The sequence below is a fragment of the Ixodes scapularis genome, unplaced genomic scaffold (genome assembly GCF_016920785.2).
Source record: "Ixodes scapularis isolate PalLabHiFi unplaced genomic scaffold, ASM1692078v2 PGA_scaffold12__126_contigs__length_90152505, whole genome shotgun sequence".
NCBI lineage: Eukaryota > Metazoa > Arthropoda > Arachnida > Ixodida > Ixodidae > Ixodes > Ixodes scapularis.
In genome coordinates this window covers 47,627,881-47,772,059 of record NW_024609838.1, presented here as the reverse complement: position 1 = coordinate 47,772,059, position 144,179 = coordinate 47,627,881, and the positions used below count along the sequence as shown (strand labels likewise).

At 46.0% G+C, this 144,179-nt stretch overlaps 2 long non-coding RNA genes across 13 annotated transcripts; one reads left to right on the top strand and one right to left on the bottom strand.

Moving 5' to 3' along the window:
• Positions 1 to 40,039: 40,039 nt before the first annotated feature.
• Positions 40,040 to 109,812, bottom strand: LOC121835378. Of its 12 annotated transcripts, XR_006077568.1 has the most exons (7): positions 109,758 to 109,812; positions 109,577 to 109,692; positions 79,731 to 79,812; positions 79,180 to 79,261; positions 75,118 to 75,189; positions 73,070 to 73,308; positions 48,886 to 49,188 (listed from the first exon to the last, which is right to left on the bottom strand). It is a non-coding gene; the product is annotated as an uncharacterized LOC121835378 (long non-coding RNA). The 12 variants fall into 12 exon arrangements; XR_006077574.1 differs by lacking the exons at positions 109,577 to 109,692; positions 109,758 to 109,812 and adding an exon at positions 40,040 to 40,263 and having other exon boundaries at positions 49,090 to 49,188; positions 79,731 to 80,585; XR_006077571.1 differs by lacking the exons at positions 79,180 to 79,261; positions 79,731 to 79,812 and adding an exon at positions 84,312 to 84,369.
• Positions 109,813 to 111,536: 1,724 nt separating this feature from the next.
• On the top strand, positions 111,537 to 128,210 carry LOC121835379. Its single transcript, XR_006077579.1, has 5 exons — positions 111,537 to 111,618; positions 117,389 to 117,583; positions 120,838 to 120,886; positions 121,810 to 121,932; positions 127,967 to 128,210. It is a non-coding gene; the product is annotated as an uncharacterized LOC121835379 (long non-coding RNA).
• Positions 128,211 to 144,179: the final 15,969 nt, after the last annotated feature.

Here is a 144,179-nt window from a genome sequence, read left to right as displayed (position 1 = left end):
TGTACAAATCAAGGAGATGCAACTTTGAATGTGATGTCTCCTTACTTACTAAAGCATATAAATACCTGAGGCTCTGGTAAGGCTGAAGGGAGTCTCTTAAAGCATTCGTGGAAAGACCCAAAGCTGGGTACAATTTTAGTCTAAAAGCTGGTCTACACTGTTGCACCCGACTAGGACTGACTCCGACAAAACCAGTCTTTAACCCTCTTGTGGCGGTTATGACCACGCTGTCCAGCAGTAATGGCAGTCGTAAGCGTATTAAAACCCTGTTTTGTTCAACTCGGTCGTAGTCAGTTGCAACAGTGTGAACCAGATTTAACGCCTCTTAGGCGCATGCGCAAACAGTAGTTTCAGGATAAACTTGCGCATTGCACTGCCCCAAAGGATTTCGATCACATCCCAGGTGTTTATTTTTTATCTGTATCCCTGCACTGCAGAACACGTCAAAAGGCTTGTTGATTGCTGTGCATGTGCCAATCAAGCGAGCTGTGCTATTTTAATTGGTGTTTAATTTGTTCTTAGCTTCCTGGGATTTCTTAAGGTACCAGTAGGTATCGATCTAAGCTCTATATGCACACTGTTCTTAACAGGCACTTCGCCTGAATTTTTTTTTTTTTTGGGGGAGGGGCACCCAAGACAAAATGCTGTATGAGGGGTAGGGGGAGAGGGGGGCCCAGCAAGATGGACGCTTTGGGGGGGGGATAGGGTAGGTAATAGAGCAAAGCTGAGGTAGGCTCCTACCCCCCCCCCTCCGGCGGCGTGCCTGGTTCTTACTACAATTACGTCATGAAGAAGCTCAGTTTCCTTGTTTGGTTGAGTTTAATAGTGCCGTCATCATGGTCTTTGCACTGTCGACAACAATAGAAGCGTTATGTTGGCACTCGTTCTTTTGTTGATGTGTCAACCAAGTTTTGGTTTCTTTTTTTGTTCCAGAATGTTAGTCTCATTCTCATTCATGGTATTGCAGAAAGTCTGCATCATCAAGAAAAACTGCAGGTGGCTGCAAGCTGCCGATCAGCTGCCAGTCCAGATAGTAGCCCTCAACTCAGCAAAGGCCAGCAGGCGGATCAGCCCACCCGTTTCTTTGCTGCCATTCAAGACAGGATGCTTTGTGAAAGGTAAAACGGGGCCTATGCACCGCTTCCGCAGGGTTCTGATGGTATTTCATTTCATTTCATTTATTTCCACCTTAAAAGCCCAGTCAGGGCGTTACATAAGGGGGGGGGGGGGCAGTACGACACAATAAATCAACATATAAACGCAATAAACTACAATAATATGGAGTCAGAAAAATTGGAGTAGAAATTATACATGATGAAAACAAAAGAACACTCACAAAACATGGGTTTGAAGCGTATTCAGGAACGCTGTTGCGTCGCTAGTGGTGACTATCGATGATGGCAACTGATTCCATTCGGATATGGCGAGAGGAAGAAGGGATTTGGTAAAAGCTTTGGAATTACCAGAAATTCGTTTGATGGCACAGGAGTTATTTAGACGAGACGACGTTCCTTCTGGGGGTGATAATAAGGAGTCCCTGAGGTCTGGGCAGTGGTAGTAAATTTTGTGAAGGAGGCAGAGTCGAGAAACTTTCCTTCGTACGAGCAGAGGCGTCAGTCCGAGTTGATTTTTCAAAGAAGACACACTGACATTTTGACATTTTGTTTTCCTAAACAAATAACACCATTACAAACTGCAATATACCGAGCAAGTGCCCACTCTAAATTGGGGATGACAGTGGAGAGCTGGGGGATAGGGTAGGTAATAAAGCAAAGGTGTACATGGTCCGGTGGTCCCTTTGGTCTTACCACGGAATTACAAACAGCTGCCATTTGCAAAGCTAGTTGACTGCAAACACGTAAAAACAAAACGTCTGTTTTTTTTTTCTTTTTTTGGTTACAAAGTAACATTCTAAAGAATGGTTGCTTACGCATCTGCTTGTTTTGGTTATAAAGCCTTAAATATATTCTTCCGAATTAGAACAAAAAAGCAATCCATCTCTTTTTAGGCGCAACTTTCTTTGGCAATGAAGAGAAAGCTAGGGAGGGGGAGGCAGGCAGTGCTAATGGCTATGTGCTAGTGCACCAAATAGTTTTCGTTTTTTTTTTGTCTCTGTTTTTTGTTAGCGTTTTGGCGCGTCAAACACGCAGTTGCTTCAGTGCATGTTTTTGTACGAGGATTGCGGTTGAGGGAGCTGAACCGCGATCGCCGAGCATGCAGGCATATTCAGATATATTTCTGAAGGCTTCACCCGTTTTTAAACCTAAGCCAACGCTTTGACTGAATGCCTCAGACAGACTAGCCATGTAGATTTCACCGTGGTCAATCTCCTAGAATTTAATATGTCTCTCAGCTGACGAAGATAGGCAGTGTCGAATCAGGAAAAGCTGCGAACTTCATGATAGTAGAAAAGCGCCGGAAAAATACCGAGACAAAAATTTGACGTGAACACTGGCGTACTGGCAACTAACATTTACTAAAAACAAAATTTCTTATCTAGCTGTGAAAAACGTCCGTCATGACTACAACTGGTGTAACCCTCTATCAAAAAATTAATTCTTTTGCCAATAAGGTTATGAATATGTCACTTGTACACCTGGTGCCTTTGGCTTTAATCTTAAACGCCTGGTGTAGGTCTCTAGATTCTTTATCTGGGTATCACGCCAAAAATTTGGTGTCCTTAAATGACTATGATCAAAAGCAGCGTCTGCAGTGTGTGGCCAGATGTCCTGATGGAGGTCGCTTGTGTTGCCACCTCGTGATTGCGGGCGCAATCATTAATACGTAGGCCTGTCTGACCTGTGTATATGACATTGGGATTTCGTACACAACTTTGGTCGTGCATTCTGTGAATTTTTCGCAGTGTTTAGTATTGCATTTGTCTTTTTCAAGGGCCGCTGCTGCAGCGACCCCACACATCAGCTGCTGCCCTTGTTTGGTGTCATTTAATGACACCGAATGTTTGGCCAGATACCCAGATAAAATGTCTAGAAAGCTACACGAGGTGTTTGAGATTATAGCCGAAGGCGCGAGTTGTACAAGTGACACATTCATAACCTTATCAGCAAAATAATATGAATTTCTTGATAGAGGTCTGCATTGGTTCTAATCATGATCGACATTTTTCACGGCAATGTAAGAGATTGTTTTTTTTTTCAGTAATGTTAGTTGCGAGTGCGCCAGTGGCAACTTCTTGACTCTGTCTATTTTTTGGCGCTTGTCAATGATCATGAACCGCCTCACCCAAATTGCCACATGAACGAATTTCATGAGTGCTGCTGCGTTTTGAGGTCAGTTATCCGTACACTCTTTTGGTGCTGAAAAACTATTGCGCGGGAGGAATATACAGAAAAAGAAGCACATGTACTCCACGACGCAAAGTCGCATTCCATTTGGATCGCATTCAGTTATGGCAGGTCCTAGGGGGTCGCTGGCACATCACAGCTCATAATATCTGTAGTGAGGATTGCGCTGCAGAACCCAGGAGTCCTGAGCTCGATCCCCACCCCTGCTCACTCACAGCAGTGAGCTTGCTAGCCAACCGGTATACGGAAACAACTAGGAGTCCCGGTTCCCACTGTCCCATTTGTCATACACGTTGCACACCACTTGCTTGCTTGGTTTGTTTTAAGATTTCTTGGTTGCCAAACTTCGTAAAAATCTTACATGTCAAACAGAGGAACGAGCTCACAAATTGTACCTACAATACATTACACTGATGATGCCCAAAGATGCGCATGATAAAGATGCCATCTTAATTTTGCAGGGAGCTAGAAAACCTAGGGTGAATTTAAACAATGGAAACACAAAATAGCTAAAAAGGAAATGCTCTAGGTTTGGCACATCCTGGCTAATGTTATGCTAACATTCTAAAGTCAAAGCTAAACAGAACAATTTTACATATATTTTAATTAGTTACGTTCCACCCAGCAAATTATTATGGTTGAACTATATTCAGCTATGCGGTGAAACGGTGTCTTTTGGCTCTCTAGCTTTAGCTCCATTGCCAGAAAACGTTGTCCCCAAGTATATCACTTTCTAGCTCTTTTCGACTGCACCCCTCGTGCTCCTCTCCTGCTCTGCCGTTCTACTCGTTCTATCCCCATTCTGTCTGCCAGTCGTGGAGATAAACGCCCATGGCGACAGGGCGATTGATGTCTCTTTCATATATTTTTAACTTGCTTAAAATAGAGGAATAGGCTTTAATATGTCCTTAGATGACTTGATATGCTTCAAAAGTAGGGGTTGAGCGCTTACTCTGCCACGGGTGCATGCTCGGTGTTTCTTTGGTAGTTTTATGGTGTTGTGTGTTACTAGAATAAATTGGGCTTTAGTAGAGTTACCGCATATCTGTACAGGTAATTCATGCAGTTGTTAATGACCGCTAGTACCTAACTCGACCCTGTGCAGGGTGTCTATGAGCTGAAAAATTGGTATTGAGGAATTCGGCAATTGGAAAAGTGTCAAGATTTCCAGCCTAATCACCATCGATCAGGGAAGTTTAGCCTTCCTTTCTCTGAATGTAAGCAAAAGACTCGTGTGGTGTGGCACATGCACCTCCCTCCTACTCAGCAACTCGGCCGGCCTGCCAACGTAAATCTTTGCTGTAAGCTAGAGTCTTGGTAGAATCCAGAGATGCAACTCCATTTCGAAATGTATTTAGAAGGCAAACTTTTATACTGTCAATAAACTGCTGCTGCTTATGGCAGATTTGTGGAATGGCTTCATAGTGCGAGAGCTTGTCGCTATAGCTACCCTAGTTGCTCCTGAATAAACTTCTAGGGGATATTTTCCGGGCTGTGAACATAATGGCAGTTGAGGTAGTTTCTGCTGGTAAAGGGAAGGGGGGGGGGGGCAGAGAGGGTATCCCTCAGTCCATAGAAGCTTTGTCAGCCTGGATTTTGAATGTTGCGAGGACAATGACGGCTGTGTTATCTCATATATTTTCTGCCAGAAACTGTAGGACCAACTGCCAGGATTGCAACATCCAACAGCATGACATGCCGGCTCCTGTGGTGTCATTTAATTTTGTCTCTTAAAGACCACTTTGGGTACCTGGGTGGTATAGAACACTAAACGAACAAGTTGGAGGCGCATTCCAGGCACCATAACGTAGCCTCTGCTGCAGAGATGTTCTTATTGAAGGTATAATTTCCGATTCTGTCTCTTTTGTTTTTCAGTGGGAGCTCATGAAGGTGGCACGGAGTATGGGAGGACAGAGTTGCTGACAGTGAGCTGCTCAAGCAAGCTGCTGGCTCTTGTGACCGTCTCCGAAAGCGTCTCGATGGGCAAATCGCAGACGTGCCTGGACATTTATAAATGGTAAACACAATCTAGACTACCTTTGAATTATGCCTTGGTCTAACGGATGCAGCTTGTATGTTGTGTTTGGCTGCTAGAATGGAACTGGATAGTGTTAAGCGGCAGATGTCACCAAGTAAGCACACGCTGGGACGCTTATCCGCTAACTCGGCTTCCCAGTCCACGAGCCACCAAAGACCCAGCCAAAGAGATCCCGAGTCATTCATTATTTCATGTTTCATACCTATATGATGGTTTTACTGCAACAGCTCGTACTATTTGGCATTCTAAACTTCCCATCACTATGGATACATTTTTGTGGTGCCATGCGTGTTGGTTTTCATAAGCTGTGATATCTGGGCCTTGTTCTGTCAGCTTCCACGCAAACTGTGAATCGCTTGCCAAGGATGCTTTTGCCACTGCAGGCCAATTTCCTAGGCAAGGCATTTAACTATTTCTGGTTTCATACTTGGCTTCAATTTATTGTTGAGCCATTGACTTTCTCTTTCGACGCTGGCACTGCCACCACAATAGTCCCATCACATACACTGGCACTCCGGCCCGTTACAAAAGGTACAGCCGCTTGCATCTCTCTAAACATCCATTAGATGGTACTTTCTTCTATGCCATGCAGGCCCTTAAGGTAATCTAGCTCTCCACTTGCCGTGAAGTTCTTCACATCAAGTTAGAAGGAATCTTTCACATTCTTTTAGAAAATTCTTCACTTCAACAGTAAAAGGAGTTTCTCACATGCGTTTAGAAGATTCGTCCCAATATAGGAATGTTGCTTGCCTTGACATCTCTACACCACCTCTGTAGTGGTTTCTCAATGTCTTAATATGCCGTGCATCAGAATGGGTTTTGTCGCGCTTTTATGTCACACCGTTTCTTGAGTAGTTTACAAAGATCTTGTGGGCTCCAGTGGCACAAAATTTTTTGTCTCCTTCTCCACACGCCTTATTATTTCAAGTTCTGTTGCAAATGTCAACTTTGCCCTCTAGACATTCACAGTCAAGACAACTCTCAGAGAATTCAGTGGTTTGTGTACTCTTTTTACTGGTTTCCGTTTTGAGCAAAATGTGTGAGTGCCGAAAGCACAAGCTCGGAGGAAGGGATCAAGAAGAAAGAAGGTGGAACCTGCGCGCAGTGTGTTTGTGGTGCAACGCGATGCAAGGCTTCGGAGCTATGGCCGGTGGAACGGCAAACAAGGCTTCGAGGGTTTAGGTGGTCGAACCTCGAGCAAGGCTTCGTCAAGACTGTTGGTGGACCCCGAGCAAGTCTTAGACAATGTGCTTGTGCTTGTGAGTGAGCGCTGTGTTGCGCTGTAAGCACCCAAGCCACCACCGACCTCTTGGGACCACGATTGGACTCTCCTCGAAATGTATGGCATCTTTGATTTGGCTTCTGTTCCTTTTGTTATGCTTTCGAAGCTTTTGTGTTTTTCCTTCCGCGGCTATGAAGAGTGGAACGTTTGCAAGATATGTTCTATTCCTTTATTTTTTTTACGACTGTGTGTGCGTCCTGAGCACCTTTTCTTTAATTTTGAATTTCATTACTATTAAATTGTGTACCGTAACGCCAGGCACGACTCACTCTCAATTCCTACCACCTCTCAGGAAGTTCATCGCCTAGGTGTCGCCCTAGCACCTGGACAGCGGTCCAATTCAAATTACAAGTTTGTTTTTATGGGATCTTTTCCAACCGAACCTGGGACTAACTAGTGACAGGTTCAAGTCCTGTAGTGGTTGCCAGTTTGTCACAGGTTCGGTTGGAAAAGATGCCATAAACAAATAAACTTGTAATTTGAATTGGTCCGCTGTCCAGGTGCTAGGGCCACACCTAGGTGATGGACTTCCTTAGAGGCGGTAGGAATTGAGAGTGAGTTGTACCTAGCATTTCGAAACACCATTTATTAGTAATGAAATTCAAAAGTAAAAAAAGGTATAGGACGCACAAACGGTCGTAAAAAAACGAATATAATAAAGGAAAAGAACATATCTTGCAAGCCTTCGCTCTTCGTAACAGTGCCAAGAAAATCACAAAAGCTTCGAAAGCGTAACAAAGAGGGAACAGAAGCCAAATCAAAGACGCCATACATTTCGTATGAGGAAAGTCGAATCATGGTCCCAAGATGTCGGTGATGGTCCCAGTCCCTTGCGGCGCCAGTCGGCGTCGAGAACTTGTGGTGGCTTGGGTGTTTATAGTGCCGAACAGCGCTCGCCCACAAGCATATGCACATCATCGAAGCTTGCTCAGGGCCTACCAACCATCTTGACAAAGCCTTGTTCGGGGTTCAACCTCCCACACCACTGAAGCCTTGTTTGTTGTTCCAACCACTGAAGCCTAGCTCTACGCAGCTTCTGCCTTCCTTCTTTTTTTTCTTTTTCTTCCCTTCCGAGCTCGTGTTTTCGGCACTCCTGCATCTTACTCAAAACGGAAGCCAACAAATAAAAATCGTTCAATTCTGTGACAGCAACATGTAGGCCTCTTTGTTGCTTGATTCTAATGTCAAATATTCATGGTTGTCCACATTGGATCTCATTTGCCTGTGGTGTGTTCTGCAGCTACAAACATCTGCCATGCCACCACTACGCATTATTGTTCAGTGGAGAAGCCTGCTACGTGGCTTCAGAGCATACAGTCAATAATTTCAACACTAAAGAATTCGACAGTGATGTCTAATGCAAGTGGACACCTCCGTTCCTACCCAAAAGCGTCCATAATGTGAGCTGTGCATAATAACAGGACAAAATGCAGGTATTTACCCGGTTGGTCCCCGAAAACGGTTTTTATATAGCAGAGTATCCATATTACTGAGAGATGACTGTTTACCCACTCTGCCCGAGTCCCACTAGAGCGACAAGGAAAAACATTGACACTGGTATGCCTCAAAACTGGATAATACGCCAAAAAACACAGACGAAATGAAGGAAGATCTGGGCAGGACACGTCTTAACTTTCAACTGAATAGTTTACTTTGGTAAAAAAAAAATATCTACTGATAGGAAGTAGCACATGCTGTCAGAACACTGTAAACCTGATTCGCATGGTGTGATTTTACTTCCGAATTTGCTGTTGGGACGTCACTCATGCAGCAAAATATAGGCATGGGGGAAGCTGCAGTGCCTAACGTCACAGGTGTAAGTTTGCAAGTGAAATCGCGCCATGTGAAGTGGGCTGACGCGACGTCTGAACACACTCCCCCAGAAATCAAGCGTCATTGGCTCTGCAGACCGTGGATTTCTTTGTCATGTATTAGTAATGAGGGTGTGCTCACATGAGTTGTTATTCTAGGATTTCATCAAGAAAGCATTGTGAATTTTCCTCTTTGTTATTGTCTTGTAGCAGCCCATGACACTAGTCTTTTTCTAAGTTGGACTTGCACTCACAATGGACACAGTGAATTGCTAGGTGACCTTCTGGATAAAATGCCAGAGTAGCAACTCTTGTCTGAGTGCACCCTTAGTGTCATTGTCTGACAGAATTTCACTCTCTGTGGAACTAGTGGCACTGGTTTCTGAGGAAGTGCATTTTGACCTTACAGCGTTCTGCCAGCAGGTGTCAGTTTTTATATGTATAGATGCTTTTAGGGAGTCAGTTACTCGAGCTGCCACCAGTCGGCGCGCTTAATGGGCTGCCATAGCCGACCTTCATTTTGTCGCCGTTGCTCCGCGTTGTGTGCTGCACCGGTCACCACCGCAGCTTTGTTTTCATGTTCTTTTACGTTCCCCGTTGAAGTCGAGTGTTTTCTTTAGGTCTTTTTGATATTTCAGGCTTTCATTTAATCATTTGATAGCTATGTTTCAATATATATGTTGTATTTTCTTATTTATAGAATGGAATCGGACAGCGAATGGATCACGATACAAGATCATTTCCTAGGCTTCAGAGAACATGTAAGTTCATCACATTCTTTTGTTTTTGTCGCTAATAAAGGGCAGTCAACACCATTGCGACATATGAAAATTTCAACTGATGCAGTGAGGCTATCTCCAGATGCCCGTCGTTGGTTTGGCACGCAAAACCCCCAAATTTTTGGCAGTGAGCCTATCGCAGTCGTGCTTCTCGGTGCACGAGCGCGCTTTTAGACATTGTTTCCATAGATAAATGCCGAACGGCATGTAAGTGTTTAGCGAACGACAACGACGAGTCAGCGACGAAAGTTTCTCACTGCCGCCCGTCGGGGTGCTCGGCTTTTGGATTTCTAGAAAACCGCATGCAAGCGATTTGGGGAGCAACGAGACAAGCGACTCGCTTCGCTTTCACTCGATCAGTCGCGCGACGAGGCAAACCACACGCAAGCGACCAAGACGATCAGTGACGTTTTCTAGAAATCCAAAAACCGAGCGATGCAAAAGGCGACAGTGAGAAATCTTCGTCGCTGACTCTCATCGTTGTCGCCGTTGCTCGTCTCGCCGCTCGCTTGAGCGCTCACATGCGGTTCGGCTTTCACTTACGGAAACGATGTCTGAAGATCGCACATGCAGCAAGAAGCACGACTGCGATAGCCTTCAGCGTCAGTTGAAATTTTTATGTGTCGCAATAGTGTTGACTGCCCTTGTTAGCGATAAAAACAAAATGTGATGAACTTAATGGTCTCTGAAGCCTAGGCCATAATCTTGTATCGTGGATCCATTCGCTGTCCGATTCCATTCTATAAATAAGAAAATACAAGAGCGATGTTCAAATGCAGATATCGAATGATTAAATGAAAGCCCGAAATATCTAAAGGACCTAAAGCAAACACACGATTTCAACGCGGAACGTAAAAGAACTCGAGAACAAAGCTTCGGTGGTGGCCGGTGCAGCACACAACGCGGAGCAACTGCGAGAAACTGAAGGTCGGCTATGGCGGCAGGGTCACGTGACGTCAAGATGGCGGCGGCGGCACCCATGAAATGTTGCCTGAAAGGGTTTATATGTATTTCTGTTTTTTATGTGAATCATTCAGTTGGAGGTTATTCCGTGTCCTGTCCAGATCTTCCTTTGTTGTGTCTGTGTTTTCTGGCATATTATTCAGTGATGAATAACCAACTTGCCATCTTAAGCCTCAAGACCATGCAGCATGCATACAAAGATGTCTTTTGGCAGGCTTACAATAACTTGTGCCTACTACTTCAAGAGCCTCGAAAAATGGGAAGCCTGCCAAGGTATCTTCGTGTGCCTGCTGAATGTATTTAAGTCGTGTCGGGGTTGTGTTGTGCTCTAGTAAGACTCTCACCCCATTTTACATTGAAAGTTTATAATACATTTTCACAAGAGTATTTCTCACATTCATTGCATTTATAGATTCATTATAATCAAGTCAGACTGAATGTTTTTTCTGATGTGATTTTCTTTTGTGTCGTTCTAATTACTAGGAAATTTGTTTTTTGTGGGTTTATAGCTTCAAGGGACTGTCAGTGGAAGTTGAGACCACTTTATATCAACCTTAGAGGTAGCAAAGTGTAAAGTTGGGCGAGTTCGTTGATGGTCATATTGAATGGGTTAAAACAGCGCAAAAAAGATGGACCAGTAAGAGGAAAGACACAACGCTGTGTTTGTGATTAAACATGAGGAAGATAAATAAAAAGGGGGTACGGACAACGAAGTTGTCCGTCCGTCCCCCCCTTTCTATGTATCTTCCTCATATTTAGTTACTGTTACCAACACGCTCGTTTTGTACGTAAGTGTGTCTGTGCGTTTCCTTTTACTGGTCCTTCGTCTTTTTAGAGGTAGGTAACATAAATACCAAAAACTACTTTTATGCATTTAAAGAAAAGCAGATAGAAAACATTGTCTTTACAGTCGAGTTGTACTTATGGCTTGGTTTTACTATCAAGAGAAACAAGAAAAATTCCCTTGCGGCAATTCAAAGTCTGCTTTCAAACGATCTGAGCAACCTTCCACAGTACTGTATGTTATATGTGGTGTTCCCATTGAGGTGCTCTAACTGGCTTTTATTTTGCATTTACTGACAGTAGTATTCTACAAATGGAGGGAAATCATGCTTGTCACTGTCAAGTTCTGTAGTTCCTGCGTTATGTATTCTCCTGCAGTATGAAAGACCCAGTGGGAGCGCCTGGCCGAGGCAGTGACTGGGGGGGGGGGGGGGGGGGGGGAAGGGGGGGCACTCTGCGTGCTCTGGGAGATCCCAATCTACCCGAGGGGGAACTCACTTAGCGTTCAGCTAAAGCGCAATGCACACTTATCATTTTTCGGGTCACGGTGGAGAGCAGTTCATTCACATTATGTCACAGCCACTAATTCTGAAATAGCTGTCTGAGAGAAACTGGCCCGAGTCAAACCATTTATTTTCCCTTCTAAAGTGCATGTTCCATGCCATCCTTCTGATTAATGAATCCGCTCTTCATAACATTCTATTTTTCAAATATGTGACTCGGGTGTAACATTAGTATTTGTGTCTGTCTTCAAATTTTACCCCAGAAACAACTGATAGCGAAAACAGTAATGAGCATGCTTACTTCGAGCCTCCATGATCATATCTCTGCGCGATGCCGATAAAGCACACTCTTAGTCTAAACCTAAACCAAAAACGGTTAGCAAGTTCTCGACCAGTTCAGCCCCGAGTGAGCGTCCTTTCCTCGAGGTAGAACAGAATCTCGTGGAGCGCACATAGCGCCCCCGACCACCGCCATCTCGGCCACGCGCTTTTAGTACGTCTTTTATATTGAAGGAGACTGAACATACCACCAAGACCTTTTGGGTGGCCTTTCTGCTGTGTTATAATTTAATTAGGAGCATGATTTATAGTTCATGTAAAACATATTTACTAAACAGGCATCACTGGTTATCTTGTTCCTTCTCCAGATGCTGCTATCCAGCTCTACGTCACAGCCATGAAGTGGCCATGGGGTGAACCATGGACAACTGCTGTCATTAGTACTCGAATCGGCAGAGCCACCTACTAGCTGTGAAGCCCAGTTGCCAGGCAGCAGATACTCGACCAGCAACCAGCTTTTGTCGCTCTAGTGGGACACTAGAGCGACAAACAGAAACAAACGATACGGACAAGCCTCCAACCCATTCAGCATGCCCGTGATGGTACTTGTGGCAGGCGTTTATTCGTTCGGTGCTCGTGAAATAAGCATGAGTGATCCCAAGCCTGCCAAAGATACCCTCGCGTGCATGATGCTTGTGTTTAAGCATAGCCTCCTTTATTCTACAAAGCCTATCAAATCGTAAAAGACTCAGGTTTGAGACTTGTCGTCATTTGTTTCTGCTTGTCGCTGTAGTGGGACTCGGGCATAAGGTAGCACCATGTACTGAACATGAAATAAAAGAACCACTGTATTAAACTTGACTTGATTTTGCAGCTTCATTTGCATGCCAACCGCACAATGAATACAACAGCTCGCACATGTTTTCAACATTAATTTTATTGTTTAAGTATTCTGAGAAAATTAATGAGCAGCTCTATTAATCGTGGGTCACTAAATCCGGAACAAAGTGGCAACCAGATTTTTTCTGGACACGGCACCAAAAATTGGAGATGTTTGACTATATCATATACCACAAAAATATCCTTTGAATGACAACACAGACTTCCTTGGGAGAAGTCTGTAAATTCCCCGTATGGCCAAGATTGAATGACCAGAGAACTCCCACCCTGCCCCACACTGCATTTACACCGTTTTGCCAAGCTTGACTGACCACAGAACTGCCAGTGTGACCCAGGATGCATTTAGACCGTTTTGCCAAGCTTGGATGACCACTGAACTGCCAGCCTGGACCAGGCTTGTTTTACACCGTTTAGCCAAGCTTGACTGTACAAGGAACCCCCACTGAACTGCCGGGCCGGCTAGCCAGGCTGGAGCTAGCTTGCCCCTTGGAGAAAAACGGTGCTTGGTCCAGGGAAACTTTCCCCGGCTGCCCAAGGAGGCTCAAGCTTGAGCCGGTGAATTGTGCTGCTTGGGATAAAGACCTGCTAGAAGGCAAAATTCGTTTTGTTCGTAAAAGAACAAGGTAAAAAGCAACTTGCTGGTACAACCGGACGGCGGTCTTGTAGTGACCGGCGCAAACGGCGTTTCAATCGCGAGGTTAGGCAACCGCCTTCTTTTAGATGCTCATTGTCGTCTTCATCTTGGAATCTTCGAAATGCCTCGAGCAGACGGCGCATGAATCGTAAGGGGCACAAAGCTGCTCGATCTTGTGAACTCGGCAAATTTTAACAGGGCTACAATAAACGACAGACTCGCGGTCGACGCTACAGTACGGCCGCCATTACCGACGCCGATGTTTGTTTACCCCCAGCCTTCCCCGACATGTGCGAGGAGGGCGGAGCTTAGTCGGGATTGTCATCAACCACCTCTCCCGCCCTCGTGCCTCCTTTCTCATGCGCAGAAGACGAAAATGAGCCCACTTGTGAGGCGTATAACTTGCTAATGGAAATTGAATATTCGCGAGTTTATAGCTTCATAGGCCCACATTATTCCATTGCCAGCTATACCAATATGAATGGACGAGATTCTATAAATTTGAAGACATAAATTATTCTGGATGTGGCTATGGCTATAGCGTGTTTTCTGCTTTCTTATGGCTGACCATAGAGGGCCATATACAATGATAGCTCACCATAGGATTTTCCATAGACGTCCATAGACCATTTTTGTATGGAATATGCTCTAACAAATATATGACAGCTTACATGCGTATACCCATTATCGATGAACTATTGGCTGTGGCAGTACAATAATGACCAGCCTTTGAAAGCACATCACCAATAGTGAAAAACTTTTGGCTTTGACAGTTTAATATTAACCAGCTTAGGCCAGCGGATATACAATATCAGAAAGCCATTGGCTCTGACAGTCCAATATTTTACACGATGTGCCGGCGTATATGCCAATATTGGAAATCCACTGGCTTTGGCAGTCCAATTTTAGCCAACTTATGCCGGTGTATAGCCGTATCAGAAAGCCAGTGGCTCAGGCAGCCCAATATTGTAGAGCTTATGCCGCCGCATATTAAATATTGGTAAGCTATTCGCTTTGACAGTCCAATGTTGACCATCCAATGCCAATGTATCACCAATATTCGAAAACAATTGGATCCGATAATTCATTATTGGCCTTGCGATTCCAAAATTGGGAAACCTACGGCTCAGCTGCACCGTTTTTAAGTTATTCTTTGCCAGATCAAATTGAACTTTGGACCAATACCGTGTGCTGCCTGGGGTCACCCCGATTTCGAATCACCTCACCAAGAATAGACAAGGATAAACTGCTCACACCATGAACAAAAATTGTGCCCATACTGGGAGCTTGAAGCAACTCGGTCAGGGTCTAGTGAATGCACTACGTATAAAACAGAAGTATAGGCCTGTAGCTCCAAAGTTAGAACAGTGCCACTAGAAAGCAAAATAAGCAAGTTTCCATTTAAAGAAGACCGTGATTTTTAGCACTGGTAAATTAACTATGCATCGCAGAGAGCTCAAGCACAAGGAGAATGTGACACTAGCAGGTCAGATAGATAGACGCGAAAGCTTAAAAACGTAACGTTATCTCTTTAAAAAAACATTGAGGAACACGAATTTTGTTTGGGTCGACGTCTGCCTAACGACTAATATCTTCAAAACAAGAGCTGATATTGTGAACGCGTGTGGGATTTACCTATATCAGTGAAAAACACTTATCAGCAAGAAAGAGGATATCGTTTCCGTTCTTGCTGACATTTTTTTTTTTTTTTTTACCGCAATGGTTGCTACAGCAGGCCACAGTGTTACTTCTCATTTTTGCGATGTCCGGCTCAGGTAGACGTCGGCTCGGAGAAAATGTTCGTCTTTCTCGATTATCGATTGATCAAGGTAACATCATGACGCAAACTTCAGCTTTCTTTTCTAACCACAATAACCTTCACATGGCGTTTCAAATTTTTGCTACGCATGGTTTACTTGCCCCGCCCTTCCCGAAAAAAAAAAAAAAAAAAAAACAACAACAAATGGACAGTTTTTTTTTTTAGCTGCAAAAATAAACAGTGCACCGCCAAACGTTCATTCTGCGATCTAACATGGCGCGAGAGGTCCGAACCAAATGCCAATGTTTCAGTACACACCATTATCGTATGCAAGAGGTATAAGTGATCTTTCGAAAGTTTCAGTGGGAATGTGTGGCCAATTATCACCCGTCTTCGGTAACTGGCGCCACAGAGCTTCATGTATTTGAGAGCACGGCCTGAAGTCATTTTTCCAATGAAAATTTCAGAAAATCACTAATAACTTTTCAATGAGATAGGGGCTAGTGCTAACTTTGGCATCTTGTTCGGACCGCTGTGACCGTTTAGATGAAGAATTAGGATTCGGTGATGCATAATTTATTGTTTCGTTACAAAATAAAAATTCACTTCTTTTTTTTTTGTTGCAATTCATGGTCCTCCTGTTTTTGAGACTTTGAATTTGACTATTTGTATAACATTTTTTGACCCTCCCTATGCGTCTTCCGCGCCCAGCAGGGATACGCGAACGGACAGCAGACGACAAGATAAAAGAAACATTTGTCTGCATTTTAATACTTTTTTAGTGAAGAGAAAAGTTTGCTTGTTTCTAAATGCGCACTAAAAGCCAGTATCGTTCATATATTTCCTTGAAATTATTATTTATTGTGGTTATCCTTCTCATTGCCAGTCTCTTTTTGGGCATTTTTGCGTTTTTTCACACTAAAGCCCCTTCGTGCTTTAAAAGTTGTGCAAGAACCGACTGTTTTGTTTCGACCTCTATTTACGACATTGTTTCAAAGGCCTCTATCCTAGGCTCCAACGACTTCGTCTTCGTCGTCTTAGTCTTCGTCATCTTCAAAGCGTCTTCGTCGGGACGAAGACGTCTCGACCAGCTGAGGACGTGCTCAGGACCATCTGCGTTGTCTGGGCATTTGTGGGCTCTATTGTGAGGACCGCCGAAAACTCCAAGCAGGGGATACCGACCTTTCGACGCTGTTCCCGTTGTATCAATATCTGTAAAAGGGGGATGAACTAAAGCCCCTCGATGTGTTTGCGCTTGTCTTGCAAGTAGCGTCAAATGCGCGAGTGCACGAGGCTCATGTCTCGAGCGGCCCTTGGAAGCAAATGGCGGCGCAGCACTGAAATGAGCGGGCCTTGGAAGCGAATGGCGGCGGAGCACCCGCTCATGGCACGTGTCTCGCGCGCTTCCACAACAATGGTTGGCGGTACTTGTAAGAAACGCTTTTATCAAGGGGCTTTAGCGTGAACCTCGTCAAGTCGACATCTGTCGGGTTTTTGTTCATGCCTCCAGTGCCTGTATTCGTGTACAGACGCTAATAAAATGATTGATTGATCGATCGATTGATTGATTGATTGATAATATGTAATCAATCAGCGCCGGCAGTTTGCCGAAAAAGATTTAGCGCAAACGAAACCGACAAAAACCGAAATGGAGGAATGGGGCGTTCCTTTTGCCCTCGCTAACAGAAGAAAAAACGTTTAGTGTGCTTCGGCGTCTCTCCTCAGCGGGGTGCTTGTTACATGACTCTCTTCTTATCCGTTGTTTGCTACTGTACCCTTTCAATTTCGGCGGCCCCGTCACGTGAATATCTGCCAGGCTTTGTTAATATTACCGGCGAGATCAGGGCGAGATGTTTTGGCAGCGCCCTCCTACGGTTTCCTCTCGTGACGTCATTACCTTACGAACACCAAGTTCGATGGTGTTTATGATTAGCATGGTTGAAGCTTGAGATCATTGCGCTCTAAAACCAACACTGCCAACACCGACAAAATTTGATTTCTTACATTACTTTTATTTCTGTCGATGAGAAAACCTTTGCTGACGTCATAGTCAGCATTCGGCCAATCGTTGAAGGCCGACCACAGCGACGCTTTTGATCGCGCACGTCGCCAATAGACCTTTCCAAAAAAGAGCGTGCGGCCGGTGCCATATTGAGTGTTCGTGCGTGCGGCGCGCGCCTTGCTCGTCTTCTGAAGCGACGAACACGCACGTGATGGGCTGTGAAGATCGCACGCTGGACTGTCATTTTGTAAACATTGGAGAGGTCTATAGTGAGTATTCACTGGCGGCCATAGCTATGTGCGCGACTGCTGAGCACGTGCAAAGGGCGAGCTTCAACAGTTATTTTGCAACCTCCATTGCACACCATCAAGATTGGCCAACTTAGCAGGCTATTAATGTGAGCTCGTTCTGAGCATGCGCTCTAAGCAGAACCCACAAATATTGCATCCAGTGAATACTCTCTATAGGGGAGGCTATGGTACTTAAAGGGATACTGAACCAAGGAATTTGGTGTCCATAATAAGTGGCGCACGTTCTTTCCACGAGCCCGCAGCCGCCGGTGTGCGCGAGCACAGGCAACAAAAATGACGTCACAGACCTCCATTCGTGGTTGAGATGACAGTGAAATGTATGGGCTTCGGACCAAAGGAGAATAAAGACAAGTTTTTCATCTACACAGTGGTGCCTGGTGTAAAAAGTAAGCGATGAATTGGTCTAACAAGCACGTAGCTTTCACTTGTAGAGATGAAAAGCCTCTCTTTATTCTCCTTTAGTCCGAAGCCCATGCATTTCATTGTCCTCTCAACCGCGAATGGAGGCCTGTGACGTCATTTTTGTTGCGTGTGCTCGCGCACACCGGCGGCGCTGGCTGGTGGAAAGAACGTGCGCCACTTATTACGGGCACTAAATTCTTTGGTTCAGTATCCCTTTAAGGCCACGGTCCCACTGAATGTGGCAGTTTAGGTACTTTTTGGCAGGTCATTACTCATCTCCCTTTAAATGCTGTTTTCTGGGATTGATGTCATTCGAAAGGCAATGCAACCCTCTTTCATTTGCTTTTATGTGTGTGTTGGTTTTTACTGTTCATGCGCATTTGTAGCGTTGGGAATACGATGGCGCGGACCCTCACTTGCTCCGCTAGTTCATGTTTTATGAACGATTTATTAAAGATAACACGGTTCCGATATAGCAGTTTTGTTAAGATGATGTCAGAGCAGAATTTAACGTTACACTTTTTTGGTATTTGCACTACTTTGTTTTATTCATCCCTCCAAATATTGCCCTAAAATTGACATTTTTCATCACAAATATGTTTTTAATGACAAGCGCTAAGACAATGAAATTAGCTACAGATGTAGTGCTTATAATTGGTAATATGCAGAAAAAAATTTAATGTTGAGTAAAATTTTCTTGTTTAGATATTTTATATCAAACGTAGCACTTTTTTGTGCTTCGAGTCATGGTACTTCAAATGCCGCCGAGGAAATATTTAAACTATGATCAAATATTTTATAACATTTAGAGCTACAATGGTTTCCCAAGAGGTGGACGATGGCTTTTTTTTTATTTTCAAAGTCATAACGCTCCAGGAGTCCTTCAAACTTACCTGTTTTGACGCATACCTTTTTTGGACCTCAAACAAATTTATTGGCATCTAATAACATTTATTGTTTGGAATATATATACAGTGCGATGTATTACATTCTCACAATGATCTTGCTTTGGTTTTTTAATAGGTGTAGAGCTTAGCTAATTTTAAAAACTATTAAAAACTGTTTGGGTGTTTTGTTGCGCTACCTGGCGGATGGCAGACAAACTGCTGATTTCTAATGTTCAAAAATTTCCGAGGGCGGCGTTGGCGTCTGTTTCATCATGAATCTCCGTGTGTTTTTACCTTCACATTTAAAATATATTGGAAGATTTACTATCGATAAATGAATCGTTTAAGTACTGGGTCAAGATAATAAATCTAAGACAAATAATTACACAAGCGCTGCGTGTTATAGACCAGTGTCCGCGCCAATTCCAGGGCGCCGCCATGTTTATCTACGCTCGCGCCACCACGCGGAGAGAACTGGCAGGCAGGAGGGGGGGGGGGGGGCTGCGTCGGCGGCGTTGCTTTGGGGAGCTGGATGCGGCAGGCTGTCCGAATGCACCGGCACATCGTGAACGATGTCTTCACCAGAAGCCTCCGCGACCCGTTCTTCAACAGATAAGATGTCGTGAACATTCGAGAACCCATCTCGATCAAAAAAACAAGAGAAAACCTTCCTTGTCTTAAATGTTCTCGGTGTCTGCTGACCCTTGACATCCGCGTTTCAGTCCGGGTTCATTGCGTAGTAAATATTTCGCTACCGCTTTCTTGTAGCTTTCAAATGCTTGATTGTGGGCTTCTTGTATACGACATTACATTCGTGACACGTTTGAGACCGATTTTCGCGATCTGCTTGCCTTTCTGCGGCAGCGCGGCTCTGCCGAGCCGAAATAACTGGGAGGCGTTCACTTGATCGAACGCCGTTTTAGCGAATGAAAACGAGACCACGACGTTTCATCGAATGACTAGCGAATGCCCGGCCCCCACGCCCCCCCCACACACACACACACAAACACACACTGCGAGCGTCTGGGTTCGAAACTATTAAATGCCAGTTCTAAAGGATGGTACTTACTTGAAGTGGGAGCTGGAATTCTACGAGGTACCAGGAGACACTTACTATCGGACAACGAAGCACGGTGCCTGTGGGGGCGGAGTCTAGGAACGCTACTGATTAATATTGTGACAGGCGATCAGCTATGATAGCAGACGAAACTTCTACTCGTTTGTTCAGAAGTTCGCGGTGATATTTTATTAGCCCTCGTTAGAGCACACCAAGGATCTGAGGCAGTGAAATTCACATCACGCAGGCTCGTCCGTCGTAGTCAAATGAGCGCAGTCGACGATGAGGTGTAATGAGCTACTAAGCTTCACAAGGAAAATGCGCGTGAGAAAGAGTTTTGAGGAAGTCCAAAACACCGATCCAGCAGACGCACGTACGTACGTTTACTCCGGACTTCATGAACCCGACGGCGCAAGATCAAAGAGCACCGCCGCCATCGCCACCCGGTTTTCTCTGCACTTTGCGCGATGACGGCACTGCAACGGAGGGCACTCGCCTCGGCGTTAACAATCCGCGAAATAGATTAATTTCCCAGTCTTGAAGCCATTCCAAATGATAAATGAAAATACCTCGGCGTTGTTGAACATCTGACGACACAACCAACACAACTGTGCCGCTGGCTGCGTGAGCCTGACACAACTGGCACCGTTGTTGCTCGTGAAGGCCTGCTTATTTGTAGTTGAGACGATGATTCCACATCTTTCGTGCCACTCGTGGTGCTTGCAATAAATTCGAAGGGCAGGGGAATCTTCTCACGAGGACGCTGAAGACACTCAACACCGGAGCCACCAAAGCGATCGCACAAACCGTCGCCATGTTTGCTTCTTCGTCACTCGCGGCGCGGTCAACTCGTCGCGAGATGTTTTCTGGCTCGGCTAGATGGAAACCAACAGCGGAAAAGTGGCGTATGGACACGCGGCTCTCACATTACGGGCACTATACTCCCATACCGCGGTAAACAGGACCGATGCCAGCGAAACGGCAGTCGGCACACCAGCGAAGAAGCCCTCACCGGGAAGCGGCGGCGCAGGCCGACGCAGCCCCCCCCTCCCCGTGAGCGTCTGGGTTCGAGATTATTGTTCGCTTTTGCTCCTTGCGGTCGAGGCTAAAAAGAGCACTTCCGGACAAAGGTCTATAATGTGTTCATTATTCGATATGATTGAAATCAATAAACAATAAAGACGAAGAGGAAAAGAATACACCCGAGTTCACTTCATGCCTAGAGTCACTAAATGAGCTTGAAAGTATGGGCACTCCGTTCCCCAAATTGTTTAGGGCGTGGCCATTCTGGGTCTTGTTCAGAGCAAACGCAACTGCCGATCGTCATGATCCAAAAGTACGATTCCTCAGCATTAAATGCGGTGATAGGAAGCTGATGCAATATTGCAATGCTCTGTCGCGGGTTGTTTAAACATTTGTGGGGGACGGAAAAGCGTTTCCTGTGATTTTAGATAAAGCTTCAGATAACTGGTAACCATGATTTTAAGCCACAATTTTAAGCCAAGTGTCGTTACTCTGAACCGTAGCTAATATACTGGCACAAGCGGGAACAATGAGGAAGAGGCAGGTGTCAAAAGGTAGTGGCTTGTGGAATCAACGGGGCTTACGTCATGCCCCCTCCAGGTATTACAAGCCTCTTGAACAAGAGCATGAATAGTGTCATTAAATAAGCTACGCTTCAGAGTAGCGACACTTGGCCATATTGTGGCGTAAAATCATGGTTCCCAGTTATTTGAAGCTTTATCTGAAATCACAAGAAACGCTTTTCGTCCTCCACTTTAAACAGTTTTCGACAAAGCAAAGCAACATTACATTAGCTTCCTAACACCGAATCAAATGCTGAGGATGTCGCACTTTTGAATCATGACGATCGGCAGTTGCGCCTGCTCTGCATAGGTATAAAATGGCGGCATTCACAACACTGTCGGGGAAGAGAGTTCCGATACTCTAACTGCAGCTCATTTATTGGCTCTACTTCCCTCAAACCTCTTTTCCCCTGACTGAAACTGAAAGTAAATGTGAATATTACACCATTATTATAGCTTATTTAGTTATTACCAACTACACATAATGACAGGAGGAAGCGGCCGGGTAGCAAAAACGCGGGTTTTAAGTGCAACCGTTCTTACCGTCTCAAAAGAGAGAACGCGCGAGCTTGCGCTGGTTTAAAAAAAAAACGATCCAAAAAAAAAAGAAGCCGCACGCTGTGTTCTTTGTGATTGTGCGTCTATACTTCGTCGTACCTTAAGGCCGGTTCAGACACTTGCGTTTGAGTGCGTTTGACTGCGCTGCGTCGAGAACCGAAAGCGAGTCACCGGCATATCTGTGCTTTGTATGAAGCGTGGAATCCAATTCAAGGAATCCTCTTGGCACGCGATATAAGCAGCATCGATGTCCTGGTTTCTCGCGGCCGCAACGCAGTCAAACGCAGTCAAATGCAACTGTCTGATCCAGGCTGCACGAGCGCTCGTGCAGCAAGTGCTCTAGTCAAGGCAGTCGAGGCTGGCCGCTCGCGCTAGCACAGCCTTCGCGGTTAGTCCATACTAGGGTGAGACGAAGTATAATAGACCCTTTCCGAAATTCAGTGCCATCTAGAGGCTCATATTGCAGTTTAGGTTTAGCCATACCAATGGCGGTAATGAAGTTCTATATTATCGGGCACCGCCACTTTCACAAGTCAACGGCAGGCGAGGAATTGCTCAATGTGTAATTATTTTTTGATCACTTTCAGTTCGATGGTAACGAAAAACCTGCAGTGAGAACAAAGCTCCAACCGACACAGACGCCTCGATAAAATTCTATACACCAAACGGCTTTGAAGCCGATGCCGCCCACAGATTTACTGAATCTGAATTAGAAATGAACACTTACGTAGCTCTTGTGCTCATTACTACAACGCATCGTACTAACCGCCGAATGTACAGGCCTCGTATAATCCGCTTAGGAGCATCTTCAACATCTTCCTTTATCAGTCACTAGAAAGCCGCCATTGGTATGGCACAGATGTCGTTCCACAGATGATGATAGTGATCAAAGTGGCCAGACTGAATTTCGGAAAGGGTCTATTGCATATTGTTGTGGGTATGTTTAGACATCCATAAGTTAGTGTGCCTCAGTGGGCGTGTGGTGTCTCAGCTGTAGATGAGCAATTTAGCCAGTGCGGTACAACCGCTAGCCTGGGGTCTTTAAAGTGCACCACGCAGATAGTGATACACGACCGCACGCCGGTACGATGCTCTTCCAGATCAAAACGGGCAGGGGCGAGGTTGGTTCGGCAGCGCGAGCTTTCGCTCCACGTGCTCCGAGCTGGTGTGCGCTATACTCCGTTTCACCTTATGTTATACCGCAGAGAAGGCTAGAAGCGCGAGCTCATAGCGTTGGTAGCTGCTCTTAACATACGAGAGCTTGTGCCGCCGAGATGTGCCCTAGAGCAAGGAGCTCGCGCGTGTACCTTTTACTGCGGTACATCATACGGTGAAACAGAGTATAGACCATGCACTCGGCCACCCATCCCCCCCCCCCCCCCCCCCCCCCCTTTGTGCGTCTAATTTATATGCAGGTATAAGTATTTGGAGATCGTCGATGGACGTCGATCGTCCCGAGGTAATGTAACGTAATAACATTATATAAGCGATAAACATATTGAAGGACTGAACGACTCAATTTTTCAATTCTTGGGTTGTAATGAGGCGGTAGCCTATTGTACTTACTGTTGATGAAAAGCAATATGAGGTGACGAGGCAATGATTAAATGATGAGGCTCTATAAGGGCGACGACATTAGTGAATGTCGAACCACAAAGTACATTGCCAGACTTGTTTCAAGTATCGTGTACCCAAAGACCTTTCTTCACCCGAAATAGGATATGGTAGAATCAATGAGGATGCTGCTTTACAACTGTATGTGGAGCAGGAAAACTGCACTGTGCAGAAGTGCGGCTCATTCGTTAATATGAGGGACGGATTTCTAGCAGCACTCCCTGATTAACTCCTTGGAACAAATGGCTTCGTTGACATAAAGTGTCCCCGTTCCAAAAGATTCTTGAAGCCTGCTGAAACCGCAAAGGAGTACCAGGCGAAAAATAAGAAAAAGGAGCCTGGTGTAAACGATATGTCACCACCATCGCTTCAATTACCAAATACAAGGACAGCTACACAATACACAAAGAGAGTTTTGTGATTTCTTTATATTTACACTGAAGGGCATTGATATCCAACGTATTCAGAGAGATGACACCTTCAGGTCAACCAACAAAGAGCCTTTTCTACTCAAGTTTTACATGGAAGGCCCGACTTCCGCTGAAATTCCTCAAGTAGACGAGTTGCCCGACCGAATAAACTGCCATTACACCCGACCTGAGAATCTCTCGATCTTCGTTCGTAGGCCATAGTATCATGGGATCGAGAGGTGTGGCTCTTCGTCCGCCGAACATTGCTTCGGCGGGTGTTTTTACCGTGTAAGATGAGACCGTCGCGTGTTGCTGGAACAAGAACCTGGCGATTCTTTACTGAACTGCTTCTTCCCTAAGCTCCAAGAGGGCTTTCTTCGTTTTACACACCATCTGTTCCGCTTGCGCGTTAGTTGGAGGATGGTATGGTGCACTAAAGGTGATGCCTGATGCCGGTTTTCTTTTTTTTTCAAAAACTTGTTTATTTTATTTGCAGCAAGATTTGGCGCGTTATCAGAGAAAAGTATTTTCGGTAGTGCAAAAGTAGGAAAAACAGAGCCTAGAACGTCAATGACGCGTTTGGACGTCGTGGCAGTCATCGTGTAAACTTCCAACCACTTAAAGTACGCATCGACAATGACTCCGCAGATGCTGATACGTTTCGCCACCCACCGACTGAATAATGGATCGCTTTCAATTATTGTTCATGATGGCGCTGAACTCGATGAAAACTTCGAGTCTTTCCAGAAAGTTAGCCCAGGTGCCAGCACTTTTGTCGAAAGCGGTAAGTGTTTGAAAAGTAGAGAACGTCGGTAGCCACGGGCTGTGCTTGATACTGAACGCTTACCATTCGCTGAGAAGAAACTTGCTTGTTCGTCTGCCACGAGTTGTCCGATATCAGGTCATTACCGCTACTCCATCTCCCGACAAAACAGGTCTTCATTGTCCGCATGTCCATAGTTAGCAATCACGTGAACTTATAAATTCCCGAACACTCATAACTTGCCGTCGCTAAACGCCGTTCATTCATAGCCTCTTCATTGCAAATAAATGTCTTCCTGTTTATTTTGATGGTTTTCATCATATTCCTCCTAAGCTGTACTTACAACATTTTGTGTGTCGGTACTTTCGAAATTATTGGAATGGCGTTTGTTTTCTGGGAACTATAATGAACAACCTTTACAACACCTTCCGGATCCCGTGAAACACAATATTTCGTGACGTAACTTTTCAGTCGTCATTATAATGGTGAGGTAAGTACCGTAAATCGCGAAGCAGCTTACTTGACGTCCGCTTCCACTGGTATTTTGGAAGATTGAGTCTACTGAACGTACATTCCTGCGGAAGAAGTTTTCATTGATAGAATAATGACACGTCAATCAACAAATGATTCCTTCTTGGTAAGATTTATTGCGAAAACCCGTGGCAACCGCCGAACCGCATTTATACCCAGCCTGACATTCTCGCATACAGGAGTTTGCTGGGCCACGCTACTTGAGCTAGCTGAGCACAGCTGGCAGCGGCGCGAGCAAGGCCACGAGGGGAACGTGATGGTGCCCGAGCCATTCCACCGTAAACCAATGTTTCGGCCACCCCACGGGTGCGTGTCGCCATCTATTGGCTGACCTAACGCTTTGTTCAAGATGGCTGCCGTGGGACCCCAGCCTTAAAGCCCCTTCATGTTTCAAAAGTAGTGCAAGGTGCGTCGATGCACGAGGCACGTGAAACGTGCAGCCTTTGTGAAGATTAGTGCCACTAAATAAGCTACGCTTCAGAGTAACGGCACTTGGCCATATTGTGTCTTAAAATCATGGTTGCCAGTTATCTGAAGCTTGGACTAGGGCCAGCTGAACTTAGAGGAGAGATGAAGCGTGAGAAACAGGGACAGAAAAAGACATAGACACTCCGCTGGACTACCAACTACGGTTTTAATTCTTCTTTTTCTTTTTCTTTCCTCCCGTGATCCTCTGCTGCTTTTGTTTTCGAAATTCTTGCTTTCTTATCTTTTTCTTCTTCTTTTCGTTTTTGTTTCTGGAGCTCAATGATTAAAGGACATTTGGACGCCTGCGGGGCGGAAAGCACCGCAAAAATTGCTTCTCTTTGGTGCTAAGCTTGATTGATGGCTCGCTGACGCATGTCGCTTGGTTCCCCTCTATGGCGATGGTCTCTATCATTTCCCGAGCATACGTGTTTTTGTTTCTTGCTATGATGGTAATATTGTTGAGCTCTGCACTGCATCTGCACGAGCGGCAGTGCGCTGGTAGATGGCCTGCCGTTGTTCCTTTAACCGATGCTGCATGCTCTCTCATCCTTTCGTTTACGCATCTGCCCGTCTGGCCGATATAACATTTTCCACATGATATGGGAATATGGTAAACGACCCCGGTCTCGCATGGGGCATACTGTGTCTTGTGCGAAACATTGCAGATTTGTTTTTTCTGGTTGGTGTCTTCATTTACTTTTCTGCACATGGAGTATGCTTTGTTTGGGGCAGAGCACACGACCCTTATGTCCTGCCTTGCGGCTATCTTCTTTAGTTTGTGCGTTATTCCATGGACATGAGGTAATACTGCGATTTTCTGTTTTTCTTTTGCCTTCGTACTTTCTTCTGGATGAGTTGACCTCCGCCTGAGTTTTGTGCAGATGTTCTCGCATACGCATATCCATAGGTCATTTGGATACCCAGATTCACGTAATCGGGAAATTTGTTTTTCAAAACTCGCCTCTATTGCGTGATGACATGATTTGTTCAGAGCCGTTGCAAGGGCGGTGATGGCAACACTTCGCTTGATGGTCTTAGAATGTTCAGATGCAAATGGCAAAAACCCTTTGTTCGACCTGGGTTCATATCTCCAGCATACATGTCCCTCATTAAATTCCAGTTTCAGATCTAAAAACTTGATGCACCTATTTGTTGCTTGCTCGTGTGTGAAGCATAATTTCGGGCAACTTTCCCCGAAGCATCTCAACACCGTGTCTATGCATCCTTTGCTTTGTTCTTCTTCCTTTTCTTTGGTGTGAAGAATTAGGAAATCGTCAACATACCTGAAGATGGCAAGGATTCTTTTGTCTTGTAATTTTTCTTGGATGATTCTGTCTCGTGCTGCAAGGAACAAGTCGCACATCAGTGGGGCCACACGAGAGCCAATACACACACCACTTCTTTGTACAAAGTGTTGCTCTTGGTGTGCAACAACTGTAGCTGTCAGCTACGCGCTGAGCAGCTCTAGGAAGGTGTCCACGTTTATGCCCGCCGCATTTTGGAAAGATGTACAGCCTTGCTCTTCTATGGTGCGTCTGAGAATCACCATGAGGTCTGCATGCGGTATAGAATAGTACATGTCTTGTATGTCGATTGAAAATCCTGATGTTATTTCGGATCCCTTTTGCTGAAGGTATGAAATCGCTTCCTCTGAATTTCGGATCATGTATGGGTCATTGCACTGTATTAACGACATTTGCCTTGATAGGAAGGTTGAAAGATGTGCTTGCCAGGTTCTCTTTTCTGACACAATAGCACGAAACGGCACGCCTTCTTTATGCGTCTTGGCTGAGAAAAAAACTCCTAAAAATCCTTCCTTTGTTCCCTTGATCTTCGTGTGCAGGCTGGTTAGTTGGTTATCGTGCAGCAATCTCATGATGACCTGTTTAGCAACCTTGCGTTGTTTTTTATCAACCTGGATAAAGTTCTTGGCCAAAGCTTGAGACGCCTTTCCACCATATGCTCCCGGTCCTAAAACCACGAAGCCACCTTCCTTGTCTGAGATGCAAAGTTTCAGGTCCTTCTCTCGTAGCTCTTGAATGGTGGATTGGAAGCTCGTACGTGGAATTTCCTGCTTCCGGTGGCTTATCAGGCAATCCACTCCTTCACTGATTACTTGCGAGGCCTTTTCATCATAAGTTTTAGATGCGATGTTTCGCACCATGGCTAGCTTGTCCACTGGCTCAAGCTTAGGAGGTAAGGCATATTTTGGGTCTTTTTCTAACACTTCCCTGGTCTTTTCTGATATGTCGACGTCTCCCATGACTTGGACAGGCCATCCTTTGGGATTGTTTTGGTTGCGTCTTGCCAGATGGTGTTTCAGGATCGGTAGAAACCACTCTTTCCAGATGGTTTCTGTTGAGTGCCTAGTCATTGTGAGAAAATCCTTGAAGGCATTCTGGTTTTCACATCGGGATCGCAGGAAGTCTGTGAGCATTCGTTGTTGGCGCCACGTTTCCGACCTCAAAATCTTAGATACTCGCATGCCATGGCCTTGGGACGGCGTGATAATGCCGAATGGTTGCTGGACGTAGTCAAGAAGGATTTTCTTTTTGATGGCGCGCGACAACAACCTGCCTTGGCAAGTGGCGTTGGCGATCATGAGACAGAGGGTCTGCGGTTTGAGAGAATGAAGATTTACAAAAGGTGCGCTCACATAACTAGAAAGAAACTGAGTTACGGGTTTCAGTTGAGCCTGTTGGTGCATGTTACTTGGACTGGGGCCAGCTGAACTTAGAGGAGAGATGAAGCGTGAGAAACAGGGACAGAAAAAGACATAGACACTCCGCTGGACTACCAACTACGGTTTTAATTCTTCTTTTTCTTTTTCTTTCCTCCCGTGATCCTCTGCTGCTTTTGTTTCCGAAATTCTTGCTTTCTTATCCTTTTCTTCTTCTTTTTTGTTTTTGTTTCTGGAGCTCAATGTTTAAAGGACATTTGGACGCCTGCGGGGCGGAAAGCACCGCAAAAATTGCTTCTCTTTGGTGCTAAGCTTGATTGATGGCTCGCTGACGCATGTCGCTTGGTTCCCCTCTATGGCCATGGTCTCTATCATTTCCCGAGTTCAGCTGGCCCCAGTCCAAGTAACATGCACCAACTGGCTCAACTGAAACCCGTAACTCAGTTTCTTTCTAGTTATGTGAGCGCACCTTTTGTAAATCTTCATTCTCTCAAACCGCAGACCCTCTGTCTCATGATCGCCAACGCCACTTGCCAAGGCAGGTTGTTGTCGCGCGCCATCAAAAAGAAAATCCTTCTTGACTACGTCCAGCAACCATTCGGCATTATCACGCCGTCCCAAGGCCATGGCATGCGAGTATCTAAGATTTTGAGGTCGGAAACGTGGCGCCAACAACGAATGCTCACAGACTTCCTGCGATCCCGATGTGAAAACCAGAATGCCTTCAAGAATTTTCTCACAATGACAAGGCACTTAACAGAAACCATCTGGTAAGAGTCGTTTCTACCGATCCTGAAACACCATCTGGCAAGACGCAACCAAAACAATCCCAAAGGATGGCCTGTCCAAGTCATGGGAGACGTCGACATATCAGAAAAGACCAGGGAAGTGTTAGAAAAAGGCCCAAAATATGCCTTACCTCCTACGCTTGAGCCAGTGGACAAGCTAGCCATGGTGCGAAACATCGCATCTAAAACTTATAATGAAAAGGCCTCGCAAGTAATCAGTGAAGGAGTGGATTGCCTGATAAGCCATCGGAAGCAGGAAATTCCACGCACGAGCTTCCAATCCACCATTCAAGAGCTACGAGAGAAGGACCTGAAACTTTGCATCTCAGACAAGGAAGGTGGCTTCGTGGTTTTAGGATCGGGAGCATATGGTGGAAAGGCGTCTCAAGCTTTGGCCAAGAACTTTATCCAGGTTGATAAAAAACAAGGCAAGGTTGCTAAACAGGTCATCATGAGATTGCTGCAAGGTAACCAACTAACCAGCCTGCACACGAAGATCAAGGGAACAAAGGAAGGATTTTTAGAAGTTTTTTTTCTCAGCCAAGACGCATAAAGAAGGCGTGCCGCTTCGTGCTATTGTGTCAGAAAGGAGAACCTGACAAGCACATCTTTCAACCTTCCTATCAAGGCAAATGTCGTTAATACAGTGCAATGACCCATACATGATCCGAAATTCAGAGGAAGTGATTTCATACCTTCAGCAAACGGGATCCGAAATAACATCAGGATTTTCAATCGACATACAAGACATGTACTATTCTATACCGCATGCAGACCTCATGGTGATTCTCAGACGCACCATAGAAGAGCAAGGCTGTACATCTTTCCAAAACGCGGCGGGCATAAACGTGGACACCTTCCTAGAGCTGCTCAGCGCGTACCTGACAGCTACAGTTGTTGCACACCAAGAACAACACTTTGTACAAAGAAGTGGTGTGTGTATTGGCTCTCGTGTGGCCCCACTATTGTGCGACTTGTTCCTTGCAGCACGAGACAGAATCATCCAAGAAAAATTACAAGACAAAGGAATCCTTGCCATCTTCAGGTATGTTGACAATTTCCTAATTCTTCACACCAAAGAAAAGGAAGAAGATCAAAGCAAAGGATGCATAGACACGGTGTTGAGATGCTTCGGGGAAAGTTGCCCGAAATTATGCTTCACACACGAGCCAGCAACAAATAGGTGCATCAAGTTTTTAGATCTGAAACTGGAATTTAATGAGGGACATGTATGCTGGAGATATGAACCCAGGTCGAACAAAGGGTTTTTGCCATTTGCATCTGAACATTCTAAGACCATCAAGCGAAGTGTTGCCATCACTGCCCTTGCAACGGCTCTGAACAAATCATGTCATCACCCAATAGAGGCGAGTTTTCAAAAACAAATTTCCCGATTAGGTGAATCTGGGTATCCAAATGACCTATTGATATGCGTATGCGAGAACATCTGCACAAAACTCAGGCGGAGGTCAACTCATCCAGAAGAAACTACGAAGGCAAAAGAAAAACAGAAAATCGAAGTATTACCTTATGTCCATGGAATAACGCACAAACTAAAGAAGATAGCCGCAAGGCAGGAGATAAGGGTCATGTGCTCTGCCCCAGACAAAACATACTCCATGTGCAGAAAAGTAAACGAAGACACCAACCAGAAAAAAAAAATCTGCAATGTTTCGCACAAGACACAGTATGCCCCATGCGAGACCGGGGTCGTTTACCATATTCCCCTATCATGTGGAAAATGTTATATCGGCCAGACGGGCAGATGCGTAAACGAAAGGATGAGAGAGCATGCAGCATCGGTTAAAGGAACAACGGCAATCCATCTACCAGCGCACTGCCGCTCGTGCAGATGCAGTGCAGAGCTCAACAATATTACCATCATAGCAAGAAACAAAAACACGTATGCTCGGGAAATGATAGAGACCATGGCCATAGAGGGGAACCAAGCGACATGCGTCAGCGAGCCATCAATCAAGCTTAGCACCAAAGAGAAGCAATTTTTGCGGTGCTTTCCGCCCCGCAGGCGTCCAAATGTCCTTTAAACATTGAGCTCCAGAAACAAAAACGAAAAAAAGAAGAAAAAGATAAGAAAGCAAGAATTTCGAAAACAAAAGCAGCAGAGGATCACGGGAGGAAAGAAAAAGAAAAAGAAGAATTAAAACCGTAGTTGGTAGTCCAGCGGAGCGTCTATGTCTTTTTCTGTCCCTGTTTCTCACGCTTCATCTCTCCTCTAAGTTCAGCTGGCCCCAGTCCAAGTAACATGCACCAACTGGCTCAACTGAAACCCGTAACTCAATATCTGAAGCTTTATCTGAAATCACAGGAAACGCTTTCCCGCCCTCCACAAATGTTTAAAACAGTTCGCGACAGAGCAAAGCAATATTACATTACCTTCCTAACACCGAATCTAACGCTGAGGAAGTCGCCCTTTCGAATCATGACGATCGGCAGTTGTGTCTGCTCTGCATACGAGCCAAAATGGCGGCGCCCAAGACAATGTCGGGGAACGGAGTGCCGATACTCTGAGCGGAGCTCATTCAGTGACTCTAGTGAAGATCATGGCGGCACAACGCAGCAATGAGCTGGATTTCAGACAACGTGTTCTACCGAAAAGAGGCGCACGGCATGTGTCTCGAGCATTTGCACAACCATCAATGGCACCACTTTTACCAAGATAGAGGGGATTGACTAGACGGGCTTTAGTATTGACTATTATCTCGCGCTGCCCATTCGCCGGTTTCGGTAGCAGCAGACGCAGAGAAAATAGACAGTTAGGGAGTTTTAAAATAACGTACGCAATTTTAGCGCAAGCTAGCGCTAAATTTAGCGCTTGTATTAGCGCACGCGACGCGAGAGAGTTTTAGAATAGCGTTTCTCCGCCGCGACGCAAAAGCCCAAGCATATCGCGCTTGCGACGCCACCAAGATACAGTAAAAATTTTTATTTCACACACGAAGTAATGTAACTTCAGAAGAAAACGAGTTTTTTGGTCCAGAGTAGCATTTTAATTTGTTTAAACATGAGAACGCGACGCGAGCGGTTGACCGGTCGTGTCCGCTTGCGTCGCCTCGGCAAGAGAGGTCTCGTGTACTGACCTTCGCACATCGTTCCTTCGCCGTGAAATGTTCGCGCGTCGCAAGCATCAAGTTGCCGGTGATCGCTGCCGAACCGAGTACATTGTCGTCCCGTATTGAAAATTACAGTCGCGAGAATGCCGCCGACGTCGCACTCACGACGCCGCCAAAGCAGCCGCCGCCATCATCCTGGAAGCCGCCATTTTTTTTAAACTCTGCTCGTCTTGGCTTAAGCCAACTTCTCATCACGAATCCTCCTAGGAGAAGCGCAAAGACTCTTTACGTACGCACGCTATCTCCGATAAATAGCGCACGCTAAAATTGCGCACGCAAAGCGCGAAACCTGGTTTGCGTTCGGAGCATGCGCAGTGGCGACGACGCTATTCTTTGCGCTCGCAAAGCTTTAGCGTGCGCTATTCTACTGGACCGTACGCTATAGCTTTGCGTACGCAAGGAGATTGCGGGTCGTGAGTGCGCATGCGCAGAACACAATAGAAGGTCTAGCGTATTGCGTACGCATGCAACGCTGGGGATTTTGCGTTGCTGGCTAGCGGGCCTTGCGGGACGCTCTCGAGAGATCTCGGGCCCAACGAGAGCACCAGTTTCAAGATCGCGGTTGCCTCGAGTGGCGCAGCAAGGGCGACGTGGTGTTTTCGAAGTTCTGTGTTACGTGAAATTGCGTGGTGTTCAGCTCGGCGATTCTTTCTGGGACCTACCGCGGTCGAATCAGATCCCCCTGCAGCTGAAGGAGTGCACAGTGGAAATGTTCGCCGCTCGCAGTGTGCGTCGACGCTGCGATCTGCTCAACCCTAAGCCTATTCCCACAGTTCATCGCCAACGGACGAACGACTCTAAAAGAAATCGCCGAAGTTCTCGCTATTCACTGGACATCAGGGTCATGAATTTCATTCCGCGATAGCATTGAAAAAAGGTGCCGTTTCCACGGGACGACTGACGGAGGCTCCGTGATCGAATTTGGCTACGCACTCGTACTCGTAGCCTCTGTAACCCGCAGAAAAGCGCGCTTGACGAGGCAGCTGTGGCTTGGTATAATCTGAAATAAAATGATTGGAAACTTTTTCTTTTTCAATATTTCTTTCCATGAGCTTGGTTGCGCTATAAGCACGCGGAATTCTATGGCTCTAGCAGATTTAACCAAGATCATGCGCGGTGTTCACTCGAAAACGTAACGCACAACTAAATTCGGTCTGAGCAGGTCATTTTTAGCGTACGCTATACTATTGCGTATTGCGTACATAAGAGCCAGCAACGCTATACTAAAACTGTCTAAGAAAATCTAGCTCGAGACCGGCGACGATCAGCCCGTGGCCCGAGCCCACCTTGAGCGCCCCGCCTGCATGCGCAGCTGCGAGCATGGAACTCGTTTGATCCGGAAAAATTCTGCGCCATCTATTGGGAAAAGGGTACAAATAAATAGCGGTTAAATCCCCCTTAACTAAAACAATCATAGGGATTTAACCGCTATTTATTTGTACCCTAAAACAATCAGAAAAAACGACGAAGTGATCTGAGCCGGAACGCAAAAGCTTTTATCTCTGGAATTTGCGATTCTACGCGACTTCGTCGGTCCCGTGGACTATGGGGTCTACTCGGACGGCAGGAGCTCCCTGGACAGCAAGACAAGGGATGCATGCTGGTATGCCTCTTTCCGAAAACGACATATCCATCACGGCAGCACAACACCAGGCCAGCAGCACACTCGATGGATCCCAGGACTGCAGTCGATCTGTCTGCTCAGAGACCACCAACATGGAGAGCGAAGATTCCGGAGGCGAATGGCGCAGATCCGGCGGAAAAGGCCAAAGAACAGCGACTCGTCTCCAGACGTTCCGCAACAACCAAAGAAGCAAGACAACTCGAGCCTCACCGTCCTCTTCGTTCCTGTGAAAGAGGAGACCAGACTTACAGCGCTCAACAGCCTGAAAGTTTCCGAAGCCCTTGAGAAGCTCTGCCAAGAGTGCATCATCCAAGTGCGCCCCAACGATTGGCTGAACCTGATCGCTGTTTATGTTCGCAACGGGCAGGCATCGAAAACTCTACTGAACACTGCAATGCTCTGCGGTGCTCCGGTTAGAGCCTACTCACCACTATCAGGGCCCATATCGTACGGTGTCATCCAAGGCGTCAACGCTGAAACCACAGAAGACGAGATTGCGCGCAATCTTCGCGCTGAAGACACACGCTGCAAGATTGCCAACGTTCGGAGACTTGGACTCTCCCGCGTCGTGAAGGTCGCCTTCACCAGCTCTAAGCTGCCAAGCTACGTGCTTCTGGGGCACGTTCGTTATCCAGTCTCACCGTTGACAGACAGACCGTTACAATGTCGCAATTGTAACGGATTTAGCCATAAGAAAATCGCCTGCCAACGTCCGAAGGCCTGCTGCCGTTGTGGGCAACACCATGACCGGTCGGGTGCTGAATGTCAGTCCACGACAGTGAAATGCGTCAACTGCAGTGGAAAGCGCCAAGCCACATCACATGATTGTCCAAAATGGATTAAAGACCGTGACATTATAGTGTACTCCAAGAACAATTCAGTGTGATTCCGCGAACCGAAGTCAGCCTTAGATCCCCGAAAGAGACAAAAAAAAACTGGCACCGCTGAGGTCATAATGCAAGACGAATCAGAGCCAACGATCTCTAATGCAGGCGCCAAAAGCTACGCTTCTGTCGTCGCTGAGGATTGTCAGAAGAAAATCGTTATCAACCAATTACCACCGAATGATGTCCCAAGTGATAAAAGGCCAACGTCGTCCACGCAGCAACCTTCCTCGCAGGCGCTTCCAAGGCGTCAGGCAACACAACGAGGCATTGAAAGGAAAGGAAGCGACGAGACTTCAGGCTTAGCCATCGCAACAACACCCGCCTTGGTCTCCATTATCAAGACAGTTGCAAACATATCCCTGGCAATATTGTCTAAATATTTGAAGCCTCGTGGGCCCGGGCAATTGCTACAATTTTGCAGGCAATGCTTCCCCTTCTGGGGGCATGCTAGGGGGACCAAGTAACGCAAAAGCGCGACACCGTGGGCAGAAGACCCTGAAGAAAGAAGGAGCTCCAATATCTCGCCAAAAGAATGGCACTCGTCAACAAAGGCGCAGTCCAGTGTTTCCTTCCATTCTTCAATGGAAAGTAAATGGGTTGCAAGCGCGCCTACCAGGGATGCGCGAGTCTTTGAAAACTGAGCGTGCTGAGGCCCTGGCTTTTCGAGAAACGAATTTCGTACCTGGAGAAGAGCGCCTTTCTTCATATGTGTTCTACCACAGTGCCCCCATAAATCCAAATGATAGGCCACGAGTGGCCATACTTGTACGTGATGATGTATATCATAACCCCATACACCTTTCGGACTTGAATTCGGCCATGGAGGTGTACTACGGCGTGATTGTTAGAATAAAAGGATGCGAAACAACGATTGTTTCAGCTTACATCACGCCACACGGAGTCTTATACACAAAAGTGCTGGAAGAGATTAAAAAGAGAAGCCGCGGTCAGCTTATCATCTGCGGAGATTTTAATGCTCACAACGAGGCTTGGGGTGGTAGACGAACGGACGCCAGAGGACGAAAGCTAGAGGCTACCATGGCAGAGATTGAACTTCGAGCTCTAAACGACGGGTCCTCCACATTTTGTAGGAAAGAGCTGCAGCCCCACTACTATCGACCTGACATTGGTGTCCTCTGAAATATTTGGGTTATGGACGGCTCGACCCGACACAGAGGGAAGTGACTACGTGCCTATCAGAGTGACACATCCAACTACAAGCCCCAAAAACCTAAAAACCTGTAAGGTGACGAACTGGGATTTATTTCGTGAGCATGTTGCTACCGCCATTGAGAGTGGCAACTATAAAGATCTGACATCTTGTACTGCGATGTGCCTGCGACTTGCCACGCGCTCCGTCACGGTGCCCGTTACATGCCCTGCACATGACTTGAAATGGCTAAATCTCCGCGCAGCCCGAAGACAGGCACAGCGAAGGACACTTCGCACGGACGCCCCATGGGACTTGACGCGCTACAACCGGATCGACGCTAAATTTAGACGACATACGAAAAAAACTTCAAAGATGGCAATGGAGACACCGATGCGCATGGCTCGGCGGTGCTGGTGGTGGTAGACGTGCTTGGAGACTCGCTCGAGCCCTCACCGGCGCGAAAATTTCGCGTCATCCTATTGCAGCTCTTGCAATCGGGTCCGGTTGGCCCACGACAGTGGTGGCAGAGATATTAGCGGACGAATTATCGCGGCAGTCATCCACTCCGTTACAGGACCGGGAACAGTTAGGACGACTACCTCAAGTTCCACTCACCGAAGATCAAAATAACGAGGCAAAGTTAGCGAGCCAATCTGATTTCACTCTGGCGGAGCTCACTGAAGCCCTTCATAAGTGTAACAAAAACAGTGCTCCAGGACCGGAAGGTCCGAAACGTCGATCCTGCTATTACCTTGATGTTCTTCAAGAACGAAACCTCGTATGGACAACCGGCATCTTTCCTGACGCATAGAAGGAGTCAACTATCGTCCCAATGCTCAAACAAGGAAAACGGGCCACGCTGCCGTCGTCTTAAAGACCAGTGTCACTTACAAGTTGAATAGGCAAACTACTTGAACGGATGGTCCTTCGCCGTCTCACCTGGTCATTGGATAGGATGAAAGCGTTTTCACCAGAACTGGCAGGCTTTCGAGTAAAAAGATGCACCGGCGATGCCATTGGAGATATTGCGTCAGCCCTCGAGGAGGCAAAAGCAACAGGGACGATGGTACACAGTGTGTTTTTAGACATCAGTCGTGCATTTGACACTCTCCCTCACTTCACCATCGTCCACCGGCTGAAGCAACTCGGAATTGGTGGACGGATTCTTTCCTCTATCAAGGAGTTCCTTTCTGGACGAACCATCCGCGTCAAAGTGCCTGAAGTTGTCAGTTCACCACGTCCAACAGACCGAGGAGTTCCTCAAGGCAGCGTGTTGAGCCCCATGCTTTTCAACATAGCGATGGCTACCCTCCCTGGTTGCTTACCAACAGGGCACTCTAATTTGGTGCGTCGGACCCTCGAAGAACGCGATCGCATTTCGCAATCGCCTTCAAGTGGCCGTCGATGCCACGGCGCTAATGATATCGAGATTAGGCCTTACCCTCTCAGCTGAAAAAACAGCTTCAATTCTATGCCGGCCTGCAGGTCAAGCACCACAAAACGCACTGCAGCTGAAACTTGCTGGGATGCCACTGAGAAGGGTTAGGCAGCACACCTATCTCGGAGTTGTCTTGGAGGACCGCGTAACTTGGAGGCCAGAAGTTCGTAGGACACTGGGTCGATGCCGACGTCTCTTGCGAGCCATACGACAACTTGGAGGATGCTCTTGGGGCGCTGCACAACGCGCTCATCTTCAACTTTATAAGGGTCTCATAATGTTCAGGTTCCTGTACTCGCTCCCTCTTTTAGCCATTCGAAGAGCCCAAATTAGAGAACTTCACATATTCCACCGAAATGCTCTTCGAAGCTGCTTGGGGCTCCCCCCTTCGGCGGAAAATATTGCGACACTTGTGTCTTCCGAGGAATGGCCGCTTTCCCTAAGACTGCAGGAGAGAGCCATGCGCAACATTAGCCGCACCAGTGCCGTACCATATGAGTTTAACATCCGATCTGACCTTCAGGCTAGACGAAACTCTGGCCTGGGGCATTTGATAGTGCGATTCGATCGACAGATTGGAGGACCTGGAGAGTTCCTTCCATCTTCGCCTTCGCATTCGACACGTCCACCACTGGTGATATGCGAAAGTCCACCTCTTTCACAGCGAAAAGCAAATGTACTGACAACTGTTGCAAAGTAAGCTGCTCTAGACCGCCCAAATGACGACTACAAGGACTGGCTTCAGGTACGTACAGACGCATCCATCAACAAGGCCAAGAAGACAGCAACAGTTGCAATCACAATTCCAGAAATGGACTTTGATGTTGCTGGACGACTCAACTTTGTGACGTCATCAACAACGGTAGAGCTGGTGGCAATTTGGGGAGCACTTGAGTCTATCAAGAACATTATGTTGCCCACTAAGGCTGTAATTTTAACACACTCTAAATGTGCACTCTAACAGCTCCAATGAACAGATAAGCGCACGCCACTAATGGCAAGAGTTGCATTAGAGGCTCGAACAGTGGAGGATATAGGGTGGACCCTGTGGGCACCCTGGCGGCTCCCAAGCCAAGTTGCCCGACTGCGAGGCTCAAGCCGAACTTTTCCCGCGTGGCGGCGACGTCACGCCAGCCACGCGCACATCGGATGCGCCGCCTTGATAAGGCAGATCAGAGGCGGCGCACGGGGAGTCGCTGCCCGGACTCAGGCGCCGCTGGTAACCATGTTAATCGTCTCGTCCATGTCCCATTAAATGTAGTTTCTTGTTGTTGAAACCGTTGGCTCCGTGTTATTCCTCCGGGTCGGGTATGCAGCAAGGCAAACCGACCACAATGGCGCCCAACCGTGGTATGCTACCCACTCGCAGGAATTTCACGGGGCTTGGTTTCTTCTTTCGGTAAGCCTTTTTCATATTCCCCGTGTTTCCTATCGTTGTTTCGTGCTTCCGTCACGTCCACGTTTGTTGTATTGGCGTGTTTCTGACTGCTTGTTTTGTGACCGCGGCAATCGTTTTGCGCGCTTGTGTTGGGTTTTTGGGGGCGTTTCTTTTTTTTTGTGCTTGCAGGAATGCTCACGCGGGAGCAGGAAGCCGCGATGGCCGCAGCAGCACAAATGAACCTGCTCACGAAGGTCACGGAGATGTGCGACTCCGTGATGCAGCGCCTGGCCCACACGCCTGGCCAGCAGGAGACCCCACCGCGAGAGCCCAGGCCACACTTGACTGTTCCGGTCTACATGGGGTACGACGACGTCAAGTCCGTGGCAGACTTCCTGGGCGAGCTGCAGACGTACCACCTTGCCTCCGGTGCCTCAGAAGCCTTCATCGTGGACCGGATTGTCCCGCTGGCGTTACAAGCCAGCGCCAGGTGCTGGTTGGGGTCACAGGCCCCCTTCACCAGCCTGGCGGACTTCCAGACAAGGCTTCGAGAAGAGTTCCTGCCTGCAGGCTACGCGACGCAGATTCTCCTAGAGCTCGAGGCAAGGACGCAGCACCCGGATGAAAGTCTGGTCCGGTACGTTCGGGTCATGCAAGAGCTCTTCAAGAGGGCGGACCCGAAGTCACCCCAAGTAGCACGGGGAGCCCGGCCGAAGGATGGCCATATCCCCATGGCCGAGCCATTTTTCATCGGCCATTGCCCGGCCAAAGAGGTCGGTGCCGACCTCGTTATGGTCCCTCGGCATAAGAAAGGCCCACCTGCCCGGGCTTTGGGAGGGCCGGGCCCCATGGCCGAGCACCCCCGGCTCGGGCATCGGCTGAGCACCAATGGCCGGGCACCGGCAGTAGACTAAGGGCCAAAGGCGGTGTTGGGTCGGCCACCGAGCTGGCATGGTGGCATTGGCAGAACACCAGTGGCCGAGGGTGGATTTGGGTCGGCCACCAACCTGAGATCGTGGCACCGGCGGAACACCAGTGGCCGAGGGTGGATTTGGGTCGGCCACCAAGATGATATCGTGGCACCGGCAGAACACCAGTGGCCGAGGGCGGATTTGGGTCGGCCACCGAGATGATATCGATGGCACTGGCAAAACACCAGTGGCCGAGGGCGGATTTGGGTCGGCCACCGAGATGATATCGATGGCACTGGCAAAACACCAGTGGCCGAGGGCGGTTTTGGGTCGGCCACCGAGATGATATCGATGGCACTGGCAAAACACCAGTGGCCGAGGGCGGATTTGGGTCGGCCACCGAGATGATATCGTGGCACTGGCAAAACACCAGTGGCCGAGGGCGGATTTGGGTCGGCCACCTACCTGAAATCCTGGCACCAGCAGGACCCCAATGGCCGATGGCGGCTTTGGGTCGGCCACCGAGATGATATCGTGGCACCGGCAGGACGCCAGTGGCCGAGGGTGGCTTTGGGTCGGCCACCGACCTGGGATCCTGGCACCGGCAGAACACCAGTGGCCGAGGGCGGTTTTGGGTTGGTCACCAACCTGAGATTGTGGTACCAGCAGAACGCCATTGGCCGAGGGCGGCTTTCGGTCGGCCGCCGAGTTGACAGTGTGGCACCGGCAGGATGCCAGTGGCCGGCAATGGCATTGGGTTGACAGCCAAGCTGGTATGGTGTCCATAGAAAAAACTTGGCAAAGATGGTTAGCCCAATGACTCTCACTAGAGGCCACGCTCAAGGTCTGTTCATACTTGCAAGACGCAGTGGTTGCGTGACTGCATTTTGGTCACCGAGAGACGGTGATGATCGCAAAAGCGACTGGTTTGGAGTTGAAACTGCTCGCTTTTGCGACAAAAAAGCAGTCGCGCGACCACCAGAACTTGGAAGTGTGAATGCGCCTTTAGGGACTCCACTCCCCGATTGTCTTGTGGCACCGCCAGAAGATTGAATGAGACCGCTCTGCCATGAACCGCTTCAACATTTCTGGACGACGGAAAGCTGTCCTTGAAATTCTAAGTAAAGCTCCAAATAATTTAAATACAATAATTTTAATCCATAAGATGACCTAAGTGTTGTTACTCTGGAGCATAGCTTATTTAGTGTCGCTCATGTTCCCCTAACCAGTGGATTGCAGGTTGCCTGTTGGCCTATTCAATTTCTTGTCATGCAGCTGGCCTCCTCTGTTTGGGGGGGGGGGGGGGGGGCTACAGAAACACACCCTAATTCATGGCAGGAGCCAACAAAAATATGTAAATTTATTTCAAGTGAAAAATAAACAAGTGAACAGGGAATCCTATTTGGTAAGTACACCATTAACAGTAAGCAAAGGACGGATATGTAATACTCTTTCAAGGAGCAATGACAGTCAAACTTCAGGGAATAACATTACCTAGCATTCCTTCATGTGTGCTTTGTTGAAAGTGATGAGATCTGATCATTTTGTTTCACACACTTGCTTCTGTTCTGTTGGGAATATGTGGAAGAGCGTCCTCCGGTACAAGCCCGTGCCATTGACTGCACTACGGTGCTATTTGGTAACCGGATGTGCCTATATGCATTTTTCTCATGAGCACATGCCGTTGGCATTAGATCCTACAAGAATGACATCACCCTCAGCAGCTCCTGCCATCTAAACACAGTAAATGTTTAAAGTTGGAAAGATTGCTTGCCCCGATTTCCAGCAACCAGGACCCTGGTTAGGAGCAAGAGTATAGGGCTAGACACATCTTTCGTTAGTCTTGCCTGGCAATAGGTTGTTCGAAAACACCATGAACTGTGCTGTCGAAGGCCGAAGCTGCTTTGTCCTGACCCTAGTTGACCTAAACCCGTTGTCACATCAAGAGAAATGTTTGCACATTATTCAGGAACTATGTTTTGTAGGTATGTGTGTACAGTCAAACCCGACTATATTGAACCCGTTTACTTGGAATTATTTCTTATATTGAAAAGCTTTTGTGCACAGTAATGTTACAGCGATAATATATATCAACAATTACGGTTACATTGAACAAAAATAGCAGCCACTACCGATACATCGAACTGCCAAGAGTGCCGTTTTGCTCTGCAAGCTTGCTTTCCCCCAATGTTTGCGGCTGCATTGGGGGAAAGCCAGCTTGAAGAGCACGCTGGCTTCTTTTTTCTGGGCGGACGCATTGACTTAACACCTCTAAGAAAGAAGGCCGTAGCGCTCCGAGTGGTTACATCACAATGTCGGAGAAGGAAGGCCATGGTGCAACTACATAAAAAAAAAATATCACATCGTCGTGAAAAACATTTTTCTTGTCAAGCGGCACGGTGGGGTTTGTGCGCGTTTATCCGACATTAATATGTCTTAAAAGTGCTGTCTTGTACAATTTATTATATATATATAATATAAATGTAATATACAATGTGCTACCAAGGTTGAAAGTACCAATTTTATATTCATGATTACCCCTATAACCGCGGGACTATGTGCAGTCCCGCAGCTCCCCACAACTTTCGAATGAACCAGTTCGGTGAGACATTTTCATCTTCCCTCCAACGGCTCCGATTCTGGTAAATGTATGTTGTGTGCAAGCTGCAGACTGTCTGAAAAGGAACGCTGGGACTTTCAGAAGGGAAGAGAATGGAAAAAAATCAAGTCATCGCCGCGGGGAGCGCACACGAGCAAGAGATGGGCCGACAACGTTAAGCCTCCCACACTGCTCCGCTGCTCTCGTGTGAGGTTCTTTTGATCCTTGTTCCCGACGTTTTTCTGTCGTCACCGCAGTCTCGGGTAGTTTTTGTGTTCGCTTGATACTACGGCATTTACGTGGATTCGCGGAACAAGTCCTGCTACTGTTTGAGTGACGTGTGTGGAAACTAGCCAACAACGACACTGGTTGATTATCGATAGACCTCTCGAGACCTCGACTAAGAGGGACTTCTTGGAGCTTGTCTTCAAATGTTTTCGTGCCAGATATTGTGGGACATATGGATACGATCGACAGGTGAGAAACAACTTATTTACGGGCTTTCTTGGTCATGTGGGACGCAAGTAAGTGCTGCAGTCTTTCTTTTAAAATTTTGTGATAGAGTGGAATTTTGTTCTTTGTCGCTATCCGTGTACAGTGGCGTCGACATTTGTAAATATGCGTTGTAACATTCTAGTTTTCACTGGAAGGTGAATGACAAGTTTGTGCGATCATACAAAATGCATTTTTTGTGGTTTCGTGTTTGCTGATACTAATGTCATTTGATTGCCTTTACCGCATTTATACCAGAACCTTAACTGTATTACGGCAATAGTATTATTGTATACAAAAGAAGTTATATTTTGTTTACATGATTGTAAGTGACCCTTCTCTAGCTGTGTCCACGTTGACTACGTCCACCTGATCTTTAACTGATCTGTTTTGCTGTGTCCACTCACTGCGTGTCTCACAATTTTGTTGAAGCGTTTCTGTATAAATTATGCATTCCTACAACAATTGCGTGACTCAATGTTTTCAACTTAAAACAATCACTTTGTATAGGCGTCTTATACGCATACTTCGTGCCATTTTGTACCGATTATTTAGCGATGTAATGCTTTGCCCGTGAAATACAATGTTTTCTAGACCCATTGTTATGGGCAGCTTTCATTTTAGCTAACAAATCACGCTTATGTGACTAAAACCGCGTTACAACAATCGACCCACGCGCGTTGCCTTCGCTTCGACGTGCGCCCCCGATGGCCTTCATTTGCGACGTCACGAGAGGAGTGCTACGGCCTTCTCTTCTGGGAGGTGTTGGTCGACCGCCCGGAACAAAAAAAAAAAAATCTCTTTTGCGCAGGGAGCAGGGGGAGGGCGCTCCATGGTTCCTCTTCCCACTCCGTCCACAAAAGAGAATACTGCCTTTTCTTCCGAGAAGGTTGAGGCGGCCGCCCGGAGAAAAAAAAGCCAGCTTGCTCTGCTAGCTGGCTTTCCCCCAACGCAGCTGCCTGCCTTAGGGGAAAGCCAACTTGCAAAGCAAAACGGAAGCTCTGCAGGTGCTACTGCTCGGACGTGCTCCGTGCTCTCGGCATAGTTCGGCCCTAATGTGCGAATATAGAAGGCAGCGGCCTCAATTTCGGAGTCCATCGATAGCGTAGAAAAATATTGTTATTGCGGATGCAATGAAGAAAAAGCAGCAGAAGATGCAAGACTATTTCATTGTGTAATATTTCAGCAGAAAGTGGATTTTTGAGAGTCAAATTCATTAATACTTCTAATTGAATAACCCGCTATATCGAACTGGCAGACGTTTTCTTGCGAGTTTGATGTAAACGAGTTTGACGTATAGTGGATTTTGAGTTCAAAACGAATTTAAAGTGAATATTTTTTTCTGTTGAATAGTTTTGAATTTAATATTGTTATAGTTTTTACAAGCCTTCCACTACTGTACGATACTTAAGGCGAGACACTGGTTCTAAAATGGACTATTTTATTTTTGCAGCTATACTAATGAAAATCACTGTGCATATGTGTTCCTTCTTCCTCAATTCAAATATGAAATCAGTTTCAAAATATCTCAATTAGTTTTCAAGTTATAAAAAATAGTGTTGCCTAATTTGGTTAATTTCTTACGGGTCGTTAAGGCCATTTCGAACAAAAAAATTTTTTTTTATTGATGTAGATGCATAGCTAAAGGTCTGCCATGCATTATAAAGCTATTTATATTTTCACAAAATTACATTATAATACAAAAATGTACTAATTATGCTAATTATGACACTAATGAGGTCGCATTATTTATCATAAAATTTTCGTTGTCATTATAAACTGCAAAAAAATAGCTTTACTCCACAGTCCAGTCCTTTCTGAATAAAACGGTATAAAAAGTTTCGAAATGCTACGATAAAAACCTCATGAAAACCCCCGTAAGGCTAAGCACGTTGACAAAAAACATGAAGATGAGAAAATCAAAGTTAAAGTTTTGACATTGAACATAGAAAATTGTGTGAACAATGATAAATAATAATTGCCACCAAGGTGTAGTGTAAGTCTTTATGAACAACTTGACATAAAAGATGATGTAATCCATTTATGGGAACATTCGGAAAAAAATATGAAAGAAGTAAAGAACGAGTGAAATGTTGATAAAATCACATTTTCCTGTTTCGACGCTGACTACAATAAATTATGTGAAAACCCTTATGCAATAATAGTTATCAAGATATAGTGTAGTGCATTCTGAACAAATAATTTTAAAAATTGCAATAATTTGTTTTTGAGAAGATTCCAAAAATGGTGAAGAATTACTGATATAGTCGCCGACTTCTCCGATAAAACGCGCTTGCTTTGCTCCGATCGCTCGGCGCGCTGCGCTTGCTCGGCCGTAGAGTAGTAGGTAGAGTCGACGCGAGTGGTGCCGGCAAAACTTGAGCCATCCGGACCAGAGCTTGAGGCCGCAGCATCGTCAACGGGAAGGCTAGCCGATGGTCCCGGCAGATCCAATGCGTTCAGCAGTGGCGCAGATCGTAGCGGCGCACTTGCAGGGGATGTCTTCCGCTTGTTCCACGCACGTCGCGTCTTCCTCCCGAACGTCCGCCGCGTACTCTCCTTCAATCGAGAGTCCCCCGGCATCTCGATCGCTCGAAATAAAACTCCCGCAACTTCGTAGCGAGAAACCAACGATGTCCGACGCGAACGCGCGAACGTAAACGATTTCGAAACAACGTGCACTCAGCCGCGGAACGAACAAAGCGAAGGGCCAAAACGAAGCAGACGACGCTTCTCCACGCTCTCCTTGCGCTGCTGGAGGCGCGCGCGCCAAGAGGAGGAAAGGAGCAAAAGTGGAAAGGGGCGCGTCTTGGCCTATGACAGGCGCGCGCGGCACGACGTACCTGTGACGTACGCGCGCGGGCCAATGAGCAATCGTTATTCCGGTCATGAAAACCCGCGGAATGCGGACGCTCTCCAAGGTTGTCGCGATAGTGAGTGGGATGAGGACGTAGGGAAGAGAACCAGCTCCCCAACAAGACCAAGATGGCCGCGATCCGACGATCGGTCGTGAAGCGACGCGGGCGCGCAGTTTGACTATTTTTTTGCGTTGGATTCGCGATTTGAGCGTCGCGGAGGCATCGTATTTATGGTTTTTTTTATACTTAGACGTCGAATAGGACATTGAAACTTCGCAGGCAGGTACTTCAGACTATATTCTATCCAAACATGTGATTTTTGAAAAACCCCAAATTTCGCGATTTTTTACCATTTTAAGACCCGCGTCTCGCCTTAAATAGAAACCCTGCAGGTTGCTGCCGAGATTTCACTTGTACTCTCCTAAGTCCTTATTTTAATACGTAACTCATATTTATAAACTGCGGCATCTGAACAAGAAATTTGTTGCAGATATTCTAGTCAAGAGGATTTTTAAATCTGCTCGTTATATGCAAATATTTTGTATTCAATATAAAGTATGAAAAAAAAAAAAGGAGCATGAATGATGAACGTATGTTCTCAAGGCCTCTTTTGCCTAACCCAGACATTGTTTCTCAAAATTAATGAACTTCTAATTGCAAGTTTTAGAATCTGTCCAAATTTGTGCGTTTCAAAGAAATGGCATCGTCGTAATGCGCCAATCCAGACAAGGTCTAGGCTTGGCACATGCGCACTGGTGACGACGCTATTTTTGCTTCCGCAAGGCTTTTGGGTACTCTAGCCTATAATTGCCTAAAACTATTACTTAAGGTATTCACATCAAACTTGATCACATCAGTCATGCTCGTGAATGCAAGTGACAACCTAGCTTTTCATAATCTACACCTTTTTGTGTCTAGAAATTTAGTTTTTTATCCAAAAGTGTTTTTTGTATTCCTTCATACACAAACTCATCTCTGTTACGTCACAGTGCGGTGGTGGCGCTTCGGGCACAATTCCGGTCTGGGGCTGTGGGCGGAAGTCCCCGTGCGAGACGTGTATTCCTGCGTTGTTTTGAAAGGAACCTGACAAAAACCCGCTTTCTCGTCAAAACATCACGACTGGGGCTGTACTAAAAGAGTCTAGAAAGGTTTGAAGGTTAGTTTTCATGTGCTCGGTTCGTCCGAGAACGTGGATATGTGCCGTGAAAAGGGAAAACCAGATGCCGTCGGACCACATCTGCTTGGGCGGGAAGCACTTCGGGTTGAATTCACGAATACTGGTGGTCATCAATTTATTCTTTTGTTCCCACATGAATGCCAAAAAACCGTCATGTTGTACCGACCATTGTATAATGACTATGTTCAGTGCGTCTTCAAGTTCAAACGGCCGCCTGATCATTCGAACTATCGTCTGCTGTCTCAGACAATTCTGCTTGTCTGCTCTTTTAGAAGACACCGGCCCGAACATCAAATGTTGATGCCGTACTTGCGATAAGAAGTAAGTGCAGCCCTCAAAAGACTTAAATTTGAAACTTGGTAAGCAGGCTTCATGTAAACAGTAGATACAAAAAGATGTTCATCATTGTTACCAGTGGCCATCACCAACTTGTTATGCCTAATTCACTTGGTCCGATTCTGCTTGCGATTTTCAGTATCGGCGTCGACCATCTCAGCTACGGTTCACGCTGTTGCAGCCCGAGTGACTTCGCGACTGAAAATTGCGAGCGAAATCTCATCATGCGAATCAGGCTTTAGCATACATTCTGCGGCGTCCACGCGGAATGAATCGCCGCATGCCACATTATTCACGCGAAGTTTTGCGGTGTAACGAGCCTCGGTAATCTCCCTGAGGCCGCTCAAGTAGTCAGGCATCGCAAAAACGACGTAGAATCACCAATTCGAACGCCAAAAAGGGCAGGGGGACTCACACCGACAACGACAACATCGCATTCCAATGGTTTGTTTATGGGCGACGGCGAGCTTCTCGCCCACACTCCATCGCGCATGCGCGGCGCCAGTGGCGCTACAGTTTGTAAATATGAACTGGTGTAAACTATAATTTAGGGAATGACATATAAAATATCAAGCAAATAAAAAAATGTCAACCATTTACCTACTACTCAGTTTCATCTGAAATGACCCAATACCATGGTGTTAAGAGAGTTCAGCCTTCAGTTGTGTGGTGTAAACATCAGCCAGTGTGCAACGGTATTACAAATACCAGAGTCACCACTTGCGCGAAGGCATGATGTTGCTCCAATGACACTGCCTAGCTTTCTGCTTCTTCGTCCATTTATCATTTTCTTTTTAGACACAGCCTGCTATTGTTTTACCCTCGCCATGCCCGCCATCAATTGGGGCATAAAATTCATAATGTTTCCTGTTCATATGTTCGTTATACCTTACAATACAACACAGACCATGCTACAGGCCACAGAAGTCAACTCAATGTAGTGACCTCGGAGAGAGGCGCTGTGATGCGTTGTCACTTGATGCGCTAAGTTGCCCGAGACAGCTGGCAACGGCCGCTACAATCCATTGCACTTACAAACGGAGTATAGTGACTTTTAGATAAATTATTTGAATCATTTTGTCAACTCCCTACATGCACTAAAATACTACTTCGAGAAATTAGCACAGTTGAGAGCAATCAACCAAGCACAGCACCCCGAGGACTGATGCACCACAAAGTTCAGTTTCCATATGCACTACCAGACACATCACGGATAAAAAAAAATATAAATAAAAAAACATTTTTTTGTATGATGCTTTGTGGTGCCTGGGAGATAATGCGACCAACTATGGCCACTGTGGATACGGTGCTCGAGTAACCACTAGTTGTTGAGACACAGCACCTCCAACAGAAATTGACTGCAACAGACTCGGCAAAACCGTTATTTCTTTATTTTAAGACAATAGAATACAACAGGTCTTGGTGGTGGATTCTGAATTACATGTTTCTAAGTGTTCAATAACGAAAATGAAAAAAAAAAATTGAGGATGACAATATCTTTGAATTCTCACAAAAAAAATTGTTTGACTTTTTCTATATTTAAAAAAACTTCTGAGCATGCATAAAAATATTTACGTTTCGGGAAGTTTTATTACCCTGTGGAGCTCAAAGATATGTTAATGCGCAATTGGGAAAATCATATTTCCACCTCCTCAGACGCAATTTATTTTAACAAAAACATTGAAGGTCTTTTTGTAAAAGTAGGTCTATTCCATTGCAAGGACATATTTTGCTAGCTCCTATAAAATCTTAATTGAAAACAAAAAATAGGCACGACATTATTGTCCTATCTTAATATGTTTCCCCATTTGTTTTTATCGCCTTCCTTGTTTCTGTTAGACTCTACACATTGGCCGGTTCCCCAATTCCCCATTCTTGGGTCAGGCTCTGTTGATGCACTGTTTAGTTAAATTAAACTATTATTGCTACATGAAAGTTTTATGAGTCTGTGCTTTGTCGGACACATGTCTATATTTCCTGTTTACAGTGTAACAGTTACACTTGCGGCTCACCCGGACCGTGTCGCTTGCTCCAGTGCCGCTACAAGTCATGCCTTCATAGTGCCTTGTTTGGAAGACTTCAATGTCATGGGTGCCTTGCGACCACGGCTTCTAGAAAAAAAAACAAAAAAACACACAATTAATTGCCTGCACGCAGAACACCAAACAAAAAAATCAAACCTCTGGGTATCTAATGCCTGTCAAGAATATCAATGTAACCTGTGCTTTAGTGCACATTCTATATACTCTGTGCATTAGTTGTAATATGGGGAAGAGAGCAGATGCTGTACAGAGATGTTGTCCACCTAAAGTAGGTTTAAAGTATGTCCCTTACATCTATCACTTGCTTCATGCAGTTAAGCATGTTATGTACGAACCAAGATTGAATATGATATTCAGTCAATTTCCGTGCAAACGACATAAACAATCACGTGCCTCTGTCAAGTGGCAAATTTGAATGCAAGCTCTGCTAGGTACATATATATGTCTCGTCTGGTTGAAATTAATCACAGGAGCTCACTCTTAAGAGACATTGCACAATTTCAGGTTGTCCGAGCCATGCAGCTTGCTCCACCTTACGTATCATTGCGCAGCATGTTAGTAACATGACAGCCTCCTTGTCAACGCTAAAGTCATTTTCCTCGTTTGAGGTTTTTTGGCAATGCTTATTCCACAGCCTACAGCCCTAAAACTTGAATCTCTATCATATTGAGGGCTATATCACTCAGCTTGCATCCACCCCCTTCTACAGGCTGCAACCACAGAGGCATAACATAAACAGATCCAGTCCCTATAACACCAAAAAATATTGAACGGTTCCAATTGCATTGCTGCATCAATAGACCCATTTTCTGAAAGTCCACACAAGGCACACTAGATCTTGTAAAGAGGTACAGTAGCACAGCCAAAAATAATTTACGTCCCCACTCACCCCTCCCAATATTAATTAGCACAGTACGCTGTGTAATAATACGCTACTTTCCACTTACAGTATGGGTGCATGTTCTGGTGTAAGTCATCGCACCAGTAATAGGCAAAATAAAATTGCCCATAAAACTGCATATCGAGTGGAACCTTGATTATGCATTTCCAGTTTATTCAACGTCCTGCATTTTACTATAATTTAGCGCAGGTTTGTCAAAGTGCTGTAATTATTGTTGTTTTGGGTAATACGACTCCGGGTTCATTATTTGACACTTTCGCGCGTTCCCATAAATGTTGTATAATGAATGTTCCACTGCATACGGTCTAAACTTCCAAGGGGGAGGGGGGGGTACTGAAGTTTCATGAGTAAAGCACTGCGGATGCACCAAATGCCCAAGAACTACCCACGGTTATGCCCAGTGAACTGGCAGGTGCGGATAAAAATAAATTAGATTTGGCGGATTGTGAATTGGATGCAGATGTCATGGGCTACAGGCGCGGATATCCGTGGGTCCGGATCTATATTTTTATCGAGGGGGCTCTCAAGCGTGAGTTATCGCAGAGCGAAGGGAATAAGTGAGTAATTCTACAAAGTGCATTATGGAATGTTTGGCAGGAAAAAAATTACTCTCTCAGAAAAGGAGTGCCAATTTGGGAGAAAGTATTTCTTTACACTAAGACCTGAGTCTTATCAGAGATTGGTTTAGAGTGTTCTGCGTCACCAAACCTGCTGTCCCTACAAAAAATAAAGAATGTAGGGGCATCAATTGCCTTGGGAAAGTGTGCTCTTGTCTGGCACGAAAAGAGTGGAAAACATTCTTTGGGCAAAGGAAACTCAAAACGTACAAGCCACAAAAAAGTAGAAGCCCCAGTCGTGTAATCGCGTCTTACCACGCATATACCAGTGCTTCTCTGCAAAGAGTGACCGCCTTTCCTCGCACACTTTTTTTATTTTTTAAAGGGACACTGACAGGGTATTTATGCTCGCCAAGGTTTTTAGTTGTACGTGACATATGAGAGCTCAACTACCCAGAACAGAATTTGCGGCTCAAAATTCGGTTTCTTTCCGCCCGAAAACCGCCGATCAAGAACTGGCCGGTTCGAGTCTCGCTCACTCTCCTTTCCGCGGTCACGGGCCGTTTTCTAAGGTATCGATGCGACCACCAAATTTAATCAAAGTCGTGGGTCACTGAAGGCACACACTCAATATTAAAAATAGAAAAAAAATATGAAACCCATTTTTTGTGGCTTCTAAAAAGCTGTAAATACGTTGATTGATAAAAAAAGTTCCACAGACAACCGGAAGCATTCTGTGCGTTCGTCGTTTCGTGTATCGTGGGACTCGCGGGGACGGCGATGGCAGCGGACGACGGGCATGGGACCTCTATTTCAGAACTGTCGTTTGCGGTACCGGCGAATTCTGTCTACCGTTAAAAGAGAAATTTGGGACTGATCAAAAGAATTGGTATTCATCCCGTACGACACGCCCGGCCACCAAGCAGATTTGCACGAAGACGTCGCCGAGCCGTCGCTCCCTTCTCGTGGCTGAAGACATCGCTCGCGCAAACGTCAAGCACGACGTGTCTACTTCGAGTTGAATATGCACGCGTACGATTTCTTTACTACGTGCGAATGTCCCCAAAGCGTGGTGCTTCCCGACTTCGACCCGGGAGTGCTTTTGCTAGAGAAAAATCGACAGCAAACTTTCCAACTTACAGTTTACCGGCTGAATTATTACTAAGAAAAGAGATCCACCAGAAGTGAGATGTGCCAGTAGCTCAGTGGGAAAGACGTCCGGTTCACACGCGTTAGGTCTGGGATCGATCCCTCGTGTAGCTCTATTTTTTTTTTTTAACATTTTCCGATGTTTACATATCTTTTTCTTTTTTTTTTACAATCATCACTGAAGAAACAAACAAAAGTTGTGGACGATACTTCGCTGAATTAAATGGTATGGGATTTCCGTTTTGACACCTGCGAACTCAATGTAATCACTTTCCACAAAATACGAGGAGCATATAAATCAGGTAGCGTCCGCTTTCCGAGGTGCCCGTATATGTTCTACAGGAATTGCAGCCAGCCATTGGTCCCGATCCCGTTGATCTTTCGGAAACTCTGTCGCACAATGCCACTTTTTTTCGGATGCAGGACATGTGAGCCAGCTCTTCACGCAACATCTTGGGTGTATTCTTTTCGGAGCCGATCATGGAAATTCACCACGGGCACCTACTACTCATCCTCCAACTCCTCAATGTACAAAACAACTCATCTTGGAGTACAAAATAACGAGCGGAACAAACATAACTGCAAAAGAATCACACGGCGAGCAGTTCCCGCACGCCGCATAGCACACCGCATGTCGTGTCGTCTGCTATGGAGAGGAGAAAACAAAAACAAAAACGCACGGTCGGGTGTAGCCACGTGACTTCCGCCACTCACTCTCTTCTCTCCACTTCTCCGACCTCCGTCGGGTTTCGGTTTCGATTTCGAGCAGTTGCGTCTTTTGGCTATATTAAACAAATACGCTACTCTGTTGCAAAATATTAATTGTGTAGTCCTCCGACACCATAATGAAGCGCCTGGCAAAAAATAAAAAAAAATTTTGGGGGCTGTCAGTGTCCCTTTAACTTAAAAGGGACCTTCAAAAAAGAAAATGTAGGAGGGACACGCAGGTAAAAAACAAATTTAACGTGAACAAAAAAAATTTTTTTTAGAGGCTGGTACACATGTACAGCACAGAGCTGATGAACCTAATTTAGCACTAATTCACCACTGTATCACTGGTGTAGGACAAATGTAAGACTGCATAAACAAGATCAGCATTACAGTATAGACTACTTATAACGTAACCACTTATAGTTCAGGACCGGGTATAACGCGACTTTTTTAAACCACCGGTTCGCCTCCCATAGAACTCCATGTAATTACATACCACTTAAAACGCAGGCGCGAAGGGAAATACTGGTTAGAGTGCGGTTTCTGGAACAGCGCGCCGATTGCCCTGCGCAGCCAGCACGCTTCCCTGTGCGACACTAGATAATGGCGCTAGCCTGGCTAGCCGCAAGCGGCACTCGCGGGGCAAAGAGGTTGCTCGAAGTCGTGGCTCCAAGAAGCGAAGAGAGAGGCTTCAGTTGCCATACCGACGAAGGGACGCACGCACGTGTCGTTCACGTGCGTGCGTTGGAAACAACCGCAACGACAGACCAATTGCAGGTTGGGGAGAACTGTTAGAGCGCGTTGCATGTCAGTCGCGGGCCGGCTTCTATCCGCAAACATGGCGTCGGTTGCGATCGTTCCACGCAAAAGCACTATCCTTGACTGTGAATTTTCGTTGTGTGCCGCTATGATAACCCAGCACGTACTAGAAGGGGAGATCCACCTACTCGTGCGGCGATGTCGTGGCGGCACTCTCAAGACTGCAGAAACGCCCGTGTCGTTGTGTTTGTTTACTTCGACTACAGTGGTGCTTTCTAAGCATTTGTGTTTTTGAACATCGCCCGGATTTCTTATCTGGAGCATTTCACGCCTGTGCTAAAGTTGAAGGTATTACTGGCGCGTACCGTATAAAGGATGCGAATTTTCACGCGTCTTCATCACCGGAAAAAAGTGATTAGGGTTAGCAATCCTAACGCTTGCAACGTCCGTCCGCAACCAGCGACGCTGTTAAAAGGCTGCGCCAGGCAAAAGTCGCTCATTTCTTTCAAAATTGACACACTTAAAAGAGAAGTGTACTAGTCTGGTGAAATAAAGACTCCTCTTCGACTAACATAAAATAAATTTTTTTTTTTTTAAGGTAAGTTGTCTCATGGCATGTATTTTGGCCTGAAAAATTGATGTTTTCGTTATAACGCGGTACCGCTTATAGTGCAGATTTTCGCGACTCCCGCGTTTTACGTTATATGCGGTCTACACTGTATTCCCAGGTCTTGACTAATAGCCCTAATGTAGAGCTGTGGTTGTATGTGTAAACAGGCCTTATATAATATCTTTTTTTCACTATTACCTTGAAGGTTTCACAACTGCGGTGATGCGATTGGCCTAACCCGTTTTGGAGCACCTTTCGGAGCAGCCAAAACAGTGTTTTGGAGCAGCAAAAGTGGCCTTTGCAGCAGCCAAGACAGTGTTTTGGAGCAGCAAAAGTGGCTTTTGGAGCAGCCAAAACAGTGTTTTGGAGCAGCAGAGGTGACTTTTGGAGCAGGTATTCTTAGAAAAAAAATATTTGTTTTAAGTGCTGGACAAACGAAGGGCACTTTGCTCGCCGCAATAAGCAAACTATGGTCAAGCTAGACCACCTGGGAGTCTCAACGTGTAACTGAAATGCCAATGACATGACAGATTTTGCAGTGCTTCAGGTAAATTATACACACATATGTAACTGCTGAAGATAAATAAGAACCAAACTGCACATAATAAAATTTATTTGAAAATGATCAGCTTACAAGTAAATATCACAGCAGTAGGTTGACTAGTTATATAATATAATGAAAGGAAGCAGTCTCCGACTGATGAAACTCGTAACTACTGCAGAGCAATGCGAAATTGTACACAAGACAAAGGTTCATTACGAGTCTTAGCGCGTGGTTTTCTTTTCGCTTTTTGAAACTTTCTGAAAGGCTGCTCCAAGCCTCGCTTTGCCTTCGGCTAGAAATGAATGTCAACTTTCAATGTCTCCAAAGAGACATTGAGACATCCCATAAGTGTACAATGCTGTAGGCGTTGCCGAGCGATTCCGAAAAACCGCTTGCCGCCGTTTCACTGGTTCCCGACGTGCCAGATTTTCGTTAAAAGTAAGCAAACGTAAAACAATGAATTGCAAGCGTCCCAGCAGGTGCTTCTCTTGTACAATCATATTCGCATGCACCTGAGGGCAACTTCGGCAAGCTTGCAGTTGCACGTGCTTCATCGCGTGAGCGGAGATAGCTGTTCGACCGAAACCATGCTACTCCGCTTCAGTGCCAACTGGTTCCCAAAACTGTATGCAAGATGCAACTGTCCAGGATACAACAAAAACGTCCAGCGGCACGTGCTTGATAGGCAGGCAAACAAGGTACGTACTAAACACACACAAAAAAAGAGAACCTGAGCGCATCGATGCAAGACATCGCGAGTAAGGGTCAAAAAGCTTTTGGAGCGCTTTGTGCAACGACTGAACTCGAGACAAACAGGCACGCTCTGTGAGTTCAGCGTGCATACATTGCCTTCTTTGCTTTAGATCACTTCTCTCCACCCACTTTCTTCCGTGGGAGATTTTTTACGTATCAGGGTCCCTCTCGAAAAAAAACCTACCAAGAGAAACCTAAATAATCATTACTTCGACAGAGCAAACTGAGTAAAAGAGGGATTTTTGTAGTAGCGTAACATTTAAAAATGCACAGGAATTTCGGTGAACACGCCGCGAACATGCGGCAGTCCTTAAATTTCAGTTTAGAAAGCGCCACATCTGCAGCGACGTGCGGATGGCAACGCCCGACGTTGCGCCACCACGGTGACTGGCAGGCAGACACAAAATATAGTTTTCCATCAGCCGTTCTTTTGAGGAGCGAGTGCTTCAGCTCACAAAGTAACTCCTCCCACCGCGCAAAAACGTGCTTTCGTTTCACAGTATGACGGCATGGCTGGCCTGGTAACCGGTACGCTACTGTCGGAGCATCCACACATGCCCGCGTTTATCTTTGAAAAAAAAAGTCAGCCGCGTGAACCGCAGCGCGTGCAGCGTCATTCGCTCCCTAACACACAACACTTTGTGTGTTGGGGAGCGAATGACGCTGCACGCGCTGCGGTTCACGCGGCTGACCGAAGTTGTTTTGTTTTCTTCTTTTACCCTAAACCACCGATCTATCAAGATCGGCCGCGCCGAAAAATAAGGCAAAACGACGACGACGACGAATAAACGCTCAGTCTTGTGACAACCAGCTAGGCTGACATGACTCCTTCATTTTGTCTTCCGAATTTACTTCACTCCTGCATGCTCAATTATGGTACTCAGTTTAGCTTCGGTTTCGAAAAGCCACCAAAATTGGTCCTTTGGCGCAGATTACTTTTATTTTGGCGAAATATAGCAGGATGTAGCAGGGTTAGTCCCTTGGCGCAGTTTGGCGTAATTGGCGCAGCAATCACATCACTGCAACTGGGCATTACACAAGGGATAGGCTGCTGATATTTGCGATAGCAAATAAGTGACCATTACACTCAAGAACAAGAAAAGTCATGTACCGTAATATCCCGAGTCATCGCCCACCCCCCAACCGCCTGAAATTCTTTAAAAAAGTGGGGTGGGCCATGTCTCGGTGGGTGAGCACAAACACTTAAAAAAAAGCGGAAAAAACCGCCTATTTTTCTCTGCGTATCTAGCGCTGATGCACAAGAAATACAACAAACTCAAAACTCGATTTAGTTTCATTGTTTTATAGAAAAAAATGCTCACGAAAGAATATTTTACTATAGCAAAGTCCGATGCTTGCATACGCGCTAGAAACACCGCCGATCTGCATATAGCACGCACGTTTGTTCCGTGGAAGAATGTCACCACTATGTTCTCCTAGTTAGTTAAAAAAGAAAGAAAGAAAAGTCTACAAGAAAATAGAAAAACCGACCAGGCGCAACGAGCGAGCGAGCGAGCGAGCGGACCAAAGAAGCGACCAAGAGCAATGCTGGGAAAGCGGGAAAGCCGGCGGTCGCGTTGGCAAATACTTTGGCGTCGGGCCAAGTCGGGCGCCTTGTCAATTGCAAGCTCTTGCGCAACTTTCTTGTTTGGTGCGTACATACGTGCGTCCGTGCACGGCGGGCTATCAATGCACGGTTGGGACGCTCTGCAAACGTCTGTGTAGGACGTTCCAGCAAAGCTTTATTTACGCTTTGGCTTTGCCTAAAATATTGCACAACCGCGGTCGCGACGGGCGGGAAGAAGGAGCGGGTTCGCAATGACCTTACTTCGGCGGAGACAGACTTTGACCTAACACTCCGCGGTTACGTTAACAAACTCTTATTTTGTTATCTCCGTCGTTTTCTTTTCGCACGGATACACGACCACTTTGGGGTCGCTCAAGGAGGAAATGCGTAAACAAAAAGAAGTGTCTTTCCCTCCTTCGTTTTACTTTGTCACGGACGTCCTCCAACTGTAAGGTCCGCGGCCGCGTCATTCGGGTAGGATGAGTGTTCGCAGATTGCAGAGTCCGCGCTGGGGTATTTGAAGGGGTGGGCGATGACTCGGTGTTTTTTCGGAAATCGATATTGGCCCAAAAAATGGGGTGGGCGATGGCTCGGGGATGGGCGATGACTCGGGATATTACGGTAGGTAGTGTTCTAAGACATAAGAACTCAGGAGCTACATTATAAAGAATGGTCACCATCTTTTGGTTTTATTTTACATCCACTTCCTTCCCTTCTTCTCATACTTCAGTCCTTGTCTTCTTCGGTCTCCCTACATTTCCACACTTTGAGACTCATACCTCCTGGGATGATAAAGTAAAATATTGCCAATTGTGGCAAACTTGAGTTGGCATCACTATTTCGATATCCAACGGTCTTCAAAATGCCTTGCTGGCTGGACATCTTGACAACGCGAAAGGGCCAAGGAGGTTGGAGTTTGTCCCTAGGAGGTCTTTACGAACTAAGACCAAGTCATTCAGCTGCACGTTGGGTATCTGGCTGCCGTGGCGAGCCCTGAAGTTTTTCTTCATGCTGTCTCGATACTTGAACCTTTTGTCTGCTATTTTCCTTCATTCCCTCAGCTCCAGTTTCTCCGAAATTCCCAGCTGCTGGTCCCCTGGCAATTTAGGAGCGTCTTCAAAGACAGCATAGTATTGCACCCAGGAGCGGCAGTACGCGAACGTTGTGATGAGCCAATTCTGCCGTGAGGCAACGTTTCCATACGCCTTTGAAGGTTGGATACATCATTGCGTGTTGTTGGAGGTCTTGGATGACCCTCTCTGCCATGCCATTAGCTGCTGGATGGTATGAAGATGACCATTGCAAAGTGATTCGGCGCTGTAGACCCCAGTCCCAGAGGCATTCGCTTACAAAGGCAGGTAGGTCCGTTGTCAAAAATGACGGTCCTCCCATTTTTAATACATCCCACTCCAAAAGACGTATTACACTATTTGCATCTTCCTTTCCAGGACGGACGGCGACCCTTCGTGTGCCCTGGTCGATGCAGATCAAATGTGCTTGAGTTTTCTGAATGCGTGGGCTCTTTTTTATATCGGCGAAATCCAGATGAACAGTCTTGAAGGGTTTTCCGGGGTGTTTTGGAAGAACCATTTCGTTAGTTCGCGGACGGTACTCGGCTTGATGGAGTTGGCATTGGTAGCAAGTTGTAACATACTTCCAGATGTCCTCCTTCATGTGGTTCCATCTGAACTTTTGTACCAGTTTGTTGTAAGTGCACCAAAAACCACAATGTATGCCTGCATCTCCAGTATCTTGATACAGCTGCAGCACTTTATGGACGAGTGTGCCAGGAATGGTGTATTTGGCGTTTTCGAATTGGAAATCTTCTGTTCCTTCAGATACCTTTTGAAGATTAGTCTCCTCGAATGGGAGGTCTACAGCCAGCCGGGACAATGCATTTGCGTCAGCCAGAATGCTTCCAGGACGATGGTTTACGTAAAACTCAAACTGTCGCAGTTTGTTTATCCATCTCGCCAGCTTCACTTTTGCTTCCATCAAACCAAGAAGGTAGGTCAGCACTTGATGGTCCGTGTAAACATTGAAATTCTTTTCATTGAGGTAAGTATGAAAATATTAAATCGCCATCAACAAAGCCAGTGCTTTTTTCTCAGTGGGTGTGTAGTTGATCTGTGTTTCCGAGAAGGTGAAAGAGTAGTATCCGATAACCTTGATTTGTTGATTCAGGGGTAGAGTGGTGTCTATGATACAGCACAGCTCCTGTTACATAGTGCGAGGCGTCGGTATTCAGTTTAAATGGTAATTTGATACCTGGCAGGGTCAGCACAGGATCACTGGAAACACCAGTGATCAGATATTGGTATGCAATCTTGCACTGGTTAGTCCATTCAAATGGTCTTTCTATCTTCGCGAGCCCCATGAGGCATTTCTTTTCTCTAAAATAGCCCTTTATGAACGCCCGAAATCGACCAGCCAAGCCAAGGAAACCTCGCAGAGAATGAACGTTATATGGCCTCACAAACATGGATATCCAATCGACGGATTCTTGCTTCGTCGTCTTTGTGAAGCCATCAAGCGTACGATTCAGGAAGATGACCTTGACTCGCTTTCCTTAGCATAAATTTTTAAATACGCAGTCAAAGCTTTAAGAACACTTGTGAGCTGTTCGATGTCTTCTTCGGCGGTCCTCAGGCAGACGATAACGTCGTCAATGTACACTGGAGAACACTCCTATGAAGTGCTTCAAGACCCAATTCATCATTTGCTGAAACAAGACTGGAGAATCTTTCCACGCGAACTACAGCCGGCTGCACTCGTATATGTCGAATGGAGTCACAAAGGTGTGTACTTGTATTCTTCCTGTAATGAGACTTGCCAGAAGCCTTTGCATAAGTCGATGCGCGAAAACATCTTACAGCCACCAGTCTCGTCGATGATGGCTTCAATTCGTGGCATAGGAGACGAAAATAGATGTTTGTTAGCTGATAATCCTGTAATCCGTGTACAGATGAAACGACCCATCCTCTTTCGGAACAACAGTAATTGGTGATGTGAAACTTGAAGTAGATGGGTTTTTTTTTTTTCGCGTCTAGCATCTTCTGCAGCTCCGACTTTGGCCACACCTTCCTCCCTCTTGACATGTTGTAGGGTTTCCTCATGACAACCATTATGACCCTTAGCTTAAAAGGTACCTCGATTGCTGTAGTCATTTCTGGAAAATCTCCAAGACATTCGAGTTCCCGGTACATCTGTGTGACGTCCTTTGCTGATTTGTGTTTTCGGAGAGCTCTTTCTGGAGTCGGCTGTGCATCTCTGAAGACTTGTGCTTTGTCAATGCTGACCTCTCCAGTCCAGATGTTCAAACAAAGCTGCTCAATGAGTGGTCAAGGCAACAGGAGTTGATAGCCTTCACAGTGTTTTGGGCATGCAATAAATACCAAATACCAATACCAATAGGCAACATTCTGCCTCATCAGTGCATTGACTTTGGCGTGGTTTTTTTGATAGATGATAATTTCTGCCCATTTTCAATACACCAACTTTTCACCATCGTAGCCCTTCACCTCAATGTGTTCATCAGATATGTTGGCATCCTTGACATGGTCCACGTTAATTACAGCGACAGTTGCTCGACTGTCGACTAAAGCTTGAAGCTTGTTTCTATTTACATTGACCAAGATATAAAGGTTATGATTGTTCAAAGAAACACTCTCCCTTGGCGTCATTGGTCAGATACCGAAACCCTCTTTTATTAGTTTTTTGCATTGCAATCTTCTTCCTGGCCTCTTTGACGTTGCCCTCTTGGGCCATGTTGACGGTGTTGGGAGTGGTCTACTTTTGTATCCAATCATTGGGGGCAGTACTTCATTCAAATGGTCCAGTGGACCTGGTGACAGAGCTTCCAGTGCTTTTGTGTGTCGGCACGCTGGGCTTCAGTGGAACTGAGCAGTTAAAAAAACTTTCCGCTGCTTGTGTGTGTTGGCTAATTCAGACAGTTGTTGCATACATCTTGGCAGTTATGCCAAGATGTATGCACACAACTGGTCCTTCGTCATCCCATGAATGATTAAAGGAACCAGTGAAGAATCTGGTAGCTTTGAATCTGCAAGCTGCACAAGTGTCCTCTTCTAAAAATGTATGGCATTGCAGTCCCCTCTTTGTACTTCTAGGCTATTGCTCGTTGCCATGCTTGTAGCTTCTGACCAAAAGAGGAAAGAAAATTGTCTTGTCATTCCTGCCATGACTCATACTCATGCAAAAGCACGCACAGCTCGTAGTACTTTTTGGCCATGCCATCAAGAAAGAGACACAAGTTCTTCTTAACTTTGTCGTGAACTGTCTGCCAGTTGTTAGGCCCACAAGCATGCTCATAGAAATTAATCCAGCATTCTGGGTTGCTAAAAGCTCCATCAAAGATGTCGGGCTTCACCATCTTAAAACGTGGTTTGTTCGCCGCTTGCAATACGAAAGCAATTGTCTGAAGTAGTTTGAATTGATGGACCATCTGTTGTAATCCAAGCATCCTTGCAAGTAGAAGGCCTGCATCTTCAGAGTGCAGGTTTGTTGGCTTCGGTCAAGTAGTTTCCAAGATGAACTTCTGATAATCTGACAGTTTCATGTTTATCTTGACCTTGACTTTTTCTAAAACATGTTCAAGGCTTCGGCCTGGCTTGTCAACTAGATATTGAATGAAGGTGCTGGTGCTTACCGCTAGCGGTAACGCCATAGGCTCTTCATGCAGCTGACATTTCATGGAATGTATAACTCCCCTGTCGCCGCTTTCAACTTCGAAGGTCACCCCTTCAACTTACTGCAATCCAGTCGGCTGTGCCGTTTTGTAGTGTTCCAAAACATTAAAACTCGGGAGCCACATTATAAAAGAATGGTCACCATCTTTTGGATTTTATATCTTCTTCCTTCTCTTCTTCTCGTACTGCACTCCTCGTCTTCTTCGGTCTCCTTACAACTCATAAACTCAAAAATAGTATACACAGATAAAAAAGTATGGGGGAGACATGGCCTAGGAAGGTCAACTTTTGAACCATTCTCTCAAATTTATTTAAACTTTCAGGGTGAATTGAACCCCATTAGGCTCGATGACATCTAAAGTTTAAGTCTTATAGGCCAGTTCTACAACCCCCCCCCCATACTATGCTTAACAAACTCCAGAAAAAAGTCACTTTATTAGGAAATGTATTTAAAAAAATTGCATCCCACAAAATGTTTGGTTTAATGTGAAGAAAAATACCCATAGTGCAAGTTAAGGTAGACATTAATTGTAGAAAATGGAATTCCAGAGAAAAACAATAACACACAAAAAAGCAAGCGATTTTAACAAATTTCTGTGTTTTAAAGTATTCAGTTTCGTCATGAATTTAGCTTTTTCAGATTATAAGTACCTTAACGTGTCCATCAGAAATTTCAGTCCAGAACACCCTGAATGAAATCTTCACCCTTTCAATATGTCAAATGATACATTTCCTAATACCATATTTCCTGCCAAAAAGTGAAACTGAGAAAAATTCATTTGGAGTTTCAACTTTAGGTTTCTTTCTTTTATATGACTTTGAGGTAGGCAAAATTCCCCTGGAGCATTTTTAGCACCTTCCTTTGAGGCTTTGTTGTTCCCCAGGCAATAGCTACCAGTTTGTGTCACTTGCAGGTGAGCTAACTTTTGTAGCAGGCATTCCTTGACAGATAAACTGGCAAGAACTAAGAGGCAAACATACTAAGGAAGAGCAGCAAAGCAGGAATAGGATCTGAAGTGGAACATACTGTGAAAGGGTGTTACCAAAGATAACAGAATATCACTTCACCGGACAGGACCAATGATAAACCCTGTTTCGGGTCTCAACCAATAAGATTGCTCTCACCAAATTTTCTGGATTTTTTGTTTGGATGTATAGGCTTCTCCTGGCCATTGATACTTTTAAACTTGGAAAACTTCTACGGGCTAAACCTAGAATAAATAGCACTTACAACGAAAGTGGTGAGATGTTCTGGGATTGTTAAACAAGCATTAAGCCGTGCTAAATAAAATGCGCAAAAAACTTGTTTCCCATTCACTCGGATATGTCGAAAATAATTTATTGTGAGATAAATCTTGCATGTTTATGAATAAAAGTTTCTGAAACCACTCTTTTGAAGTTAATAAACATAAACATAATCTTTTTTAAGAAAAAAACTTTTTTCCTGAATTTTTTTTAGTCTGAGGCATTATCGCCCTTTAGCAAAAGTTATACATACAAAAATTAACAAGGGACATCTTATCACTTGAGTGGTATTGTTAGAACCATTGATTCCAAATACTGTTAGCAGTGACTATGTGGTCGGGCAAAGCGTTTCCTTCTGTTATTGTTAAGGGTATCAAAGAGTTTGCACAGTGGACACGAAGAAGGCCTGATTGTTGCAGGTAATGTCTCGTCTTGGAAAAAAAATGAAAGGGGAGATGGAAACAATGTGTTCCTAAGTGCTGGATTATGTGGTAAAATTTGTAAAACAGTGTCCGCCGACATATTTCTCGTCTTAATGGTTAGCTCTGGGCAACGTTATTAGAACACTCAATTGGGCAACTAACCCTTGAAACCCGGACCGCGTGCGTCCACCAAGACCAAACTTTTTTATTTATTTACTTATTCATATACCCTTAAAAGCCCTCATGAGAGCATTACATAAGGGGGTGGGGGCCTGCGTGGATAAGTTTCATACAATAATTACCTGAACAAGGTAAAATAAATATACACTCATTAACACGAGTTCCCATAAAAGCACAAAAAAAAAACATTAGGCACAATAAACACATTTCAAGATTAAACCTCGCTGTTTAATCAAATAATCTCAATAATTCAGTTCTGAATGCTTCAGAGTTTTCAATTGTTACTATGGCATCAGGCAAGTTGTTCCAGTCGACAATTGTCTGGGGAAAGAAACAGTGGTTGAATGCGTTCGTGCTACCAGATAAACGGGCGATTGTTCGAGAATTCCCTTGTCGGGTCGATGATCGGAGGAGAGAACGCAGTAGGGCGTCGCGAGGCGTAGGATGATAATAGTTAATTTTGTGAAGGGCTGAAAGGGGTGCAATTTTACGGTAAACTTGTAATGGTGGGAGGTTCAGTTGATTCTTTAGAGCAGATACGCTGGTGGTGCGGTCATACTCGAACAAGGTAAATCTTGCTGCCCGGTTCTGAACTGATTCCAGATTGTTGATAAGGTAGATCTGATGAGGGTTTCAAACCGATGCTGCATATTCTAATTTTGACCTTATGTATGTGTTACATGCCACGTTCTTTACATGCGAGGGAGAGGCTTTTAGGTTGCGTCTAATGTAACCCACAGTTCGGGATGCTTTAGCTTTAATGTTTTTAATGTGGTCAGACCAGGTAAGGTTAGCTGTCATTGTTACACTGAGATATTTATATGAGTCTACAGCCTCTATCAGACCGCTTCCTATTGAGTATGAGAATACTGATAATGATTATTTTCGAGTAAAGCAATTTAATTTACATTTTGATTTATTCAGTGACATAAGCCAGTTATTATACCATGTGCTAACTTTGTTTAAATCGCTTTGTAGCACATAGTGGTCATTCTGATTAACAATTTGTATAGTATAGTACACAGTCGTCGGCAAAAAGCCGAATGGTAGAAACGACAAATACAGGGAGATCATTAATGAATATTAAAAAAAGTAAAGCTCCAAGCACTGATCCCTGGAGAACTCCTGATGTCACTCGTTCTGTGTTAGATTCACGATTGTTAACGGATGTAAATTGCGAGCGTGAAGAAAGGAATTCTTGAATCCAAGACAGAACCAGTGAGTCAATATTAAGGCATGAGAGTTTGGCGATGAGACAATTGTGAGGAACCCTGTCAAATGCTTTTGCAAAATCCAGAAATACGGCATCAGTCTGGATGCATGCTTGAAGGTTAATATGATGATCATGGGTGAATTCCAGAAGTTATGTCTCACAGGAGTACCCTTTCCGAAATCCATGTTGATGGTTATAAAATATATTGCCAAATTCCAGATGCGATGCAATGTGCAAGAATAAAACATGTTCTAAAGGTTTTGATGCTATGCAGGTTAATGATATTTGGCGATAGTTCGAAACCAAGGAGTGAATGGCAGCTTTAAAAACGGTAACAACTCTGCCTAATTTCCAATCTGCCGGAAGACGTGATTGGGACAATGATTGCGCAAATAGTAAGTGGAGGTACGAGCTTAAAATAACTTTTGTGTTAGCAAACATTTTTGAGCAGATATAACCTCGCCCACAAGAAGAAGTGGGTTTAAGTCTTTCGATGAGCTTTGAAATTCCAGCAGGGGAAATTTCAATAGGTGTCATAGGCTCTAAATCCAAATGACATAACAGGGGAAAGTTATTTTCTGTTTCAACAGTAAAAACAGACGAAAAATACTCATTCACTGCACTCGAAACGTTAGCTTCACAGACAGGACTTCCATTTTCATCCATCAGGTAGACAGACCGATCATTGTTTTGGGGGAATATGAATTTCCAAAACTCTTTGGGGTTATCTCGTAACATCGATGGAAGGTCCTCAAAGAAAAACTTTTTTTTTTTTTTTTTGATGAGCGAAGAGCACTTTTATACGTCTTCAACTAGATACGATTACAGTGCCGCCTCTTAGCGGCGAGTCAAAATATCAAAGTTGCTTTATATAGCTACTTCGAGATGGCACTGCGAGATGGCGCCACCGGCCCTTGTGCAACTCCGCTGATCTGGTACGTGCAACCATGCAGTTCCCAGAGTGGGCGCTACGAGAGAAATGGCAGCAATACAATCTTGTCTAGTTCGGTTCTCAAGTACGGATCATAGCCAATTTTTCAAAGCAGGCTCCTAAGGCAGTTTCCCGACTGAGTTGCTCTAGTAACGTTGGCTCTGGGGGATTCACTCTCTAATGCAATTCAGAGATGCTAGTACAGTGATGCGATTGGCCTAAGCCGTTTCGGAGCACCTTTCGGAGCAGCCGAAACAGTGTTTTGGAGCAGCAAAAGTCGCCTTCGGAGCAGCCAAGACAGTGTTTTGGAGCAGAAAAAGTGGCTTTTGGAGCAGAAAAAGTGTTTTTTGGAGCAGATATTCCTAGAAATATAAAAATATTCCTTTTAAGTGCTGGACAAACGAAGGGTGCTTTGCTCGCTGCAATAAACAAATTACGGCCAAGTTAGACCATCTGGGAGTCTTTGAACATGTAACTGAAATGCCAATGACATGACCGATTTCACAATGCTTCAATTAAATTATACATATATATGTACCCATCATAAATAAATATAAACGAAACTGGACATATTAAACCTTATTTGAAAATGACCAGCTTAGTAGTCAATATCGACAGCATTAGGTTGACCAGTCATATAATATATGGAAGCAGTCTTAGGCTGATGAAACACGTAACTACTGCAGTGAAATGCGAAATTGTACACAAGACAAGAGTGCATTACGACTAGCGGGTGTTTTTTTTTGTTTTTTTTGCTTTTCGTAATTCTTAGCAAGGCTGCTGCAAGCCTTGCTTTGCCTTTGGCTAGTAATGAATGTCCACATGCAATGCCTCCAAAGAGACATTGAGACATCTCACAAGTGTATACATACATTGCTAAGGCCATTGCCGAGCAATTCCGAAAAACCGCTCGCCAACGTTTTACTGGATCCCGACGTGCCAGATTTTCGTCAAAAGTAAGCAAACGTAAAACAATGAATTGCAAGCATCCCAGAGGGTGCCTCTGCCGTGCATTCATGTCCGCATGCACATGAGGGCAACTTCTGCAAGCTTGCAGCTGCACGTGCTTCGTCGCGCGAGCGGAGATGGCTGTTCGATCGAAAAAAAAACATGACTCTATGCTCCGTCACCAACTGGTTTCCGAAATTGTATGCAAAGTAAAATGTAACTGTCCAGCATATATACGACAAAAAACGCACCCGTATTCACCAGGCGCGAGTAGCGCCTGTTTAACCACTGACTAGTGACGTCATCGACTAAAATTATAACGTGGCAAGCGATAGTCGCCGCTAGGTGAGCACTTGGTTTTCACCGGTCGTGTTTAGGGCATAGTCGCCCCGCGCGACTGAGGAGTCGACTGACAAATCTTAGTGATAGGGTAGGGCTAGTTTAGCCCGTGTTTAGCGGGTGACTAGCGACTCAGTGCCATGGCCAACGCGTATAGCACCGCTGACCGCCAGCGCTAACGAACCCCTTACTCTCTCGGAACCCTGGGGGCACATCTAGAAAGAATTGGAGAAGCAAATAATGCGTAAATAGCCATGTTCAGTGGACCGAGATACCGCTAAAGAGATCTCAGCAGGGCGCTGGACGACAAGAAAAAACATGTTTACCGGCGCTTTCATATTTGTTTATGTCGCTGGCAATGCGGCTTCCGTGTTTCTCCCTGGTGTTGTTTTTAAATTTTTCTTTGTAAAACTGTCTCGGACAACATGTCTCTCATTGTAACTTTTTTTTTTCCTGATAAACATTTAAAGTTTAGTTTTTATACGAAACAATACCCATTTACGCAGTTGCGTTGAAATATGCATATCCGTGTTTTATCTTTTTACGTATCTTCCGCTTGTTAGTTCTGAATAGATAGTCACCCGCTCGCTTCGCGCTCGTGAATATTGCAGAACATAATCTGCTCGTTAGACGCGTATTTCTCGTTTAGCTCGCGACTACTTAGTCGTGCTACTAACCTTAGAATGGCGCTGGTTAGTCGTGCCTGGTGAATACAGGTGACAGAAGCTAAACAAGCTAAACAACGGGAAAGAAGAACCTGAGCGCATCGATGCACAACATCGCGAGCCATGGGGTCAAAAATTTCTTGGAGCGCTTTGTGCAACGGCTGAACTCAAGACAAGCAAGCGCGCTGTGCGGGTTCAGCATGCAGACATTGCATTCTTTGCTTTAGCTCAGCTCTCTTCAACTTTCTTTTGCGGCAGATTTTTCACGTACCGGGGTCTTTCTGAAAAGAAAGCCCACCGAGAGAAACCTAGGTAATCAATACTTCGACACAGCAGTATTTGAGTTAAGAAAAATATTTGTAGTAGAGTATGATTTAAACAACAGGAATGTTGATGAACATGCGGCGGTCTTTACGTTACAGTTTAGAAACCGCCATACCTTCAGTGACGTGGGGACGGCAACACTCGAGTTCGCGCGACCACGGTGACTGGCAGACAGGGACAAAATATAGTTTTCCCACGGCCTTTGATTTCAGGAGCGAGTGCTTCAGCTCATAAAGTAACTCGCACCGCGCAAAAACGTGGTTTCGTTTCACAGCATGACGGCATGGCTGGTATCCGGCACACTTGCGTCGGAGCGTACGCACAAGCCAGCGTCTACAGTTGAAACAATTTTAAAAAGCCGACGGACGAAACCCACGAGACGACGAGCGCGCGAAACGAGAGACGGCGGGAAAAACCATGTAAGACCGGACGGACAATTGATGCAGAGTACTTTCTGTCGGGCGGACGCTTGCGCCACCTAGCTCACGCATGCTCAATTACAGCATTCAGTTTAGTTTCGGTTTTGAAATGCGACCGAAATTGGTCCTTTGGTGCAGGCTTGGCGCAGATCACCCATATTTCGGCAAAATGTAGCAGCATGTAGCAGGGTTGGGCCCTTGGCGCAGCAATCACATCACTGTAGTATAAGAAGAGTAGACAGAATAACTAAATTGTAAAACTTTTTTGGAGAAGTTTTAATTCTTCAGCAAGATAGTTCTGCCATGGAAACCATACAGATGATGAATGTTCTAACTTAGGGCATACAAAGGTAAGGTATGCAACGCATTTATTATTAGGAGGGGCTAGTATTAAATTGTCCAGGAGAAAGTCAAGTGCGCTGTCTTCCTTACCGATAGTAGGTCTAATGCGGGTGATCCGTGTAAAATTTCTTGTTATATAAAGAAAAACATATTTATAAAACAAGAATGTGCTGATGATGGTATCGTTAATACTGTAGACATAAAAAGATGGTAATGAAAGCTGAGCAAATGTAAGCAATTTGCATTTCTTTATCCTCGAGGACAACAGCCACTATCACACCAACCCGCTATGGATAATAAGGCAGTTTGCAAGGATAAGTGATGATCGCCATCTGTGACAGGAGTAAATTAGTCATCTGTGAAAAGTCAGATAGTGGACGCAACACGAAAAGGATGATCATTGATACAGATTAGGAAAAGAAGCGGTCTGAGCATGTTTTCTAAAGGAATGCCCAATGTTAAGTTGGACTTGGATCACATGAAGTTATTTATAACAGTGCATTGAACTTGATTGGAAAAAAAGTCAGTCAAATTTAGGGGTTTTACGTGCCAAACCTACGACGGGCATCTGGCACGCCCCAGCGGAGGACTGAGGATTAATTTTGACCACCTGGGGATCTTTTGACGTGCAACCGAAAGCTCGGTTACACGGCGCCTTCTCCGCAATAAGCCTCCGTCATATTGTGGGGGCACCTCGGTCGGGATTCGAACCCGCCACCTGGGGATCTGTAGGCCGGCGCTGTCGTCTCAGAGCCACCGAGGCGGCTAACTTGATTGGAAACAAATTAGAAAATCCAGGCAACAATAAAGGGATCAATTGTGACATTGCACGATAAGGTGGTTATGAGACACCAGGGCCGTAACAGATAGGGGGTTCTGACCCCCCCAGAAATTTTTTTCTGGGTACGGCCCTGGTCGGTGCACTTGCAGCCAGCCGATTTTAATCTCCGCCTCTGCGCACGCGCAGTGGCGCGGTCAGCTACCGGATACCAAACCGGGACCGGTTCTCCGGTTTGCTGCAACTCTCCATTATATACCACCGATGCACATGATTCATAGGTGAAAATAAGACAATAGACACTTTCAAAATGGCCGCCGTTGTCGCCAAAAACCCCCCCCGAAATTTTTTTCTGGGTACAGCCCTGTGAGACACCCTGTCAAATGCTTTTGAGAAGTCTAGGAATATACAGTGGTGAAACTGACAAGAGGTGATTTGGAGCAGCTCTTGTAACAGGAAAAAATCGGTTTTGGAGCAGACAATTTTGAGCTTTCATGTCAGAAAGTTTTATACAATCTCTTCGAAAGTTAGCCCATAGAAAAGACTGTAGCTGTTGGAGCATTGGGAGACTGAAGTGTTATGCCCACAGAGGACCTGGCCTGTACAGATATTTATTTATTTATTTATTGAACAGTCATACGCCAGCAATTTTGTAGAAGTCTCAATTAACCTATTATTAGTACCGATGGCATCTTCAGTCTGTGTTTAACGTAAAAAGATATTTTCGGCTACTTTGTAGCGGGTTTTATTACAGTGACGTAATTGTCACAAATTTAACATCAAACGGACACTTATGGTTGAAAGTGCCTCACATTGCCCTCCCTCGTATTCAACTTGCTGCTGTTCATAGAACAGCTAAGCGGAGCACATAGCTACTCTAACCGATCACGAGTAGCGGTAGCTATTCATTGCGATCGATGTGAGCACCGTTCGCAAAAAAAAAGAAAAAGACGACAACTCTTCATTTGGCATGAGCAAAAATAGATGTTGGGTTTCAAGCAAATTCAAAGTGAATAGTAATAGTTCTTTCGGTCGAATATTTTTTAATTGAATATTGAAGACTTTTTGCACCTTTCTCCATGCCTTTTACTACTGTTCCACCATGCTTAAACAAAAATTCAGCTGGACTCACGAAGGTTGTTCCTAATTGCCCACTTATGAGTAGTTAAATTTAATCTAGCTATATTTATAGACTGTAGCCTCAGAACGTCCAGTACCTACAGTGGGATGGCAAGTAAATGACAAATTTGACATAAAATTAAGCCTATAAAGGAGCCTAGCCATACATAATAGAGGGGATTTTAAAAATTTTGTGCCTATATAAAAATATTTTTGTTGATTCTGAATTTAAAAAAAGCACAAACAATAAACAGAGGTTTTTTGAACATTGCTGCCTACAGCCTGTTGTAACTCAAGAAGGTAGAGTGAGGGTAAGACGGGCCAGGAAAGAGGAAGCAGATGGAATGCTGGAGAAGAGAGGGGGAAATCTCTCTTAAGTGTTCCGTCTGCTTCCTCTGCCCCGGCCCGTCTTACCTTCACCCTACCTCCTTGACTTGCAACGGACTCTAACATATACCCTTGAATAATAGTCACAGTTAAATTTTGAAGATTTTACTGCAATGTAATAATAACGATCCCAAAAGTTTTATGTTTTTTTGTTTTGTTTTTTTCTTTTAATATACATTAGGCCTGCGCGTGCACCATACTAGTTTGAAGATGTGCTTTTCGCATAAGCGCGCGAATGAGCTGCGGCGAAGCGGGTAGCGAGATCACTGTGTCAGCTTCATGGGTGTTGCTTCTCTGCAGTGCCACTGTGTTTGAGGAGAAGCGCACTCAAGGGGGCTAACCCACCGCAATCAACACTTCGAAATGTATGAATATTGCAGTTAATTTTTTAAGCGAATATCACCATATTATTTCAAACTACTATTAGAAAATTAAAATATTCGCGTAGCTCTATTCTTCGCACATACTACTTAGGCATCAAGAAAAAAAAACTACTTTCTTAACTTTCAGTGGCATCGCTTGTCCCGTGCCAGACACTTTCAGTTTCCTTTTCGAGAACTGCTCCCTTTCGGCGCAGACATGACGCAAATTGCGCGCAAATACAGCCTTTAGAGCAGCATGTAGCAGGTTATTCATTCTGGCACAGTTTGGCGCAATTAGCGCAGCAGTTTTACCACTGAATATAGCAACGGTTTGTTGTTTACGTTGCAAATTTAATTGAATGTCATGTATAAATCACAAAAGTTGTATTTTGCATGATAATGTCTTTCTAAATCTGTGCTTATTTTTGTTTAGGAGCATATTAGGCTCAGTGTATCTAATGATGTTTGAAGATATCATGCTGAGTGATATAGAACAATAGTGAGGTGAATTTCTATCTCCGAACCTATGTACCTACTTTTTGTATAACATGTATTAAGTTATGTTAATCGTTTAGTTAACGCGTTTTCTGTATACATTTATTACCCTGATTGTTTTTCCTGCATCTCCGTCACCATCTGCCAAGCTCTCGGGGCCCGGACCTAGTAAGCCAACAAAGATTGGCTTTTTTGTCCGTGGTTTCGACATCTGTACTTGCAGATGCAATAAATGATTTGATTTAATGTACAGGGATTACATGGCTGATTTTTAAAAAGGCCCTGCAAGGACTTTTGTACTGGTTTTTAATTTGCACCGAACCTGAGTGCACTGAATGTCGTATCTTAATGAAACTGTTCTTTTCACGAATTTTACTTTATTTTAAAAGATATAAGCAAATTAAAAATACAAAAACAAGCACAAAAACCCTCTTTCATGACGTCCTCGTCGCTTGAGTGGTCGTGAACTAGAGCAGGATTAGTGAGCTCAACAAGCACACACGGCTGCCGCACTCCGTGTCGATGGCTCGAGAGGGCGCCACTAAAGCATGTTCCGGCTAGGCTGTATGAAGCGGGCGGCCAGGGTGGCTCGCACTGCACTTGCTGCACGATTAAACACTGATTCGGCATGACACTTCATTGGCCACCAACGATAGCAAACACGAGTTAAAAATCAGTTCAGAAAGGCAGCCACTTCGCGCTACCACACCACCAAACGGCCAAATCGCAAGCCAAATCTGCTCGCCAAAGGCCTTCGAAACGCTCGGAACCAGTCGGATCCTCGAACCGTATACGACCGCAGCGCCGCCACGTACATCGGAGACCTTTCTACACTCGCCGCTCATCGGTGCCTGACCCCACTACCCCTCTAGTATGCGCCGCCTTTTCCACCGATTGGTGGTGGATATGTCGACGAGTCATTTCTTGTTTCCGTCTTTATAAACTGCATTTGTTTATTTTCTGATCTAAAATACTGAACAAAAAGTACTTTCATAAATATCTGAAACGGTTCGCGCCACTTATATTTTGTATTTCGACTAAAAAGAAGCTTTTAGCGGGTCTGACCAGTAGACTACACAAATTGCGCGCTTTCGGCACCGCAGGTCGCCCCCGTAGGTGGAGGAGGTTTCCACATCGTCCGGTTAAAATATAACGCACTGGTATTTAGTTACTCTCTCCGTGCCCGCTGCCTTGCCCGAACCCCAATAGATTTGGAAACCGCAAAGAAGGTAGACGCTTAAATATGATTGCAGGGCCCCTTTAAGTCAAGAGGTATGCTACCAGAGGAGTGATTCTCGATAGATGTCAGTTAGAACCAGAAATTCTATATGGCTTGGTGTTTTCCATGACTGCAATTTTATGTGGTTGCCACCAGAACTTGTGGAAAGTTCCAGATCTTCAATGGCTAAGGATGTATATCTAACAATTATATTCTGCAGATATTAAACAGGGAATTGCCATTATTACACAAATAATTACAATGCTCCAAGAAGTAATTCCACTAAAGAATAAAACTGAACATACCAACAGCCTCCTGTCAGCAGCTTCCATGAGTCTTGGTAGTTTCAAACTGCAACATGTCCTCTAGAAGTGGAGCATAAATGGCTCTGGTCTGTGCCTGGTCTGGTGCTCTAGCTGTCTGAGGGCCATGAGTCCACAGTCACTTGAGCCTTGGTTTCACCCCTCTATTCTTCTACACGGGCCACAAGCTGTAGTACCAGGCTTGCAGTAGAAAAGAAACTGAAGGTGTTAAAGATGCACTGCTGAAAAGACAAGGCACAAAAAAAACCATTAACTACTTAGCTTGAAAGGTGCTAAAAAAGAAAATCCTACAGATTTAATTAGAACAAAACTTTGAAGATTCATCTCAACCACCCAGGTATTGTGAACCTAGACTGATCTTGCAGCACAATAAGCCTCAGTCAAATTGCAGGAACCTCAGTCTGGTTTACAACCTAATAACTCGGCATCTTGCCTCAAAGCCAACTTTCAATTAACAGCTAATACATTAAACTCTGAAGATACAGCACCAATAAGAGATGAGCATGGTCATGACAGCCTGCTTGACTTACAGTGTCAAGTTAATGGTTAATCAATGAAACTATTCTCCTATGCCCTTGAAAACTGTGGTCGAGACAAACGTTACAACCAAAAATATACTTCAAGTAGCTGTCAGCATGCGCTGTACAAGCAGAAGTGTCAAGGGAAGGTTGAAAGGGCCACAGGAAAGCACTGGCTTCCCAAACCTTAGATCCGCCACCCGAAAAACACCCTACTTTCACAGGGAGGAGGGAGCTAGCCTTGTGGCTACAATTTCAGCTATCTGCTCACGTGATAGGGACAGTATACCCAACCTCAACATCAGATTGGACATAGACTGAAGGTTCAGTTGACCGACTGCTTACAAAGCAAATTGCACGGACCAGAGGAGCCTGCTTTAGTATGTTGGTCAGCGACTGTGTGCTGAAAAATTAACAAATAGGGAAGAGTCATGCTAATGCAGTGCTTATATCTGTAGTGAGTTTGAAAGAAAAAGATTATGCACGTAAAATGCTTTCAACAGGCTTGTGAATGTGCATTAAAAATTTGCATAAAGATGTTGGCCTGAACTAGGTTTCGGTCGGTGCTGCTTCAATTGCTCACAACTGATCTCATTCCAGGGGTAGTGATTAACAGAAATAAAACAGGCACAAAGGCTGTTTCACACACTTGCGACTGCTTCTGGCTGGAGAGGTTAAAAGACTGGCTTTAAACCTCTATAAATGCTTATGACTGCCGTGCCGGTTGTAGGCAGTTGCAAGTGTGTGAACCATGCCTGCTTTCTTCTGCAGTAATACACTGCACAAGGAAACTTATTGTATGTTTCTATAGTTGCAACACAAGAATGCGGTGAGACTGGAGTATTCAAGTTCTAGTGCGGTGAATCACAGTTTGCTCTTCTATTTAGGCCTGCAAGAATGATGTCCTGGGAATAATAACAACATCAAGCCTATACAAACAAAAACACCTACCTGCTTCCAATCATACTTTGAAAAGACCTTGTTTTTTAAGGCATGGCCAATAAAAGAAAAAGCTGATGGCCATAGAGAATCTTCAGTCACAGAAATAACACTATATACTGCCATATATGTCAGGATAGACCATATCCCAAATTAACCATGCACAAAAGAGAATGCTGAGAATGTATGAACATACACTGCATGTGCTGGTGTCTGCAAGCGAATCTGTTCAAAGGTAAAAATCTAAAATAAATAGCACATTGCACACACATTCCTCGAAACCCTATTTTGGTTTTTTGCCTCGAATCCTTTATGCAGAGAAGGCAAGCGTGTGCAACATGTGTACCTACGTTTTCAGCATTCCCCTTGGTGCTTGGGTAATTAGCAAAAAGTCTATTGCTGAAGTTGTGTCAAATGTGTGTCCAAGCAACACACTGTGGTCGTTGCAGACATCGTGCTTGCAACGGATGCTGTCAAAGCTACAGCTCCTGATGCAAATTTCTGAAAGGGCCATTAGAGGCAAGCACACATGTCAAAACGTCGGTGAGGGGGGGGGGGGGGGGGGCAACTTACCGGTGAAATTCCGCTGCCTCAAAGAATCATGACCACCTGTGACATCTTCGGGCGATAGTAGCTCCTGGGGTGCTATTAGAAAATAAGATGGATTGTTAGGTACAAATCTTCTAATACTCAGAATTTAAAAAATAACTATCAATTGAGTGCAGAACCCTCAGATGCATCTGCTATATAAATGCTTGTGCAGCGAGAGCACATTCGAAAAATGCGACCTCCTGCTGAAAATAACAATGTATGTATGCTTTACATGCAGCATTTCTTTGCAGAGCTGGTGGTTGCATATTATCACTGTTCTCGAACTTCCACTTCTATGGTGCACAACCATGTGTTCTATGTTGAAATAGAACACAGGGCTCTCAAACCAATAAGTGTTTTCACGACAATGTCATACCTACAAGTGTTCATTCTGTTGTTTGTTTGTTTTTTCCTGTTTTTATCTCTTGAGACATATGATAGTTATCTCTTCGCTGTTTTTGTAGCTCGCTTTGTCAAGAAGATGAAAGAGAATACCTTGTCAAGCAAACAACTGTTGGCTTTTTGTCTGCCTCCCAGCATTTGTACTTGTACAGGTGCAAATAAAATGATTAATTGATTGATTGAACTAACACAAAATGGAAGTGCAACAATCTAATTCATTCCCTATAATCAAACAACAGAATTCACGTTTGAAAACAATACAGGTGCCTTCACTAAGGGAAGAAAAAGGTAAAATGTAGGCTTCAAAAAGCAAACATATTGTAGCCAATGGCGTCATGTCACTTGACACTCAGCAGACTACTTCCCGCTGCATATGCTTAGCTGTTGGCATAGGCACATAGCCCCCTGCTTCTCTCATTCACCGTCCTCTCCCCCTCCCTCTTTGTGTCACACCCTCATGGAGCTTTGGGAAGCAACTTGAAGCCAATATATATTTTGTTGCAAGTTAAAAGCCTGGGTCATCTGTATTATATTTTATGTCCCTCTTTTCTTGCCCAGTTTTCTCGCTAGACTGGCCAGGCAACAATCAAATGCAGGCGCACTTACTGCTCCCTCTCTTAAATCTAGGCTCTCTCCGTCATCTCCGCCGGCATGTTGTCGTTAGCGCTCCGAACGCCTCTATCGGCATGCCACAACGGCTTCTCCGCGTGCAATGCGGTAAAGCTGCTTCCCAGATAAGGAGCGGAGAGCAGACGACAGCCTTTCCCGCATCTTCTACTGCCTGTTTTGGGTGCCTTCTTGGTCGTGACAGTAAGGTGCGGCGGTCTGAGACTTAGGGCCAGTTGCACCAATGCAGCTTAACGCAAATCAGAGATTAGCAGGGAACCTAAGCCGAGTTTTGGTTTTGTTCTGTTGCACCAAAATCACTTATCGCTAAACCTAGCACTAAACCATGCCTATCGTGAGCGCTCAACATCGGGTACTTTACTTGGTCGTTTCTTAATCCTGGATTTAAAACATGCCGGCTGGTTTGTGGCGGTCTACACGGTGGACGAAATTGGTTGTACAAAGTGTTTTAGGCTACAGCAGCGTGAGAGCCTCAACAGAATGACCTTCGATTGCGACAGATGCAAAATATTATGTGAAGTGTTTATCGACCCGTTTTCAAGTTGACTTTCCAGTCTCAGTGTGTGTTAGCCCTAACCAGGGAAGGTATGCAGATGTGGGGCTCACGCACGGCTCACGTCCATCTTCCCATTGGTTTTTATTTCAGCGTGCTTATTCGTATGCAGTTATTTGCGCATATCTGTAACGTATTGCTATTTACAACCTTGTTTATCTTAGAGCGCAGCTCTTAGGCACCCGTTTCCGGCTTGAGTGGAGTCGGCGTAACCGCACGGTGCATTATGGAACACTACCCATGATGCAATGCGCAGGGAGGAGGATGAGGGGGAGGGAAGGAAGGAGGAGGAGGGGGAAGAGAAGGAAGGAGGGGAGGAGAGAGGAGCTTGAAGGATGAGGTGAGGGGGAGGTGAAGGAAGATGAGGAGGAGGGGAGGAGTAGCAGGGAGGATGAGTGGGTGAGGAGGAGCAGGGAGAGGGGGTATACCCTCCCCTCAGTACCCTTCCCTCATCTTCTTTAAGAGCTGTGCTCTAATTCGGCGTTACAGGGTGTTGTAAACGTCAGATTTTTACTTTCAATGCATTTCCTTTTTTCCAATCAGCGCGTTGAATAGCGGCAGTGCACGATCTCGGCGATCAGCCGATTGTAGCCCCATTCTTCCGTTGTCATTAAATTGCGGTGAACAACGCATTTAGACAATAATGCAACGAAAAGGCTATTTTTTTTTTTTTTTTTTTTTTAGTGTTAGGACAATTTTTAAGAGAAGTTTCTTTGTCTCCCGAGTAAAATCTTAGCTTCGGAAAACTGTGTCGTTCTACAGTCGAAACTTATCTGGTGACCGCACTTTGTAGCGGCGACAAGAAATCATAACGACTAAGATGCGAGATTTGCTCAGCACTGTATTAGGGCAGGCTGTGGGGGGTGGTGCGAAGAGATGACTGTTCTCATAGACACAATGTGATGACCTAGTGTGAGTTTTCATACTTCAAAGACTGCCACCGCCTTACGTTCAACTAGGGAGACAGGCAGTGTACTGTGCCACAGCTCACACGCCATGCCCCTCTGGGTACAGATGTTACAACATGTTCTGCAGTACCGTAGAAGCTAATAATCGTTCAGTAATTGTATTTGCACTTCGATATATTTAAATTGTTGTCAAAATTGAATACAATATTTACTTTTATTTTTGGGGTGCACTTTGTTGCAATGCACATAAGTTGTGTTGTGAAGTAGGCATCATGAAAATACCCAGTATTTCTGTTTTCTGGCTGCACTTGGAAATTTTTTATACAAATATGTATGGTTAAATTATCCTTGGCAAGCAACTGGACCCCAGCCCTAGACTCAAGCCTTGCTTATTCCAGCATCTGCTCATCTATTTTCTTAAGGAAATAATTCAGGTACTAACAAAAACATGAAATGGTTATGAAGGCTGATCGGGAATCTGAATGGTTTATTTTGGAAAATCACGTAGGTCATAAATGACCTAAGCTTAATGTGATAATCCTAGTGTTGGTTTTCATGATTGAGATCTGAGGCAGAGCAGGTGAAATAGAAAAGAAACTTTGTACAATGTCTAGGTCTAAGGCACAGCTTGTATTTGTTTGCTAAAAGACAGAACTAACAGACACTTAGAAAAACCCTCAACACCTAGGCATAGAAATTAGAACAGCATAATAGAACCAGAGGAATGAAATGCACGACTGCCACAGAAAGATGGAACTTTACCAATCTGGGGAAACTTTACGTAACACTGACTATTTAAAATAAGTGAGAAACCAGACCGTAATGCAGCTTGCTTTTTGAACTAACCTAAAATTAACTATCTTCAATTTTATGAGCTAACAAAATATTGACTGATGCAGCACAAAGAAAGTCAGAAGGTCAAGTTACAAGGTTACATGTAAAGACCCCAAGTTAGCAGTCATGCTGCATATGGTAAGTTTTCTTTCTGCAGTGGAGACACAAACAGTCTAATTTCATAGCTGACAGATTCATCACTCTCTGAAGGCTAACAACCCATTTAATTTTGACTTTTATGACCATAATAAGGTCAAAGTAGGAAAGTTTTAACCTACACAAAGATATACCAGGTGTTTCTTTCAAAACTTAACAGATTTGTTTAAAAAGCCGTGAAAGTTACACTTATGCGGTTTGTGCAGATGAGTTATACAGCCAGGGGGATAGAGTGTTGGGGCTAATTGTAACGATCAGTCAGCTAATTATTTAAAATTCGTTAATTAACTTTTTAAATAATTAAAAATCGACACATAGTTCCAATTAGAAACTTGCTAAGCGCCATTGAAAACCACTAAATCAACTCTTTTTAGAACATAAAGCATGGGCAGCATTTTACGTCGTTCTAATGAAGCGCTCAATTTGGATGTGTTTCTAGGTTTCGCTTACTTATCCGAGCACATCTCTGCGCCCGCAATCCTGTCCCCTCCCCCTCCCCTCCCTCCTCCTCCTCCTCCTCCTCCTCCCCCGGTAGTCGCGGCGCAAAGCCACTCCCTCGCTTACCTTGTAGCATAGAGGGAAGTTGGGCGCAACTGTGTTGCACGTCTCAGTCACTGTCGAGCAGGACCGTGGGAGCAGAGATGCACTGCAATAACAAATCGAAACCTAGAAACGCGTCCACATCGAGCGTTTTCATGGAACGCTGTAATATACAGCCCCTGCGTTATATCTTTCGAAAAAGAGTTGATATAGTGGCCTTAGGTGACGCTGAACAAGTTTCTAATTGGAACCACATGTCTATTTTCATTTATTAAAAAGTTAATTAACGAATTTTACTTAATTAGCCAACTGATCGTTACAATTAGCCCCCTATACTATGTTCCCTTGGCCGTATACCTCACCTGCGCAAAACCGCTTTAATGTAACTTTCATTTTTTAAAACAAAGCCACAAAGAGTGTCTTGGTGTAAATGCTATATGTATTCCGTTACTAAGATTGGCTCATGAAGTAAACTAAACAATGAATAAGTATGGTTGGAGCCAGAATGCAGACGTTACGAAGGATCCATGTCGTACGAGGGTGATTAAAAACTTATTTCACTTTGGTCAACTTACACCTTCTGTTGGCTGCACTGTCTTATCGGCACTTTTCATACAAGGTTGCTGTATCTCCAGTCACTGCTGTGCAGGCTTGAATCTGTTAAATCAGTTCAGTTGGGACTGAGGTGCTAGGAAGAATGGCTGTCCCATGCTTAATTTGTACAAGTGAATCAGTCATCGTTCTCGTGATATGAAGGGGTGTCCAGTAATTCCATATATATGAATATACCGATATCCATAAAAAAAACTTTGTGCACAGTATTATGGAAATGTAAATGTTTTCTCGCAAAGAAATGCGTTTGAATGGATACAGAAGTTCTATGAAGAATGCACGAGTGGCAGTCATAAAGGAGCCAATGCCCATCCATTTCGACGACTGAGAATGACGTTGAGACACATCCGCGAGAGGTGTTGAGACACTTCTGCAAGGCAATGAGGGATCTCCAGAGGAAACTCAAATGCTGAAGATAATCAGAGTATTGTCATCGTCCCCATATCATAGTCAATCATTGGTCTTGAATGGTGCTATTATATTCGAGTTCTCTATTTTGTGACCACACTTGCCTCCAGATGGCTCCAACGTACTGAGAACTACCCCGGGATAGTCATCGGCCTCCGATTGAAGTCAATAATTGGTCTTGAATGGTGCTATGACAACAAAGTTTCCTTTCTGGTGAGCCAACTTGCCTCCAGACATCTCTGCAATGATGAAAACTACCTCGGAATGGTCGTAGTCCTCCTATTGTAGCCAATAATTGGTCTTAGACGGTGCTATGACAACGAAGTTTCCTTTCCGGTGAGCCAACCTGCCTCCAGATGTCTCTGAAATGATGAAAACTACCTCGGAATGGTCGTCGTCCTTCAATTGTAGACAATAATTGATCTTAGATGGTGCTATGACAACGAAGTTTCCTTTCCGGTGAGCCAACCTGCCTCCAGACGTCTCTGAAATGATGAAAACTACCTCGGAATGGTCGTCGTCCTCCAATTGTAGCCAATAATTGGTCTTGAACGGTGCTATGACAACGAATTTTGCTATCTGGTGAGCCAACTTGCCTCCAGACGTCTCTAAAGTGCTGAAAACTACCACTGGATGGTCGCTGTCCCTAAAGTGTAAACTGAACTTTGAAAAAAAAAATGTGGTCGTTAAAATTATTAAAAATCATTTGACAATTTTGTAATCCTGACATGTTGCAAAGGGACAGATGCTTAAGGAACTATATCATGTAAAATTTACTGAAAGGACAGATATAAGGGCACTGCTATTCTGATTTCAAATGCAGCACTGATAATAGGCACATTCAAGTCCCACTAAGTTTGTGCTTAGGTCTTGCACTTAGGTGTTTGCTGCTCCAAAACAGTGTTTTGGAGCAGCAAATGTGGCCTTTGGAGCGGCCAAGATAGTGTGTTTTGGAGCAGCAAAAGTGGCTTTTGGAGCAGCGAAAACAGTGTTTCGGAGCAGAAAAAGTGACTTTTGGAGCACACATTCTTAGAAAAATAAATATTTGTTTTAAATGCTGGACAAACGAAGGGCACTTTGTGTTGTGTTGTGATGCGACGTGTTTGGGCGGAATTCGCTGCTTGTGTTTTTGCTGCTGAGACATCCCACAAGTATACAGTGCTGTAAGCGTTGCCAAGCAATTCTGAAAAAAAAAAACAAAAAAAACACTTGCTTTCGTTTTACTGGTTTTCAACGTGGCAGATCTTCATAAAAAGTAAGCAAACGCAAGACATTAGATTGCAAGCGTCCTGGATGGTGCCTCTCGTGCAATCATGTTCACATGCACGTGAGGGCAACTTCGGCAGGCTTGCACCTAGACGTGCTTCGTCGCATGAGCAGAGACAACGGCTGTTCGACCGAAACCGAAACCATGCCACTCCGCTTTGTCGCCAACTGGTTCCCAAAATAATATACATGTACAAAATGTAACTGTCCAGCATACGACAAACAGTCCAGCGGTGCGTGCTTGCCAGGCCGGTGGGCGAGGTACAAGCTAAACACACAAAAAAAAAAGGACCTGAGCGTATCGATGCAAGACATTGCGAGCCAGGGTCAAGAAGTTTTTGGAGCGCTTTGTGCAACGACTGAACTCGAGACAAACAAGCGTGCTGTGCAGGTTCAGCGTGCAGGCATTGCCTTCTTTGCTTTAGGTCACTTATCATCAACATTCTTTCGCGGCAGATTTTTCACGTACCGGGGTCCCTCTCGGGAGAAAGCCCACCGAGAGAAACCTAGGTAATTATTATTTCGACACAGCAGTCATTGAGTTAAAGAGGGATTTTTATAGCAGCGTATGATTTAAACAAGAGCAGGAATGTCGATGCGTTTCAGTTTAGAAAGCATTATATCTGCAGCAAAGTGGGGACGGCAACACACGACGTCGCGCAACGAGAGTTACTTTGTGAGCTTTGTGAGCACAAAGTAACTCTTGCCACGTAAAAACGTGGTTTTGTTTCACAGCATGACGGCAAGTCTGGAACCCGACACACTAACGTCGGAGTGTCCGCGCACACGGCCGCGTCTATCACTAAAAAATTAAAAAAAAGAAAAAAAGACGCGAGATGAGATTCCCGAGACGACGAGAGTGCGAAACGCGAGACGGCGGGAAAAATCATGCAAGACTGCATAGATGATTGATGCAGGGTACTTTGCGTCGGGCAGCGTCTTGTGCCACCTAGCCAACGCATGCTCAATTACGGTTCTCAGTTTAGTTTCGTTTTTGAAAGGCGACCAAGATTGGTCCTTTTGCGCAGGTTTGGCACAGATTAGCCATATTCAGGGGTGGAAGCGGGCTAGAGCCTTTTGTAGCAGGGCTGGGAGCAGCAAAAGTCCCAATTTGGAGCAGTTTTGGAGCAGTAAAACGCTCGCTTTAGAGCAGCTCGGGAGCAGCAAAAATAAGTTTTGTAGCCGTAGAAGTAGGTTTTGGAGCAGGTCACGGAGGTCAAAGAGGTGACTAAAAGTGATTTGTTGTTGCTAAATGTGAAAATGAAGCAAAAATATATGCATGCACATCCCAGAATAATTTTCAAGCAACATACATACACATTTTTCTATTTCTATTGCATTGAAATATGGAATAGTGGCAATTTATGCAAAGGAAAGGCTTTGAGAACCATTCCGGCAGCAGGCAGAGTCATGATAGACTTTATATGGGAGGCCCCGACAATAAAAGCCTAACTTGAGCCACGCCAGTACAAAACCGTCTACTTAATAGACCAATTGTAAACATGTATCCAGAAAACTAAACCACTGCAAGGTGTCAGATAAACTACCTTCGCTGACTACAGCTTTTGTTTAATAAAGAATACACATGTTCAATCACTACTTAAAAAGCCCTCCCTATTGGAAAACAACAATATAAACAGCGTATTATGGATATTGGTAAACAATATCTTTTTATTGTATTGCAATACAATACAGACAGTGTATTGGAAAACATTACATTTATTGTATTGTATTACAATAAGGATTTGTTATGGGATTCCAATATCCATAATACGCTGAAAATATTGGAATCCAATACCGTATAAACCCCTATTGGATCCCCATGTGTCGTATGGGGATCCAATAAGGGTTTACGATTCCAATATACTCAGCGTATTATGGATATTGGAATCCAATATATTATATCGGCTACCAATAAAACTATATGCGAGTTGGAATATCACGTTCAGCACGACATTTCTTTGCAACGCAGTCTCTTCTTGTGTGTATTTCTGAGTGATAAAAGAAAAAGTGTTGTTGTTGTCAAATGATGAATAAAGAAGCAAAACACTGGGCTTATCCATACCAAATATATTTAACATATTCCTGAACTGGAGGATCTGGCATTTACTGCAAAAGAAAGTTAATTGTTTAGGACCCTCATTCAAAAACTTGCTGTTTGAAAACAGAATGTGAAATCCTCACCTTTTAATGAAAGCAGCACCTGCTAGCTGTAGCCATATAGAAACTGCAAAATAAAAATTTGTGATTAGTTCGCAACAAGTAGCAATCCTTCACTAAGCTGGATAGATTCAAAATTATGTCTGCGTTTGATTGTGAAAAAATAAGCTTCCATTCCACTGCCACGGATCATTCTGAGCTCCGTCAATTAAATAAACCTATCGGCTCGTCTGGCTTTACAGTTCCTGCTTTGCACCTAACCACGGTGAAAGATACACTCTTTAGGTGAGGACACGCCGGGGCTGAACGCGCGGCACGAGGAATCAAATAGTGTTCGTTCGACGGGCATCCGAAAGACTGCATCATTCGACTGCCACCGTGCCCGCGACTGACAGTGTCACCGGCGGCCAAACGGCGGAACTGTGTGACAGCAAAAAATCATTATCTCGTTGTCATGACACCCCGGTACACCATGGTCTTTCTGCACGTGTGACAACCTCGCTGGAGCTCTGCGCGTGTGGTACATAAGGCGGCACGAGCCGTCTTGAACGTGCCCACGGGTCGACGAGTCACCTGCTGGCGTTGCTTGAAACCAAAGTGAGAGAGTGTGAAGGGCGAACTTCATCGGGCCGTGGCCAAGAGCGCGCTGTCCTCACCTGAAGAGTATTATCTTACACCGTGCACCTAATTAAAGTATCTGGAATGCTCACCTTTGAGGAAAAACGAACTGGTGCTTGCTTGCTTGTAGGCCGTGGAAACTGGGACAAACTGGGAGAGAGATTTGCGATTAGTTGCGTTCAAGTAGCAATTACATTGAGTAGCCCCGTAAAGTACACTAAGTCGATAGGATGGAAGCTTGGGCGAGTTGGTGAACCATACTTGGCGGTGACAGCGCAGCAAAATTAATCTCACACCAGACACTCAGGAAGACAAGCACACGCGCTGAACTTACAACTCTTGTGTATTCGACTGCTTCATTTTTCTCTTCAACGTCTGGGTTGACTTTTCAGAACGTGATAAGTAGAAGAAGTAGCACGAAATACAAAGGAAAATTCTAAAGAGAAGGCAAAAGAACAGTAAAAGAGAAGACAAATGAAGAAACGGAAAAAATATCTAAACGAAACACTTTTCCAAATTGTCCCTCTCCCTCATCGCTATCATTTAGATAGAAATTGGAGCTCTTTGGTCGACAGCACTATAGAAGGACTACTTACAGACTTGTCCTTCAGCTGTGCTATCCTTTCCGCTTCCATTATTTCTCTAGTCAATGCGTCTCTACTCCTACCTATTACAGAACAATTTTCAAAATGTGCTATACAGCCACAATCGCGACAATGGATTCCCAAGTGTCCAGCTACGACTCGGTGGGTGTTATAAAAATGCTCTCTTAAACGATCATTCAAACACCTTCCAGTTTGGCCTACATACTCTCCACCACATGAGAGTGGGACAGAATATACGACTCCTTTAGTACAATTTACAAAGCTCTTTTGGTGCTTTTTCGAACAACCAACTTCCTGATGTGCCGATCCATTTACCTTCCTGCACAGGCTTAGAAGCTTATTTGGTGCTGAAAAAGCAACATTAATGTTAATGCAGTTACGTATCTTTTTTAGACCGTGCTAAACTTTATGTATATATGGAACAATGGCCATCCTTTTCTTTTCTGTATTGCGTTTAGGTCGTTCACCCCATCTTATTCTCTTTAATAAATCCTCTGCAACGGCTGTAAGTAATGCACTAGGATATCCTGTTGACTTTAACCTGGCGATTTGAGCATCAAAGCTAACCTTAAGTGAATGAATACAAGACTTATTAAGCACACTGGTGAGACATAATTTAACAATGCCTCGCTTAACAAGCTTGGAGTGTGCTGACTGAAAATTAAGAGGTTTCTTCCCCCTCGGTTTGTATGACCAACATACATGATGCTCCGAAAAAATTAATCTGAGGTCCAAGAACCGTAAGGAACCTTCTGTGGAGAGCTCATGAGTGATTTCTGGTGGATCTATACACGATTTACAACAGGAACGAACATTAGAGACTAATATTTGAAAGTCCTTAGCTGCACAATCTAGCACAATCAAAAAATCATCTACAAAGCGAAACACCTTCACAACAGAAGAAGCATCTAAGCTACGTGAAAGGATCCGGCCCCGATGCGCGAGGTAAAGGTTGCTCAAAACTGGTACTATGCATGAACCAATGCATACCCCTGCTTTTTGGAGAAAGGTGTTACCCTCCCAACATGCAAACATAGATTTAAAATATACGGTGAGCAGTTCAAGGAAACCACCTTGCAAAAATCCCGACGCGGTCTGAAAAGCAATAAGTCATGTATTCATTCAATTAAGGTTAGCTTTGATGCTCAAATCGCCAGGTTAAAGTCAACAGGATATCCTAGTGCATTACTTACAGCCGTGGCAGAGGATTTATTAAAGAGAATAAGATGGGGTGAACGACCTAAACGCAATACAGAAAAGAAAAGGACGGCCGTTGTTCCATATATACATAAAGTTTCGCACGGTCTAAAAAAGATAGGTAACTGCATTAACATTAATGTTGCTTTTTCAGCACCAAATAAGCTTCTAAGCCTGTGCCGGAAGGTAAACGGATCGGCACACCGGGAAGTTGGTAGTTCGAAAAAGCACCAAAAGAGCTTTGTAAATTGTACTGAAGGAGTTGTATATTTTGTCCCACTCTCATGTGTTAGAGAGTATGTAGGCCAGACTGGAACGTGTTTGAATGATCGTTTAAGAGAGCATTTTTATAACACCCACCGAGTCGTAGCTGGACACTTGGGAATCCATTGTCGCGATTGTGGCTGTATAGCACATTTTGAAAATTGTTCTGTAATAGGTAGGAGTAGAGACGCATTGACTAGAGAAATAATGGAAGCGGAAAGGATAGCACAGCTGAAGGACAAGTGTGTAAGTAGTCCTTCTATAGCGCTGTCGACCAAAGAGCAGCAATTTCTATCTAAATGATAGCGATGAGGGAGAGGGACGATTTGTAAATGTGTTTCGTATAGATATTTCTTCCGTTTCTTTATTTGTCTTCTCTTTTGCTGTTCTTTTGCCTTCTCTTTAGAATTTTCCTTTGTATTTCGTGCTACTTCTTCTACTTATCAAGTTCTGAAAAGTCAACCCAGACGCTGAAGAGAAAAATGAAGCAGTCGAATACACAAGAGCTGTAAGTTCAGCGCGTGTGCTTGTCTTCCTGAGTGTCTGGTGTGAGTTCGATTTTTCCTGCGCTGTCACGTTCAAGTACACTAAGTCGGAAAGATTAAAAAAATTACATGCGCGGGACATAGATAACCTCTTGCGACATAACTAGGCATACGTCAATAGCGCTCGCGTGTATTACAGAAAAATAAGCTTCAATGAAGGAGCCCCCAGTCGTTCTGAGCTTCGTCAATTAAAAATGCTCTACCGGTCGTCTGGCTTCAGTATTCCTGCTTCGGGAATCTGGGATTCTCACCTCTGAGGAAAAGCAAACTGGAACCTGCTGGCTCTTAGGCCTTGGAAACTGCCAGAAAGATTTGCGATTAGTTGCGTCCAAGTACCAATTTCTTTGACCAGCCACCTACAGCACACTAAGCCGGATAAAATCAAAATTACATGTGCGTGACATAATATGCCTCTTGTGACAAAACTTGGCACATGTTTTGTCGCCTACAGCAACACTGAAGCCAGACAGACAAGCGATACGGCATATTTAATTGACGGAGCTCAGAACGACTGGGGACGCTTTCACTGAAGCTTGTTTTGCTGCAATACAAGCGTGTATTGCAGCAAAACAAGCTTCAGTGAAAGCGTCCCCAGTCGTTCTGGGCTCCGTCAATTAAATATGCCGTACCGCTTGTCTGGCTTCAGTATTGCTGCTTCAGAGCAATCCAGAAAATCTAGAATCCTCACCTTTGAACAAGAATGAACTGGCGCCTGCAGGCTTGTGGGCCGTGGAAACTGCAAGAGATTTGCGATTAGTTATGTTTAAGTAACAATTTTTTTGAGTAGCCAACTACAGCACACTCAAAATTATATGCACTGGACATAGATGCCTCATGCGACGAACTTCCTTCATCCTTGTTTTCTGTTAACTCTGCCCACCTTCACCACCCGCCTCCAATTTCTGTGCTACTTTTTAAATCTCGATTCCCTGGTTCCCAAAGGCCATGCCATGGCTTGTGCCACTCACAGGTCTGTCAGCTCTGCAACCGGCGCCATTGTGGCAAAGACGCCAAAGCACCTGGCGCTTATGTGCTCTTTTAATATTTTGAGCATGGCTCAAAACAGGTGTATGGGTGTCTGGTATGCCCTTTGCTTATTTGCGGATCGTTTCGAATCAGAGGGTAGGCGCTTCTGCGATCTGAGCGCATGCTCGGTTTTTTACAATAGTTGAAATTGAACTCTGCAGGAATTTTCAATCATAACAAACAGAATGTGCATGCCAAAAGGCATAGCAAATGAAACATCCACCGTCTATCTATTTTCGGTTCTTGTCCGCAAGAAGCTGTCGTATATGTAGCCTTCCTTGCTTAAGCCACTCATCCCTAATGTCCCGGTTGGGTCTCGTCCTGATGAATTGTCGGTGGAGACCTGAGGTGCAGTCAACATCAGATTAGACCTTTTGAGACAGAACCATATACTTGCTGGAAGGAAGTACACCCAAACGAATTTTAGACACGTCATTTATAGTGAGTTTTAAAATGAGAGGCCTGATGTAAAATGAGACGTCAATACTGATGCACCAATTTTGCGAACCTAAAATTTTGAAGGCCTTGTCCCCCTAAGGCACATGAATCCCGGCATGTGGATGAAATTTTTACCTTAAGATCCTGACTCAATGCCCATCCCCGAATATTTGACCACCACACTTTTAGAAAAAGATAACTTTTTAGAAAACACCGAGTCATCGACCACCCCTACAAAAGCCTGAACCAAGCCTACTAGTACCGTGGCTTGTTTGCTCCGTGCCGCCTTGAGTTAATTCGGGCTGACAATTTTTTTTTCAAATTGAACCCACATTCTTAGTTTCGGTTTCACTTGTAGAGGCAGGTGGATACTTTTGTAAAGCTTCCTCCCTATGCGCTTCCGAGTCAACATTTTTGCAATGGCCAACCCCCGGGCTTTGATTTTTGCGCTCCTTGACAAATGCTGAAACTCATATAGCAGTGATGTGATTGGCCTAAGCCGTTTTGGAGCACCTTTCGGAGCAGCCAAAACAGTGTTTTGGAGCAGCAAAAGTAGCTTTTAAAGCAGATATTCTAATAAAAATAAAAATATTTGTTTTAAATGCTGGACACGCGAAGGGAATCTTGCTCGCCGAAATAAACCAATTATGGTCAAGTTTGGCCACCTGGGAGTCTTTCAAGATGTAACTGAAATGCCAATGACATGACACATTTCTTTTTGGTTTTCGAAACATTCTGCAAAGCTGGAGCAAGCTTTGCTTTAGCTTAGGGTAGTATTGAATGTCCAATTTTAATGTCCCCAAAGAGACATTGCGACATCCCACAAGTGTACAGTGCTGTAGGCATTGCCAAGCAATTCCGAAAAACCGCTTGCCACCGTTTTACTGATTGCCGACGTGCCAGATTTTCGTCAAAAGTAATTAAATGTAAAACACTAAATTGCAAGCGTCCCGGCTGGTGCCTCTGTCGTGCAATTATGTTCGCATCGTTGGTTCGCATGCACGTGAGGGAAACTCCGGCAGGCTTGCAGGTGCATGTGCTTTGTCGCGCGAGCGAAACGGCTGTTTAATCGAAACCGAAAGCATGCCTCTCCGCTCCGTCCCAACTGGTTGCCAAAAATCTATGCAAAATGTAACTGCCCAGCATGCGACAAAAAAAGAGTCCAGCGCCGCGTGCTTGCAAGGCCGGCAGGCGAGGTACGAGCTAAACACAGAAAAAAAGAACCTGAGCGCATTGATACAAGACATCGCGAGCCAGGTCGCTTTGTGCAACGACTGAACTCGAGACAAACAAGCGTTCTCTGCGGGTTCAGCGTGCGGACATTCCCTTCCTTGCTTTAGCTCACTTCAACTTTTCTTCAGAACACATTTTGCACGTACCGGGGTCCCTCTCGAAAGAAAGCCCACCAAGAGAAACCTAGGTAATCAATACTTCGACACAGCAGTCTTTGAGTTAGAGAGGGATTTTTGTAGCAGCGTATGTTTTAAACAAGAACATGAATGTTGATGAACATGCGGCGGTCCTTATGTTTCAGTTTAGGAAGCTCCATATCTGCAATGTCGTGTGGCCATTGATTTCAGGAGCGAGAGCTTCAGCTCAAAAAGCAACTCCCGCCGCGCCAAAACATAGTTTCGTTTCACAGCGCCACGTCATGGCTGGTACCCAGCACGCTAGCGTTGCAGCACACACACACGCCAACATCTATCGTTAAAAAAAAAAAAAATCGCGAGACGAGATTATTGCTTACGAGACGACGAGAGCATGAAAGAAGAGACGGCATGGCGGGAAAAGACCATTAAAAAAAACCATGGACGATTGATGCAGGATATTTTGTGTCGGGCGGTTGTTTGTGCCGCCTAGCTCATGCATGCTCAGTTACGGTACTTAGTTTAGTTTCGGTTTTGAAAGGCGACCAAAATTGGCCCTTTGGCGCAGGCTCGGCGCAGATTACCCATATTTTGACAAAATGTAGCAGGGTTAGCCCCTTGGTGCAGTTTGGCGCAATTGGCGCAGCCATCACATCACTGATATAGGCGGGCAATAGCTCGCCTTGAAAATACTTGCTCTTGGTGGCCGAGAACAAACTCGTGTTTCTGATTGGCAGCCATTTGCTGCGAAGGATACCTGCACATGTCCTAAAGAACCCAGTCTTAGTCTAATACAGATGCTTTGGCCGGACAGAGACACAAAAGCCTGACACAAGACCACTATAAAGACCGGAAATAGAGTGTCTGTGAGGAATAAAACACACAACCCAGATAGGCATCAATCACTCACCTTGAAAACACTTGCGATGAGCGGCAAAGAGCAAACTTCTGGCCTTGATTGGCTGGTGCTTGCCACCAAGACCTGCATGTATAAGAAAGAACCCGGTCTTAATTAAACTTGGGTGTTTTTGCAGAAGGGAGACAAAAAATACTAATGCAAGACCACTACACATAGGAAATGGCATCCAAGGAGAATGAAACACTAAACGCAGTGTGTTAGTGTTGACCGTTTTTTTCCCCCCGAGTCACCCGTTTTCTCGGGCGAGCCCCTGGGCTCGGTCCTTGGGCCACTTTTGTTTTTAATTTTTATTAACGATTCAAAGATACACCACCCCAATGTACAAAGCCGATTTTTTGCTGACGATTGTGTTTTATTTGCCAAGGTAAACAACCCGTCTGATCAAGAAGAATTAAATTAATGTCTATCTTTGGTTCATGCATTGTGCATAAAATGGAATATGGTTCTAAACTCTAAAAGGCGTGTTCAAATGGCCTTGACGCGGAAGAACAACCCTTTGTTTTTTTACATATTCTATCAAATGAGTACCACTCGATACTGCTAACCAATATCAATACCTCGGAGCTTTAATTACCTCTGATTTGTCATGAAGTGCACATATTGAGTTTATAGCTCGTAAAGCAATGCGGAAGCTCTGGTTTTTAAGACGAAATATTAACCTGTGTTCACCTGAAACTAAACTGACTGCTTATAAAACCATCATAAGACCAATGCTAGAATATGCATGTATTGTATGGGACCCTCATACAAAGCTGTCAATCGATATGTTACAGACTGTGCAAAAAAAAAAAAAAACATTGCAGTTTGTGTACAACCATTATGGTTTTATGTCATCAGTTTCAGATTTGTACCCAAGATCGGGATTGAGTGATTTGGCAACCCAGAGAAAAACGGACGGCTGAAGTTTCTTTATAATATGATATAGGGTAATTTGCGACTGCGTCTCTGTGATTACACTTCATTTAACGAAACAAGGCCCATGAGAGGCAAACACCAATTAACACTTGTCGAACCATTTTGTGGAACCACTTTGTTCAAAGCATCCTTTTTTCCTAGAACCACGTGTGAGTGGAATAAGCTTCTTGAAAGTGTTTTGATTTGAGATCATTAGATGCTTTTATTGAAGCACTACTCTCGCACTTTGTTGAGCAGTGGCGCTGTCTGCTTGTTTGTACTACTTCCGCTTGTCTTTGAATATTGTTTTTGTACACCTCCTGCCTGGGCGTTCCACAGAATGCTGGCAGTATCACCAAATAAATAAATAAATAAAATATAGGCAGGCAATAGCTCACCTTGAAAATACTTGCTCTTGGTGGCCGAGAACAAACTCGTGTTCATGATTGGCAGCCATTTGCTGCGAAGAATACCTGCACATATCCTAAAGAAACCAGTCTGAGTCTAACACAGATGCTTTGGCCGGTCAGAGACACAAAAGTCTGATACAAACCACAAAAACCAGGAAATAGTGTCTGCGAAAGATGGAAACAGACCCAGGTGGAAAGGCTCGTTCTGTTTCACCTTAGTCAAATAGTGTAGCTCATTTTGCTAAAACAATGCATATTTGCTAAAAAATGTATAATATATATTTTGCCCCATTTAGCAGAGTTTACTGCCAAGGGTACCTGCACACCAGAATAAGTCAGACTTAGTTTTTTTTTCTTTTGATGAGCGACAACAGAATCCTAAACGGGTGATGAAACAAAATATAAGCCTACCAAGCCAGGCTAGTTTGCCTTGATGCAAGCACAGTGCCTCGGCCGACAAATGACGTTCTATTCTTGGTCACTTGCCATATTTGGTGGGAATAGTAAAGTAAATGAAAATAAGGCTATCTCTCTTGCAGCCCACAGCTGCAAACGAAATTCATATACCTCGATAAACGACCTAAAAATAAAATTGGGTGGTGGCCAAGCGGTTTATGGTGTCAAATTTCAAATTTACAGACTGTGTTGTTCTGGTTGAAGTCCTCCTGGTGTATATGTTTATCCTTATTAATTATACTTAAATTGTTTGTTTTTTTATTTTTGAGGCACTAGCACATAATTTATACGCTAATTCAGCTTTAGAAGCGTTTTAAGAATACTCCACGGCTTCCTAGTGCTTGTAATAAATTCTCAATAAGAGCGGGTTTCAATTTTTTTTCTTGCTCTCGCTGCTGCTTGCTTCCTCACCCTTAAAATGCTGACAACTCAACACAAAAGTAATAAAAAAATGTGCTTCAAATGTGATGAAGATGAGCATTTCCAAGTTGTACCCCTGCTTCATGCCCTGACCACGCCACCATACCACAGCTGAATGCAGCGACGAATGGTCCCAGGTGCTGTGACCCGACCGTATATAGCCTTACGGTGTGGCGCGACTCATGCAGCCCCTATGCTTGATGATGGAGTCAGTGTGCGAGGTGCGACCTGCTAGAGCTGTGCAAGCCACAGCTTTACAGCCTGCAAAGGGTGGGAAGATGCCCCTCCCTTTGCAGAGCTTGCAATAGCTTAGCAAGAAGCTATTGCAAGCACTAGGGAGCCACAGTGTGTGAATAAAGGCACTTCTGAATGTGAATTAGTGTGTAAATTATGCGTCTATACGTTAAAACTTAAAAAAAAGTATTATTTATAAATATATATATACTGTATACTAAAAAAAAGGCAAAAAGAAAAGAAACGTCTCCAGGTGGGTTTGAACCCAGAGCTCCACTGCCCTTGATTTCAGTTCCCTAAAACCCGCTTCAGATGGGGCAACTTTTCTAGCAATTTTGAGGTTGCTGGCGGGTAATTCCCTAGGTTTTCCCAGATCAGCACGAATTTCTGAGATCAGGTTCGGCTTAAAACAGACACGCAACTCGAACAAACTGGAAAAGTTTGAAGCGGCAGCAGCCAATCAGGGACGCAATATTTTCACGTGACACCCCTGTGGTGGTGAGGATGACAGCTGAAGACTTGGTCCTGGTTTCAAATGGATCGTTTTTAGAAATAAACTTTTTCAGAAACATGAGTGAGTATTAATGCCAGTCAAAGATATAAAAACATGTTTTTAGCACGTAGTTGTGCGTCTATATAGTGCAAGAAAAATCAAATTTCATGATGATGATGGCAAGTCGTAGCAATTTGGTTGCAGCGTCTGAACGCAGGCGGCCTGTGTTGCTGGTGTTGCGACGTTAAGTTGCTGGGGGAAATTGCCCCGTCTGAAGTGGGGCTTAGGCTTGCTTCCACCGTTCACGCTCGGCGAGCAAGCCCGCTTCAACCGTTCACACCTCAAGGCAAGCTGGACAGCTACAAGCCACCTAAATGTCTACCGCCGCATTCCCGGCCAGGCCGTGACGCGACATAACTTATTAAAAGTCTTGCTGTCAGTGCCACGACCGGCCAGAGTGAAGTCGAGAAAGAATCATCTAAATCAATTCGTAGCTTTCTTGGAACGACCCCCCTCAAGGGAGAGTCGTCCCTCCGCCTTTTGTCGACTGTTGGACTGACGCGAAGAAACTAGCCGTCTTGGCCCAGCAGTTACAAATCATAGTGCTCATTAACTCGCCTGCCAGCGTTCCAGGTGCCAACCGCAATTTCCGCCAGTTTACCCGACACCCGCTGACAATCTCGTCTGCCAGTGTTCCCGGTGTCAACTGCCATTTCCGCAATCTTTCCAACACCCACTGTCAAAAACCCATCTGCACTCCAGGCCTCGACAAGCGCTTACTTGCCTACCGCATCACCCCAAGCCTAAATCCTAAATCTGCAATGAGTCCTGGCTGTTTCCCCTCCTGCCACTCGTTATCCTGCCTTCCAGCGAACATGCCGTGACTCTCCTCTGCCTCTGGAGACGACTTTCTTACATCTTAACCGCGCTCCCAGTCTCCTGCCAACCACTATTCTAGGGTACCCGAGAAAGCGTGTATTCAACCTCGTTCTTCAAGCCCTTTAGGTACTTGATTCGAGGAGACACCTGCTGAGGTCTGCCGTGAGACAAGTCGCCAAAATTCCAACATATTTGTCTCAACGGGCATCGTTAGCATTAGTGAACAACCCGCTCAACGAATCCGTATGACTCCCTGGGGACGACTAGAAGCAGAGGCATACCGAATGAGCCTCACGTTGGATGTGCCATTTTAATACTGGTTTCTTTATGGAGTTTGCTTAGCTACTAATAATCACCGCCCAATCGGTATGCGCTCCGCCCGTCACCCAGGGAGTGACATACAGCACCGAGAAGACAGCGAATAAGTTTACTACCTCACGGTTGCCCGTCGTTCAGAGCCAGCAGTCCAGGCACGCCGACCCTTGTTGTCGTCCGTCGATCAGAGCTCACAGTCAGAGTCAGTGTCCAGGCCTGCGGATCGTCCTTCCCATGCCAGCGCTGCGTAGGCTGGCTGTCCCGGGCTATCACTGCCCGAGTCTCGCTGCGGAACCACCCCGGGATCGTCGTGGCCTAGGCTAGATGGCCAGGACTCGCCGCTTCTACCAGTCCGGTTTGAACCTCGCTGGTGGACCGCTCCAAGCCAGGCAGCCCGGCTCCGATGTTCCTGCCCAGCTCCAGCCTCGCTCAGCACGCACTGTCTCGCGCCAGCTCGTGACTTCTTTCTCTGCCGACCGCCTGTCACGTGCCCTCTGCGTCGTCTTTCACCCTTGGCTCCCACAAAGTTAAGGAAAGGGAATGTACCATTATGCTCAGTGAAGTTCGGTGAGAAGACCCGGGACTCGAGCAGGAATGCCGTTATCCTTGGTGTGACCCTACGAGACTCTCTTGCTGCTTTTGCTGGGGTTTATCTAACTGAAGTACCTGTCTGAAAAGTAGAAGAAACATATGTGCATAACACTCATTATTCACAAGAAAATTTGTCAACATCCAAAATGACCCATGGAGAAAACTATGTGAGGAATTTGTTGGCCACGTTGGCCGAGTCACCTCTCGTGGCCAATGTTTCATTGCAACTTTAATTGTAGTAAACAGTCAAAGGGTATATTACAAGGTGCAATTTGGTTTTGTGCGAACCTACAACGCACAAAACAGCACTCTAACATAGTATGTAGAGGTACCTCTAAACAAATTCCAGGGTTTCATGGAGCCTCCTTCAGATAACTGATGTTGAACATAAAATGTGTGCACCAAGGAGTGAGCAAACAGTGACTTTCAATTAGTCTCAAGCACCAGCGACATGTCGACGAGGAGTGCAATGCGTAGAATGTCGTCTAGAGGTGTGCAGCCAAGATAAAAAGGCGAGATATAACGATATCAGAATAAGATCACACCAAAAAGGTTCCGTTACAATCTAGGCACAATAATGAGTCAACCGACGTACAGCCGCGATTCACTCTGTGTTGAGGTGAAACATGGCCAACAAAATATAAAAAACGCGTCTTCTTTTTTTTTTTTTTTTTTTTTTCTGTACATCATTTGCTCTGCGCCGTTGATAGAAGGACAGTTGGGCGGCGTCACAAAGTCACTCGCTAGCGCTTTTTCAAATTCGTTCATCGGCACTCATGGTATACCCGGGAGGAGAAAAGTACGAGCTCAGAGCCGAGCCGCCGAGCGTCGATTGCGGCTTTCCTAAAGAGAAGCTCCGGTACACTTCGGCGACTCGTCAGCTTCAGACGCCTCTTCGAATGAGCCTGACGCGCCCGCGAATCCAATGAGCCGAACGGGCGCGGCAGAAAGCACGCCGGAAGGAAGGGGGCTGGAGGCTGAGTATCCGAAAGAGACGCGGCGCTGGTTTCTATGTCTATTTCGTACATGAGATAACAAACTGGCAAAGCTAGCCGAGTGTGAACAGTGACTGACGTTACATTGGAGCACACGCAGTCGAAATGACGCCTGCAACAGAGCACAGCTAGGTGCTTTCAACAGGGGACACAGGCGTTCAAAAAGGCCTCGATTTAAAAACTTCACGTATCCTTTCTGTCCTTCGGTGTTTACTTTGATCCGCGTACGCCAAAGCACTCAATGCTGCAAGTAATAGAGTCGTGTATACGTACCTTTCGAAGCAATTGAAAGTGTGTAGGTTTCGCTCGATGCCCACGACATCGAGCGACATCGAACGACATCGAGTGCGACGAACGCCAATCACGCCGGCTGGCCAGGCTGGCCAGGTCGCGCAACACACAGTCGTTGACACAGACATAGTGGTGACAGTGGCGCAACCGACGCCCGCCCGCTGCGCGCTGCGCACTGCGCATGCTCGTCTTGGCGGCTCGCCAGCACGCCAGCGACGCCGGCATCGCGCCGGGCCAGCCGGGCTCGCTCCCTTCGAAGTTCGAACAGTTCGAAGTCCAAACTGTGGCCCAAACTGCTTGCGCGCGCGCGCGTGTTGGCGATGGAAACTGTCTTCTCAAAAAACGAGGCTGTAACGTATCGTTTGATGGCGCAAGTGCACGTATTTTTCACGTCGTTTTTTGGACAGTGTGTGTATCTCGCGAAACAGGCGACGAAAAGTGGTGGGTGAAATGTGCTCGCATGTCGTCGTGGATTTTGTGTACCACGTAGGATTACCCAGAAAGGTGGGTCAATATCGATAAATGTGTGCGTAAGAAGCAACTACATGCACGGGACCTGTCAAACCTATTCACCGTCATTATTTTATCGTGCGAACCGACATTGTCACGTATAGCGTTCGATTTCGGTCCCAACACCGGTAACTAGTATATCGTGTCATGATGTTGTATTTCTCACCGTCGGTAACTTCGTATTGATATCGTATTCGATGTGGTGGTCGTGTCCCAACACCGATAATTTCTTGTTGTATTGCGATGGTGTGTTGCAACATCGAATTGTATCCCGGTACGTTGGGTTTATCGTTAGGCGATCAACTTTTGTTGCATTACAACTGCAATAAACATTTGTTGGAAAACGATCACTCCAATGAGCACGTCGTTATTGGGCTTTCTCATTAAAAGGTAGGTCGCGGCGGGTGTTCCGGCTAGTTATTCTGAATGGTTTGGTGGTTGTCTAGTTTCAAGCGCGCGAGGCTGTGTGTACTGTGTGCCGTACTAACAGCTGTACATACTTGCACTGTCGATCAATGTTAATGTGTTCGCAACGCAGAACGTTTATGTTATGTGTGTATCCACACCCAATATATTTTTTGCGTATTGCCGTGTGGATATGCCAACGTAATGTATGTTGGTAACTTGGTACCCGCGTTCTGAGATATATGCACGCGATATCATATTGTATTCTCCTTTGGTCCCATGATCGACGACCAATATTTGTATATCGTGTGGCCGTACAGTATGTCCATGTCGGTCACCAATATGCACGCGATGTCGTATTCTATTCCAATAACCGTGTAGTATACAGTATAGACCACTTACAACGTAACCGCTTATAGTGCGGGACCGGGTATAACGCGGTTTTTTTAAACCACCGGTTCGCCTCCCATAGAACTCCATGTAATTACATACCGCTTAAAATGCAGGCGCGCGAAGGGAAATACCGGTTATAGTGCGGTTTCTGGCACACGCACAGCCCGCCGGCCGCGCCAACGACCGGAGCAGCGAGCGCGCTTCCCTGTGCGACACTAGATAACGGCGCTGACGGCGCGAGCAGCAAGTGGCACTCGCGTGGAAGTTGCTCCAGAGCCGAGTTGCTCGAAGAAGCGGGAAGAAGCGAAAGGCTTCAGTTGCCATAGCGACGGAGGGACGCACGTGCGTGCGTCCCTCCGCTGCGTTTGAAACAAACAACCGCAGCGACAGACCAATCGCAGGTCGAGGAGAAGTGTTGCGCGCGTTACATGCCGGTCGCGGGCCGGCTGCTTCTATCCGCAAACACGGCGTCGGTTGTGATCGTCGTCGTAGACGGCGTTCATCTCATCGTTCCGCGTAAAAGCGCTATCCTTGACTGTGAATTTTCGTTGTGTGTCGCTATGATAACCCAGCACGTACTAGAAGGGAAGATTCACCTACTCGTGCGGCGATGTCGTGGCGGCGCGCGGCGCCGGCGGCGCTCTCAAGACGGCAGAGACGCCCGTGTCGTCGTGTTTGTTTACTTCGACTACAGTAGTGCTTTCTAAGCATTTGTGTTTTCGAACATCGCCCGGATTTCTTATTTGGAGCATTTCATGCCTGTGCTCAAGTTGAAGGTATTACTGGCGCGTACCGTGTGAAGGATGCGAATTTTCACGCGTTTTCATCTCCGGAGAAAAGTGATTAGGGTTAGCAATCCTGAACGCTCGCAACGTCCGTCCGCAACCCGCGACGCCGTTAAAAGGCTGCGCCAGGCAAAAGCTGCTCATTTCTTTCAAAATGTGTAACACACTTGAGACAGAACTGTACTAGTCAGGTGAAATAAAGACTTTCCTCAAACTAAGCTTTATTTTTCATCTAACATAAAATAAATTCTTTTCACAAGTGTAAGTTGTGTCATGGCATGTATTTTGGCCTGAAAAATTGATGTTTTGGTTATAGTGCGGTACCGCTTATAGTGCGGATTTTCGCGACTCCCGCGACATACGTTATATGCGGTCTACACTGTATTGGGGTATTGTGCTCCGATATCGTGTTGTATACCAATAACCGCAAGTTATATCGGGATATTGTGCTCCAATATCCTGTTGTATACCAATAACCGCATACTATATCGGGATATTGTGCTCCGATATGAATTCCCATCGTGCGTATTGGGTTAATCGGATAACAATAAGTTTTTATTGGTTTCCATCATCTTCTTTGGAATACAATATTTCCAATAAGCCGAGTTCATATTGGCCTTTTTCAATAGGGCTATATCAAGTTTAGTAACAAAATACAAGGCTACTGACATTTGACAAGGATTCAGATGCAAAATAAAATGTGTATTTTATATCTTTAGACTACCACAGTCACTCGTACATATGCAGCTTTAAGCATCGACTAGAAGAGCAACGCAACCTTATGTACTCCGTAAAATGCTGTGCATTGCGTGTCTCCATAAAAAAAATTAAGGTACCACAACATGTTTCAGAATAAAGCAGTCCTTGCTGACCTGTTTTCATTAAATACAAATGTTCTTAATCCCTGTTCATAAAATACAGTAATCCCTACACCCAAGTTAACATACTAAGCTATATCTAATTACTTTGGATGGAAAAATATATTGTCTTAAAAATATCACAGCCACTAATACATATGCAGCATAAACACTGACTAGAAGAGCCCACAGGCTCCATGTTAAAAAAAAAAGGGTTGTGACTAAGCTGAATCTGTGTAATTTAGAAACAACTGAAGTTCACCTTTTTTTTCACAGTTTGAAGGGCAGAGTCAATTTCTTTTATGCGCTCGAGTACTTTGGGCAGTTTAGAGTTCACATCTCTTAGCAGGAGGTGTCCACTCCCCACCTTGTCCATGTCCTTAACTGCCTCACCCTTGCTTATGAGTTATTGTGCACTCAGTAGAAGTGCTTTAAGAGAAGACAGTTGTGGGGGACAGTGAGCGGACTGCGTGTAGAAGACGGCGCGCCAGCAGGAAGAAGAAAAAGGGACGCTCGTGGTAGGTGCGCGAGGACGAGAGTTCGAAGGGCCGTGAGGAACGAAAGACCCTTCGAAGGGCCGTGAGGAACGAAACGAACCACATAACTGGGGCAGTTATGTGGGTCGCCTGTCAATTCCCGATCAGGCCTAGTTCTACTCGCTCCGAGGAAGTCACACAAGGAGCGCTATCATAGACAAACACTTTATAAATACTCAAATTGTGCCGTCGATGCTGTAGAAGGCCACGGTTGCCCTGTGGTCCGGGTCTTGCCTGGGCTCGTTCAGCACCGCCTCTTTCGTTCCTCACGGCCCTTCGAACTCTCGTCCTCGCGCACCTACCACGAGCGTCCCTTTTTCTTCTTCCTGCTGGCGCTGTCTTCTACACGCAGTCCGCTCACTGTCCCCCACACAGTTTGAACGAGACTGAAAATGAGATGTAGCTGATCAGGCGCTGATCCCTGCGGGGCAGGCTGCCTTCTTACGTGACAAAAAGCCCACCAACTTCTCTCTACCCTACCCAACCCCCCCCCCCCCCCCAAACCAGAAACTTATACGAGTAGAGTGGCTATAGCAAGTTAAGGTGCGTTCTTGACAGGAATCGGCAGCGCGGGAGTGTTGTACGGCATTTCTGATGTAACCCCCACTCCTCCACGCTAAACGAAAGAAGCAAAAAAGTGTGTAGCACTGCCAATTAACCAACTCGCCTAAGATCGCGGGTATTGTTTTCGCCAGTGGTTTGACGGCGGTAGACAACACACGACAGCGTGCACATTCGCGCACACAATGATGGTTTTGGTTTCGTTTTGACAAGACAAATGAGCTCGAGAACGGATGTGCCTGTGCTCGCGATTCTTCACGGCTAAGCGTCCAAATATGGTAGGCTACCAAATAACAGGTAAAGCTAGTAAAGACCACTTACTTCTGCTCATGTTAATGGCCAAGGTAGCCCACCGGTGCCGAGGCACCATCTTCCACGATCACGGCAAATCGGGACCACGGGCAACTGCATGCGCGCTCCAACCGCGCCAACCAACTATGCCCGAAACCAAACCGATGTGTTCGTATATAAACTCTTTGTAGTAAAAAACGACATCGCACTCTCGATTAACTAAAATCGACGAATCGCCCTGAGGTTAGACATGGTTCGGAGCCCCAGTCGAGTTGGTACGAGTCACCCGCAGTGACACCTAAGCAAAAGTACCCACCTCATGGTGGCCCGTGACCAACCGTTTTCCACTAAATTTAGAGAAAACACTAAAAAAAAAAGTTGAAATTGGCGTTTTGGAGCAGGCTGGCGCCGGGAAGTGAATTGGCGCAGGGTGGCACAATTGGCGCAGCGCTTCCACCCCTGCATATTTTGGCGAAATGTAGCAGGATGTAGCAGAGTTAGCCCCTTGGCGCAGAGTTTGGCACAAGTGGTGCAGCAATCACATCACTGATGTTGGCAGCGCCGATTCCACAGAAATATTAGTAGTTGCACGGTGTTTAATTGGGGGAAGACCTGTGTTTCGGAATTAGTTCAATTTGAAACAAATGCATAATCGTAAACATATAATTAAAACAGTGCAAACGAGCACAAAGACAAGTAGAAGACGGCACAGAGACACAGCGCTGACTCACGACTTGCTCTCTTTTTCGTCTTCTTAAAACACATCAACATAAAAAGACGTGAGTCAGCGCTGTATCTGTGTCCCTTCTTCTAATTGTCCTTGTGTTCGTTTGCGCTGTTTTAATTGTGTTTTTTTTATACACCACCGACTAGCTCACCTCAAAACATTACTGCAAATGCAAAACATTCACCTTTCTTTTTCTCTTTTTTTTTTTTTTCGAGATTGATTAGCGCTAAGTGGCGCATTTGGGTAAAGATTGAACTGTACTCGCGCTCCGGGGACCTGTAAAAAGGCATGAAAGCAGGAAATAAGCAATCCTATTTTTCCTTCAGTATTTTCTTTTTCTTCTTTCTGTTAAACAAATTATTATTATTTGCAAAAAAAAAACCAAAAAAAAAAACCGGAAGCTTTGCGACAGTTAGCGCATTAACATTGTGTGGTGCTTAGCTGGTGGGGTCAGTAATGTGGAAACGGACGGCGAGCAAACAATTTTCAAGGCGCAATTGCCGCCCCCCTCAAGCACACACACACACAGATGTCCCAAACTTCCGCTGCCGCTGCGCCCGAAACCCTCAACTTTTAACAGCCATCACATCTATCGTCGTCTACTCACAAACGCGCAAATCATTTTTAAAAAAAAAAAAAAGAAAAGCTACAGTAACAAATGGCCAGGGACTTTTCAGGCATTCCCCCATCTAGTAGTGTTAAAAGTGTTCAGAAGACGTGTATTGCCTTGTGTTGAGATGATGAGGGCAGTGGCATAGGAAAGGGAAGGGTCTTTTTTTAATAATATTGTTTACTGGAAATGACTGATTTTCCTGCCCCCCCCCCCCCCCTTTTCCTATGCCACCGCATCTAAGCACAAGACAATACAGGGAAAAAATTGTGCACTGCTCTAGTTTTTTTTCTTTCGTCAATAAAAATATTTAACCCTAGAAAAAAAAATTATCGCCAGAACCTTTTTTTTTGGGGGGGGGGGGGGTTGATGTGAGTGGGATGCCCCCGAGTTTTGGAGTGGGTAAAATATTACGAAGTGTCTAGCGTTACGTCCAACGTAACCCAAGTTAAGTCCAAATCTCCGCCTTTCCCAGGTTCACGGGGGAGAGAGAGGAGGGCGGGGGGGTTAGGTATACGTGTTTCAGTGCTCCGACTGGACGTAATGCTAGCCACAGTGAAAATATTAATAAAAAAGTCCCACCCCCCCCGCCACAAACACATACATACACATTGATCACCTGCGTCCAATCCCCGAGGCATGAGCACCGTTTACTCTCAAGTGCACCACCCAAGGCTAGTTATTTCTTTCAATAAAAGCAAAAATATTTGCTTGAAATTAATCTAATTCTGAAACTAGAACCGCCAATATTCCCACTGACTCGTCGAGGCTGCATAAAAGCCGATGTCATTCACAACACAAAATTGAGAACATCTACACCACTGTGTTCATAGTTTCCCGCGACGAAATCGCGCCACACGCGGAGTGCAGGTAAATAAGATCCAACAGACTCAACAGCTTCGTGCTAACGAGCGTCCGCGCCTCCGCACGCAATCCGCACTCGGAGTGCGGATAAGAATCCAGCACAAACCGCACTCGGAATGCGGATAAGAATCCAAAATTATTCGCACTCAGAGTGCAGATTAGAATCCACCACCGGGCGCGCTGAGTCCGTGCTCCGGAGCGCGAGAGTTAGATGCTCCTTTCACTAAACGGACAGGAGTGCCACCGGAGACCGACACTCGAGCGCGCTCTTCGTGCACCGAAAATTTCTCGTAGCGCGAGTGACTTCTTCGCGCTCCATGACGTCACGTAAACAAACGAGATGGCTGCGCTGCTTTTGAGACCGTCGAGTCGAGAGGCGTAGCCGGAGCGCTGCCCCTTTTCAGTTGATCAGTGCTTAATCCAGCAGGTAAAAACGATTTGATTTGAAAGCTAAGACAGCAATTAGCGTTCCGAAAAAGGTTTGTTCGTGCATCTCGCATGAAAAAGAAATTCGTCTGTCAAACGGTAGCATGCCGGTAGCACAGCGACAGAAAAGTTGCAGAGATGAGGAGATTAGGACCGCGCTTTTCCTTTTATAATGCTTAGCCCAGCGAATAAAGATACTTCGATTTGAAAGCCAAAACATCAGCGAGCGTTGAGGAAAAGGTTTGCTCGTGTGTCTTGCCTGAAAACGAATTGATCTCTCGGACGAAGTGCTGATAGCTCAGCGACAGAACAGTTGTGATGAAAGGACAGTCAGACCGCTGCCCTGCTTAGAATGCTTAGCCCAGCCGCAGCGAATAATGATACATAGATTTAGTGATGGGACGAATCTTTATCCGAATCGAGATTCGGAGCTGTTAAGTTTGTAAAAATCCTGCTTATTAGTTAAGGTGATTTTTTTTAGGAAAGTTTATCTTTCCAGAGTTGCGTCGGCATTGTTTTTTTTAGCTTTCTATGTTTGTGTCGGCGGGGCCAGAGCGGCCGCGACGCGGGAGCGGTTCCCCCCGCGGTCGTTAAGAAGCGTCTCGGGTTTCGGAAGCCTGCTCGGACCGGGAGCGGGACAGCCCGCGCTTGGAGAGGCTTGTAGCTTTTAGCCGAATGTGCCTGTACATAGAGGTTTTTGCCACTTAGTATCAAATTGTCGCTTTTTACCCGTTGTAATAATTTAGCTGTTGGCGCCAGCCCGTCTGCGTAAAATGCAGGGGTTGATTCTAGAAAGAATTTGGATTTGGCCGTTGGAAGTGCTAGCCTGACAGCTTGTTGACCATTGGAGAACAGTGTACCACGTGGGAGTGGTGAAATTTGAAGGGATTGGTTGGAGCCTGAGGGGAAAGGAGGCCCCTACGAGGCTACAAAAGGATCCCCGAGAGGGATTCTGCAGATTTGGCTTCGATTCGATTTTGGGAGACTGGGAACAAAAGTATGGGGTTTAATTTTGGGATTTTTAACTCACTGTTGAGTTGTTTTGTTTCATAATAAACGTGGCCACACTGGTCACTGTAAAGCCAACCAACGTCGCAATGTGTTCAGCGGGATCGAACAACTTTTAGTCCTTTTTTTTATTAGTATAAACTTCCCGGGGGGCTGTCATCGGGCGACCACCGTCATCGGTCATCCCCATCCGGACCAGGATGCGCCCATCCCTACACCACCAGGTCCAGGCCCCGGCGAGGAAAGTTGACTGGAGCCAAATCTGAAGATTCGGAAATATTCGGAAAAGTAGCCGAATCTCAAGCGATTCGGAAAAGTTCGGAAATATTCAAAGCGTTGCCATGGTTGCCAGATCACGTTGATGAGTGTTTCAACTTTTCGTGATACTAAATTCACTAAATTCTACAAAGTGCACAAAATAATGTTGTAATATAATATCATAGTAATTAATAAAATGCTCCGCTTTGTTTATAATATTTTGGATGTTTGTCGAGAATGGAAACCAGGCATCGCGGGAACATTGGTTTCGGTTCCGGATTACGACCAAAATAGGCATGCTTGGTGCACGTCGAAATACAAGCATACAAGCGCATGTTTTCATCGCCCGAGTGGCTTGGGCGGTTCGGCGACAGCCGGTTGTGGACCAGGGACCTCCGGCGTTGTCGGCGGGGCCATGGCAGTGACAACCGCGGCTGCCCTTCCAGCGAAACGCAAGCATGAAAAGTTCCCCGTGGATCTCGTCAGGCTGGGCGTGGCCGCCCCAGCCCGGCGGGATTCAGCGGACGTGCAGCCAGTGCAGCGGCGGGTCGACGGAGCGAGCCGATGTTTACGTGAAGATCAAGTTCTCATACTCCGGGGTTACCAGAGACGTCGACCGCGCTCGTCCGAGGTTCGCAGCAGTCCCCCCCCCCCCCACAAGAGATTGATGCCGTACGTGCAGTTCGGCAGGAACACATCTCGTGCCCATAATTACGGTCATAGTAGCACCAGTAGCACACACCACACATATGTAAGTATGTTCGATTCGATTATCTTTAACGTGTGTCCACTGCGGTATTGTTATTGAAACACGGGAAACAATCTAAAAGTCCTTGCGCCATACTATGTACGGCGGAAGGAGTATTTGTACCTTTCTAGTTAATGATATCTTAATTAGTGTTTGTTCCTGAACAATAAAGTTGCGCTAGACACCCCTATGTTGTTTCTTTTTCATCAAATAAAGTTCTAGTATACAATACTTGCTGCCGAGACGAAGAAACGACAGTGCCAGTGTGACGTTTTTCTTCGCCGGTGCCGTACGCGGTCGAAGCTGGGACGAGCAACACTTTTCATCGCTCTCGCGTCTTACGCAGCTAGCTCTAGAAAAGGAGACGAATCATTTCCTCGCCTGAATATATTTATTGAGCGTTGCGCCACATTATGTATAATAGACAGCATTTCGCTACATTTTACCGATCCCCTCGAAACCGCACAGAAACCAAAACCGTGCATTTGTTAGGCCTACGCCAACCACACCGATCAGCTCAGCTGGACCTGGGCGCGTGCCAGGATTTAGAATGACAGTACAGTACATACCATAAGTTGAAGTAAGCAAGACGAAATCTGGAACACAACTGACCGCATTCGCGAGGTTTACGACAAGGTTCATAGTGCCGTCTGCAACCAGCAACGAACCTGACGAATCTCCGAATCTGCCGAATATTCGTCACGGGAAGTTCGGAAATTTCCGAATCCGACCGAATCTGAATCTCCAGTGATTCGTCCCATCACTACTTAGATTGGAAAGCCGAAACACCAGTTAGCGTTGCGGGAAAGGTTTGCTCCATGCATACCGCCTAAAAACGAATTGACGTGCAATTGAACAACGGTGCGCCGGTATCGGCGTGCTTCCGTCTCGCTGCGAGACGGAACCGACGGAACCAGGGAATCTGACAAATTTGGGGGTTTCCTGCGTCGACGAGCCGGTTCAAGAATGTTTTCTTTAATTGAAATCGTAACAGCATGCATGGTCAATAGGGAGTATTCACTGGACGCCATATTTGAGGGCGATGTTTAGAGCGCATGCTCGGAACGAGCTCACGTTAATAGGCTCCTAAGACCGGCAATCTTGGTGGTGCGAAACGCACGTGGCGAAAGAACTATGGAAGCACGCCGTCAGCACAGGCTCAGCAGTCGCGCACATAGCTATGGCCGCCAGTAAATACTCCCTATAAATACAGGGTGAAACAAGGAGACACCAGGCTCTTTAAATCGACCGGAAAATTCGGTTTCTTAACCTATCGCGCCACGACTTTGTGCAGCGTTGCCCACAGATGGTGCACTTTTTTTGTAAAATTTGCAAAGAGCGAACTTACCTGAGGAAAAAGTAAAGAAAGAAAAAGGCTTAGCTCCTATGGAAACGCAGCGACGCCACCGGTCTTCAAACAACACGGCGCCGTTTCGCACGGGTCACAAGAGATGGCGCAACGAACGCCGCCAACGAACGAGCATACGGCGCCGAGAGCCAGCGCCTCAAGCAGACAATCTTTTCGACTCAAAAGCGGAGCGCGTTCCGCGGGCGGCGACAATCGCAGAAACAAAAACAAGTGCGGTAACAACAAGGAACTGCAGTTCCTGTCTGCGTCGTCTGCTCGTTCGTTGGCGGCAGTTGGCGTCACGACCGCTTGCGCCATCTCTTGTGGCCCGTGCGAAACGGCACCGTGTTGTTTGAAGACCGGTGGCTACGCTGCGTTTCCATAGGAGCTAAGCCTTTTTCTTTCTTCACTTTTTCTTCAGGTAAGTTCGCTCTTTTCAAATTTTACAAAAAAAATGCACCATCTGTGGGCAACGCTGCACAAAGTCGTAGCGCGATAGGTTAATAGCGAGTTCGTTTCACGGCACTCGTGCCCACGCGTGCCCACTCGCAGCAAGGAACGGGTTCGTTTCGGCTGGCGCTCCAAGAGTGGTTGCACTCTCCGAGTTCGTTTCATCGCTGACACCCCACGCGTGCATGCGCTCGCTGCACCGAGAAAATCGGGAGTGCGCCAAAATGCAATCCCGTCATGCCTCGCTCCGGCGGGGCCGGCGAGGAGCGGGAGCAGACGACGAGGGTTTGTCTCCTACGATATGTGGCGGAACCAAACGGAAAAAAAAGAGGCGAGAAACAGACGCACAGTGCTGTCTGTTTCTCGCCTCTTTGTCCCCGTTTTTTGAGCGCTAAAATGTATTCCAAAAGCGCACTGTGCTGTCTGTTTCTCGCCTCTTTGTCCCTGTTTTTTGAGCGCTAAAATGTATTCCAAATTCTAAAACCAACTAGCCCAACAATCTACTCTACGGAAAAAAAAAAAGTAGATTTTCTGATAGAAATCATGTCCCGCGGGCGACGAAATCAAACGCGAACTTGAATTGTGAGCGCCTGCTATTTCACGAAGGAAGCAATTGACAACCCGTGATTCATTTGCAGGTTTTAAATCACTCTGTTGCCGTAAAAACGCTGAAATATACCAGTGTGTAAAGAAATGCTCAGAACAAACGCAACAGCGGCCCTCGAGATTTCTATCACCATCCGTGTGCGGGTGAAAAATTGAACATTTGTCGATAAAACTCTCCCTCTGACTACCCAATAAGCATCAGAGAAAGCTAAAGATGGTGACTTTACCCGAGGATTGGGCAACATCATCATGTTTAACATTTACCTAAGCAGCTAACTTGCCCCGTCGTATTTTGTTCGAGAAAGCTCTCGTTCTCGACGCCCTCACCAAAGCTAATATCTAATCCACCTATAGTGACGATTTAAATCGAAAATCCCAGTTTCGCTGGATATTCTAACAGGCTAGTTTTAAGCCGTACCCTTTCAGTGGTTCACGCATAATACCATGCTCAAACGGATCAAGCTTCTGCTCGGACAGCATCATTAGTTTTCTTCAGTGTAAACGGTTATAAGAATTGAAAGATCGCAACCAGCTGCTTTGTAGACAGCTGGTTGCGGAAATTTACGCCGTCTGTAACTAGCTCTACGGCAGCCGAGCTGCTTGAAGACATCGCAACTATAAACTACAGGCTGCAGTTGCCAACGTTAGTAGATAAACGTTGGTAGCAACTGCATTCTCGCATTCCCACGCATCACTCAGAACCTCTATGCTCGGAACAGAAAGGCGCTAGTTTCGGTTTGAAGTCGGTGCCTTTTCTACAACATAGATGGCGGCAGCATCAGTCTTCTGCACTCGGTGCATTTGGCAAGTTCGTTTGAGTCCAGTTTTCCGTGCAACACTCTGTGAGTGCGATGCCTTCTGTTAGAGAACTCGAACGGTGCCAGTGCGTGCGAAACGAACTCGCTATAAGAGACCGAATTTTTCAATTAATTTGAAGAGCCTGGCGTCTCCTTGTTTCACCCCGTAGATCGGCCATGGTAACCTTCCAGATATGTGCACGAAACGGGTCTTAAAACCTTTCAGGAATATTAAAACGTTCGTAGAAACTTCATACGTTGCAGTCTCTTTTGCTTTCGAGTCTGCGGCTCCACACGGGCCTAATTATTTATCTTCGAAATATTTTCGGCTTCTGCCACCCGTATTCACGGTCGGAAGGAGCTTACTCGATCTACCGATCTAACTCTAGGGTAAAGGTGGTTATCGAAAACCTACCCGCGTCCAGCGTTTCTCTATTTTTGTTGTCACGTGACATAATCGGCCAGTGTAACTCGGATCCATTCGAGTAGGTTTGGAACGCAGCCTCGGTGTATCGCGCTCTTGTACGCTATGCGCCGTTTAGTTGCTGCGCTCGGAGTATGAAACTCGGAGCGTCGGAGTAGAAGTAAAGGAGCGCCGACTTAACGCGCCCACTATCCGCACTCGGAGTGCGAATAGGGACAGCCTGGATGGACTGGCTCGACAGTTATCTATTCGGACGTGACACGCCCGGCGGCGATGCTCTAAGCTCGTCTCTGTCATTTCGGCATGCGTCTCACTTCAAACTTTGAATCTACAACGAAAACTAGCTGGATATCCCTTCAAATATGTTCAATCAACACGCTATCGAATCAATTTAAAAGAGAAACACTTGCTTACCGGCGGTTAGCGTTTCCCGAAGGTGCTCCGGCAGCCGTGCACAACCTACGGTCGTTGACTAGACGCAGCGTCCATCAGCGTCTCCCAGATATCGTTTGTTACTCTTGACAAAGTACCTGTAAAAGAAAAAAAGAAAAAAAAACCTAAAGGAATCGGTTTAAACGTAGAAATGAACGCAAACCACAGAGCGACGTCGACGACGGCGCGGTTCCCATTCGTATGCCAGACTGTGCCAGACCATCTGGAACTACGGAGCAAGTGGTGGTCACAAACGCAAAACTTTAAATGCTCTTTTTTTTTCTTTTTTACTTTTTCTTTTACACGTCGTATAAACAACGACTTTTTTCTAACGCGCCTGCGACAATATTTTTGGAGTGACCGCTTTTGTGCAAAATTGTTTTGGTGCTACTATAAATTCTGAATACTTTTGGTTTCGGTTTCGGAAACCAGGTGGAGAAAAAAAAAAAATAACGTTTTCGGAAACACTAGTAGTATCTCTGGAATCGTGATTTGAAAGGGAGAATGGAAATGACGCTTTCTTTTGTTTTAGTACAAACTCTGCCTTTATTTTTTTATTCGTGCTTTTTTTAACAATTGTGCTATCCCTTCGTCGCGTAGTACAAACTGTGCCTGCATTTATTTATTTTTTGTGCATTTTTGTGCAAAATTTATTGTTTTTTTATGCTATGGCTTCGTCACATTTTCCAAAATAAATATTTGTAGCACTTCAACAACGAATATAAATGAATTAATGAAAATGGGTAAATATAAAGACGAGCTACTCTAATTCACAGTATGCCCGAAGTGCAATGTGTGCCCTTAAAAATATTTTTAAATGCAAAGGATATTTATTTTCATAAATGCTTTCAGTATAGAAATAGGGATTTCGTGAGTATGGCTTGCAGCCTAGATGACGTCACAGTATTTCGTGACACTGATGCTATCATCCCAAAGGCGCTCGAAATTCTAACCATACTCCATCTCAGAAATGTTTGCAGTAAAGACAAAGGCTCAGAGAGGCGCGTGAGCATCGCTCAGTAGTGTGCTTTTGTTTGTACGAGCACTCGTTCATAAGAGGCACTTTCCAAAGCCACGCGCTCGTGCCGGTGCCTTTGTCTTCACTGCAAAAATTTAAAAGTTCTTTTTTTTTTGCAATTTTTGAAGTAGGTTGGCCGTAGTTTGTTCCCAAAATGACTTTTTGTTTTCTTTTTACACCCTATTTTTAAACGAAGTTTGAAAGTCTCCGCAGGCACACCTGACCGCTACTGTTAATATTCTGCCGCTTTTTAGCTACACAAATTACATTTTGTTTTACATCCAGGGCCAGTGGCGTAGCCAGGGGAATCCCCCCAATACCCCCAAAAATGTGGCGGTAGGTTGCGGCATACGGACCCCCCCCCCCCCCCCCCCCACACTTTCTAAAAAAAAAATTATGTCACCAATGTCCAGGGCTAACAAAATGAAACGCACACAGACACAGACGCACGCACACGCGAGCGCGCAAGCACACACACAGACGCACATTCACGCAGACATGCGCACGCACGCACACATACACGCACGCGCACAGGGACGTGGCATACACGCGCGCGCTCCCGCGCACAGATGCACACAGACGCATGCACGCCTGCACACACCAGTGTTGCACACGCAATCGCATCCGCAGAGGCACGCACACGGACTCTCGCGTTCACACCTTCACACACACACAACGCACGTAAAAAATACATTTAATTTTTTTAACGTAATCTAAACCCTGAGACAAGGAGAAATAAAATAACGGAGAGGGCAAGTTGTTTTGTCTGTTATTTTGTTTATCATTGTCTCAGGGTTTACTTTCGTTCCTTGATCTTTCAAACCTGCCGGAATCTATACCGAAACTACCTCAAGTATAGTTTCGGTTTCTTTGCATGGGCAGCGCTTTGAAATAAAACTGGTAAAACCGTAAAACCGGCCGGCCAAGACAATCCATTTTTCCAATGGCGTCGCAGACTCGCAGTTTCATCTGGACGTGTCGTTTGGACGTGTTGACGGATTTAAAGGTGAGATATTATCTGCAACATTCTTTCGAACACTTGTTATTTGTTCGGGAACCTGGTAAGTGAATATAGAAACCTTTTATTGTTTACATTTGATGGGAGCGACCACATATGTCTGACTGTCTTTTTCGTGGTTTCGCGGATTGCTTTCGCTCTTTAAAAATACCCTGTGCCCAGAGTGCCCTCATTCAATTGCATTCGCACGGCGATATTTTGGGGTTCTTATTGTATCCGCGAGTTTATCGTTAATATTTTATTTTGAAGTTCTGCCGTGGTACTAGCGACATGATAACGGGGTGATCTGCTTTCAGCTTCTCAACCTGTACTATCGCGGACAAAATGAGCTGAAACAGTAGGGAGGCTCAAGTGAGGGTGGGTGCAACTGCTAGATCGGCGATCACGGGACGTGGACGCCATTTAATTGCTAAATTTTGCTGGGAGTCTATGGGGCAAAGGGTCGTTTTCTTTCCTAACTCGGGTCATAAAAGCCCATTAAGGTGCTTGAATAATTTACACAAGGTATAAATGATTACTTTTCCATGGCCACCAGTTTTGTTGCGATAGGTTAAGTATTTTTTTAACGCGAAAAATGGTAAATTCCGCCATCTTGGACGTTGCTGCTTGTCTGGCAACTTTGCTTTCTCCGCTCGACGTTTGCAATTCTCGGAGCGAGAAGGAAGCGAGAGAGGCTGCGCCAAGGCGCTCGTTGCTTGCAATGGGAGGCGAGAGGAGGAAAGGCGCATGGAGCAACAGAGCTGCAACAGAGCGGGCGCCTGCTCTCGTGCAGGCAACATTGGGGCATATCCTTTCTCGAATCCTCTCCCTCAGGCGCCGCCATTAAATTGCAAACGCTCTCCAGGTTTTGAGTTGCGCCCACCCTCACTACAGCCTCCCTATGAAACAGTGCTCCGCCCTGCGCCGCCTGTCGCCTTTCTCCGCACGCACGGCGCACCCTGAGGCCGAGATAAATTCTCACTTGCGCTCGCTGCGCCACTGCGCTCTTCCGTCCGTCTGCTAGCGAGACGGCTTGTGCGACAGCGGGCGTGTGCGTGGTAGGGCGGCAGGGGGGGGGGGGGGGGGGGATGTGCATTGTTGAGGTTGTTCAGGCCACAGCCCAGGCGAAAATTTCTAACTGGGACCAGTTGGCACCTCAACTGGTTTCAACTGGGACTAACTGGTCCCAACTGGGAAGCAACTGGGACTAACTGGTCCCAACTGGGAATCAACTGGGACCAATGGGAGTCCAACTGGGGCCAGCTGAGGGGTCAACTGGTTTGAACCATTCCCAGTTGGGAGTCAACTGGTTTGAACCATTCCCAGTTGGGAGTCAACTGGTTTGACTCCCAGTTGGGAATGGAGTGCACTGGAACCAGTTAGGAAAGTAACTGGTTGGAGCGATTCCCAGTCGAGCTTCAAATGCCTTTCCCGTTCCCAGTTAACATTGGGCAACAATTTGGACAAGTTGGGGGTGTATTGACCTTTGCTAATGAAGAAAACTAAAAAAACTAACATTTTTAGATTTATACAAATAGGGAATTTTTAATTACTGGGGTACATTTATATATTTATAAAAATAATATAAAAATTTTAATTAACTAAATATTTTTTTAATTGGAAAATATAATTAGTGACAAAATGTGTTCACCTAAATGAACATTTAGTGCATTATTAAAATATATTAAAACATTTATTTAAATACCAACAGTATTTTTTTTCTTTTAATAAATAAATTTATCTTTTGACTAATCAGAGCTAGCCGGCCGCCGTGGCACGCGGGTGCGGATTAGTGGTACGCGCTGTCGACAGATGGCGCTGCCTATGCTGACGCCGGAGTCGGACGGACGCGGTAGGGAAGGGTCGCCATCGCCCAAGTTGGCGTCGTTATGAAAATGTCAAAACTACAGCTGCGCTTCTTTGGACCTAACCGTACACACGCCATGGTGGCGGCGGTGAACTTCGAGGATGGAACGATGCAGTTCAGCGATCGGAGGGCACCCAGGAAAGACAGGACGGAAGAGAACACGCCGCGGAGAGCACAATGGCGAAAATGGCGGGAGGTCTACCTCGAAAATGTTCGACTGTAGTGACAGAGATTGCAAGGTGGGAGCGCTACCGCATCTTATCAGGACTTCACCTGCGCAACGCAGGATCACGGGTGAGCACCTTTCTTCACGCGATGGGAAGAGAAGCTAAGGACGTCTTCACTAACAGACGCCTGCGGCCGATCTTCCTTCATCTCATGAATACCACCTCTGAAAAAGCGATTCAACCGTCGCAAGCAAGTGGCTAAACCCGGAGCGTGTACGTCACCGAACCTATTTAGTTTCATTCTCCAAGTTTTTGACAATAAAGTCTTGTCAACCTTCCATTTTGGTCCGTGTTTCATTGTTGCTGGAGTTGGTACCAACTCCAACTGGGACCAGTTGGACGACTCCAACTGGGACCAGTTGCAACTGGGAATTGTTCCATAAACCAGTTGCAACTGGGACCAACTGTTCCCAGTTGGACGACTCCAACTGGGACCAGTTGCAACTGGGAATTGTTCCATAAACCAGTTGCAACTGGGACCAACTGGTCCCAGTTGAAAATTTTCGCCTGGGAGTTCAGGCGTTCCGCTCTAGGCAAGGGGTTTTGCGGTGTGGCAAAGTCGCTTTCACGCCACGAGGCGGCGTTTTGTTGCCTCCGTCGGATGATTCAAGTCCCCATATGGCGTGTAATTTTTACGGTCACTGTCGTCGTCGTTGCCCTCCTCGGCCTCGTCTCCGTAGCCAAGGGCCTGTGCTATACCGCACTACAACGCGCTTTGCCCTTTCTGGTCGATGCTACTGCGTTGTCCCAAGATGTGTTCGACAGTCTCCTCGTCGCCGCCACAGAGCCCGCAGTTTGGATCTTCTCCATAAAGCTCAAATCTGCGTCTCTGGGTCAGTAGGGAGCCCGTTCGAGCCTGGAACAGCAGCGCGCTGGCTCGGTCTCCCTGCTAGTGTGGATAGGGCGCTGGTTCCTTCTTGTGTTTCCTGTACAGTTGGAGGCTCAGTATCCTCTGCATTGTCCTTCTCCAGTCCTCTATTCCGGCCGTGTCACCTCTGCCCGTATTGTCCTCGCCCACTCCTGTTCCGTCGTCACCAGATGTCTTGTTGTGCCCCCACCGTACTTAGAATCTATGGTCTTTATTCTCTTCATCCAGCCTGTCTTGGACCCCTGATATCGGATGTGGTAGTACATCCCTCTGGCGTAGCTCTCCTGGGGAAAGAACTTTAGTCTGCCCATGTATGCAAGCTTCGACCTGGCCTCTCGTATCTTGTAGGTAGACATCCCATTTCCCCGGTTACCGCTGCGTTTGCTGTGCAGCTCAGCAGCCATCTCCCCAGTCTGTATTGATGTCGATCCAGACACTTTACCACTGTCTCGCTGTATGTAATCGCGTCATTCGCGTAAGTCACTGCTTGGACTGCAAGGGATTTCCATAGTAGCCTCCCAACCGAGTGTCTATTGTATGAGTGCCTGGCGAGATGCCACACCACCCCCTTCAGTTTGTTTGACTTTTTAATTACGTTTTTTTCCTGTTTGGTCAGGTAGTCCTTGCTGTGCGTTATTGTTACACCATGGTAATTGTAGGGTGTTGTTTTCTGTACTGTTTAATTTTGTAGGTAAAAGCTGGTGTCCAAATTCACGTTGGAGCCCATCCACTGCGTTATTCCTGCATTAAATTTAAGGTTGTCCCTCGCTGCCACCCCTGTGCAGATGTCAATCATGTGCTGCATATTGGTTGAGGACTCTGCGAGGAGCACCACATCGTTCGCAAAGGCCAGGCATGGGATGCGCGTGTATTCTTCCTCTTTGTCCTTGGTCGTAGTGCTCAAGTGCAACCCTGCCCCTTCCTCCACCAGATGTTTGAGATGTTTGAGAAGGTCGTTTGTGTACACATTAAACGGTGTTGGTGATAGGCAACACCCCTGTCTCAGTCCAAAACTTATTGGTACTGGTTTTGATTTGTAGTTTTCTAATGTGTACCAGGCCTCGCAACCCCCGTACAAGCTCTTCATGCGTTCGACACTTTCCTTTTTGAGTCCGCTTTTCTCCATCTTATCCCATAATCTTTGGTGTGGTACTGCATCATATGCTTTCTCGAGGTCTAGGAATGCCAGGAACAACTGGGAGTTTTGGATGTCTTTCATTTCTATGGCTTGGGATTAACGTAAATAGGTTATCGCTTGTTCTTCTGTTTTGCCGAAAGCCATTTTGAGCTTCTACGAAAAAGTTGTTTTTATCATACAAGATCTGTAGCCTGTGGTTTATTATGCTTGCAAATAATTTGCAGACTGCTGATTATTGCGATTGGTCGATAGGCATTGAGGTCTTTTGGGTCTGCTTGTTTCCCTTTATATAGAAGCTTTACTCTTGCCTGTTTCCACACTTACGGTATTTCTGTTGACACCAGGCGTTCATTAAAGCATGTTCTGAGGTTGTTTGCTGCCTCTTTCTTAATTGCCTTCAGGAACTCGTTCGGAATATCATCCATACCGGTTGCCTTCTTGTTTTTCTGTCGTCTTATTTTCCTCTTCATTTCCCCCATGGTTATGGGATCTAGTATGGAATGCTTCTGTATTTTGCGTTTTCCCAAAGTTTCTTTTTGACTGTATGTCTCTTCCGGGGTTTGCTTCAGTTTTTTGTTGTTGCTGTAAGAAGTACTCAGTCATCCATTCTTCTATTTCGCATTTTTCTTTCAGGTCTTTGCCCCCTCTTTGCAGCATACGTGTCTGTTCTTTCTTTTTTTCTGCATGCATTGTAGTAATTTGTCTCCAGAATTTCTCGTTAGATTTTTTTCCCTTTTTCAGTATGTCTTCCTCTGTCTTTCTGCAGAACTGTTGAATTTTTGTGGCCACTATACTTTGTTTCACCTTGTGTTGTACCGCAGGAAAGGCTACAAGCGTGAGCTCCTTGCTCTATGGCACACCTCGGCGGCACAAGCTCTCGTGCACCTAGGGCAGCTGCCAACGCTATGAGCTCGCACTTCTAGCCTTCGCTGCGGTACAACATGAGGTGAAACGGGGTATAGTGCCTTCACTCGAACTTTTTTTTCTTCAAAACATTCCCACAGGTAGTCTTGGGTGTAGCCTTTTCGTTGTGCCCACCTGTGCTGCCTGTTGATCTCTCGTCTTCCCAATTGCCTCCTTTACCTCCTGTCGAACCAGGGGCTTCGGTTTTATTGTTTCCCTTTTCTGGTTTTTTCCACTTGTTCTTTGGCTGTTTGGGTAATTAGGCTCATTAGTTCTTCATATGTGTTGTCTTTTGTAATTTTTTTCTCCAATTCTGATGCAAATTTTTCTATTTTATCTTCTGCTCCTAGCTTCCAGTAATTTTCCTGGATGTTTTTTTTTTTTTTTTTCTGTCTTTGGTTGTTGGTGTTTAGTTTTAGCAGTATTCTGTTATAATCGCTTGCACAGCTGCTTACCTTGCTCTCGTCTATGTCTATAGCATCTATCTTGATGTTTTCTTTGCCTGCCTCGTCGTTTATGAGGATATAGTCAATTGTTGATTTTTGGTTGTTGCGGCTCCAGGTTGTTTTTCCCTTGCATTGTGGCTCCAGGTTAACTATAGTTAAAGGGGGGGGGGGGGGGTTCAACAATTTTATGGTTAAAAGAATTTGCATCTCCTCATTTTTACGTTGTTTATCGTGCCCTGGAGGATAGAGAAACCATTTCCTTCCTTCAAAATGTCGCGATTCCGCTGCATAATTGCAAAGCAAAAGCCGAGCTTTTTCCCCCACTTGCAGCGGCAAGTGGCAGCCGGAGGAACTACGGCTAGAAGATTACGTGACTTCGCTCGGCTCTAAGCTGCAGCCTAACGCCCGCTAATGTCAGCAGAGAGAGGGAGAGGAAGTGTCCTCCGAGACAGCACACGGGAACCCACACGGCACTCCGAAGGACGTCACTAGGAGGGGGACCAGGTGTGACCCTGAAGACTGGGAGTGAGTTGAGGGGTGCCCGAAATGCCAATATTTATCTTTTTTATGCAACAACTAGGACACGCAGGAGAAATCGGTTTTCTGTTCGTTACTTCAGAAGTGTCAGAGGGCAACTTCCACAAATTTTTGACCAAAGTCCGGAAATCGTTGCACCCCCCCCCCCTTTATGCTGTTTTTTACTACCGTATTTACTCGCATATTGGTCGATACGTCGTATAGGTCGACCCCCTAACTTCGGGACCCCCGAAAAAAAAAAAAAAGTTGAAAAATATAATACCGGGATTCGCGTATTGGTCGACCCCCCAGTTTTGATGAGGCGATTTTTGAAAAACAGGTCGACCTATACGCGAGTAAATACGGTAGTTTCCTGAGTTCTGCTGCTTTGCTTTCCCTACCATCCAGTTCTAATATGTGGCAGTTAAAGTCACCCACAATCATTATCGGTTCATTTTGGAAGGTTGAGCCAATGTCTTTTGAGATGCAGTCGTAAATTGATTTGTTCCATGCCGGATCTTCATGTGCCGTTGCCGAGTAGGTTGTGCAGATGGCGCCACTTGCCCTCAAGGCTTCCAGCGCTCCCTCAATGGTCTAACCCGAGCGACTGGCAGCAAGGTTACAGTACCTGACAAAAGTATTGTATCCTTGTCCCCAACTTTGTCGGTTCTTTATAGAAGGAAATAAAACTAATTGAAGAACCTAAAATTGTAGTCACATGAATTTTTTTTTTCTGTGAAAAGGCATTTTGATAAATACCGAAGCAGACATTATCTGCTTCTGTCTTCGCGAACGCCAACTGTCGTTTACATGCACTTGCATTAATTGTTTATGTTCAGTTTTATTTTATTACTAACTAGCGTTCCTTAGGCCGCAGTTAACGCGTGAGCAACATAGTCTCGGCCCGTTTGCTTGAAGCGCTAACAGCTGCTAAAGTTAGCCGCAGTACCTAGGAGGGGGATTATTATATCACGTTACTGGCTCGGTAGGGATGCGGGGAAACGTGGCAGTGCCCCGGTGAGTGAGTGCCGCTCGCTTTGGAACTAATATGTCGTTGTAGCTGTAATATCGGGCGCGTTAGTCAGCAACGAATCGTGCAGGAGGCTTTCGCTTTGCCTTACCTCACTTAAATCGCAAAGCATGAGCAATGACCTTTTCTTTTTTATAGTTTTTGCATCTTTTTGCTTTTTAGTTTTGCTTAGTTTATAGTTTTGCTTTTTTGCATCTTTTTTATAGTTTTTTGATTCTGGCCATTACTAAGCCTAAATGAACGCGATAATTGTCGGCATGGCAACGTCTTTGGAAAGCGGATTGCCTTGACTCAATTGGCCGGGTATTGATAGCACATAAAAGCTGACAGCGTCCCATTAGACCTTTTTTTAAACTACCCAAGCATCGAGAACAACGCTGGAAGTGTAATTCTACGGTCCGCGCGCGCTGGCCTTTCTCTTATAAAAGATTCAAAGTAAATAATCATAATAAGGCTTTGACGAACGTGTGTGCGAGGCAAAATTTGTTTTGGACTTTTTGATTTAGAATAATTACTACTGCAGACGCTAGCACGTGCAATGCCTGTAACTACACTCGGTGCTTGGGAAATTTAGAAAAAGGTCTATTGGGACGCTGTACAAGCTTGCACAACGTCTTTGCGGAGCAAGCCACTGAGCTGCTTCGCCTAACTGCACCTAGCCGCCTAACTGCACAAACAATTTTGTTCTTAGCGTCCCTCAAGCAGGGTAAGCAACTGGGAAAATTAAAAGTGTCCTAATGTCACTCTTCTTTCTTATTTTGCCTGGAGTACATGTGACCGAACAACAAAAAATACACCCGTTATGTGGCATACTTACCTTTGGTAATGGAGCATTTCGCATCATTGGTGATTTCCTTCTCTTGCAATTAGAATGTGCAAACACTGTTGGAATGGCAGTCTGTTTCAGCTTCTTCCAACCATCTGCGCAATTTTGCTCAAACTGGGATCCTTCAAATTGCCTAGAAAAATATGATAAATTTTACTTAACAATGCCCTATAATTAACATTTGCATGCTTAGTTGCATCATGTACATTAAATCCAGGACAACTTATAACTCAATTTACTTAGCAGTCACTAGTTTAAACAGGGCTGTCATAACCAGGGCCCCTTAGAAGTTGCAGATAGTGAACATGAGAAATGCGCACAATTAACATTAACTTTGCCGTTTTGTTTTGTTTCATTTAAATTCCATGTGCTCGTATATCTTTATGCAACAAACAAGGATTGTAGCTTTAGTGATCGCACATGCTTATCTTGATTGCAACGAACTATAATTATGTCTCACTTTCTTGAGTTGAGCCAAAGTTTGAACTGCATATATGACCAGATCAATGCTATTTACAGTAATTTATAAATCCATACCATCCGTGATTGTAGCTGTAGATGCGATCACGCAAGGCACGGGTGATCATTTCCATAGTGGAAAGTTTTTGGAATAAATGAAAAGATTCTTACCTCACAAAGTCGGGAACCAGCCGTTGGCGTCCACGTGTCGCGCTTTATTTTTATTAGCCAGAGTTTCCCTCATTTTTTTTTTCGGAATAATAAACAACCGAAAGCCGTCATGGCTGCTGTTAGAGCACCCGACGGCGCAGCAACAAATCATTTTCGTCTTTGAAAATAAAAGCTCAGAAAATCAAGGAGCCGGTAAACCTCCAGGGTAGCCTATGCACATGTACGGGGAATAAGAACAAAAATGGTGGTCGGGAGCGTGTCGATTGCAGCGGGTTCGTCGTTGCCACGCGGTTGCTAGGGCCAACGTCAATGCCGGTGGGAGGAGTCCAGGGTCCGCCTGGGTTCACCGAGGACAGTGGATGGCCAAACTCTCCCCTATCTATGGCTCTGATCCTTGGCAGATGGAGGCACCATCTGTGAGATGCTGTCACAAACAGCGGCATTCTGTCTGCTGCTTCTCAGGGACGGCGTCCTCTCATAATCAAAAACAGTTTTCCACTTCTAACTTTTTATTCCGGTAATGATATGCATTAAAACTTAAGCGTCTCGCTTGAACGGCTTCGGCTATGTTCCAACGGAGTTTGAGCTTTCTCCGAAGCCTAGTTTATTTTTGCGGTGCGAAAACCAGGGTTAGATTTTTTCAGGGACATTCTGTACAATAAGCTATTGCACCCTCCTCCTTGTTAAAAGTTCTAGTTGTTAGTGTTGTTTTACTTATTATATGGTGTGTCTTTCTTCATGATATGAACCACAGTGAAGTCTGAATTCTTGTGCTAGGTGCCACCCTGACCAGGCTGAAGCTGACATGATTAGCAAGCATCGTAACGTGAGTTGAATGATATGACAGCATATATTGACTACTGTGTGGATGTTCGTGCTTCGTGGCAGTCATGCGATAACAGTTGCCTTGACGTCACTTGTGTTGATGGAAGGTTGCCCTAATATGTCAGCAAGAACTATTATTTGTTTTGATTAATTTGGGGAGCTTGTGGGCCATTACATGGAGTAACTTTGTACAGCATCCTTGTCTAAGGGCTATACCTGTAGGAGGATAATGCCTTATTTGCATTGCATTCCAAATCTCACTTTTTAATTACTTCAATAATACCTAGTAGCTGGCATTTGATGTCAGCTTCTGCCACATCAACCCATGACCTTTGATTGTGTGCCAAACACACCACTAAATAGAAATGGCTTCATTATTACGTTTTGTTCCTCCATTGCATAGGATATGGGAATCCCAGCAATTACATTCTCCAACGGTATTTTGTAATATTCACAATTTCAAATTATGTGAACAATTTTATAAACCTCCAAGTCACTCAATAACTGATCAATTATTTAAATAAATGTCAACTGTCAACCGGTTGCAAGTTTCTAATTAATGCACAGTCCCACCATGTATTACTGTTTGTGTATAATATCAGGAAATGTTGATTAAACATACAGGTTATTTCATAACAACTTTTTATGTCTGACCCATTATATTCAGTGTTTTCTAGATAAGTTTGAAGTTATATAAGAGAGTGCTCATCTTAAAATTAAGCCACACCACTGGATGTACACTAGTGTGTGACTGATACATATGTTCCCAGCGAAATGAAAGAAAGCATTTAAGAAGGGCAAACCACTTGCTTTGCTGTTTGTCTTTTCTTCTTTTAGGTGCATGGGTGTTTACGTCTAAAAGTGTTAAAGTGAAATTTGCTGCTGCAGGACTAGTTTTCCTGACTCAGCTGGTTTGTCTGGCAGCTTGCAACCAATGGGAACCTGAGGAACTGCATCACAAAAGTGAAAGGGACGCCCACCCAGCACTTCTTCGAGGATGGTGCCTTGAAGAAGGGAGAAGTGCGCCTAAAGTGAATGCCATGGCAGGTGGGTCATTACAGTGAACCCCTAGCACAAATAATCCCAAACAAAAAAATATTAACAAATGGATTAGAAACAAAGAATGGAAATATGGAAAAAGAGGTGGAGGTGAACACACCGTAGCACTGTGTTTTATGCGTCTGTTCTCTTGTGTCCTTTGCACCGTTTTTTTTGTTTTTGTCTTAAATGATGGTTTATCATTTAGTCAGTATCAGCACTAGTGAACAAAAGTATGCTCTCAATCATTCCTATGAATTAACTGTGTGCTTGCAATTTAATCACGAACATTGTTTATGCTTGTGTCTAGAAATGTAACTCTTACAGTAATCTATTAAAGGGACATTGATAGGGTGTTTATGCTTGTTGAGGTTTTTGTTTGAACATGACCTACGATATTCCAACTACCCAGAACATTACTTGCGGATCCAAATTGTTTGTTTCTGCTCAAAAACAGCCATTCTTGAATTGGTTGCTTGCTATCGCACTCACTCTCTTTTTCATGGTTATCTGGGGTTTAAACTGTATGTACCAAATCTATTCAAAGTTTTGCATCATCTAAGGCACACACGCAACATTAAAAAAAAAGAAGAATATGAACCACATTTTTGTGGTCTCCAAAAGCCAGCAAAAATGCCGATTGAAAAAAAAAAATCCTGCACAGATCACAGGAAGTACTTATACATATCATATTCAATACAGCGACGTACTGCGGGCTGGACGATACAATGGTGACGCATGATGCACCAACGTTGCGACGGATGAGGAGCTTTACTTCGGAACGGTCATTTGTGATACCAGCCAATTGATCTTCAAGTGCAGACATCAAGCGTTTGTCGTGCAAAATAATCGCACGACAAACGGTGCACGCAAATTCGTCGTCGTCGTCTTTTCGGTTTCGAACTGCAGAGTTTTTTTGGCTTTATTAAATATGTACGTGGCTGTGTAGTAAAATATTTCCCGACTAGTATCTTGACACAAATTAAATCGCCTGGCAAAAAAAAAAAAAATATGCACACTTTTAGGGCGTGTTAGTGTCTCTTTAAAGAAGAAAACCGAGGTGCAAGCTGGCACAGGTTAAACAAGGTGAATTACCCAATACAGTAGTAGGGATTCATGAAGGATGATGCAAACACTGAAATCTAAAACAATGGGCTAAAAATAAATAGGCAACCCTGAAGAGGGAGACACAAAGGCACTCTTTACAAATAATATTTTCCTGCTTACAACCACTCTACAAAGGGAATTCGTTCCCGGATATTGCAGCCTTCTACTGTACGCAACCCCGAAGGTCTCCAAGACAACAAACGAAACGAAGCAACCTACGAACCTCTGAGTAAATGTGGTTTAAAGAAGAATAGCTTGAGTTTTTAACCTAGGAAGTACAAAAAATTCATACACAAGGTCAAGTTTCCAAAAACGGGTGGACATCGAACTTGTTTCTAATGAAAAAAGACAGGCAAAAAGCAGTGGTATAGCCAAGAATTTTTTTTTTCTTTTTAGGGGGCCCCTTCTCCTAAAAAGAAAAAAAAAATTCTTGGCTATACCACTGCTGGCTGGGATGTCCATTACTTGGGGTTCAGAGAGGGGTAAGGGGTCAAAATGCTTGTGTATAATATTATAGGGTCGGCTGTATTTCGGGGTGGGGCTGAAGCCCCATAAGCACCCCTCCCCCTCCCTGGCTACGTCCCTGTACGCCTGGTCCACTCAGAGTCGAAACACAGAAAGGGCTCAGTCAACACATTTCTATGCTTTATTATTATTATTATTGATTCTTGCAGTATATGCTTGTAGTCATTCCCTTCGGTCAAAACTATTTCAGCAGGATCCCATAAGGGCGCACAATTATTACATTTAATCAAGTGGGTTTTTTTTGTTGCTTTTCTTGCAGAATTTTGTTGCAAAGATTGCATAAAAACAGGGATCTGTATTTGGAACTGTGAAAACATTTGAGGGAATAATTGTGAGCCTTTATGGATCTGTTCTGAAAAAGTTTTGACCCAAGAGAATGTCCACAAATTTATACTGAAAGAATCAGTAACAAAATTGAAGCTTGTAACTGTGGTGAATAAGTCTTCCCTATGTTTTGACTGTGAGTGGAAGAACTTTTTTAGCCTATATCTTTTTCCCTAGAACCAGGTTTGATGTCCCTCTCTTTTAGGAAGTTAATGTTGTGTATGGTGCTTTTCTATTCTCTAGGCTATAAGCTCGAGGGTATTCCCTGTTTCTTTGATCACATTTACACAGAGGTTAGTAGGTTGCTTCTTTGTATCTCTGTCCTTGAGTATGTTGGGGGTCGTGCTGAGTCCTGGACAGTGCAAGCTGAAATGTTAGTGCAGTGACCGAAATCCACTGCTTGCTGGGCTTCTACAAGAGATGCTGAAGTAGCAATAAGAGGCGGTTTGAGGACAAGAGTGCATGGCCACTGCTATGCGACTCTGCCTGTTTTGTTTAGGAGCACCTCGATTTGAGTCATCTTTATGTTTTGCTATCGCCTAGCCGTGCTTGTTGGCGCCTCAATTATCTGGGCCGGTGGCCTTTGTCCCAGCCAAATAACTTTGTCCTATGACTCAGCAGGCAAACATAATGGTGACTATAAACAATCCCAGAAGCAGCACGTCTGCAGCAAGGTGTGCGGTTCTCAACCATGATCAGGCCGAGTCAGGCATCATGCCACTGCAATCTCTTCTGAACGTTATCTTTTATCGCTAGTTGAAGTTTTCTTGTTAAGGCAGTGCCATTGTTGTCAGTCGTCGCTTGGTCAATTCAGCTTCTAGCAACAATGACTGGACTGTCGGGCTGAGCATTGATTATAAATTTAAACATCATTATAATTGCCATCCCTTAACCGATTATTAATCGATTAATCATTCTCATTCCTTTCCGTGCATACTCAAAATTATATATATTTTTGTTTGCCTTTACTGAATGTTTGATAAACAGTATACAAAATTGAATATGAATCAACTTCAATACATAGTTGACAACAGTTTGAGGACACGCTCGCAGATTATTACTTGAGTTGCGTGAGGCAAAGGGGTTTGTTGATATTCGTCGGCAAGAGCGGCTTCTTTTGATTGTTCTCGCTGCTCTAAACAGACACTCAATATATGTTAAAGTGGCCAGAGCACATGTAACCCTCTGCACCTTGTCTGGAGTTACAAATCTTGCCCTTACAGTTTATTTTAGGTTAAAATTTCACCTAAACTTTGCCCTTCATATACATGTACTCGGCCATTTCTCTATGGTAAAAGCATTTAATTTTGATTTTCTTTTCGTTCGTCATGGTTTTACCGGTTGACCGGATAAACAGAATAATCCAGATTAAAGCAATATTTGATTAATTGGTCGGTTATTCTATTCATTGCCCAGCCGTACTCTTCAATAGAAAGCACTAGGGTCCAGCAAAATATTTTTGTTTTGGAGATGGTTGTAATTTATTTTTACTTATTTAGAGGATACTACAAGCCATCGAAGGCCCAAGTAGGTGTGGGATACAACATATACATTCACACATAAAACGAAAGCAAATAACACGACATTAAAAGGTTTACAACTAACTAGCAAATATACAGGATATATTATTTAAAAAAAAGGGGAGGGGGGAAAGCAAGCATCAAGCAGTATTGGAAGTGCACCCATGGAAAGGGTTTCTTAAAGTCTCTCTCTGTATGTTCTGTTGTGTGCCACTTAATTGAGAACCTTTCTCTCCATTTAAATTTAGCTGAGCCCCAGTCTTCGGTACATTCATCATAAGACATTTCTTTTACAGTGAAATTTCAAGGCAATGTCAAAATTATTGCAAGTTGAAGCAAACCAAAATCACAGAATGAAGTGATGGTTTCCTCCTTTGTTTAGAGAGAACTAATGTTTATCAATATTTTGTTTGAAGGTGCTTTTATGACAAAAGGTGTCGCCAACCTCTGCTCAAAACCATGTGGCTTGCGGCTTTAGAACCCATCACATTCAAGTGTTATTTAAATTTTTATCTTCATCATCATCATTTTCTTGAACCACAGCATTTTTTAGAGCACCAGTTTTACTAAGAAACTTTCATTGCCAGAGACTCATGCTCTTATTAATTGTGCAATGACAGTGCAGCCACCAACTGCCATTTCTAGTGAAATAGCGGTCTCTGGTGTAACAAATTTAACAATGAACAGTGTGGAATAATGAAAAACAGTCCACTGCTGTTTTTCCAAGGTCCAGTGACTTGCTTCTGCAGGCATTTATGGTTTTCCAATGCAGTGTAAATGTGATCAAACCAAAACAGAAGATAGAGATGTGCTGCGTTAATGGTCCCTAGACCTTCCCAGTGGTGATGCTCCTCACCTTTTCCTAGGCAACGAGCGAGAGGACTCTTCACTAACGTAATCCGTCTTGGGCTTCTGGTATAACGAAGGCCACTGGGAGGGGCTCGAGGGCAGTCTGCCTCGAGGGGAAGTTGACTTCTTGATTGCTGCTACTTGGGGACTCCAAGATAGATGGACGAGGCTTTTCAGCAGACCTAGGCTATCCTGGAGTTTGGGGTGGGCATGTCCCTCTGTGTTATGGACGTTTGCGAGTTGTGTTATTTTCCTACATGGCGACAGCCGCCTCCTGTGCATAAGTGAACTGGTGCTCATTTTTTGTGTAAGGTTGCTATTCATGTCACTGAAGGAAGCTTTACACTTCTGGTGTGGCATGTCATTTATTTGGCAGCTAGAAAAGCTGTTGCTTGAAGTTAGTGTTCAGGTTCTTGGTTTTGGGAGGACCGGAAATATCTTCTAATACACTTGACTCTCAGTAACTCAAACTCCTGGAAGCCACAGACTTTAATTTGAAATATGAGAAGTTTGAATTATCGGAAATGTATGGAAAAGTGATATGAGGCAAGGTATGAAATTGCTATTGGAATAACTACATGTACCAAGCAGTTTTTTATACTATCCTCTGCACAGGCCTATTTAAAAAAGGGCACACGTAAAACATTGGTGAGGCTTAAAGCAAATATTAATATTGGCGGAATATTTTCTAATTGAATATAGAATAGTTTCTCAAAGCCTTTTACTACTGTTGTGCCGTGCTTAAACAAAAATTCAGCTTAACTTGTGAGGGTTGTTCCCAACCTTACCCTTGTCCACTTCTAAGCTCAGTTAGTTTTAATATAACTACATCTATGAACTGTGGCCTCTGTAAGTCCAATGCCCACATTGGGGTGGCATCCAAATGACAGATTTCACATAAAATTAAACCTGAAGAAACGCCCAGCTATCCTAGTCGAAGGAATTTATAAATCTGCTTGCTATATGCAAATATTCTTTCTTTTATCTGGAATTTAATCCCCCTTAGAAAAATCAAAGAAGCACAAATAATGAAAGCAGATTGTCAGGACAGTGCTCCTTGCATAATCGGGTTGGGTTAGTCCCATCGAGTGTGCTTCTCACCTAGCACCCGTATACTACGGCAAAGCAATGACCACGAGATTCGCGTGTATTGCTTTTCCGGAGTACACAGGTGCTCGATGAGAAGCGCACTCAACGGGGCTAACCCTCCGCAATGGACAAATAGTGTGAACGGAGCGAAAACATTGTTTGAATTAATTAAAACATAGCGAAAAAACTAAATTTTTAAATTTGTTTGAATTAACTGGCAGTAAGAAATATCAGAGTTTGAATTATTGCGAGTCCACTGTACTTATTTTAGTTCAGACAAAACATTATTTAGTGGCAGCTGTCAATGCAAATAGTAGAGGTTGTATACTTGATATACTTTTTTTCAGGTGCCGTAGTTTTACAGTTTTAGAGGATTTTAAACGATCACATGAAATTGGTAATACAGCACATCATTATGCTGTAACTCGCCTCTGGCAAGCACATTCCAGTGTTACAAGCAGATTATACTTTTTCATGCAGCCATATGAGTGGCAATTCTTCGGTTTTCTGCTTGTCTAGTTTGGTAGAAACATTGTTCCGAAATGGTGACATGAAAAGAAGCTATTAGCCTAAATTAAATTTTGTTTGTCTTGATCCTATAAGTGAATTGCTCTCATAACATTTTGCAGGCATTGCGCTGAGGCTTGGGCCATGTGGAACTGGAGGCAGCCAAGTCATCAAAGAAGATAGGACTTCGGCTCATTCAGAAACCATGTGAACTACGGCACAAGAGGCCCAGGGCACCGGGACAGCTGGCTGAATAAACAGCTAAGCCTTTCAAACATTGAAGTGTATGCTATCCCAAGGAGAGTAGTTTGAAGGGGATTAGAGTTTTAGACCTCAAGGCAAATAAATGTATTTTTTCCTGCCAAAGGTTGGATACTTCTTGAACAGCCCTGATTCAAAAATACGAAAGAGTTATACAAAGAAGACGGACAGGACAAACATCTTTCGAATTTCAACACATTGGTGTCTTCTTTTGCTGGTATAAATTGACTAACCTGGGGACATGCACTTTTAATCTGACAGTGAATCGAACTGATGACCCTTTCTTACAGTGTCCATTGAATTCATGATCAGTTAACCAACAGCCTGACCACCAACACCTTTGAAATTTTTGGACTAGGCAATATATATATCCTTCGGAGACTATATTCTTGTGAAACCGGTAAACTGTTTCTCTGTTGTTTGTTTGCCTAGTAGATAACATACACTGTAAATGACACCAATTTTTTTCGTACGGGGTGACAAGAAACATTGCACATCATTTGTGCCAGACTTCGGAGGTGGTTGTTGGAAAGCTAATGCAACTGCAATTTAGCCTAGAGTTTGATTATCATGAGCAATTGCAACTAGGTAGGTTTTGTCAATCTTTTTTCTTTTTGCACAGCGAAGCAGCAGGTGCATTAACATGAAGGTTCAATAAGAATGGCTGCGTCATATGATGTTCAGATCACAAAGACCTCAATCTGGATGCCTCCTAGCTGATCCACCCCAGTGCCTTGAGTGCATTACAGTGATGCCTAGAGCTTGAGTATTGTTGCCTGCAACATGATGAACCTACAAACACAAACATCTGTTCTTGCATGTTATTTTGCCTTTAGATTGGGGAGGAAACTGCCGTCTGGTATACCTTTAGTGGCAATGAAAATGCCACAGCTAGCATTATTTGCCCTATGGCCGAGGTGAAAATGACCTTCGGCTATGCCTTTCTGGCCAGGCAAATGTCACATTGTTTTTTGCTCAATGGCCGAGGTGAAAACAAAGCCAGGCTAATGCCGCGTCGGTATTTGCTCCATGGCCAGGCTGAAAACAACCCTCGGATATACCTTTGTGGCCTAGCAGATGCCGGCCCTCGTTCTTTGCTCAATGGCCGAGATGAAATCAAGGCCTCGGTGGCCTAGCGAATGCCGGCCCTCGGTCTTTGCTTAATGGCCGAGGTAAAATCAAGGCCTCGGTGGCCTAGCACATGCCGGCCCTTGTTTTTTGCCCTACGGCCGAGGTGAAAACGAGACCTCGGTTATACATCTGTGGCCAGGCTAATGCCGCGTCGGTATTTGCTCCATGGCCAGGCTGAAAACGACCCTCGGATATACCTTTGTGGCCTAGCAGATGCCGGCCCTCGTTCTTTGCTCAATGGCCAAGGTGAAAACAAGGCCTCGGTGGCCTAGCAAATCCCGGCCCTCGGTCTTTGCTTAATGGCCGAGGTGAAATCAAGGCCTCGGTGGCCTAGCAAATGCCGGTCCTTGTTTTTTGCCCAATGGCCAAGGTGAAAACAAGAGCTCGGTGGCCTGGCAAATGCCGGCCCTCGTTTTTTTGCCCTGTGGCCGAGGTGAAAACAAGGCCTTGGCAACTGGGCAAATGCCGGGCTAGGCCCTTCCTTGGTGGCCAACATGTAAAAAAATACCTTGGATGGCCGGGAGTTTGCCGAGCACTGCCCTTTGCCAATGGCCGAGCTGAATTCGAGGCATCGGTGGCCTGGCTTTTGCCGACCATGGTTTTTGGTTGTCCACCGAGGATTTGCCGGTGGCCGACCAAATTGATCGTTGGCCTAGCAATGGCCGAGGCATGGCCGATGACTTTAGAAAATTCTGTGCTACTTGGGACCGGAGTCGGACAGAGTAGCTCGGGTCAGAAGACAGTGTCACCCCAGGTACCACGTCTACCTGATCAACCGCACCTTTGAGACCCTTGAAGAGCTAGCCCGGGGCGCCCGCCTCATCGAGGAAGCTCTTCATGCCGAGCGGAACTACGTGCCGCCGCCACCAGCCAAGTACGCGCTCGAACCGGCATGCGCATGGCGGGGCCCCGAGGCCTCCACGCAAGTGGACTGTCCGAACGAGACCTCCCTTCCCCACCACGTCAACCAGGAGAGTTGGCGTGGCATGCATGGTGATATCCCGTGCGGGATAAGCGTTTGTTCGCCTAACTCTCCCCGAGAGGTCCCCGGAGGTCACAGCGAGGCCCGTGAGGGTTTCGGGCGGGGGTCGCCACGACAGGTGGGAGGTCGTTGGCCGTGCCCTATCGCAAGCTGGGGCCCAACGGAGATCACCACCCAAGCGAACCATCTTCATCAGTCTGCTCCTGCAAGTGCTGGCGAAAACTGGCACGGTGCGGTCGCAAACCCGCAGCCCAGCAGCATTGACCCCCGCCGCAACGGAACAAGCCCTCCCCACAACAGCCAGTCGCAAGCCTGGTGGAGGCCCTCCCATAGTGGTTCCTTATCCGATCACTGGAGGCGGTCCGACGGGCACCTCGGTGCGGGTGGCCTAAGCAGGCAACTGTCGTCGGACTGCTGCTACGAGTGCGAGCAGCCCGGCCATCACCGAAAGCAGTGTCCAAGGCTTCTGGACACTACAAACAAGAGGTGGCACGAGACGGCGGCAAAGGGCCGGAACCAAAACAACCAGGGAAACTACTACGGCCGGCGACGCTGAAACCAGACAGCCACTCGCCGACAGCCAGTGCAGTCCCTGGGAGCGGTCAGGCCGCGGCACAGATTCCATCGGTATGTCGAATCCAGCCCGAGCCTAACATCATTGAACCGCGCTAGACAATATCACTGCTCGATTTTCCCATTGCCGCACTTTTGGATTCTGGGGCCGCTATCTCGCTCATTGGGGATTTCGTTTTCGAACTCTGCAAAGCAAAAAAGATAAGCCTCCGGGAGTGCGAAACCCGTTTGCAGCTAGCTTCTGGTACAGCGATAACAGCTGGAGGAGCCGTGAGGCTGCAGATTCGGTTTAATGGAAAGAAGCGACGTCAGCGATTTCTTTATATGCCAGGACTTGTGGTGCCTGTGATCTTGGGCCGAGATTTCATTACAGGCGAAAGCATGACACTCGACTTTTCTGGTGGTGGATACCGGCTGGGACAACAACCGGAGCTGACTCCGTTTACCAAAAGGGAGGACTGCATCCCTAACTCGACCACTGCAGCCCACTTCACCACGGTGCCAGACGTCTTGCCTGCCGGCGTTCGAGAATCGTTGCGAAAGTGCCCCGCAAGCAGCCAGCAGAAGCAGGAGCTGCAAGCCGTCCTGGAGTCTTTCTCACCGATGTTCACGGAAACACCTGGAAAGACTGACATTCTGCTGCACCGCATTGAAACCGGTGACGCGCCGCCTCGGAGGTGCAACCCTCGACCGATCAGCGTCCACAAAAGGGCACTCCTTGATGCGGCGCTCGAGGAAATGATCGACACCGGTTCAGTACGTGAGTCGAAGAGCCCCTGGGCATTCCCCGTTGTTCTCGCCCCGAAAAAAGACGGAACAGCCAGACTCTGTGTGGATTACAGGCGGCTTAACGATGTGTCCGTACGAGACAGCTACCCTTTCCCCAGCATTTCCTCCGTGATGTACGCGCTCGGTAACGCGACCGTGTTTACAACGCTGGATTGCAGTCGCGGGTTCCTTCAGATCGAGATTCACCCATCAGACGTTCCAAAAACGGCTTTCATCTGCCACAGAGGGTTGTTCGAGTTCACCCGACTGCCGTTTGGCTTGTCTAACTCTCCAGCCAGTTTTCAACGCCTGATGGATGTTGTACTTGGGAACTCGAAGTACGAATTTGCCATGGCATACATGGACGACGTGGTTGTTTTCTCGAGAACTATCGAAGAGCATGTCGAGCACCTTCGCATTGTACTTGAGCGAATGCGTAATGCTGGGCTCACGATTCATCCCGGAAAGGTTCAGTTAGCCGCGCCCAAGATTGACCTCCTTGGATTCGTTGTGGATAACGGCACGCTCCGCCCCAACGAAGATAAGTTGCGCGCGCTAACGGAATACCCAAGCCCACATGACGTAAAGAGCCTACAAAGATACCTCGGAATGATTGCGTTCTACCGGGATTTCATTCCACACTGTTCCGAGATATCGCAACCGCTCAATCACCTTCTAAAAAAAGGCGTCAAGTGGTGTTGGTCCGAACAACAACAATGCGCATTCGCAGCCCTTTCAAAAGCCGTGACTGACAACGCTTGTTTACAGCTCCCAGACTTGAACAAGCCGTTCGTTCTGCAGACAGATGCAAGCGACTGTGGCCTGGGTGCTGTCTTGCTGCAGGAGTATGGCGGTGTGCTTCGGCCAGTTGCTTTCACGAGCCACACGCTAACTCCAGCCGAGCGCAACTACAGTGTCGCAGAACGTGAATGTCTCGCCATTATTCATGCTTTGAGGCGATTTGATATGTACCTAGATGGCGCAACGTTCCAGATTCAATCTGATCACTTAGCGCTATCATGGCTAAGGGGACTTAAGAATCCAGCTGGGCGTCTTGCTCGTTGGGCGCTTACGCTACAACAGTACGACTACTCCATTGTGTACCGCCCGGGGTCAACTAACAAAGTTGCTGATGCGCTCTCTCGTGCTCCACTTCCCGAGGAACACTCGCAGGATACCCATGGCTTGGTGACCGTCGCGGCCACTACACGAGGATCCCCAGATTCACGGTGGGGTACATTGGTGAGCCGCGAGGAGCTTCGCAAGGCGCAGCTGGATGACGGACTCTGCCAACGCGTGTCCGCTTGGCTGGCAGCAAGAGGTCCAGTCGACCGCCCAAGTGACGAGGAGTTCGACTCCTACATGATGAGCGACGACGGCCTCCTGCTGCGCTACATCCCCCAGGCCGACGACGATCCGGATGGCTCGGCATTCCGGACCGTGATACCCCGCAAGCTACGTAAGCTTTTCATCCGATACATGCATGACTCTGCCTTGGCAGGACACAGCAGTGGGAGCAAGACTTACGAAAAGTTATCCCAAATTGCTACCTGGCCAGGCATGAGGCAGGATGTGCTCCGATACGCTCGTAGCTGCTCGGTGTGCCAGAAGGCAAAACCACGTGGTGGCCAGCCCCCCGGTCTCATGCAACCAATCGCGAGTCAGAGCCCTTGGCAGATTTGTTGCTGTGACGTCATGGGCCCCTTCCCCCGTAGTACCCGGGGCAATCAGTACTTGTTCGTGGTAACCGACCACTTCACGAAGTGGGTTGAGTTATTTCCATTGCGGAAGCTAGATTCGCAAAAAATCTGGGAGTGTCTACTCGAAACATTCGCTAGGTTTGGCTTTCCTGCACAGCTTGTAAGCGATAATGCCTCCTATTTCACGAGTAAGGTGTTTGTGGACGCATGCGCGGTACTGGGAATCAAACACAAAAGAACTTCCCCGTACCACCCGCAAGCAAACATCACGGAAAGGGTAAATCGAAACCTTAAGATGATGCTAGTGGCCTACACAGAGCGCCACAAGGACTGGGACGCGAAACTGCCCGAGCTGGCATTCGCGACCCGTACAACCACTAATCGGTCAACGGGTCTCACTCCTGCCCAATTAAATTTCGGCAAGGAGCTCGCATTCCCGCTTTCTAACAGCCTCCTTTCTACAGAGTCTGGAGGAAGGCCTCGCCCCTACGTGAAGTTCGCAGAGGACCTGCGAAAGCGCTTCTCCGATAACCTTCGAGAGGCCAGAGAAAATCTCGACGTCGCCCGGGTACAGCAGGCTGAACAGTACAACCGGGGGCGACGTGACTTGCAGTTCGAGGTGGGAGATTTTGTACTCCGGCGTACTCACCCACTGAGTGACGCCGCTCGAGGCTTCGCAGCCTCCCTCGCCAACAGGTGGGAAGGTCCGTTTCGCGTGCGTGAAAAGTGCTCGCCACTCACTTACAAACTAGTTAACTGTGAGTCTAGTGAGGAAACCGGACCTGTTCATGTCACCGACCTTAAACGATTTTTCCAAGCAGAAGACGAAGATTCCTCGCAGGACCGGAACGACACTGACGGCAGTCCCGTTCCGGACACCCCCTTGTCTCCACCAAGGCGGCGGTATAACCTGCGACGTCGGTGACACCAAAGAGAGAGGAACCTTTTTTTTGTCTCCTTGACCTCTTTCGCATTTTGGGGGTAGTTTTCTACTTCCACGGATCTGCCCCTTTTTCAAGAGAGGGGGGAGAAGATTGTGTGCCCACCTCAGATCCGTTATTTCAAACTTTCTGGAAGGGGTCCGAAAATAACGTCAGGCTCAGCCCTCAACTGAGTCCCATGTCGTCTGCTTCCATGTTTTCTACGAAGCTGACTCATGGACCAAACCGTCGCCACACCCGCCATCTGAACGACACGGCGGCCGGTCTCATCGTGGACCGCGGCCACCCTCTACAGGACCACGGGCAAAGCAGCCACCTGGTGGAGCCCTGATCCCGAACAAGCGACAAGCTGGAGCTGACCGAGCCGCCGCGCTCGTCAGCAGCCGCCGCGCTCGTCCAGCAGGCGCCGGCCGGACTTAAACGTCAGTCCGCCCAACAGCGCCATCCACCCCCTGACGCCCACAACGTCTCCGTCATCGACATGCCGGACGAAGCTTGAGGGGGGGGAAGTGTGGGCACCCTGGCGGCTCCCAAGCCAAGTTGCCCGACTGCGAGGCTCAAGCCGAACTTTTCCCGCGTGGCGGCGACGTCACGCCAGCCACGCGCACATCGGATGCGCCGCCTTGATAAGGCAGATCAGAGGCGGCGCACGGGGAGTCGCTGCCCGGACTCAGGCGCCGCTGGTAACCATGTTAATCGTCTCGTCCATGTCCCATTAAATGTAGTTTCTTGTTGTTGAAACCGTTGGCTCCGTGTTATTCCTCCGGGTCGGGTATGCAGCAAGGCAAACCGACCACAACCCTCGCCATGCAGTGGCCATGCAATTCCGGCAATGAGCGAGCAGACACACTGGCTGCAAGGGCCCACGACGATCTGGCGCCGACGTTTCTCTTGGACCGATTCAACGAGGCGTATCGATTAATTCATGATGAGCTCCAACAATTTAATCCACATCTTGGAGTGGCGATTGGCAAGCCGCATCATCCAAGGATTCCTCGGAACCTTCTAAGTGCCGACGCTTCACTCCTACGCAGACTCCGGGCTGGGTGTCCATACACGGGAAAGCGGCTTCACAAGATGGGCCGCAAAAAAGACCCAACTGCCCAGACTGTGGGGATCCAGAAGATTCGGAGCACGGGCTCCTGTTGTGCCCTGCTCATGAAGAACCCAGAAGAACGCTTCTTCAGAGTTACGCCCAAGCAGGACTTGTACATGCCACAGTCAGCGACATGTTGAATCCTGAGGGTCACCAGGGTGCGACAGAAAGAGCGTTCCGTGCACTTCTAAGATTCCTTCGAGAAACAGGTCTGGAAGACAGACTTTGACTCTACTAGGGAGTCGGCCAGATGCCGGTAATTGATCACGTTTCCAGCGAATCAGTGACTAGAAAGTTTTAAAATAGCGGTGCCGCGGTGGCGTTTCTGTTGCTGCGTTGCCGGGGCTGGGCTGGGGCCGCACCGGAGAAGGAGGAGGGGCGACGTTTCGGCCAGCCGTCATGTGGGTACCGAGCTGGAACAAAAACTACCGGGCAGTAGGGCACCGAGGAAGGATGGAGCGTTTCCTTGCGGTCGGTTCAAGGTCTGCTCCCGGCGTGACGGGGACGGTGACAATATTGCGGTGGCGCTGTGCTGAACATTTTACGTCCCTTCTTGAGCCTGTCTGCATAGCACTCACAGTATGCAAAGATTGTCCTTTTTCTCATTTTTTGCTTTATCCTATTCCCCTTTTCATCCCCTTCTTTAATTTGCCAGGTAGTGACTCGCCCCATCAACGGAGGCCCTCAATCTCTTGGTGTCCACCCTTTCCCGTCACCCCAGAAAGAAAGAAACAAACAAACAAATAAAACAATCAGACAGGTCTTTGCGGAGATCGCCTATCTCTGGAAGAAACTTTAATGAATCTGTTAGAAGGAACACGTTATCATGAAGAGTTGCCTTATCTCTCGCAGAGATACCTTAAACGATTTTTTGATGGGCGCTCTGGTTTTATAGAAATTATTAGGACAGACCACAAGGGCCTCTCACAAAGCTATAGCGGGTTTCTTACACCCTTTAGAAATTGTTAAAATGTATGTCAGGCCGTTAGGAAACTTTTACAGGCATCTAAAATACGACAAATAATTTTGAGGGTATGTCAAAATATTTCAACAATCCTCTCGGCATTGACGAATTTACAGTAGGCTACAGACGGTGGTGCTTGCGCGCCTTCAGAAGAAGATCGCTATTGCTGTGTTCCACAAATTCGCCGGATATTGAGAACCGACAATTTGGGTGTTGACAGCTTGTTCGGCGTGACTCTGTTGTCATAAAAGCTCATGCGCACGCTGCCCGAACATCGGGAAAAAAAGCTGTCTTTGTTTTCACCTCGTTGTACCGAATTCGTGAGTGTCAGCTAAAAAAAAAAAAAAAAAAAAAAAAACTTTTTTGGGCAGTTTGATACTTTAGACCCATGTTACGGATAGAAAAAACAGGACGCGGGATGGCCAAAAAAACATGCTTTTCGTGCAAGGCTCGCCAAATCATGAGGCGCTGGAGAAATGCAGCCTTTTGCGTTAAGTCCTTATTTCGAACTCTTTTTGTTCGCCTTCCGCCCATTGAAAAGCATGCGGGAAAAGCCTTAGAACGCACCTGGTATCGCTGCGCCGCAGCGTTCTTCCGCATCAAAAAGTTTGTCTGCTTTCCTCGCCGTCACCATGGCAACGAACGCCGAATGAATAGAAGCACGCACGGTACCGCCGCGTGAAGCCAGCAACAGCTGACGCCATTTTACGATCGCCGTCTGCTAGCCAAAGCCGAACGCGGTGTGTCAGATCAACCGCCTCCGCCGGTGCGCCGTTGGCAAAGACGACGAAGCTGAGACACGCCGACGGCGATCGAGCAAGCAACAACACCGCGGGACGACTGAAACGGCGGCATTTATTCGGATCAAAGGCCGGCTTCGCCGGTGCGCCGCTAGCAAAGACGACGAAGCTGAGGCACGCCGACGGCGAATGGGCGAGCAACAGCACCGCGGGACGACTGCAACTGCGGCATTTATTCGGATCACGGGCGCGAAATAAGCAAGAACAATTTTTATTTGAATCATAACACCCGATATCCAAGTTGGGGACCACATACCTTTGCTGGGTCTTTCCTGTGAACTTTTTACAGAGACACGGGGTGCCACATTCAAAACACGGCTCCGTTTGCAAAATATGGGGGCCCTGAGAAGGGCCTTTTAGACCGCTACCAGAACCTATAACTGACATAACGAGCACTTGACGAGCGGTTGGCGCATAAGTCGTCTTTATGTATGCAGGCAGGTGACGGGCTCAGCGCAGCGGATCACTCGAAGTCACCGGGGCCGTCAGAATCCTCGTCCTCCGCGCTATAGGGAAGATTCCTGTCTGCGTCGGGGCTATAGATTTTGGCGGCCGCGGCGACGAACGACTGGAATCTGTCAGTGTTTCCGCGCGCCTTCTCTCTCCTCCAAAACATGAACTTTGCAAGGTGACCAGTGAAATGGTGGCTCTCGCGCCGTCCAGATGGAAGAGAGTTTTTGACGTGGGCCCAGGTGCCCTCCACCGTATTGGTGTGCGCACCAGTGTTCGGGTCGACAAAGTGCAGCTTGTGGTTAACGGTGAGGTGCGTGAAGCGAGCGTCATCTGCAAGCTTGCGATAGCCAGCCCAACAATCTGTGATTATTCTTGTTCCAGGGCGGACCCACTTGCCTATTAGCCCTAGCAGGGTATTAGCGTCACGGGTCTCCACGGGAACAAGAAAGCAGCACCCGCTGCCACGCTCCACACCGCCGAAAACCCACTGGCCAGGCCTTAAATACCCGCGATGGTACTTTCGCCGCCCGAACATACTCTCGTCTAGTTCTACAGTCACGCCTTCGCCGCCAATCATCTCTGAATGCGTAAAGACGGCATTTACCACAACCTCCCGACAAAGGCTCGTCCAATCAGTTATTGTCTTACTTGCGACATCAGTCTCCCGCTGAATGACGGCGCACGGTAGGTTCTGGCACCAGAGGTAGATGATCTTCATGAGTTGGGGAAGCGTCAGGTGCGATCCCTCGAAAAAAGAACCGCTCCGTACCGAGACCTCGCCCCGGCACTGAACCTTGACCGGCTTCCTCTTGGGCACCTCCCGAGTCATCCACAAACCGCATCTCCACGAATACCCATCCGCAGATCTAGCGCGGACTTGCAGCGTCATCGCAGCTTCGCACTCTGGGCAAGCACGAGAAGCCAGGAGCAGGCCCCTGCCCTGAAGCAAATTAATTGCTTCGAGAGGGTCTTTCATGGCGTCATGAAGACGGCACAAGTTAAACGCCATGGCACTGCGACGCTCGCCTCTGGAAGAATAAAGCGCCAAGGGGGCTAAACGAGCAGAAATGCGCGCTTCTTTGGACGACGACGAAGCGCTCGTTCTAACGGACGTGTTTTTCCTAGCTCCGCCGACATATATTTATAACTCCGAGTTTAAAAGGCACTCGCGCCCCTGAAAAGGGCCCCATGGATCAAGGGCAACCTCCCGCCACCCTCCGACCGTCGATTTTGGATCCGGGGGGGACCAGTTTGGTGAATATGGAACCCGAGACTATGGACACCTCGCTAAACCTAACGTCTGGAATGCGAGGCACGGAAACTCAGGCTGCTGCTACAGGGACAACCGCGACCACGGCGGGCCCATCGACGGAAGGCCTCCAAATTGTACTGGACCTGACCACCCTCGACAAGTTGAACGAATTTGGAGTTGCGAAGGAAGATATCGGAAGGCTCTTCGTAAGCTTCTTGACCTACCTCGCTGCCACACAGCAAGGAAAAGGCGCGCAACCAACCGCAGCAGAAAAGGTGAGCTCATGCCTTGGACAAGAATATCCCACGATTGCTCAAGCAGCACAATTGACAAAGACCCCGCTAAAGAGCCAGAATGCTAAACCTAACGGGACAGAAGCCACCCTTTTGGCGGAAAATATCGAGGACAACTCCTGGACACTAGTCCAGAACAGGCGCCGCCGTAAACGCTCGCTGACATCAATCGAAGAACCCGAGAAGAAAGCCGCTGCTATGTCCATCGATGAGAGGCCAGAGAGTAAAACTACCAGGGCCATTGTCCTTAAGCCGGTATGTAAGGAGGCAGTAAATGGCTTCAGAGCCAGGGACATCAGGCAGGCTGCGGAAACGGCAGGAATCGAAAGCGAAGAGGATTTCAAAATCCAGTATCAGACAAAGACCAACACTATTACGCTCACTACGCAAGAAGAATGCACGGCAGAAAAGCTGCTACGGCTTAAGGCAATAGAGAAAAACGGCAAGCAGTATACAGTTTGCCCCTACAGAGCAATGGAGAAGAACCAGATCCGCGGTGTCATATACCCCCCGGGAGACAACAGCGAAGAGACACCAGAGACGCTGCTCGCAGACATGAAATGCGACAAGGCAAGGATTATTGCTGCCCGACTTATGGGTAAAGGCACAAGTGCGGTGTTAGTTACCTTCGAAGGTAACACACTGCCCAAGAAGGTCGTCTTCTGCCAAGCAATCTTGAGCGTGAAAGAATACCGCCCGCGCCCGATCGTGTGCTTTAGCTGCCACGAGCTCGGGCATAAGGCGGATGTCTGCCCTCGCAAGGAACGAAGGTGCGGTCAGTGCGGGAACGTGCACGACGAAGGAATGGACGAGTGCGACCGAGAACCAAAATGTCGTAACTGCGACGGCCCACATCCGGCCACCAGTAACGACTGTCCAAAAAGAAGAATTCCCGACAAAAAGAAGATGACACCCAAACCTCCGGCGCAAAATAAGGAGAGTTACGCTGCAGCTGCCAAGTCCATCACGGAGCGACAAAAGGCATCGGGGAAAAACGATCAAGACGAGCTCCCCACATGGATACCGGAATGGGCGAAGTCTACACAACGACAACAGCCAAGCCAGCAGGCATCAGACTTCGACGCCGAGAAAGAGATGAATAAACTCAAGAACGACGTACACATCGGCTTCAAGATGATCTTCGAGGCCATCGGAGAGATCAAGAAGGAGCTGGCGTTGCTGCGACATGGGAAGTAACTCCCATAGCAGTACAGGACAGGCCACCACGGAACAGACCCGCATTGTCCAATGGAATTGCTGCACATTTTCGACCAAAAGTGCAGAACTGAGGTTGAGATTCGAGAGACAGCCGCCGCCGGATGTACTCCTTCTTCAAGAAACACGAACCCCGAACCTAACGTTCCCCTGCTATAGTTTCTACACGAACCCGACCATAGTAACAACGCCAAGGCCGAGCGAAAGGAACCCAGAGACGAAGAAAGGCTGGGCAGCAGTAGCGGTCCTGCGGCACATACCACATGCTCAGCTCGATACGGCGTCACTTTGCACTGGCAACAGAGAAGTGGTAGCCGTAAGACTCAGTCACAAACGGAAGAGGATGACTTTAGCCTCCGTCTATATAAGACCAGGAACGGCAACGGAAGATGATAATGAAGCAACGGCATGGATAGGCGAACTTGTCGGTCTAGCCGAAGGGGATCCGATTGTCATAGCCGGGGATTTCAACGCTCGACACAAAGATTGGGGGTACTCCAACAGCACGAGAAAAGGCCGTCAAATTAAACGCGCGATGAAAACTGCGGGCCTTACTATTCGCAACGAGCCGGGAACTAAGACAAGGATTGGAATGCACAGTAGGCAAAAGGACTCCACCCCGGACCTCTCCTGGGCCACTGCAAGCCTAGTGCTCGACTGGTCAACGTGGAGAGACAACGTTGACAGTGACCACTTTCCGGTAGAAATGAAAATCCATCACGGACAACGCAACAGAGGCAAAGAACAAAGACCAGTAGTCAAATGGGATCGTTTTAGGGAACTGCTTGAGACAGAGGACAGCCGAGACATCGAGGAGTGCATTCGGACGGCTCTGAGCGAAGCGAAGACGAAAGTTCTAGTAAAGCCTGGAACCCCAACACCGGACAATCACCTACTAAACCTCTGGGCCAGCCGTCTACAAGCACTGCAGCGGTACCGAAAGAACAGGACGCTGCATCTAAAAATCAAGCTCAAACGAGCAGCAGCGAAAGCGAGGCAGTACTCTAAACAGCTCGGTCGCGAGAGGTGGAGGTCCCATTGCGGGTCCTTCAACGCACGAAACGGGCTGGGAAGAGCTTGGAGAACTTACAAGGGACTGAACGGAGCAAAGCGCAAGACAAGAAACGCTGCGCAGAACCTGGCCCTCAAGCTCAATATCAGCGAGTCAGAGATGGCGATCAGGGCTGGAGAATTGTTCTTTCCCCAAGAAGATAATAGCGCAAACCAGAGACCGGTTGCAATGCACATTCGCACGCCAGAAGAGGAAGGAATGGAAGACCCACTAAATATGGGAGAACTAATCGAGGCAATCTACTCGGCGAGGACCGGTAGTGCTCCTGGCCCGGACGGGGTGACGTACCAAGCTCTCAGAAACCTACCGGAAGAATCGAAGCAGAAACTTCTCGACAAGTACAACACACTATGGGAAGAGGGTATTCTACCGAGAGCCTGGAAACTCTCGTGGGTCACTCCAATACCCAAGCCCGGCAAACTGCTTGATCGCATTGAAAATATGAGACCTGTATCTCTAACATCTAATATCTGCAAGCCGATGGAGAAAATCGTGCTCAGAAGGATACAATGGTATTTGGAAAAACACGAACGCCTGGATCCCCGGCAAACGGGCTTTCGCGAAGCAATGGGGACACAAGATAGCCTCAGGTTACTCTATGAGGAGGTGCTGGCTGAAAAAGACAAACAAGACCCACGGCTCGTGGTCGCCCTGGACATACGCAAGGCGTTTGATTCAGTGCCGCACTGGGCAGTCGTCCGGGAGGCAAAAGCATGCGGCATCCGTGGAAGAACTCTGAACTTTATACGAGACTTCCTGCGCGACAGGAGGTTCCAGGTGAAGATCGGAGGGACCATGGGCCCAGAAACGCCGATTAAAAGAGGAGTGCCACAGGGGGCAGTTCTATCGCCGACCCTTTTCAATATGGTAATGGCGGGTCTCCCAGCTCGGCTTCGAGTCATCGAAGGGCTGGGATTCACCATCTATGCGGATGATGTGACGCTCTGGACCCGAGGGGGATCCCTGGGGGAACAAGAGAGCACGATGCAGCGGGGCATAGATGAAGTAGCCACCTACCTGGCAGAGGTGGGGATGGAAGCGTCATCAGAGAAAACGCAATATATGATGGTCGCTCGCCCTAGGGACCACAGGAAAGGAATAGCAGGCTCAGTACGGCTAGAACTCAATGGACGAGAAATCGGCAAAAAGCCACATATCAGAATCCTAGGAGTCACCTTCGAGCAGACGGCAAGAAGCACGAGATGGATACCGGAGATGGAAAAGGCGTGGGCTCAGGGTCTCAAGCTCATAAAGAAAACAACAAGTAAGTCCTGGGGAGCAGATGAAAAGGCTCTGCGTATCCTCACAGAGGCCCTTCTCACGTCACGAGCACTGTACAGTGTCAACTGGCTGAATCTCAACCAGACGCAATGGAAAAAACTCGAGAGACTTAACAACCAATCGAGGCGAGTAGTCACGGGCCTTCCCAAATACACGCCACTCGAAATGCTAGAAAAGGAAGCACAAATGAACAACATAAAAGACAGGGCCGAAACCCAAGCAATCGCTCAGTTTCAAAGGCTAGAGCGCACTAAACATGGACGTAGATTCCTGCAAGACCTAGGATACGAGACAAGCAACAAGCCGCCATTGGAAGAGGCGCTACCTCCGTGGCAGGACGAGGTGATAACGGATCATCGGCCTCTGCCTCAAGTTTTGAACCAAGGGAAGAGGGCTAGAGCCGCTAAGATGCACGCGACATGGTGCGAAACACATGCGCCAAACGAAGAAGTGCGGTACACCGACGCCGCAAAGAACGGCGACAAAGTGACATCTGCCTGGCACGACGCAAGGAGAGGTAGGACACAGACCGAATTACTGCCGTCGGGCACGACGGTGAGGGAGGCCGAATTGAGGGCGATATTGGCGGCGGCCCAGGATATTGCAGGAAAGAGCGCGACGGCACCTCACGCCAGAATTTTTACAGACTCGCAAGCAGCGATTAACGCAACACGCAGCAGCAGAACAAAGGGCCGAACAATAAAAAAGATTAAGAAAGTGGCGACGGAGCTTCGCATACGTGGCACCGACCTGCACATCACATGGCTTCCCGGGCACAGTGAAATCCCCGGGAATGAAAGGGCACACAGGGCCGCAGCGGAAGAAATATTTCACGGCTCCGCGACTGGCCCGACCTCTCATTCTGAAACGAATAACACGGTAGACCCGGAGGAACAGGCTGAACTTGCCAGGCAGACGAGGAAGGCCTACCTCAGAGGGTTGCTGCCGTCACAAGAAGACAACATGCCAACGAGCTATACCAGATGGGAAGCTGTCCGAGTCCGACGGATCAGGACCGGAACAGCATTCACACCGGCCAAACAAGCGAGCTTCGGGCTCGTCGACATCGAGGGCTCCAGATGCAAGGCCTGCGCCGGGAACAATACAGCCACACTACGCCACCTCCTCTGGGACTGTGCAGGCCTGGAACGGCTGAGGAAGAAAGCGATCCAATCTCTTCGGGAAGAGGACAGACCGGCGACGCTCGAGGAGTGGTCCCGACCCCAGGGAACACCGCAGCACAGAAAAGCAGTCCTTGATTCCCTGATGAGCTACATCAGGGAGACGGGGACCCATCATCACATTTAATTTTTTTCTTTTTTTTCACATCATTAATTTCCTTTTTCCCCTAAAACCCCATGCCCCTCCTTCCTGTCTCAGGCCACCCCACCAAGACAGCCGAACCACTCAACTCATCAATAAACATAATTCAACAACAACAACAACGCGCTTCTTTGCATTTATTATTTTTATTTGATCCGCCATTTTATACCTCGTGACACCCTTCTAACGAACTGATTGGCTAATCGGTCGGGCCATGTCATCGCGTGACA